General features: G+C 42.9%; 2 protein-coding genes and 1 non-coding gene across 10 annotated transcripts; 1 reads left to right on the top strand and 2 right to left on the bottom strand.

The window, feature by feature from the left end:
* Positions 1-36,581: 36,581 nt before the first annotated feature.
* Map7d3 (MAP7 domain containing 3) lies at positions 36,582-62,135 on the top strand. Its single transcript, XM_075957714.1, has 18 exons — positions 36,582-36,763; positions 40,347-40,439; positions 40,678-40,761; positions 42,348-42,511; positions 44,046-44,154; positions 45,545-45,637; positions 47,332-48,002; positions 49,245-49,375; positions 49,619-49,791; positions 51,440-51,569; positions 52,720-52,864; positions 53,983-54,090; positions 55,886-55,939; positions 56,418-56,453; positions 57,104-57,203; positions 57,758-57,947; positions 59,480-59,832; positions 60,573-62,135. Exons 1-18 carry the CDS (start codon positions 36,697-36,699, stop codon positions 60,578-60,580), a joined length of 2,709 nt encoding a protein of 902 aa, XP_075813829.1. The 5' UTR covers positions 36,582-36,696; the 3' UTR covers positions 60,581-62,135.
* A 5,026-nt stretch (positions 62,136-67,161) lies between these two features.
* On the bottom strand, positions 67,162-129,638 carry Fhl1 (four and a half LIM domains 1). Of its 8 annotated transcripts, none has more exons than XM_075956666.1 (8): positions 129,490-129,638; positions 109,021-109,067; positions 72,401-72,582; positions 71,219-71,393; positions 70,507-70,676; positions 69,890-70,076; positions 69,097-69,299; positions 67,162-68,673 (listed from the first exon to the last, which is right to left on the bottom strand). In XM_075956666.1, exons 3-8 carry the CDS (start codon positions 72,554-72,556, stop codon positions 68,590-68,592), a joined length of 975 nt encoding a protein of 324 aa, XP_075812781.1. In that variant the 5' UTR covers positions 72,557-72,582; positions 109,021-109,067; positions 129,490-129,638; the 3' UTR covers positions 67,162-68,589. The 8 variants fall into 8 exon arrangements, with proteins under 8 accessions (XP_075812781.1, XP_075812782.1, XP_075812783.1 ...); XM_075956667.1 differs by having other exon boundaries at positions 129,473-129,574; XM_075956668.1 differs by lacking the exon at positions 129,490-129,638 and adding an exon at positions 129,271-129,432.
* On the bottom strand, positions 112,677-112,782 carry LOC142841857 (U6 spliceosomal RNA). The gene has a single exon (XR_012909117.1). It is a non-coding gene; the product is annotated as a U6 spliceosomal RNA (small nuclear RNA).
* Positions 129,639-144,179: the final 14,541 nt, after the last annotated feature.

Here is a 144,179-nt window from a genome sequence, read left to right as displayed (position 1 = left end):
CTTGGCAGCTGAGGGGGTGGTGAGGATTAGTGTGTGAGGTCCTGTCCTTAAGAGGGAGAGGTAGGGAAGGTACCCCGCCAGTGGAGGAGTTTGAACTGGGAGGTGATGGTTAAGGAGAAAGGGCCTGCCATAAAGCAGTTTAAAAGGGCTCAGGCCCGTAGGGGAACATGGGGTGGCCCTGAGGCAAGGGCCAAGATAACCTTAGTTCAGTGGAGAGCTTGGTAGTTGTTGTTTGATGAATCCCATTGTCCAGGAAATGTGAGCTTCTGACACCAGCTCCATGAGTTTGCTGTTTCCCTGGAGACTGGAAACACTTCTATCTATCCTGTAAAAGCGTCCACAAGTGTTAAGAGACAATGAAGTTTTTATGAGTATGCATATGGGTGAAATTAACCTGCCAATCTTTGCCCGGTTGTGTCCACGAAGCTGGTGTATGTGGAGAGCTCCTTGTGGGTTGGCCTGGGCACACGTCTGGCAAGAGGAATGAACCTGTAAAATAGAATCTTGGAGATGGGCGGGGTTAAAAGGGGCTCCCAGAAGTGGAACAAAGCTTTGGGGAAGCGGCTAAGGATATCTCCACCCAGTAAATGTGCTGGGCAAGCCGGTATCGCTAAGAAAGAATGAGAGAAAAAATGTTCTGCAAGAATGTAGTACAGTGGCAGAGTTTTAAGTGGGAAGGAATAGGTCCCGTCTACCCCTATAACTGAAATTGGTGAGGGAAACTTAAGGCCCAAGTGAGAATAAAAGTAATGGACTTACCAGCCACTTGTAGCATGACCCTAGGCTAGGAGAGGGTTACGGGCAGTGTCAATCTTCTGCAAGGCTGAGACGTTTGAAGGCTGGCACAGTTTCTGTTATTCTTGTTTTTGCCTTTCTTGTCTGCGGGGTTAGAGAGTGGAGACGTTAAGCGAGACACACAGGGTGTGGGGTTAAGAAGGAGACACGAACACACTGAGGTCCCACATGGGTGCACTTTAATGGGGGAGGGGTAACAACAAGTAAGGTATGGGTGTGCAGAGACGAAAGGAGAGGGGGAAAGAAGAGAGGGGGCTCGTGGCAAGCCCCGCTTTTTAACAGGGAACATAAGGGCATCTGGGAGAAATGTTCTGCGCGTGCATTATCCATAGTCCAGGGGGTGTTGGGAGCTGTAGTTTCCAAAAGGAACAACATTTCACCCTTTTGGTTTTATTAAAAAAATTGGGGGGGGGTCTTAAAGGGTAGGGAATGGGGGCGTAGCCCGGTCTCTCATGACTGCTTCCTGCTGGCTTTGGGTGTCGAGGGATCCAGGGAGTGTCCGATTATTCTGGCGATGTCCTGTTGGTTATGTCCTGTCCGCTGGCGTTTGAGGTGGCTGAAGTCCTGTTGGTTATGTCCTGTCTGCTGGCGTTTGAGGTGGCTGATGTCCTGTTGGTTATGTCCTGTCCGCTGGTGTTTGAGGTGGCTGATGTCCTGTTGGTTATGTCCTGTCCACTGGCGTTTTGAGGCCGTGGCTGATTGAAGAAATCGCATCTGTCTGGCTTTTTCTGAGTAGCTGGGTCATCGTTAAGATGCTGGAAGACAAAAGTCGCATTAGTAGAGAGGAAAAAATTAAAGGGGAGAGGAGGTTTAGAAAATTAAAGGGGAGATTTGGGTGGGGGAGTCTTAGGAGGTCTAGGGTTAAGAATGATAAAAAATTAAATGATACTTATTCCATTAATGATCCGCTTGTGTTTGATTTGTTTAGGTGGGTCGGGCTGGTGTCCTGGAGCTTAAAGAAAGTGTCTTAAAAGAAATAGATTTTAACTGTATATTCCTTAACATTTTAGGGGTCACTGCTGCAGTCAGCGACTGACCTGTTATGTCAAGGAACTCACGGCACCAATTGTTATTCTTGCTTTTGCCTTTCTTGTCTGCGGGGTTAGAGAGTGGAGATGTTACGTGAGACACACGGCGGTGCGGGGTTAAGAAGGAGACATGAACACGCGGCGGTCCCACGTGGGTGCACTTTAATGGGGGAGGGGTAACAAGTAAGGTACGGGTGTGCAGAGGCGAAAGGAGAAGGGGAAAGAAGAGAGGCGGCTCGTGGTGACCCCCACTTTTTAACGGGGAACATAAGGGCATCTGGGAGAAATGTTCTGCGCGAGCATTATCCGTAGTCCAGGGGGTGTTGGGAGCTGTACTTTCCAAAAGGAACAACATTTCACTTGCCAATGGTGATGAGGCCGGACCTCCGTGGCTTGGCATAGAGGACAAGCCCGCACGGGGACATTGTGATTTCCAGTGTCCAGGTTGCTGGCAGATAGGGCACAACCTCGTAGCAGGTGTAGTGCAATATCGTGCCATGTGACCATTTAGGCCACACTTGATAGAGCCCTGTGATTGACTTCCCATGTCCCCCTTCCTGTGACCTTAGGGCAGCTGGTAAGGCCTGGGTCTGTGGATTGTTGTAGCTTTGACTCAGCTGATTTTTTTGGGGTATTAAAAACTTTAAAGGCCATTTTCACCAATAGGAGTTTGGGGACCACCCTCAACTTTTTCCTTTTCTTTCTTTTTTTTTTCCTAATATCTGGTACTGACTGAGGAAGCAGAATGATTAGTAGAAAAGGAAGCAAGCCACTTTTTTACCTGAGATTGATTTGGAAGAGAAAAACGGAGCAGGGGAGGGACTAGCCCAGTGCGCAGAGGGGGTCCAGGAGTGGAGCGGTGAGGTAGGAGGGGGAGGGAGGAGGGATGGTGGAAGTTGACCTTGAACCTCCAAATTGGGAAAGGAGGGGAAAGAATGTTGCTCCACAGGAGGGGTTTGGAGTGTGGGCTTGAGGAAGTGGGGGAGGGGCCAGTGCCTCTGGCAGTATGGTGCTTTGAGAGAGACTGGCTAAGGGGGAAGGGGCAAGAGCACAGAGACCAAAAAACCATGGACAAAAAAACATATATATATATATATATATGTGTGTGTGTGTGTGTGTGTGTGTGTGTGTGTGTGTGTGTGTGTTATGTAAGTTTTGTTCATTTGTATCAGGCAGGCTCAATTTAAAAGATTTTTTTGTAAGAGGCTTACAGGGCCAAAAACAGACCTGGCTTTGAACTGGAAGTGCCAATTTAGAGTCTATGCCCAACCACATGGCCTAAGTCCATTTCAGAGCATCCTCCAAAGTGGCTCTTAGGTCCAAAAGGGGTTGCAGAGATTGAATGCCCGGCATCCCGATACAGCCTCAGCCAACCCTGATCCTGCAGGATTGACCACAACCTGACTCGAATTCCCAGCGTGAGCTCATGACTTCAAATGGAAATCCGAAAACGACAAAAATAAGTACGAATGGGTCCCCCCAAACCCTATAGCATAGACAAGAAAAGGGACTCACCAGAGGCAGTGGCTGTAGCCCAGAAGCCAGTTTTAAGCGTGGTGTAGAGAGCTTGAACTGCAGACTAGGGGCCTTTCAGCACAAGGCCTGCCACGTGGAAAGGACCTGCCCTAGCTTGGTGGGACCTCCAAATGTTAGGAATATTTCCTAAGTGAGCTCTCTGATGATGCAAAAATTCCCAATCAAGCCAAATCAAAACACGCCAAATTAAGAAATATCCAGGTTTAATGGGAAATCTGCACTCTCGGGTGGCTCCAAGGGGGAAACCAGGAAGCCCCCGGGAGGAAGAAAGGGAGACCATGTGTTCTTCTTTTGGGGGATCACTTAAGTACCCTGGGGAGTGGTCCTGACCCCACCCCCAGAGAGGGGTCAGGACTGGCCTGCTGGGATTTGAAGTCCAGACCAGGCCTGGGGGCTGAGATAGATGCCAGGGACTGGGGCCTAGGCTCCCAGCCTAACAGCTTCCTTAGCACACAATAGCAGAGTGGGCATGGCCAGGGAATAAGTACAGTTCCTGGCAGCTCAGTCCCTAGAGAAGAGCCAGAGCTGTCACATCAAAACATCTTTGTAGAGAGGCTCATTGCAGAGAATTAACAACATTCTTCTATCAACCAGGTAAGCACTTACATTTGGCATCAACTAAGGAGCACAGAAAGAAGCAGATGGAGCTCACAGGAGGTAGAAGAGAATGGGAAGGTCAGTGGATGGGATACATACAACAGGTATTAGAGTGGAGTCACCAAGCCAGGATTTAGGGGTGAACTCTCCCAAAGTTGTTCTTTACATATTACTCATATGTTGGTTGACTGTTTTTCCTCTGAAGAGAATTAAACACAACTGGAAAGCGCATCCAATATAAGAGCATTTGAAATAAAGGAAGAAATAGAAGGTAAAGGGATAAAGGTACTAAGCAGGTATTATGATCCACAAATAAGACAAAGATTCAGTTCTAGGGTCTTAATTCACTCTAGAAGCGAAAGGAAGAATTGAAACTAGGGGCTGAAAAAAGGCTTCAAAGGTGATCATGGACTTTGACAGGTAAGTGTCATCTCCTTGGGTGAGGATGTTAGAGGAAGGCTAGTAGTTCTTACACTGAGTGTCTGCAACGGAGATGGTAGAGAGTAGCCAAGGGAGATGGATGAGACTGAGGGTTGTTGCGGGAGCTCCTTCAGCCCCTTCAGCCAATAGCCGCTGAGATACCAGCCCATTGGGGCGTGGTCTCTCTCCCTTTAAAAAAGCGGCCACTTTCCTCCACTCACTCTCTGGCTTCTGGCTCCCCTTCCAGTGACTACGCTCCTTTCCTGATTGCGCAGAGGGCTGTTGTCTGGGACGGTGAGCTATAAGTTTTTCCCCCTTAAATAAATAACCATTCTATTAATCATAATTCCAAACTGGTATGGGTTGTTTGTGATTTATGCCTTCAGAGGGTGAGGCAGAAAAGTAACAAGTGATACAGCACACTGAATGGATGCTAAGATGCTATAAAGGAGCTCCCTTCCAATCACCCAATACTTCCCCAACAGTTCTAAAGAACACAAAATTTAATTTGACAGTATAGTTAAAGAAAATGCTAATAGGGAAAATGTTGTGCTTTAATGTAACCATGCACTGACAAGAGTTGCTAGGTTACTAGAGCATGCGTCTATGACACCATAATATTAGCTGGGAGTCTGAGTGGAGTCAGTGAGGATGAGAGAGAAATGGGACCAAGAGATATTTCAGGGACGTCCTAGCTAAATAGTCATCTACAGGAAGATTTCTTTCCTAAGGTAAGGGAAGCAGTTCAAGAGGTGGGGCACATTATAACATGTCACTAGAGGTTATGTTAACAGATAAAGAGATTCATGTGATGGAAGAGCCTCTGGGACTCTGATGGCCTTTGTGGCCAAAAATTCTTATTAGTGGAAGAGAAGGCAGGCCAATGGACACCTCAAGTCAATGTGCTTGATTGGGGGTTGGGTGATGAAACTAAAGATAAGTGAGTTTCCCAAAGAAGTAATTTTTCCTCCAAAATACTACAAGGACCACATGTACCCCATACTTAAGAAAGAGAAATGAATTGTATCTGATGCTGTTATACATGTTGCTAACAAATTTTTTCTTCACATTTTAGGGAAATATAACCAACTGCCTGAAAAGCCTAGGAAGGAGTCCCAAGCCTCCAAAGTGAAAGCCTCTCTTCTAAGGTACCTTATCTCGCTGGAGGAATGCAGCCGGTGGCAGTCTCCTCCTTCAAACACTAAGTAGCCAATAGTCTTACTGTTTACCCCAAAATGCTAAATCAAAGGGTAACAACATAGAGATAAGAGTATTCCCTGGACATACAACTTCCTCACTGAAATTTGCACTTGCACAGACACCAAAAGAGAGATTTACAGTCTTCCATAAGTCACCACGTCCAAAATTAACATTGCACATTGCAGTTCAAGTTTTAGCACAGGAACATGGAAGGGAGTGTTTATGAAGCTTGAGTATGGGAAACATCATGCCCCCCCCAATACCCAGTGGTTTCATTGGTAGAAGATGAGCCAATAGCTATCGAGCTTCAAGATGATAGCACCTGGGACCACCAACAGCTCTTTAGTTTTGTAAGGACATCATGTGTTACCAGCAATAGCTGTCTAGTTTCATAATGCTATCACCTAGCTTCCCACCACAAAACCCCAAATCATACCATCTTCATGAAGGCTCTGTAGGCATTCTTTGAAAATGTATTTGCAGTATTACATTTCTATAAAAGCACCCAAATCTCTCTGAGAAGATTAGAGGCTTGGTGGGTTCATCGTTTACATTACTCTTTACACACCTCTGTACAAGATGCCCTGTGAATGACTGAAGACACACTTAGAAAAAAAAAAGATGCAAAACTTCCACTGTGAAGCATATTTGGCCTCTATACTAAGGCTTCCCACTAGAGGAATGTGGCCATTAGCTGTCCCTTGCTTAATCAAAACCTTTGATTCAAAGGCCAGTCACTGCGTTCATTTCTCATCAAAAACAACACAAAACCCAGACTTAGATGTTCTACCACAAAGATGAGTAGAAGAGTGTAAGTAAGGAACTCCCAATGACACTTACATTCCACACAAGACATACCCTAACCTATGATACAAAATTCTGAGTGCTTCAGATGCCATCAATCCTATATCAAACCCAATGTAAAGATACTGTCCTACATATTACAGTTCACTTTCAGAATATGAATATCTTAAAAGAAGAATATCTTAGATGCTGAGAGAACCCATGGAATAGAGGGACCACAGTGCTTCCTTTGGTGTCATAACCTCTTTATCCAGGCCTTCTCATGGGTGAAAGTTGGGCACAGGGTTGCTTTCCTCCATGATATCAACACCCACTGCCGCAGTCAATAGGGAAGTTTATCACAAAGAGAACTTCAATTCCCAAGGACTAGGACTAAGATTCATGACTGACCCAAAGGCTTAGACCTTCCAAAATTACAGCTCCATACCTACACCCTACACTTCACCCAAGCAACAAAACTTGAGGATTTCTGGTGACATCTGACATAATTCTTCACATATCAGTGCAAGGGGATCTCTGATTTGCTTAAGGGACTCCAAAGACGCAGGCATGAAGCCCCTCCCCCATTGTGACATGTAATGATGGTATGCAATGTGATGTCATGGCCTCTCTGCTAACATTTCCCACTGGGAGAAATTGGCCAAAGGCCATGCATGCTCCTACCCAGTCAAGACCACTCTGATCCCAGCTCGTACGCTGTACCCTTCTCAATATAAGGTAACTAGCCGTAGGTTTAGTACAATGAATATTGGTGGGGACACATCAGGAATTAATGGTCCCTTTAGAACATCTACCCTTACAAACATGCCACAACACCGCACGACAGAAGCTGAAGATTTTATTTTACCTTTTTATTATTTCCATAACTAATTCAAGTTTTTAAAATTCTCGCCATGTTATTATTCAAATTTCAGCATGAGTTATTTGAGGAGACTGAGGGAATCCATGGGAGGGAGGGATCATGTTACCTCATTTCTGAGCGGGGGGGGGGTGAGGGGTTGGGGGTGAGGGGGTGGGGATGGGGGGGTGGAAGGGTAGAGGGAGGTACCCTGATTGAAGGTTTCTCATTGGTGAATGGTGAACCAATAGATGCCCTCCTTCATAATGATGTCATCTGTCACCGTGATAAATACTAAAGGGTCTATACACCTTTAATCCCACTACTCAGGAGGGAGAGGCAGGCGAATCTCTGTGAGTTCAAGGCCAGCCTGGTCTACAGAGCAAGTTCCAGGACAACCTCTAAAGATATACACAGAAACCCTGTCTCTCAAAATCCAAAAACCAAAACCAGAAACAACATCAAAAGACTAATAGGTATGGTCCTATTAGTATTTTCCACAAAAACGACAATACCCATACCTTGTACTCTATCACAGGAATAAGAATAGAGAATTACAGGCATCATCTATCATGTCTGGCATTACTTTTCAGGTGTAAGAACAGTGTGCTCTCAGACTGCCTGAAATGACCCCTAACAAGAAACCCTGATGCCTCCCTCCATTGTGAGGCACCGATGGCTTCTTCACTAAGGTTTCCCACAGAACTTGTCCTCTGTTCTCCCCCATCAGGACCACTCTTTGACTAGCTATTGTGTTTACTTCTCAGGACAGAACACAAAATCATAAGATAAAACCATGAACAGTGATTAGTCCCAGTGGGTAACAGTCCCATGACTTTGGTACAGCACTAGCACACTCAGAGAGTTGCAAATGTCATCACCTTTATGTCCAGTGTTGAAAAATTGCTCACATATTACAATTTACTTTTCAACACAAGGATTCTGAGATGCACATATGGAAGACAGGAGCTCTTGAAGCCACCTTTGGGAGCAAGAACTTTTAAAATGGTCCCATTAGCAGAAAATTGACCAATAGCTACACTCCTTTGTGATCTACATCTGTTGTGACATCATCTGTTGCTACAATTAGGTGTCCAGGTTTATAGTACAGCACTTAAAGGATGCAGGCCTTTAATCCCAGCACTCAGAAGGCAGAAGCAGGAGGATCTCTATGAGTTCAAGGCCAGCCTAGTCTACAGAGCGAATTCCAGAACAGCCAGAGTTATTACACAGAGAAACCCTTGAAAAACACACACACACACACACACACACACACACACACACACACACAGAAAAAACAGACTAGGTTCCCACACAGCCAGTACATGCAGTAGAATCAAAACCCAGTGCTATTGTCCTTGGCTTCTCAGTCAGCCCTCCTTGTCAGCCATGTTCAGAGAGTCCGGTTTGATCACATGCTCCATCAGGGGGGAAGGAGCTTGGACTTCCCACAGGGCAAGGAACCCTGACTGCTCTTTGGACTGGAGAGGGAAGGGGAGGGAATGGGGGAAGAGGAGGGAAATGGGAGGAGGGGTGGAGGTCAAAATTTGTAATAATAATACCATAAAAAATAATAAAACATTTTAAAAAAGGAATTGCCAATACTAGCTAGGCAGTGGTGGCACACACCTTTAATCCCAGCACATGGGAGGGAGAGACAGGCAGATCTCTGTAGATTTCTGTGAGTTTCAGATCAGCCTGGTCTACAGAGTGACTTCTAGGATAGCCAAGGCTACCAGAAAAATTTTGTCTCTAGAAAAGAGAAAGAAGGAAAAGAAAAAAGCAGCAAAGCTGGTAGATGAAAAGATGGTAAGAGTCAGAGCACCAGGAAGTCTCCTGTGAGTTTCTCTCCTAGAAATGGCAGAGAAGCTCCACCCATGATACCCTCACAATATAGCTGCCTAAAGAAGGACACCATGGGGGGGGAGGGAAATGGGAGGAGGTGGAAAATTTTAATTTAAAAAAAAGGACACCAATAGACATGCTAACAGACATGGAAGGGGTAAATCTTATGGGTGCCTACCACTAGATAAAATACCTAAAATCATCTAAGGAGTGTTGAGAATGGTGGATTATCGGTCCCAGGAATGAGCTCTCTAATTGGTTACAAAACAGCAAGTGGTCAATGCTGAAATCATATACATACAAGCAACACTTAAAGTACCTAACAGGTTGTATTTATGTATTTATGCATTTGTGTGTATGCGTGTGTGTAAAACAATAACACAGAGAAGGAAATCATGGATTTGAGAGGGAGCAACGGTGGCGAGGGCACGGGAGGGATATAAGGGAGGGATTTGAGGAAGGAAAGCGAAGGGATGAAATGAAGTAATGATGTAATGATATTTTACGTTAACTTTAAAATTTGAAAACTATATTTTAAAAAGGAGCTGCCAATACTCTTGCCTCCCCTCCAGAACTTGATGGTAAGACCCTATTGCTCAAGACACCACATTCTCAAGGGGCACAATGGAGAAAGCAAGCAGATACTCCCCTGCAAGTTTCATCTCTACTGGCTAGCTTTTTTTTTTTGGTGTTTCAAAACAGGGTTTCTCTGTGGCTTTGGAGCCTGTCCTGGAACTAGCTCTGTAGACCAGCCTGGTCTCCGTCTCGAACTCACAGAGATCCACCTGCCTCTGCCTCCCGAGTGCTGGGATTAAAGGCATGCGCCACCACCGCCCGGCCTGGCTAGCTTTCATAGTGCTGAAGGGTACCATGCTTGCTACCAGAAGAGAAATTGTTTCTTATTGGTGGAAGGCAGGCCAATGGCTGCCCTCCCTCTTCATCACTTATTTGTTGTCTTTACTGTACTGGTTTGACGCTATATAACATTACATCATTTCCTCTCTTCCCTTTTCTCCCTCTAACCGCTCCCATGCCCTCACCACCATTGCTCCCTCTTCAATCCAGAACGCACACGAACCTCAACTCATGTGAGCTATGGATTAACATGGAAAGGTTAGATTTAGAAGGTAGTGATACCCAAATTTCACCTCCACCAAACACCCTGCTTTCCAGCAGTGGTAAAGTCCAGGGGTTTGAGGTAGCCATCTCTGACATTTCTTCTCACTCAGCTATACAAGATGCTCTGTAAGTGACTGGAAGCACCCTTACTAAAAAGGCATGAAATCTTTACTGCAAAGCATGGGTGGTCTCTCCACTAAGGCTTCTCATCTCAGAAACTTGGTTGATAACTGTCTTCCTACTTAAAGACTAGTCAAAACTCAGGAATTGTGTTCACTAATCACCAAGTAATCCCAAGTCATATATTTATCTAGAATGAAGAGTAAGAGGTCATTCTCTCTACATTGACAACTGCAACTCAACAAAAGACGTACTCTCCCTAAAGAAGGAAATATGAAGTGTTACAGATGCCATAAATTCTAGAGCAAACCCAAAGTTAAGAGATTATCTACATATTACAGTTCATTTTTCTGCACAATAATATCTGAGATACCAAGGGAACCAATGGAAGGGAGGGGCCATGATGTCTCCTTTGGCCTCTTCACCTCCTTACCCAAATTTCCCCATTGGCCTCCTCTATGACTGTATCATCTGTCACCACTTTCAATAGACTACTTTAACACCATAGAACTCCAAATAATGAGGGTTGGCATTAAGAGACATAGGTAAGTGAAAAGGATGTACTTTTCCAGATAACACCTTTATGTCAATACCCCACACTCTACCCAAGATAAGAAACTAGAGAGATTCAGAAGTCATTCTGATGTTATTCGACATATATCTGTGCAAAGTACTTTAATTGGCCAAAAAGACCCCAAGCAGGCCAATGTGCCTCTATTTTGGGAAGTCTGTCACCTTTCTAGTTCCCTTTCCCTTTAGAAGAAAGTAACCATTTGCTATGCACCTAATTTTATGGCTCATTTATGGAAGCTTTTTTTCATTGGTGGAACATGGTCCAATGGCTGACCTCCTTCATAATGACATCACCTGTCACCACAGTGATTATGCACTTGTAATAGCATAGCAGTCTATCATAGGATCTGCCACTAAGATTGATAGGGTTTGGGCCTGGCATGGTCTTTAATGCCAACATTTGGGAGGTAGAAGCAGATGGACCTCTGTGAGTTTTAGGCCAGCCTGGTCTGTATAATGAGTTCCAGGACAGCTTGATAGGGTTTGTCATATTTTCTAGGAATACTCAATTACTTTTGATGTCAAGAAAGCATTGGCCATTTATTACATCTGTACCTCCACAGAGGTCACTCAGCCATGAGTAATGATTTAGAATGTATAAAATGTTATTACTTCCACAAATAATATGAATACTCAAACTACCTATATGATTCAATGGAAATATAGTACACATTAAATCTAAAGGTTACAGAATCCTGGTGAGCTGGGCATGATAGTACAAGCCTTTAATCCACCACTTGGGAGAAGAGGCCGGTGGATCTCTGTGAATTTGAGGCCAGCCTGGTCTACATAGCGAATTCCCAGACAGTCAGAACTACACAGAGAGATCGTCTCAAAAATAAAATTAATTTAAATTTAAAAAGCCAGGGAAGGGAACACCATGAGCTCTTTCCCCAGTGTTCCCTAGTGGTATATAGTGAGCCAATGAGTGCCCTCTTTTCTGATAGCATCACTTGTTCCTATCCTCCTCGTATTGGTTTAATAGTACTAAAGACCCCAGCATGTTTTCTGCACTAAGATAGAGAAGAGGCAGTTCCAGAAATTAGTGACTCCCAAACTACAAGTCCATACCAGTACCCTGCACTCCACCTAGGGAAAGGAGAGTATAGGTTTGGAGGAGTCGTTTCTACTCTTCATACATCTACGCAATGTGTTCTGTAGTTGAAGACACTCTTCTGCAACCACCATTGAGAGGTATGAATGGCCTCCCCACTAAGGATTTCCATCAGGGGCAGGTAGTCAATGCCTTGTCTCCTACTTAAAGCCACTGATTCTGAGGTCAACCATTGTGCTCACTTAGAACCACATAATTCAGAATCATGCATTCTTTCTCAAAAGAAAAAAGGAAAAGAAATTAATTTTCTTTACATTATCATACCTCCCTACCTTTCCCCCACCCTCTGCTAGGAGAATGTCAGTGTAGAGTTTCAGAGTCAAATCTGACTTTCTTGTTCCTGCTCCTACAAAAGGAATTCTCTGAGTCAATGGATTCTTAGCAGGAAGAGGCTGTGACACCTCCATCGGGAGGCATGGCTGGTTACCCTTATATTTTGCTAAGATCTCAGTATCATCAAGCCATTGTATTTGATTCCTATCCCAGTACCTCTTTATCATAGACTCAGGTAACCCTGTGTGCTTTAACCCTTCCCTTACCAGTTTTCCCTTTAGCGTAGTGCTTTCTACAGGAGGAAGGAGTTCACTGGGTTGCAAAAACTACCTCTGAGTATCTGGCTAACACTCTGGCTAAGGGACCCATAGATCAGAAAAGTCAAAATATGTACATGGTGTTGAGGGGCCTGTGAATCTGCAGACTCCCATTGATGGATTCTGAGCCAATGTATATCCTTTTTCTAAGAATAGTTTCCTCTCTCCACCAACCACAGGGGGGCTTTGTGTCAGATGTAAAGGTAAAAAGGTCTCTCTCCATTACCACTCTCCTGAGTATAGAAAAAGCATATAAGGGGTTTTTTTTTTTTTGGAAGAAATCGTTTAAAAGCTCATAATCTTGAGATATTAAGTGCAAAATGTCACGGAGAATTTGTGGAATAGGATACTTATTGTAAAAAATCGGAAAGATATTAAAATTTCTGGGTATAATTATACATAAATACATGCAATATACTACCTATATAATTTGCATATTTTACAAACATGTAATATCAATTAGTAGTGGCATTGCCAATCAGAATATTATGGGCCCTTTCCTGACCCCACTGGGATCTTTTGAAACTGATTTTAATTTGCTTTCAGTATGTATATATGAATTGGGCCACGGTTGCTATGGAGATCTTAAAGCTCATCCAAACTGTGTGGTTATGTCTGAAATTATGTCTTTGGGGAAATTCAAATTATGAGAACGAGGACTGTGGGTGTCTGCCTCTCAAGATTCCACTTGTTATCCACCAAACTAGAAAGACTCATAGATTCCCAGGCTTAATAGATGATTATATTTCATAGTAGATCTTTTATCCTGTCAACCATCCTGAATAACATACCAAATTAATTTGGGGGCATAAATGGATGTGCTTTTTAGGAGAATTTGGCTCTATTTTCAGCTGTGAATTATGCATTAGTAAGAATTATTTGGACAGCATTCATCACCATTTCCGAAGTTAATGAAATTCCATTACACTTTGGTACATTTTCATTTCACCCTGTGGTAAATTAATTCTCCCTCGTTCTTCCTATCTGTCTCTGTCTCCAATTCTCCTTTTGCATCATTTACAACGGTTACAAAGTGGAAACATGGAGAGGCTTCATAATGCTGATAAGTTAAATAAGGGCCAGGAAAGACAGATGTTGCTGATTCTGTCAATAATGACGTATTCTGTAACCTGGTACCGAGATGAACACGGCAGGCTGCTTGTTTTTCTCAGATGCCACTGGTATGTGCGTTCCTCCAGAATTCAGAGCTGGGCGAGATCAGGGCTGAAGGATTTGTGTAGGGTACTCCTTAGAAGTCTAAGCCCCCACCTTGGCACGGTTCACACTCGGGAGCTGTCAGCTGTCACTTCGGCAGCAGAAGTAGCAGCACATGTCCCCAGGTGGGGTGCTGAAAGGAAGTGGCCAGAAAGCTCCTGGGCGAATGAAAGAGCCAGCCTCGAGTTCTCTTGCTTCTGCAAGCCTGAAGCTGTCCTTGGTGATGAGGCCTCTGCTTATTATCAGCCTAGTTCTTCCTGGCCCCATCCTGTGTCCAAACCTAGTATTGATTGTCTGGTTCCTGCTCTCACAGATCCCCTACCCAATAAGTAAACAAATGTCTTTTTGTCTAGTTCCCTAGGAAGAGACCAAAGTGCATACAGGAAGCTGGTTTGGCCTTGCTCTCATAGATGGCTCTGTATGTTTCTAGACTCTTTTGCCTGCTAATAGTTTAGTGGTTGAAAGGGAGTTCTGCCTCTGAACACAAAAAGCACCAGTGTTTGAGTGCTTTGGAGTTTACTTTGGGAGCATTGCCGAGGTCTGTACCAAACTCATCAGTAGTTTCCACAGCATCAATGGAGATAATGTCTCTCACACAGACATAGCACAAGGAAGAAATGAGATAAGGCATAAGGAAATCTCAAGCTCTGGGGCTAACCCTTGGTAAATGGCAGTTATTATGACCATTACTAGCTCCTTCTGTTTCCTGACCACCTCCTGATCTCGGCTCCTCTTCTCCTCCGTTTGCTATTGTGCTTGCTTCCTGCTCATCTTCCATGAGCCTTAAAGAGGTAACTCTTCAAGAGGCCACTAAAGCATGACTCATCCAGCCCCAAACACCATACAGAAAGTTTGAGAAACAGAACTTCTTTCTGCAGTCCTTAACTACCCAACCTTGAGTTTCAGGGGGAGAGGGGGAATGATTGATGGACAGGTGGAGAGAGAGAGACAAATAGACAGACAGACAGACAGAGACAGAGAGAGACAGAGAGAGGAGTGATGCTGGGAGCTGCTGAGAATCACAGAGTAGTATAGGTAGAGAGAAATGAAGAGCTATAGCCCACCCAAGAAGAGGCAGAACTGAGGAAAAGAGGAAGATTATCTTCAGTGTTTGACAAGTCTGTTACACACACACACACACACACACACACACACACACACACAGTAACTGACATAGCATACTCTTTCTGCCTTCAGAAAGATTTGTGTTTTATGTCTAAATGAGGGTGAAAGTTTTGAATTATTTACAGTAGGACGAGTCTCCCAAACTATTCCCTCTCAAACCATACAAAAGCCGCTTGATTTCCACAGATGAAAAAGTGTTCAATCAGTTCTGTTGGAACAACCAGAAATGGACATAGTCACAAAGATTTCTGGTTGAAGGTAGTTAGCCAAACTTCCCAGAATGAAGTCAACCAGATGGCAATGGCATTGATTATACAAACACTGGTCATTTTCCATTCTGAAAAAAAAATGGCTTCCCACAAAACAATTCAGACAAGCAATAACAACACAGGCTCCTGGTTACATAGAGTAGCTATCACTTTAGATTGCTTTTCAGCTTAATTTAGTTGCCTTATGCATTGCATGTATGTTTGTTCAGACAGTTCGATGATCGTTATTTCAATTAACTCCAGACAGATCCCCTCCAGAAGCAAAAAGTAGAAAGCGTAGATTTATTTTCCTGTATCGAGCAGCCTGGTAGATACTCATGTAAACATAGTCATAGCAACATCTGTGTAGTAAGTTGCCGGGAGCTCTTAAGCCAGGAGCAGCGTGATTGGAGTCAGGTGAAGATAAGAGGGGCCTTGATGGTAATTTATACTTGTTGGGGAAAGCACAGAGCTAGGGAGGAGCCCTATTCTTGATGAATGCAGAGGCCATTAATGAGGCGAGGTAATCAATATCGACCGTGAAGGGTACAGTAAATCCTGTGATCCCATGACTCTCTTTATCATTTTTGTTCTGCAAGAGCCACTGATCCTGGGATGCTTTAGAGAAACCTCCAAGCTAAAAATGGCAGTGTGATATTGATGCTGAATCCCCTTTTGCAGGAGCATTTCATTTAAATACCAATCATGGGAGCTAAACTCTTCTTTCTGGCCAAATTTCAAGTTAAGATCAGGAACTTAAGTCTTCTCTTCACAGACTGTATTATTACACATCCCGTGCCATTTCCCTTGAAGACGTCTCATGCCGCCAGCAGTATACAAGAGGTTCGTGTACTCTGGATCCTAGTCCGCTTTGGATACTATCCATTTTGTCTTTGTTTTAGCCATCCTAATAGATCCCCAGTAGCATCCTGCTGTGGCTTTAATCAGCGCTTCTCTGATGACTAACGGTGTTGAGAACCTTTTCATCTGCCTGTATGTTAGCACTCTACCTGGTAGCGAAGAAGGGCCTCCTGCACAGGATTTCATGTCCTTTCCATCTGCTTCTTTCCCAAATGCATAATTTCAGCAGAGGCTACCTGTTTTCAATTTAAAGTAGCAGCCACTAGCTTGGAGAAAATGGCACTCAGGAGCAAGGCAAAAAAGGAAGTATTGGGGGGAAACTGCTCACATACCATACCACAGAAGTGACCATTGACCTCTGGGAGTAAGAACTGACCTAATTTTGAAAAAAATAACTTCAGTATTAGCTCCTTTCTGTTTTACACACACACACACACACACACAGATTTTCTTTCTGTGTTTGTTTTGTTTTACAAAGTTTCTTAATTAAATGGTTTTAGAGTGAAATGTACACGATAGATAGATAGATGATAGATAGATAGATAGATAGATAGATAGATAGATAGATAGATAGATAGATGATAGATAGATGGATAGATAGATGATAGATAGATACATAGATAGATAGATAGATAGATAGATAGATAGATAGATAGATAGACAGACAGATAGATGATAGATAGATAGATAGATGATAGATAGACAGATAGACAGATGATAGATAGATAGATAGATAGATAGATAGATAGATAGATAGATAGATGATAGATAGATAGACAGATAGATGATAGATAGATAGACAGATAGACAGATGATAGATAGATGATAGATAGACAAATCGACAGATGATAGATAGATAGATGATAGATAGATAGATAGATAGATAGATAGATAGATAGACAGATGATAGATGATTGATAGATAGATAGACAGATGATAGATAGATAGATAGATGATAGATAGACAGATGATAGATAGATAGATAGATAGATAGATAGATAGATAGATAGATAGATAGATGATAGATAGATGATAGATAGATAGATAGATAGATAGATGATAGATAGATGATAGATAGATAGATAGATAGATAGATAGATAGATAGATAGATAGATAGATAGACAGATGATAGATAGATAGATAGATTAGATAGATTAGATAGATAGATGATAGATGATAGATAGATAGATAGATAGATAGATAGATAGATAGATAGACAGACAGAGAGACAGACTGGGATTTTTAGATTTCTCTATTTAATGTGCATGAGATTTTTATGTATGTATGGGCAAAGTATACATGCCTTGTGCCTAAAGGGGTCAGAAGAGGGCATTGGATTCCCTGGAACAGGACTTTGAGCCACCATGTAGTTACTGGGAAGTGAACCTAGGTCCTCTTCAAGAACAAGTGCTCTTAATTACTGAGCCATCCCTCCAGCCCTCGGTAGATAGATTGAAGGGGGGCTCTAAGGAGTCACTGAGGAACCATCCACGTGTGCTTCATTATTGCAGCTAGAATTCATACAAACAGCAATGAGAACTTTTGCTGTCTTTACAATCTTCCCTTGGCATTCAGAAAGGAAGTTTGAAGTTTATTTCTTTTGCAGTTTCAACACACACATACACACACACACATACACACACATATATATACACACACATACACACACATATATATACACACACATACACAAACACACATATGTATATACACACACCTACACAAACACACACACACATATATATACACACACATACACAAACACACACACATATATACACACACACATACACAAACACACACACATATATACACACACACATACACAAACACACACATATATACACACACACATACACAAACACAAACATACACATACACACATACATATACACACACACAAACACACACACAAATACACACACATATACCTACACACACATACACAAACACACACACACACACATATATATATATATACATATACACACACACACACAACTTGATTCTTGAAGCCTAGGATGTGGTTTAAAGGCTCATTTTGCTTACTAAATATTCCGCGAATGCCCAAAACATGCCAAGCGACAGACTAGACAACACGGGAAAATCTCACGCTACATGAGTTCTACTCTTAACTCTGGGAAAGGAACTCAAGGTCTTGTATCTCAGGCTGAATTTAGAAAACAACTGAAATTTTTTGTTTTTCTTGGTACTCATCTTAGTGCTCAGGGTCTAGATATGAGACTAGTCTACTCTCAATATTTTTTAATTTTTCATATGAATAACTGTTTTGTCTTCATGTATGTACATGTGCCCGTGTGTGTTTGGTACCTACAGAGGTCAGAAGGGACATGAGGGTCCCTGAAATTAGAACTACATACAGCTGTTAGCTACCATGTGGGTCTTGGAAATCAAACCCAGCTCCTGCTGAGCCCTCTCTCCTGCCTCTTTATTCCTTTCTCTTGATGACCCCCGCTGGCCACAAAGCTGTCTTGAGTCCTAAACTCACTCCCTTTCTTCCCATTTTCTATTCACATATTATAAATGTCCCTGTTTAGTAGTCTCTGCCTTTTAAAAAGATTCAGAGAAACACTATGAAATGTTGAATTTGTGTTAACCTATACTCTTGTCCAAGGAACCAAAAAATGTCACAGAAGCAGTAGAAGAGAGAAATTCTTTTGGTGAATACCCTATTTGTAACACATATGCTAGATGGGTAAATAGACAGATCCATGGCAATCCTCTGAAGATAATCACTCATTCAAGAAGAAAGAAGGGATAATTAACCCCAAATACTAGTAGGGGAACATGCCTTCCCTGATTAATTCTGCAAACACTTGTTTATTGCTGATGAGATTTTTTTTTTTTTGCCTGTGAAAGAGACAGATTTGGATTTCTTCGCTACAATTAATTCTTCAGTTATCCATGTTTAATGGGCAGAATTCTGCACTGGCTCTGAAAATCTCAAACAATAATAGAGACTCCAGCACTCTTCCCACCAGTCACATGCCTTCCTCTGGTCAGTTTTCTTTCCACCCACAGCTAGCAAGCAATTGTTTGTGCAGTAGGTAAAAATTTTTTTATGAGGTAATCTCTCCCCCTAGAGGCCAATCGATGATTTTCTGGGAAAAGGCTAGAATAATGGCCCACCTGGGTACTAATTTACAAAAGGAACGCTCCACAGAATGACAAATGCCCCCTAGGAGCTAGGTGTCCGCTCACCTCCTATGAATTGGAGGAGGCTGAATGAGAACTGAGATCATCAAGGAAAGCTGGGTGACTTTAATGTAAACTGCTCTCTGAGCCTCAACTTACTTGGCTGTAAAATGGACCCATAAAGCACCAGGCACAATGAATACCCAATCTGTTCTCAGCAATTACTACTACTGGTATTATTATTATTATTATTAATTATTATTATTATTACTATGGTGCTTGGCTGTAGTGAAAGCACAGGAGAGAGTGGATTGTCTCATCTAAGGGGTGTGAATTTGTTGTATTTCTGATGAGAATAAGAGGTTCTGGATATTAGAAGAAAATACATCCTAAAGTGGGCCTGGTGGCACAGACCCATAATCCCAGTGACTCTGGAGGCAGGAGAATCTACAGAGTGAGTTCAAGCCCAGAGAGAGTAACTTAGATGATGTCTCAGCCTGAAAGGTCGGGAGAGCACATATAGGGGAAGCTACGCTGCTCTGCTCTAAAAAGCAGGACACCCCAGGACCCATCCCCGGCTCTGCGGATCAAGTAATCGTGCAGAAACTTCTGCTTTTTAGTTTCACTTCCAATATTCTTCCCTGGTGTCAGGGACAATGGCAAGGTTCTGCCTGGTGTGCTCTGAGCCCAGGACAGGACTTTACTAGTGAAGTTTGTCATCCACTACAGTGGGGACTGTTTCTGCCCCTGCCCTTCAAGCTTCCTTCTCTGAAAGTCCCAGGGAGAGTTCCTTTCCCTCAGCCTAGCAGAGAATGTCTCCTGCTGCTTGAAGCTTCCCCAGTTTCTGGTTCTTCAGAATTCCTCCCAACCAGAATATGTCCCTAGCATTGCTACATCTCCTAATTTTGTCCTAGGCGGAGCAGCTCTAGTCCCTTTCAATGGCACTTTAGCGAGTAACCTAATACCCAAAAGGACCAGCTTCACCTACGTCAGTCAACTCCATGTGTGACCTCAGCCAAATTAGCTTTCCCTTTCAGTTTATATGACACCGCCTAGAAGGTCCCTGAGGAGGCTCTGTCCTTTTCAGAGGGAGAATCCTGGGAATCTCGCTGGGAGATGGGGAGAACACAGTCTAAGTGGATGTGTGGACTGGGGTTTCCTCTGACCACCTCTGGGAGGAACATCTAGAGGTCAAACAGACTACTTAACGAATGACCAGAGTGTGTCTTCTCCCAACCCATTGGTTTAAAGAGAATGGAGTAGGGCTGGAGAGACCACTCAGCAGTTAAGAGCACTCATGGCTCTTGCACAGGGCCTGGGTGTGGTTCCCAGAACCTACATTAGGTGGCTTACAGCCACCTTTAACTCCTGTTCTAGGAGATGAGGTACCCTCTTCTCCCCTTTCAGCACTGTGCATGTGTGGTGCACACACGTGTAGGTGCAGGCAAAACACTCACACACATAAAAGGAATGAGTAAATCTTTTTTTAAAAATACTTAAAGAAGGCCGGGTCTGGTGGCACATGCCATTAATCCCAGCAGGCTTGGGAGGAAGGAGCAGGCAAATCTCTGTGAGTTCAAGGCCAGCCTGGTCTACAAAGCAAGTTTCAGGACAGCCAGGACTGTTTTGCAGAAAAACCCTGTCTAGAAAAAAAAAACTTAAAAAAATAAATTAAAAAAAAAACAGGCGTTGGTGGCACACACCTTTAATCCTAGTTCATGGGTGGCAGAGGCAGGTGGATTTCTGTGAGTTCGAGGCCAGCCTGGCTTACAAAGTGAGTTCCAGAACAGTCAGGGATCCACAGAGAAAATCTCCTCGAGAAACTAAAATTAAAAAGCTATATAAAAAAGCTCTGTCTCAAGAAAAAAAAAAGAAAAGAAAAATTTTTCCGTGGGCCTACACAGGCTTGACTTTCATGACCGCCGTATTACTTTTACGCACTAGGTGGCAGCAAGACCCAGCTTTAGCGAAAGAGGAGCACATTTTTCAGTTGCTATTTCCATGACAACCTCTATAACACACTTCCATATTTTAATTCTCTATTTTTATTTTCTAAACAACTAAACATGTTTAATTCCAATGAAAAGTAGTCACAAATGAGTGTAGAAATTTCAGAAAGGAGCCAGGTGGTGGTGGCACACACCTTTAATCCCAGCACTCGGGAGGCAGAGGGGGGCAGATCTCTGAGTTCGAGGCCAGCCTGGTCTACAAGAAGTAGTTCCAGGACAGGCTCCAAAGCTACAGAGAAACTCTGTCTTGAAAAAAAAAAATTAAAAAGAAAAGGAAAGAAAGGAAGGAAGGAAGGAAAGGAAGGAAGGAAGGAAGGAAGGAAGGAAGGAAGGAAGGAAGGAAGAAAGAAAGAAATTTCAGAAAGAGACATCAAGTATAAAGCCAAGAAAGAATGTAATCGTTGAGTGTGAACCTTTCATGAAGAAAGCGGGAATGACGCCCCTGACGCTGTACAGGTAGCTAGTAAAGGGTTCGAGTCTCTTTACTCTGGCAATCTCTTCTTTTCTCCTTTGGAATGTGAAAGCACCCTATAGTTTTGTTAGGTAGCTGCATCCTGGTACAAATCAGTTAATCCCTCTGGGCCTTCGATTCCTCATCAGTAATATAAGGCTACGAATCATATCTGTGTTGGAGGGTCCCACGAGAATTAAATGAAATAGTGAGGCACGTGATGCTGAAGAAGTAGTTATACGCCGCAGGCATTTCACATGCAAGAACGAATAGTATGCATAGGTAACATGCCAGGATGTTTGAGAACATTTTAGACCTTGATTTCTTGTGATAAAGCCTGATACGACGTACTCCGTACGTCCCACTCCCCAGTATTGGACATGACATGCATTTTATTTTATTTTTTGTTTTTTGATTTGCTTTGTTTTTTTGTTTGTCAAGACAGGGTTTCTCGCCGGGCGATGGTGGCGCACGCCTTTAATCCCAGCACTCGGGAGGCAGAGGCAGGCGGATCTCTGCAAGTTCGAGACCAGCCTGGTCTACAAGAGCTAGTTCCAGGACAGGCTCCAAAGCCACAGAGAAACCCTGTCTCAAAAAACCAAAAAAAAAGACAGGGTTTCTCTGTGGTTTTGGAGCCTGTCCTGGAACTAGCTCTTGTAGACCAGGCTGGTCTCGAACTCGCAGAGATCCGCCTGCCTCTGCCTCCTGAGTGCTGGGATTCAAGGTGTGCTCCACCACCGCCCAGTCTATGGGCATTTTCAACACAGATGATTTAAGAAATAAGAAATGAAGAGAGGAGGGTGTCCAAAGACAGGTTAGCTAAGGTTCTCCCAGTGTGAACCGTGCCTGACTGAGTAAGCATGAAGATTCTGTGTGTCTAACTCTGGCTTTCTCCCTTAGGAGAGGACCTGATAGAGGATAGTGAGTTCCTCAAGTGATAGCCCATTCCATCAATCACTTACAAGACCGGAAGTAAGAGACTCCTTCCCCTGATAGCCTCTGGGAGCAACATCTGAGATTCCTAATTCCTTTGAAGACATGAAGAAGACTTCCGTGGAAAAAATTGAGAACATCACTACCCAGAATCCCCATCAAGGTCAGTATCGCAGTGGACAATTCCGTCCTCCAGCAATCACCAGGGACATATTCCTCAAAACACATATTCCTAGAACAGAAACCAGCAAGCTCCTCCAGCCACATGACTATGAGACCAATGTGGCTGATAATAGCCTATAGAATGACTATAGCTAAATCAGGGGCTGGAGAGAGGGCTCAGCAGTTAAGAACACTGGCTGCTCTTTGAAAAGGACTTGGGTTTGGTTCCCGGCATCCACAGTGGGTGGCTTACAACCGCCTAAGACTCCAGGTCCAGGGCATTCAACATCTTCTGGCCTCCGCGGGCACTGGATATGCACATGGCACACATAGATGCAAGCACTCACACATACACGGGAAATACAGTTCTCTTTAAAAGTTTAATCCCAGAAGCTGAGAGGCAGACACAGTTAGATCTCCGTAAGTTTGAAGTTAGTGTGGCCGTATAAGAGTTCCAGGCTAGGGCTGGAGAGATGGCTCAGTGGTTAAGAGCACTGGTTGCTCTTCCAGAGGTCCTGAGTTCAATTCCCAGCAACCACATGGTGGCTCACAACCATCTGTAATGAGATCTGGTGCCCTCTTCTGGTGTGTGGGCAGAATACATAATAAATAAATCTTAAAAAAAAAAAAAGAGTTCCAGGCTAGCCGAGGTGGCATAGTAAGACCACTCTGAAAAAAAAAAAAAGACTACCTAATAACTGTAGCTAAAGTAAAAGTGATGGCAGGACCTCACCTTTACAAATGTTTGCATGTATCATGAGTAATAAAAACTCAGAGACAGATATTGGGGTTCAATCTGAAGACCAGAAAAGCAAAACAGCCAGCCACTAGCTCTTACCTCTACTTCAGTCTGAAATGGTGATCCTGCCTCCAGGAATCTCAGAATGAGACTGACTGAGAGCTGTCTCTTCCCATTCTATAATCCTCTCTAGTTCTGGGATTAAGGGGGTGCACCACTACTGCCTGGTTTCTATGGCAACTAGTGTGGCTACTGGGATTAAAGGTGTGTGTGATTGCTACCTGGTCTGTAAGACTGGCCAGTGTGGCTATTTTACTTTTCTGATCCTCAGACAAGCTTTATTTATTAAAATACAAATGAAATGCCACTACACTTACACATTTTTTTAAAATATTTTTTTATTTATTATGTATACAATATTCTGTCTGCATGTATGCCTGCAGGCCAGAAGAGGGCACCAGACCTCATTCCAGATGGTTGTGAGCCACCATGTGGTTGCTGGGAATTGAACTCAGGACCTTTGGAAGAGCAGGCAGTGCTCTTAACCTCTGAGCCATCTCTCCAGCCCCCAACACTTACACATTTTTATGCAAGGTTTTATACTATGCAAGGCCCTTTGGTAGTTTTTATCTCATTTGCTAGTTAACACCATGGAGTCAGCACAATGACTCCTCAGTCACCATCAGTGAGAACAGTAGATGGGGCAGAAGAAGATCAAGAACAGAATAGACCTAGGGACGATGGTAACATGTCTGCAATCCCATCTCTCAGGAGGCTGACATAGGACAATCATACGAGCCCCAGGGTTTAGAGCCAGACTGAGCAACACAGGGGTACTGTGTCTCAGAAACAAAACAAGATCAAAAAAGGGCAGGGAGACAAAGGCCCTAGAATCAGACAAATTTGATTTATATCATAGATCTGGCACAACTAATCTATGTGACTCTGGGCAAGTTAATTTCCTTCCTCTACCTTTTAATTTTTATTTTATTTAGTGGTATCACAAGTGTGTGTGTGTGTGTGTGTGTGTGTGTGTGTGTGTGTGTGTGTCCACGTGTGCATGCCTGCACGCAGGGGAGTAAATGTCACAACTTCAGCATGGAGGTCAGAGAACAAGTTTTAGGAGGTCTATGCTCTCCTTTCCCTGTGGCTTCTGGAGACTGTACTCATTGGCAGGCTAGTGTGGTAAGAACTTTTATCAATTAAGCTGGTCTAAGTTACATATCTTTCTAAGCCTCAGTTTCTACCTCCATAAAATGGACCAAAAACGTTCATCCCAAAAGCTATGAGGAGGACCAAGACGTCATGGACTAGACACTCAAACCTATTATTTGTTACTAAATGAATAATTTGTAAGTGATCGAAGAACTTACCCAAGTCCAATTGCACATAGATCCAGTCAATTTTTTTAAAGGGGGTGGGGCTAGGGGTGGAAGAGCGCAGGGCATGGGCATGAGCACATGTCTGTAATCCCAGCACTGAGGCAGCTGAGGCAGGAGAATTGACATGAGTTTGAGCAAGTGTGGACTACACAGTGAGTACCAAGCTATCCAGGAGACTCTTTCTTAAAAGAACCAAACCCAAAGGGCTACTGAAGAGTGGGGGTAACTTTAACTACCGCCTGACATTTGGAACCCAAATCACCAGGTTCTATAGGTGAGTACAGAAATAAGTCTCAAGCATTTGATTCAGCAAAGCACAGTAGATGTTCATACTCACCGCGTGTGCTTTCTACCTTATATTGGTGCTCACACATCCACCCTATTGTGCAAGCTTGTTTCTGCGCCACCATTCTGCACAGAAAAGAGGAAGTCGCAAAAGGGCCAGAAAACTGCGTGGGAGGGTAGAGGACTGGGGAGCAGGAAGTGTCAGCCAAGAACCCTCAGTTCCTTTCTGTGCCTAAAGATCACCTTTGCCCCTTCGCCCTGCCTGTTATCTAATCTCATCCCTGTTGGTACGCAGGCACAACAAACTGAGGGAGGGCAATTTAGCTTGAAAGCTCTTTACTACATTCTCCACCCACCCACCCTCCTGTTCCCAAGACCACAATCCAAAGAACAGATCTTAAAAAAACAGAGAGTAGAGGGCTGGGAAATTGCCAGGTCAGTCCAAGGCCTACTGTTTCTAATGATGGGAAAACGGGGAGAGAAAGCAATCCTGATGTTCCACAACAGTAATCTAAAAACAGGTAAGACCACATGACATGCTATTTAGGCACTAAGTGCTTTACGTATGTGGACTGTATTAAGTGAAAAATATAAGATTGCAACATAATGTAGATTCAAACATTGCATCTATGTACAGCTAAAATATATGGACATTAGTACGAAGAGAAAACTGTAGCGATTAGAACAGTTAGTTTCACACTGGTTTTGGGTTAGCTACTGTGCATACCACTAGAACTCCTTTAAGACTCTGATAATTTCCACACCCCCAAATCCTGCTTGATCTCTCATTTTTATTGCATAGTGTAACTGCAGCATTTTGAAAATGTCAATTTCAAATGAATGGCTCTGCCTTTTACTAGCTGTGAGAGCTTGGACAAATCATTACATCTCAATTGCTTCTTTTTTAAAATGGGGGAGAAGTTGGTTGGATGTTAAGTCTCAGTGGCTTTGAGGTATCATGCGAATCATACTTAGTTTTCCTGCCTGGGAATTCAGCTCAGTCTACTGACCACAAAAGTGTCAATTAACGGATTTTGAAAAGGACAGTGAAGCCACTCTTGGTGGTGTGTGCCTTTAATCCCAGTACTCTGGGAGCAGAGGGAGATGGATCTCTGTGAGTTCAAGGTCAGTCCAGCCTAGAGAGTGGGTACTAGGACAGCCACTTGTATGTAGAGAGACATTGTCTCAAACAAAGAAAGAAAAGAAAATTGCAAAGCGCCACTGGAGGACACTGTAAGTGACCCTCCTACTATGAAGCAGCACACACATGAAGTCTGCTAAGGCAACTGTTCATATTTCCATGACTTTGGAGACCCTACCCATAGCTCTCCCTTTCTACCACCTTCACAGAATTGGCAGTGACTGGGGTGGAGGGTGAGGAATGTAACTGGAAAGAATCGGGGTCAAGGGAGCTGAAGTGAACCGTTGACACTCTGTACTGTGCTATCTCCAAGGCCGAAGGAAAACTCGAGCCTACACTGTTTTCAGTTAGCATTCAAGTAACCTCGCCTTCCAGGTGCCACAGACAAGCTATCCTGAGCGGGCTGGAGGAGTGTGTTCCGTTGCAGGATTGGCCTTAACCTCTGTCTCGTGGCTCTGACCTTCAGCCCAGCCTGTTGCCTTCCTCTCTGCCAGCAACTGCCAAGGCTTTGGACCTCTGGCTCACTTTCCGAACTGCACGCTCTCTCTAGAGAGAGCCTTTCTCCTCTTCCTGTAAGATCTAGTTTCCAGTAAGGCTGCCTCGGTGTGTGAGGCTGCCTCAGTGTGTAAGAAGTTAGGGGAAGAAGGTTCAAACGTCTTGGTGGCGGGGGTGCTGGCGGAGAGTCATCTGCTTAGAGTCTGTTTGCTCTGACTTCTGGCTTCTGCACAAGAAGACAAGCCTGGGGCAAGGGCCGGCTGTGAGAAGGCCCACAGTGCTTTACCACCGCCCCTTGTGAACAGACTCTACCCTGTCCTGTTTCTGAAGGAGGCTTTCTCTTCCCAGTAGCTGAGGGAAGCGCTGGCTCTCTGGGAAGTTCCAGCAGTTTTTTTCTTTAAGAAAGATTCCAGCCAGTGAAGGACTCTTATTTGCAATTCCCTCCCCTCCTCCCCCCCCCTCGCGCCGCTGAAAAACAAGCCTGTTTGTTAGAGAGTTACCCACAATTATTATTCTTTGCCTGAAAAACTTGACCTCCTGTCTCCAACTGCAAAAGCTCTCAGCCACTATTTGCATCATAAATGCTTGCTCTCTAGGCCTCACGCTTTTCCTAGCAGGTCGCCAGGTGTAGCTCCCCCACCACTCAAGGCACACAAGAATATCATTAAGGCCCTGGGGGTGTGGGAGCCACTGAAGTCTTGTAGAAACTCCTATCAGGGTAGGGTCGGGAGGTGGAATTACTTATTGCAATCTGAGCTATGTCGTGTATTAGCATTAATAACAGTTGTTTTGGGCACGGTGCCCCATGCCTCTCTGAGTGCAAGATCATCCTGGTCTGCCTAGCGAATTCCCGGCTAGTGTCGGGGAGATATGATGAGACCCTGACTCAAATGATAAGTGTAATAGGGGTGTTTCTCCTGACTTCATATTATTGGCAAGAACGAGCGAAGCTAAGCAAATGAAGTGTGTAGTTCGGTGCCTGCCACAAACAGCCTGCTAATAGCTACTGTTTTAGCACTAACAGTCCCTTCACATGAATTCCGAGCTTTTAAATCAACCAATTAGAATTCCAGTGAAAAAGTTATAACCAACTGCCATTACTCTCGTATTACAGAGGAAGAAACTGAGACTGAGGGCCACCTTGTCCTAGGGTGGCTACACCGGGTCCCGCACCCAGAACTGTTAGGTTCTAAAGCCTACACTCTTCATCACCCTGCATTGGATAAATAACACGTTTGGGAGCTTTACAAGCCAGCCAGTGTTACTCCCTTGCTAGTCTGTTACTAAAATTTGAATGCTTATATAATGACAGCATTTCTCCCTGAACCAATTTCCTCCAAATGTCATTTCCTCCTTCTATAAACAGAACACATCCCTGACTCACATTTGAACAAAGCCATTTCACATCTCAGATTTTCTTTTCCCTGCAGTCAGCCCTATGGCAATTCCACAGGTCCGGGGCCAAATTCCAGCTCGCAGTGGAGGACGTGTGAATCCTGTAGGCTAAGCAAATAGCATGAGAGCAACTGAGAGATCCCCCCCACCCCCCCCCCCGCCGCCCAGTGCTGCCTTACCCAACCATTTCCCAGCAGGTCGAGGATGAAGACATAAATGAAACATATGGAGATGGGAAAACGCATGTTAGGCACCCTGGGGCCCATGTTCCTATTGAATACACACGCTGGGTCATTTTAAAATCGTGAAAACACCACGAAGCAGACTACCTAAATATGTCCACAGAATCAGGATTGAAGTCAGTGCTTTGTCTCACACCTCTTCCTTCTGGAAGGGACCCCCATCAACAGGATGCTAGCACACACTTCTCCAGAAGAAATCAAAACCGGGTCTGCCTTTCCCCGCACCCACACCAGGCAAAGAAAAGAGAAATAACTGTTAGTTCCAAAGGCCTGAATGGTTTCCATTGACTTAATTATACTGGCAAATTTCATCATCATCCACAAAACTTTGCTGAACATAAACCACACAGAAAGCGCTGTACTGGCCACTAAGGAAAACTCAGACAAGAACTTGCCCTCCAGGCCTGTATAACTCGCAGAAGTCCTATTTCTTTCCTGAAGTCTCTCAGGTGGACTGGTTTTTGGCCATCCCCCCCTTCCCACCATGGATAATATAGATTTCGTGGTTCATTTAGCCTTTGGTTTAGGCTGCCAGGCACTGGTTTTAATGCCCTTCTTCCTCTGGTTCCTCAATCTGCTGGAAAAATCCAGAGTTTAGGAGTCAAATCACCCTGACTTTGAATACCTGCTGAGAGGAGGGGGAAGGGAAAGGATCAAGATGCAAAAGCTTTCAGAGCAAGGTGAATGCCTGGGAGGAAGCCTGGAGAAAAGAGTCTAGAATAGCAAGTAAGGGCCAAGCCCTAGGAACCTTCACAGAAAGGCTTGATGGACAGGCAGAAGTGGGGCTTTGACAGCTTTGCTGCTTTTCCTTGAGTCAAGTCCTGTCCCCAGTCTCAAATGAAAATGTGAGGACGAAACTGGTAGCCTTGCCAGACCATCCTAGCTATGACATTCTGAGATCACTCTCTCCCAGTAACAGCTGAAACTAAAGCAATACCTTTCCCGAAAGCAGAAAAACACGTTTAATTTACCCACTAACTCCCGAGAACAGGAAAATACATTTAGTTTACCCACTAACTCAAAGATAGCCTTTGCCTGTCCTCTTTTCCTTCCTCCTCTGCCTTCGGTCTTCTACAAACTCTCCTTGCAATCTTGGAAGGCTTGAAAGGGTTGGCTGTGGGGCCAGCTTGAGCCTTAGAAGCAATTGCTCCATTTTGTGTTTAGTCCCTCACCCCATATGCACACAGAGACCAAGGGTACCTATCAGTGAAACGCGCTTCTGATATTAGCTGCTCACGTGAGCATGACGACGGACCACCAAGTCCTGGGGAGTGTGGGCACAAGTTGATTTATAGTCCTCAGCCTCTTTGTTGTCTCCCCAATTACACGGTCTCAAAATAGATCCTCCAACTGACCCTGGAAAAACAACTCGTTTTCCAGGGAAGTCTTTCAGCGGCAGAATTGGATCCGACCTTTGGCAATTCAAGTTTTGCAAATGGAAATTATCAAAAGCTGGATTTGTAACACTGAAATTAGTTTCAGCTTGTGTCTCAAAGTTTCTTAATGATGACTTTTTAGAACAATTGGATATGTAAATATGGATGGGATTCCTTTCATCCCCATAGCTTCTAAACATCCAGAGCAATGCTTAATAGTAGTAAGCCACTCCCTTTGCTGTGAAGGCATCAGGCATCTTTGGAGCAGATAGCTTAGGAGCAGGGGGTGGCAATAAAGGGGAGCTGAGTTCTGTGGGTGATGAGGTGTAATCTACTTTCAATCTGACTCAAGGCCTTCCTGGGAAACCTTCCCCTGGAATCTCAGGGAGGAGTCTCTTCGGGTTTGTTTTTTTTTTGGCTTTTCGAGACAGGGTTTCTCTGTAGCTTTGGAGCCTGTCCTGGAACTAGCTCTTGTAGACCAGGCTGGTCTCGAACTCACAGAGATCCGCCTGCCTCTGCCTCCCAAGTGCTGGGATTAAAGGCATGCACCACCACCGCCCGGCCTTCTCTTCGGGTTTTTGACTTAGTAAGTGTGATATGAATATTTTTCCCTTTCCTATTGTTCATTTAGGTATCTCATCTGAAAATGGAGATAGCATGGGATAGCACATGTGATGGGCAAAAATAAGGAAGCCTGTGTGTTGTGTGTGCTAGACAAGACTTTCATGGTGATCCTGGGCCTCTCATCTGCCTACTTTGTAATGTGCTTCTTTGCTATATGATGCTCATGGCAGTGATGTCATGGTGACACCTTAGATTTGGATGCACCCCGGGGTGAAGCTTCTGCCAGCTATCCGAAAAAAAACAAATGAAATATTCAGGATATATAAAGCACTAGATATGTATTCGCTTCACGCTTTTAGTATTTCTCCATGCCCAAGTGTCATGGTGACAAGTACTATGACGTAACTGGCATAACACTAAGCCTTGTTCAGTACCCTTCTTTAGGGATGCGTGGTAAATAAATAATAGCATTCACAACACCGGCAGCTATGAGCATGGAGCCCAGCAATGTGGATCTTAACAAAGCATCTTGATTCTTCATTTTCCTCCATCTGTATTTTACCTAGTTTTAACTCTATTAAAAATTCCAACATGCCTTTAAACGGCATTCCTTGATATTTTATGCTTCTTGGCATCCTATGAACCTTCCTTTATATTTCAGGACTGCTTTTAGAATAACGGTGTTTATTCTACTTTATTTAAAGTCAAGGGAAAAATGGGGGTGGGAAAGGGCCATCTTCTTGCCCCTTAATTTTAAGTCTAGACCTTTTCAACACCCCAAGAGGCCATCACAAATATTTTCATTTCTTCCACTTTGGTATCCAAGGCGGCTTTTAGTACTTTCTTTCATTTATTCAGCAAATATTCCTGGAAGGATAAACAGTGTGATAAATGTGCTCATTTTCCTTCGTGCACATATTTTGAAATGAGGCCCAATATTAGAGCTAAGCCTTTCTAGAAGGGAGCTCCTTACGAAGAGTCTAACCCATCCTCGTTGCCAGATGGATGCTAAACTCTCGCTTTTAATAATTTCTTATTCAGTAGCTTGAGTTAATTCCATTGCAGGCTTGTGGGACAGCTATGCTGATAACCTGTGTTTGGAGAGGTCGTTGTAGAAGTGGCGACTTTGAATAAGCTCAGGACCCAGAGTTAGGACTGGATCAAGACACACATGGAAGGCATGGCTTAGGAAGCAAGTGTGCCGTCAGACTTACCAACTGAGAAATCTGGAGGCTTGGTAAAAGGAATACTTGCCTCAGAAAGAGATAAATATAGTTGAATCTTGACCTTAAAGTGTGGGCAAGTTAGTTATTCTTCTGTGCCTGCTTCCTCGCTTGTCAGATAGGGGTGACATAAGTTCTTGTATGAATTATGAGAACTACTCCATGTCAGACCTGTAGCACTGTGCCACCATTGAGTGCTCCACAAAGGACAGCTGTCTCCTGGTAAATATGCAAGCCTTACCTACAGCTCAAGCGGATCTTCACTGCTGCCACACCCTTCCTCTCTGAGCCTTTCATTTCTATTCACCCTTGATAGTACTGATGACCAATTCTTCCCCTTCTCGTAACTCCATTCTTCCTACCCCAATGAGCTTGGGTGATGAACATCAGCCCCTCATTTCAGGAAAGATCAGGCACTTTCTAAAAGGCATTGGCACAAGAGGAGAGTGGCTGAAATCGGAAACAAGGTCCCCCTGGTAATCCATGCACAGAGAACAGGTTGGAGTTACGGGTTACAGTTACTGTTGTATTTCTGGGGCCGAGAAAACTGCTATCAACCAAGTGGGAAATGTCCACGTCCAGAGGTAAGTGTGAAACACAGGCAGCAAGGTGGTGTAGATTTGGACAAAGGCAAAAAGTGTGGGGGCAGGTGGGGCAAGAGACAAGGCCATAAGGAAATACCATTTCCTGTGCACCCGATTCAGGGCAAAAATCAGAGATGACAGAGGAAAAAACGCAAAAGCAGAGCCTGGTCCCAACTGTAGATGTCATAGATGAAGCTAACAGGCAGTTAGGATGGCCAGAAAGTGCCACCATATCTCTGGTAAAGCTTACCGATCATGCCACAGGACTGAGCTTGTGGCCGCTTCGAGGCAAATGTGTCCGAGTCAACAAGTTGTTCTGGATGTTTATTCGATATGAAGTCAATTTTTTTAAAGCTTCACCTTTAATTGGGAAAAAACGTAACAATTCTTAGGCGTATCACATGGTTGTGATTTTCTGAATGTATTTCCTGCTAATGCAAGATTAGAGGGAAAGACATTTTTGTAAGAGTCAAAAATGAGCAGGATTCCAGTTTTCTTCTGCTCACAAGGGAATATACACTTTCCAAATCCGGGGAATAAAGGAGAGGCCCTGCCAGGGTTCTTTGCCAGTTCTGAGTCTGTTTTGGCTCCCAAGTAAACTTTGCTCTCCTTAAGCTGGCAGCCTTCAGTTCCAATCTTTTTCTGAGAAATGTACAGCATAGTTGGGGCTCTGTTGGGAACTGTTTCAGCCTCAGGAATGAATCATTAGCTAGAGTCAGCTTGAGATTCATGGACCCTAGAGGGAAGGGCCTCCTTCCTTGCCTCTAGATCTCCTTTATAGGCAGAGGAGGTGGTCAGTAAAAGTACAATTGAATGATTCACCTCACTGCATGAAAGTTGAATTTCACAGCAGTCTATCAAAGACCGTTAGAGCAAAAGGTTAGATATAAATTAGAACATGCTTAAAAAGCATATCAGCGTCTTGCATGGTGGCACACAACTATATAATCCTAGTACTGAAGAGGCAGAAGCAGGAGGATCACAAGTTCAAGGCCAGCTTGGACTGCAAAGTGAGATCCTACGTCAAGAAATAAGAGAGAGGCATATCAATTAATGAAACATAAAGACCTTGTTTGGATTTCTAGTCAAACATTAAATAATGAGAGGATTGAAAATCCTGAACACTAGTTATAACATTAGATAACTTTATGTGTCCTGTAATGTTTTGAAAAACTGTAAATGTCATCATTTCAAAATAAGGGATTCAGAGCCTGGAGAGCACTGTTTGATTTTTCCAGAGAAGCTGAGTTCAATTCCCAGCATCCAAGTGTCTGTAACTCCAGTCCCAAGGACCCAATATCTTCTTTCTTACCTTTGCAAGCTCTGCACATACATGGTGCACAGACATATATGCAGGGTAAAATCTTCATGCACATAAAAATAAACAGATACTTAAAATAGATAAGATTTGTTTACATTAAAATCAAGATTCCAAGTAGGGCAATGGTGCCACACGCCTTTAATTCCAGCATCTGGGAGCAGAGGCAAGTGGATCTCTACAAGTTCGAGGCCAGCCTGGTCTACAGTGCTAGTTCCAGGACCACCAGAACTGTTACACAGAGAAATCCTGCCCCAGAAAACAAACACTAAAAAACAGATTCCCTAGATTAGTTTGAAAACTGGGGAGTTTGGGCCACAGATGAACCCATCTCTCACTCAGCTACCATGGGCTCTAATGAAGGCACGCTTACTCTCCATCTCAACCTCAGGACCAAGGTGTCACACTTTTCCTAAAGCCTTTTTTGGTTAACCCAACCACTGCTCACTTCTCATCCATATGTCCTCTGAGAATACATTTTAATTATCCAACTAGCTCTTCACACATTGTCTGCTTGGTTCTTTGCAAATGTCTTACCTTCCTTTCAGCATGCTGGCTAGCCTAAGGCCTCAAGAGGCTATAAACACCATAGAATGATGCATTGTGTTGCCCTACAGGTAATTCCCAAATTCAAAGTGGTGATATGGAAAATAAGCTGAAGACAATCTCTAGATTAAAAAAAAAAAAAGCAAACCTGGACTGGAGAGACAGTCAGCAATTCAAAGCGCTTGTTGCTCTTACAGAGGAGCCGGGTTCGATTCTCAGCACTTCCGTGATGACTCATAGCCATATGTCACTCCAGTGACCTCTTCTGACCTCTGTGTGCACCAGACACTTGTGTGTTGCACATACATACATGCAGGCAAAACACCCAGACATATGAAATAATGAAATAAGAAAATCTAAAAAAAAAATTAAGAAGCAAACCTACAGAGGAGTTGAGAGAATAGGAAAATTAACTGCATAGATCTGCCTAGACTTTTTTTAAAAAACATTTTGTAGTATTTTGTCATAGTGGATTTTCCCCCCTAAACACTTGACAGTATGTATCTGACATGGAATTGTCACCCCTAAATTCTTTAGCATTTTTTTAAAGAAAAGTGGCATTTTTCTGTATGGCTACAACATTATTTTCACAGCCAAGAAATTTGAGCTTCTTACAGTGTTGTCGTTCAGTTTATATTTGAAGTTTCCTGACTGTCTAGATTATAAATGCCTTTTTGTGCTCAGGGCTGAACATTCCTACATGTTAGACAAGAGCTCTACCACAAAGCTGTGTCTGCAACTTCATAGTGAGCACCGTGAACACTATTCTTAAATCCAGCTCCGCAGCAATGTTCATATATTGTTTTTGGTCTGTTTAGCCTCTTATGATCCAGAATAACTCCCTAAATTTGCAGTCTTTCATTATATTTTAGGTCAGCCTAGATTTGTATAAATGTTCCTTCATTGCTAGATTTGGGTTTGGACTTTTAAAATTAAGAAATGACAAAGATACTTTCATGTTTTGCCAGACGGATTGTGAAGCTTGTATTTGTGCATGCGTGTGCACAAATGTCCTTTATTAATGTCCTCAGCATAGGTGTGTCATATTAACAATCATGGCTACCATCGTGCATCTAGTACAAAACACTGTATTTGATGAGAAGCAGATCTTTGATGCGAAAATTGATTTCATGCCCCTCAATAATTATTATCCACTGTGTGTGTGTGTGTGTGTGTGTGTGTGTGTGTGCGCGCGTGTGTGTCAGATTTGGAGGGACACCATGTTGTTTTGTGGCAACTGTCATTTGTGTTGACTGCTGAAGAATTGGAATGGTTGTTTTATATGTTTAGTGGTCATTTGTGTTGTCTGTCATTTGTAGAGGCCTGTACATGTTCTTTGACCACATTTAGAGGCCATAAATCTTTGTGCATTTTAAGTTAGAACAGTCTTTAAATTTTTTATTTCTTTCCAAAAGATTTATCTTTGTATTTAAAGTATATGTATTGGTGGGGGAAGGTGTGTATGAGCACCAGTGCTCGTGAAAGCCGGAAGTGTTGGGTCACCCTGGAGCTGAAGTGGAGCTCAGGTCCTCTGCAGGAGCTGTGTATGCTCTCCCCCACTGAGTCAGTCATCCCTCCACACCACATTTCTCTTTGCTCTTTGAAAATTGTATTTCTTATTTCATGTTATTTATTTATTTTGAGACAGGGTTTCACTACTTAACAGCCCTGGCTGTCACGGAACTATTTCTTTAGACCCGGCTGACCTCGAACTCCTAGAGATCCGCCTGCCTCTGCCTCTGCCTTCCAAGTGCTGGGATTAAAGGCGTGCGCCTTTGTTGATCGCCCTGCTCCCTCTCTCGTTCTTCACTCTCATGAAACTAACTCATCTACGAATAAAAACACAAGGCTACTCTAGGGAAATGTTTAGGGTCCAAATTCCAATACTGCCACTTACTGTGATATTAGACGAAAGATTCTCTTTAGTTTCTTTGTCGGTATGATGGGGACAGTAGAGGTACATGCTTCAGAGGATAGTAGGGGGACTAGGAATAAGTTTATATTTTACTACAAGTGGTAAGTGTCATGTTACAGAGTTAAACATGGGTGGCCACTATTAGTTTCTTCCCTTTATAGCTCCCATATCATTTCAAGATTCAGTGAGCTCATCAAAGTGCTTATTTTAGAAAGACTCTTGCACCTTACCTACTCCCTCAACCCTAACCTGCCTTCCTAGGACCATGTGTCAGCATATACATTAGTTATCTATGACCCCTCCCATCTTCTCCCCCGAAAACTGGGCTTTTCGTGTAGTGTTCAAAGGTGGTAAATTCATAACACAGGAAGATGATTGACAAATAACCGTTAAATGATTCAAATGAACTTAAGGATAGTGAAATACGGACTGTGACAACGTAGAGGTAGAGGTGACAAAAGGAAAGAACGTTCGTTGGCCAAGTAGGCAGCTGATTGGCTGGCGTCCAGAATGCATCACTATAGAGCCTCAAATATAAGAAACAAAGTTAGTCGCTGTCCAGCCAGTGTAGTGACTTGGCAAGTGAAAGCTAATGCTACCTAGATTGAGGGTCTTCGGGCAGAGCGGGGAGTCCCCGAGCCCCGCCCCGCCCCGCCCCCCGGGGTCCCAGCCAGGGCCCGGGCAGAGGCAGAGGCGGCGCCTGCGCCCTGCCGCCCAAGAACCACTAGTGGTTCACAACTCAGCTCCGAAGATGGCCGACCACGCTTTTGCGGGTACCAGTGGCAACACATCTTTGCGGGGTCTACGAGAACGCTTGGGTGAGTGGGCTGGGAACCCCCCAGGGGGATAGGAGTCCTCATAGAGCACTGGGGTTACTGTAGTCCTAGGGACCAGCAGAGTAGCTTGGCTGGGCAACTTTTCAGTGGGGAGTCCGCTCGTTCTATCTGGTCTGTGTCCCCTCATCTCTCTGAACACCCCGGGTTGGGACAACAAAGATTGGAGGACCCGGGCGTGGAGGCGAAACGGTTGGTCAGTACTGTCGGTGGCCCAATGGCCACTGCTGGGTGGATGCCATCGAACCCGGGCTTCATCCCTGCCTGCCATCAGGCACCAGTGACACCCGCGCAACTGCAGGAACACGCAAGGATGAGTGGGCGCTGGCGCGTGCTGGACATAGCTGCAGTTGGGGTGGTCCTGCCAAGATAAGGAAGTTTGGGGTTTCCCTGCATCCTAAGATGTTGGTACTTTCCAGGTCAAGGTCAAGGGAGAAGGGAACTGGGACTTAGGGCTTAGAAAGTTGGGAAGAGACTTGTTTCTCTGCAAAGTTGCCCTGCACTAGCACGTGACTTTGTCTCTAGGCTAAACGGAATGAGAATCTGCACCTAGCAATGTTTTCTCCTCAACAGGTCTTATAATCAAAACTTTTTCCGTCGGGGTGTGTGTGTGTGGTGGGGGGGACCTGGCGGGGTATGTTAATCTTACCAATTTTGGCAGTACCTGCTTAATTCAGGAAATTGTGTGAGGAGGTAGTATCTCTTGTTGGCTGCTTTCAGCTTACTAACAGTCTAGTTCCCCCAGATGTGCCTGTGAAGAAGACGCTTTTGATTGCTATTGAAAGCCTAAGGGAATTTTAAATTGTAATCAAAAGGTTAATTCAGATTGGCTGAGATTCAAAGACCATATATTACTGAAGAACACTTTGAATCAAGTCTCCAAAAAGTGTCAGAAGCAAGTACATACATTTTTGCCATTCCATAGGGCGCAAATAATATCCGTCGAGCCTCTAGCATATTTTAAACTCTGGAGAGTTTGCAATCAATTGCTATATTGTTTATTGACTTTTATAACTCTCTGATATTAGTTCAAAATAATTGAAATTAGCTAGCGTGTATTCCCATATCTTGAAGGAACTGGGGTCTGATACCCCCTAGCATTATTTATTTATTAAATGTTGGGAAATAGTTAAAGTTTGGAGGTGGTTGTTTACATTTACAGGGCTTCAAACTATTAAAGACAACTTTAGGCTATGCAAAGAGGGGGAGGGGATTTAATCCTGATCCGTTGTTTACATCTTAGCTGCTACATTAGGTTGAAAACACCACATGTTGAATTTGCACAGCTCACCAGTTTAACGGCCCTGCTGGTTCCAGTATTTTCTGTAGGAGTTAATTTCATCTCCTGCTGGAATCCCGACTGCATGAATTAAAAAGGTGTCCTGAATAAATAATCTCTGTGGGTGCACAGTACAATTTACATGCATGTATTTTACAAATGTGTAGGTGTATGTGTTTGTGTGGATTAACACACATTTTATATATATATATGTATGTATATATATATATGTATATATATATATGAACTTAATGGTTTTTCTACACATTGTAGTATGCTTATGCTGTGTACTGAAGAATTATATTATTTTAACAACCCAATTCCTATTTTCTACACAATTGTTTTAAATTAAAACTGTTCAGCCAGATGAGTATGAAAAACTGGTAACTAATGTGTCACTTTCCTCTTCTTGTTTTTTTTTTTTTAATTCACACATGGTTTCTCAGTTGAGTACGGCTTACTCACAGACTGGGTCCCATAAATGCAGGCAAAGCTACTGAGGCTGTGAGCCAGATTATCAGCATTTTAAAGCTGCAGAAACCTTCAAGTTAGTCTAGCAGCCAGAATCCCAGACTCAGAAACCCTGAGCAGCTCCCAGAGCTTGAATGTGTGCTGTGCTGGACAACCCAATATTTGTGTTACTATTAGGAATGGTAATGTGCTCTTAGCCAGTGTGGTGCTGGGCACGAAGACTGCAGCAGTTGCTCACCAGCCTTTATCTGTGTGCTTTCGGTAGCCAGTTGTTCTCCTGGAATCAATTGCTGCAGGCCAAAGAAAGTTTTTAAAATGTTTTCTTCTTTAGAGAACAGTTAAAAAGAATTTGTGCTAGTATGCTTTTCAGAAATAATGTGGCGACAAAATGCCAGTAGTTTAATTATGAGTAAGGCGAGAAGAGTCTAATATTTAAGTTTATTTAACTAGGTCATAGTTTATCCGAACTGCTAGGTCCCCAGGGCGTAAAAACAAATCCTTTTTCTTTTTTTTTTTGAAATGATGAGCCCTATGGTAGCAATTGGAGGGGCACTTTCAAGGTTACCCCCTAAAATGAATCCCAGGTAACTTTTCCCCAATGCAGCCAACATCACAGAACCCATTCATTCTGTGAGTGCTAAGGCAATCCCGTTAGCACCTTAATTATTTGAACTGTCTGTTTTGAACTGTGATAGATCTCTTAAGAGTTAATAATCAGACCTGTGAGGTGTGACCTGGAGCATATTTCCTCTGCTTTTGCACAAAGGTAAAAACACTTAACCAGGCAGTGGTGGTATAAGCCTTGAATTCCAGAACATGAGAGGGAGGCAGGCAGAGATCTACAGAGCAAGTTCCAAGGCAACCAAGGCTACACAGAGAAACCCTTCCTTGAAAACAAAAAACAAAAGAAAAGCAAAAACAGTTTTTAATGTTCTCCAAGGCCGTTGTCCAGGATTGTGGGGAATTTTAGATGCAGCCATGCATTCAAGGTTCAGAATTCTCTAGAATCCATCTTAATGTATATTATCTTTCACGTTTCCTCTCTTTCCCTCAATTTACCTTATTGATGTTTACTTGCCGCTTTTCTGCGTGTTGACAGAAGGCGGTGCGGTTTGGTGCGGTTTATATATTTGCCTTACGCGTTTTCAAACTAAACATTGGTTGTCCTTGCATCTTCATAATGCATTAGAATAGAGCCTTAGGGGTGCTGAGGGTATGGGGGTGTGGCTTCATGGGGGAAGGGTACATTGCTTAGCATATTAGAGCCCTGCAGTTCAATCCCAGTTACCACAGAGAAAAGAAAGAAAGAAAATGAGCTACTTTTTAAACCGTTCCAGGTGCTTGAGCCCCACTTCCATAGGGGAGGTTCAGGCTTGTTTTGAAAGCCATTTAGGCAACTAGTGTATCAACAGTCTAGAAAATAGCTGATTGGTCATTTATAAATGTTTTATGATATTTGGCCCAATCTCTGGGTATCTACTTGTTAGTACATTGCTTCTAGATTTCTGTCTATATTGTTTAGAAGATTTTGATTTTATTTATGTGAATGTTGTGTCTGGTATATGTAAATACACCACTGGCACGCAGTGCCTGTGAAGGCCAGAAGAAGGCATCAGGGCCCCTGGAAATGTGAATTTAAGACAGATGTCAGGTGCCTTGGGTGTGTGCTGAAAACTGAGCCTGAGTCCTCTGCAAGAGCACTGAGTCAGCTCTCCAGCCCAAATTCTTCATTTATTCTTTTGACATATAGTTAAGGGCTGCTGTCCTTGTATTAACTGTTAACATATAAGGCCTTTTCCCTGTCTTCCTGTGTTTTAGTTGCCGTAGCTCAAGAACTAGCTGAAGAACGGCGACGTAAACGTGGTATTAATTCTTCTGCAGTTACTTCTAAGAGATCGTCGTGTACACCTGGTATACTTTCAATGTTTTGATATATCAGTGCTGTAGTTTTATAAGCCGGGTGGTGGTGGCCATGCCTTTAATCCCAGCACTCAGAAGGTAGAGGCAGGCAGATCTCTGTGAGTTCGAGGCCAGCCTGGTCTACAGAGTGAGTTCCAGGACAGCCAAGGCTACACAGAGAAATCCTGTCTCAGAAAACATAAATATTTAATAGAATTAATATCATACTTATGGTTAATTTTTTTTGTAGTTTTAGATGGTTCCGTCCTTAAAAATGACATCAAACAACAATTAGCCAAAGAACGCAGGGAAGAGAGAAAACGCCAACAAGAAGGTAAGCATGTTGGACATTTCCCTTTATGTATAGCTTATATATTTCGGACTTGGGTTTTTACTCACTTTGCTTAATCTGTTTATATGCTAGACTGTAATTTTATTATGTAAAATATTAAGTTAACTCCATTTACTGACCCACACCAAGAAGACCCATGAGGTACCTGTGACCAAATTATTTAATTTTTGAAGGAGTAGTTTCAGTTATCTGAAAACGGAGGCCTGGAACTTTCTTCAACAGTTGTAGTAGAAACAAGCAGGATAGGAGTTCAGTGGAAATGGGATTTAGAATAAATTAAGACTTTCTACAACTTGGTTTAAATCAACTGACAAAATAAATGCTCAGATTTATGCAAGTGGGATGCTATAGGTGATCTTCATTGCAGTGGCAGAGATAGACAATAATGTTAGAGAGGTTTTTTTAATTAATTAATTTATTTATTAAAGATTTCAGCCTCCTCCCCACTACCGCCTCCCATTTCCCTCCCCTTCCCCCCATCAAGTCCCCCTCCCTCATCAGCCCAAAGAGCAATCAGGGTTCCCTGCCCTGTGGGAAGTCCAAGGACCACCCACCTCCTTCCAGGTCTTGTTAGGTGAGCATCCAAACTGCCTAGGCTCCCACAAAGCCAGTACATACAGTAGGATCAAAACCCAGTGCCAGTGTTCTTGAGTTCTCAGTAGTCCTCATTGTCCACTATGTTCAGCGAGTCCGGTTTTATCCCATGCTTTTTCAGACCCAGGCCAGCTGGCCTTGGTGAGTTCCCGATAGAACATCCCCATTGTCTCAGTGTGTGGGTGCAACCCCCACGGTCCTGAGTTCCTTGCTCATGCTGTTAGAAGGTTTTTAAAGCTCTATTTATTTATTATGGATATAGTGTTCTGCCTGCATATCTGCCTGCAGGCCAGAAGAGGGCACCAGGTCCCACTATAGATGGTTGTGAGTCACCATGTGGTTGCTGGGAATTGAACCCATGACCTTTGGATGGGCAGCCAGTACTCTCAACCTCTGAGCCCTCTCTCCAGCCCCTAGGGAGAATATTTTATAACTGCACAGACACGGATCCTCTGCTTGCAATCAGAGAAGACCTGAATATCGTAAAGCATACTGGTCGACTTCTAAGTCTATTCATGAAACACTTGCTTATCGAGTAGCATCTGGAGAGTTGAAGACGTTGAAAGAGGTTTCAGAGTAGATTGAAGCAAAATATAGATTCAGCCCATGTGTCCTTTAACGTGTATTTTAAAACACATGTTTCTCTGATGCAGTTTGTTTTTAGCTCAAACGAGCAAACTAACCGCATAGAAGAAAACATTTCTTCCTACTTTGGAAGTTTAGTTTGCATAGGCCAAGAGTCATCTGGCTTAGAAATGGCAGCTCTTCATAGTTCAGTGACCACCTTGTAAAAAGTGGTTCTTTAGTGGCCACGTGTGTTTACACACATGAATTGTGCATGTTCTTTACTGCACCTGGTTATGTTGCCTTAAGAATGATAATGAGACAGATTAGCTTTTTTTTCCTTCTTTGCGTTTAATGTGGAAAACTTTTCTTGGCTTTAACCCCATGAAAATGTACTTTGAATATTTCAGCCAACAAAGAGAAACAACTGCTTGAAAAACAACAGAAAGCGAAGCTACAGTATGAAAAACAGTTGGAAGAAAGACACCGTAAACTGAAGGAACAAAAGGAAAAGGACGAGCGACGCCGAGTATCTGCAGAAGAAAAAAGAAAACAGAAACAGGCGGAAGATAAAGTATGCAACTCCCCAGGCTGTCCATTTAGTGCTGCCATCGTGTGCTTCTGAAATATTGTTTAGCCCTTTTCTGTATTTACTGGCCCTGTAGAAAGGAAGGGAGCAACCTCATCTTCTCCTATTTGTTTTCCATTTTTCCTTACCTTCAGTCCAAGTGCTTAAACACTAATTTCAAGGAGGAAAAAGGAGGCATGAAGGTCCAGAAACCGAATTCTATTGGCCTTTAGAGTGCACTCCACAGCGTACCTTGGTTTGGGGTTAGCTGAAAATTACTGTCTACCACCTGCATAAGGACTCCAAACCTACCACCCCACCTCTCTGGCAGGTCCCATCTGGCAAGCTGATTTCTTCCAAGTTACCCAGTCTTGTGACTTCCTGAGAGAGAATGAATCATTAGAGACAATTTTAAGAATCAACAAACAAAACAGGAAATAATACAGATTGTGTGTGTCCGGGGGGGGTGGTCCTTGGTGGACAGAGACAGTCCAGGACAGTGCCATCTTAGTAAAAGAGGAAGTTGAAAGAGAGAGAAAAAAAAACACAGAACGGAACAGAAGCAAATGTCAGTATAGACAGAAAGGGAACCAGAAACATGGCAGGAAAAAAGATGGCAAAAGGGCATCAACTCCAAAGAGCTAGTGGGTGTGAGCCCAGCCCCAGCCTGGCACATAGACATTGTAAAGTAGGCTAACACGTTTCTCTTTGGCCTAAGAAGAGCAGGGTGGGCACTGGAGAGATGCTCTTGTTGGGTGACAGTTGCTGCTAGGGGATAAAACAAAACCCTCTGGGCCTGAAGTTGATTTGCTCGCTGGAACATAGTCGGGATATTATAGTACAGGAATGAAAAACCCCCGAGCAAAGAACTCATTTCTAAACTTGTACTTATTCTGCCACATTGTGGCATGTGATTTGTGTGACTGTTATCCTGGCCAGTTCAGGCTGCAGCTGAAGTAGAGATAAATACACTGCTCGCCTTTAAAAAAAATTCTTACTTAGCGCCAGGATTTAAGCTCTTCTAGAAATGAACGTAATAGACAAGAAAAAACTTTGGCGTGGATTCGACATAGGCATGTCACCTTTTCCTATTTCTTTCCACAAAAAAATGTTATTACAAAATAGACTACAGCACGTGGTTAAAATAAATGATTAAGGGATCAAGCAGAAGTGGAAATGGAGGTGGGCAAATATAGTGATGCGTAGATTAGCATGCATCAAAGTCCACCACTCAGTCTGTCCATTTGCCACACAAGTTTGGCTCTAAGTTTCCTAATGATAGAAGTGGAAAGAGAAGCATGGTCAATTTCTCCCCCCTCCCCATGGTCAATTTCTTGATGTAGTATCCACAAAATAAAATACGAGTAATTCAGGGGCAGCACTGGTATTCAAAGATGAAATTAAAATTTGTCTCCCAATTCTTTTAAACTTTTACCTACTTGATAAAGAAATGCAGCGATAGGATTAGTTTTAGAAACAATAAATAAAATTGTGGTGATATCATAACCATATAAAATGGTTTGGCATTTCTTTTAAACAGGAAAAATTTAAGGCGGTAGTGTCCCGTACAATGGAGAGGTGCAACCGTGCTGATCAGCGACAGAAGAGGTGGTCGTGGGAGGGGAGTGTGATCAACGCTGACAAATCAGGTAAATAACAGTTGTAATTTGGGCAGGGGCGGGGTTTCAAGACAGGGTCTCTCTGTGTAGTCCTGGCTGTCCTAGAACTTGCTCTATAGATCTGCCTGGCCTCAAACTCAGAGATCTGCCTGTCTCTGCCTCCCGAGTGCTGAGATTATAGACACGTGCCACCACCGCCTGGCAATAGTTGCTAGATTTGAGTTCACTGATATCCATTTTAACCGTCAGTTACTGTTAGAAGGCTGTAATCTGCGATAGGATCTACTCCCTATGTCCTATCACCTGACCAAGCAGAAGAGATCAGATTTTAATGCAGAATACACTAAACTTTATTTAAATTTGCAATCGGCACAAAAATGACAAATACAAAGTTTAACCAATGCTTTTTTTTTTAATAAACTAAGTCCAAGGCTGGAGAAATAGGTCAGTCAGTAAAGCCACTTGCCTTGCGAGTTATAAGACCCGAGTTCGCTCCCCAGAACCCACTTAAGAATAATCCAGGTGTGGTAGGTATACATGCATATTTCCAGCACTGGAAAGGCAGGGGTTGATTCAAAATAGCTGTTACCATTACTTTAGTATTATTTCTTGAAGGATGTCAATGAGAAAATTACATGACTTAGTCACATGACTTACAACTCTGGGGCTATGTTCATCACATTATCAATGCAAGGAATTTCCACATGGCATAATAGTGCACCTTTAACAACAATGTATACTTTATTTTACAAGTCTTAAAGAAAAGGAATTCTTGTTTAATGACTGTCTCAGTATCCTGAGCTAGAATATTTCAAATAAAATGGGAAGTATTTACACAAAGCCAATTGTTTTCTCTTATTATTTTGTTCCCTTGTGACATTTATAGCAAATTTAAATGGATTTTGCTTTAAAAATAGTTATAATTAAATGATCCATTCAGTATTTTTAGACACCATCATGGATTGTGTTTAAAATTAAAGATTAAATATTCACAATTTAAGATTGATGTTGTCAATATTAGACATTTTCCCTATTAATTTTTATTGGTTTTTGTTTGTTTGTTTTTCGAGACAGGGTTTCTCTGTCTAATAACCTTGCTTGTCCTGGGACTCACTCTGTAGACCAGGCTGGCCTCCAACTCACAGAGATCCGCCTGCCTCTGCCTCCTGAGTGCTGGGATTAAAGGTATGTGCCACCACTACCTGGCTAATGGTTTTCATCATTTTCTAAGTAACTTATTTTCACCTCAAATAAGATAATGAGTAAATTTTTAAGTTTGGGGTTGTAAACCACATAATACTTGAAATTAGATAAATTCTTGCAAGTAAGAGTTGAAAGAACTTTAAACTGTTTAATAAGATGCGCAAGCCACCTGAAAAAATAAAAAGGAAAGTAAGATTCCTTTGTACTTGATGTTTAGGAAAAACGGAAAGTAAACGAAGCTCTTCTCTGAATAGAAACGACAATGAATTACATCCCAATGTTGATGAAGAACACGTGGACACTACGCCTGGTGAGTAGTTAGTTCCAAGGTACTGGTTTAAACCACAACGTGTGTGTGTGAAGGATAGAGGACAATTTGTGGCAATCGACTTTAACATGCAGGGGTTCCAGAGACTGAACTCAAGTCCTTAGGCTTAGTGGCGAGTGTCTTTACCCACTAAGCCATCTCGCAGCCCCCTCCCACTTCTTATTTTATAGATGTCACACTGCAGTCCTTGCATAGTCCAGATGGCCTTGACCTTATAACAACCCTCCTGTCTCGGCCTCTTGAGAGCTGACATACTGGCATCAGCTAGCAAGCCTAGCTTTAAAGTGGTTTCTCTCTTTTTTTTATTTTATTTTATTTATTTATTATTATTATTATTTTGGGGTTTTTCGAGACAGGGTTTCTCTGTGGTTTTGGAGCCTGTCCTGGAACTAGCTCTTGTAGACCAGGCTAGTCTCGAACTCACAGAGATCCGCCTGCCTCTGCCTCCTGAGTACTGGGATTAAAGGCATGCGCCACCACCGCCCAGCTTTTTTTTTAATTTTTGAGACAGGGTGGGTTTCTCTGTATAGCCCTGACTGTCCTGGAACTAGCTAGCTCTGTAGACCAGGCTGGCCTCAAACTCAGATCCACCTGCCTCTGCCTCCCGAGTGCACCACCACCACCTAGTTTTAAAGTGATTTCTCTCTGACAGCTTTTCTCCTCTACCATCTCCTTTGCCTCTTCCTCTTGCCTTTGCTTCATCCTGCCCTAGTTTGCTTCTTTGTTACCCTGATGAAACACTAGCCGACAGCATTTTAGGGAAGACCGTGTTGCTTGCAGCCCATCACCGGAGGAAGCCAAAGCAGGTACTCAGGCAGGAGCTGGAAGCAGAAACCACAAAGGAATATTATTTACTGGCGCATTTCCTGCTTGCTTTCTCCCATATGCTTCTTAAGAAAATCAGACCCTGCATCAATCAGCAATCAAGAAAATGCCCCCAGACATGCCTACAGGCATGTGCTGGCGGCAATTGTTCAACTGACGTCCATCTTCCCGGGTGTCTCCATTTCATGTCAAGTGGATGGTAGAAACTAAGCAGAATACATAATGATCCATTCTACGACATGAGACTTACATTAATTGATTCAGGTGAAATCCTTTGGGAAGAAATGCAATTTGTGTTAGGGATCTTTATAAAGATTTAAACAAAATATTGACCCCCCCCTCAAAAAAAACCACTTTTGACAAGACCATTGTGTTCAGTCCCAGGACCTGGGTTAGGTTCTCAACACCCACATGGCAGCTCACCACTGTCTGCACATCCATTTCTAGAGGATCCAATTTCTTCTGCGGGCCTCTGAGGGCACCAGGCATGCAAGTAAACACTCAGGCACATAGGAGAAAAATAAATAAGTCTTTTTAAAATGTGGTTGAGATTTTAAAACACAGTGTGATTCAAATAGAAACCTTTTGCTACAAGTAGCCACTTTCCAGGGACAGCTGATTTTCATTTGTAGTGAACCATTGTGGTTACAGTAACTCTGTTGCTGATGTCCCTTCTAATGGTTCTACTCTCAATGATATACCTCACTGACCAGTTCCTATACTGTGTAAAATGCCTATAATTTCCTATTAAATAGCGCTTCTCTATTGTCATACTGTGAACACGGAGTGTTTTTATCTAGTCAAATGCCTGCCTTTATGTGGACTTTTACTCTGTCCTCATTCACTTGTAGGCATGACCAAATATGTTTTCCGCTATGTTACTGCACCAGTATTTACTACTGAGGGGCTAAAGTCTTCTGCAATATTCTGTAAGTCATCATTAAAAATGCCACTTCCAGCCAAATTAGAAATCACACCCACAAAGAAAATCGCAACATCTCTCAAGGAAAACATGGAAAGACCAGCAAAGGCGAATGCAGAAATGCCACCCAAGATGAACATGGAAGAACCCACACAGGCAAACCTGGACGGACCATCTAAGGCTGATGTGGAAATGGCACTCCGAAACATAGCAGACATCTCTGATGCTAAAGTGGACATTTCCCCCAAGGTGAATATTGAAGGCCTCGCTGATGGGAGCTCGATGAAGCACCCCGAATCAAATGCTGAAGAATTCCCCCAAATGAATGTGGATGCTTCTTCAAGTGTTGAACCATCCCCCATTGTGAGCCAGGATTCATCCCCCGTTCTGACTACCAGATCATCGTCTGTTGTGAGTGTAGAAATATCGCCTATTGTGAGCATAGATAGCTCACCAGAATTAAGTTTGGGCTCTGCGAGTGCTGTGCCCTTGGAAACACTCATAGAAACATCTCAGACTTCTCTTAAGACCAGCGGGGAATTAAACCTTGAGGCCAATATGAAAGCACAGCCTGAGACAAATGTTGAAGGACCACCCCAGGTGAGTGTGTGAGGACATCCTAGACAAGGTGAGTGTGAGCACAGCCTAGACAAGGTGAGTGTGAGCACAGCCTAGACAAGGTGAGTGTGCAAGCACAGCCTAGACAAGGTGAGTGTGCAAGCACAGCCTAGACAAGGTGAGTGTGAGCACAGCCTAGACAAGGTGAGTGTGAGCACAGCCTAGACAAGGTGAGTGTGAGCACAGCCTAGACAAGGTGAGTGTGAGCACAGCCTAGACAAGGTGAGTGTGAGCACAGCCTAGACAAGGTGAGTGTGAGCACAGCCTAGACAAGGTGAGTGTGCAAGCACAGCCTAGACAAGGTGAGTGTGAGCACAGCCTAGACAAGGTGAGTGTGCAAGCACAGCCTAGACAAGGTGAGTGTGAGCACAGCCTAGGTAAAGTGAGAGTGGGAGCATGGACTTGGTAAGGTGCTAGACAAGGTGAGTGTGAGCACAGGCTAGACAAGGTGAGTGTGAGCACAGGCTAGACAAGGTGAGTGTGAGCACAGCCTAGACAAGGTGAGTGTGCAAGCACAGCCTAGACAAGGTGAGTGTGAGCACAGCCTAGACAAGGTGAGTGTGAGCACAGCCTAGACAAGGTGAGTGTGAGCACAGCCTAGACAAGGTGAGTGTGCAAGCACAGCCTAGACAAGGTGAGTGTGAGCACAGCCTAGACAAGGTGAGTGTGCAAGCACAGCCTAGACAAGGTGAGTGTGAGCACAGCCTAGGTAAAGTGAGAGTGGGAGCATGGACTTGGTAAGGTGCTAGACAAGGTGAGTGTGAGCACAGGCTAGACAAGGTGAGTGTGAGCACAGGCTAGACAAGGTGAGTGTGAGCACAGGCTAGACAAGGTGAGTGTGAGCACTCCTTGAGGTGATAGTGGGAGTTTTCGGGCAAGTGGAGGAATGCCTCTCATGACGTGAGAACAGCTCCCAAGGCTAAAGGGGCAGACTTCAGAGATTTGTTTAGCAGTTAATGTGAAATACATTGATGAAAAAGGCTTATGAGGAATGTTCTGGACTGTTCAATGAGGTCTAGAAATGTAATTAGATTTTGAAATAGAAGATTTTTAAATGTATTTCTGTGATATACTTGCATTGTGTAACTTCTTAGCCTAGAAAAAGAAATATCTAATGTTTGATGAATTAAAAGAAAATTGGAGGTTTCGGGGACTGTGACTCTATAGTATAGTATAATAATTGCTAGTAAGTTTCCTCTCATCTTATTGACTTGGTATGTTCAGAACTCAGAACTGGACAACACACGAAGTGTAAACCTTACCACCAAGAAACAACAGCCATCACACATACCGTGTTACAGATGGCCGTCATCGCCTGCAGTCGGGTGGCGCCCACCTTCTCCCATGAAGGCTGTGTAAGTAACTTATTTGCAGTTCCTTCTGATAGGCATGTTATTGGAACAAGTGTCATATCAGTGTTTCCTAAAGGAAATAATATAACATGCAAGGTAAGCAATTTCAAGTGGGGAAAGTGAAGTAGCTTTACTCTCTCCGTTATAAAAATGTCCAGTTTGTAATTACTTATAGTATCAGTGCATTGCATTACTCATAATTAAATACTGAAAAGTAATCGGGACACATGTGTTACTTTTTCTCAGCAGGCAGAATCAAAAGATTCGACCACCATCGCCTCTACCAGTCTCAAGAATATCATCGAACACTTCTCTTTCGTATAAAATAACCCCAGTTCAGAATATCCTGTATGTGCCGAATGCATTAGGCACAATAACAAAGACAAAAGAACCCGTTCAAAAGCGTATGATCAACAGAGGTAAATTCTTTCCCTAAGTATTTTAACGACACAAAAATCTTGAAGTACTTGAGAATCATCATAATTTTATTCCCTAATTGATGGGGCTTTGAGAGTTGTCTTTCTTTTAGATAAAGAGAATTAACCAAGCACTGGTTCACTGGAATGCTGCTTCTCTGCTTGTTTACGCACCCCTCTGTTCGGAAACTTCGTTTTTGGAGCCATTGCTAGAAGCTTAAGTTGGATGAGAGGGTTGAGCTATGATCTTTGTGGGCCCTTCTAGCTCAGATATTGGCTTGTTCTTTGTAGTATGAGGGGGAGCGGGCGGTGTCCCGCTGCCTGGCTAGCTTAATCCCCCCAAAATAACCACACGGAAATTGTATTAATTAAATTGCTGCCTGGCCCATAAGCTCTAGCCTCTTATTGGCTAACTCTCACATCTTGATTCAACCCATTTCTAATAATCTGTATGTCACCATGAGGTTGTGGCTTACCAGGAAAGATTCAGCATGTCTGGCCTGGCAGCTTCATGGTGGCCCGGCTCTATCTGCTGCTTTCTTCCTCCCAGAATACAGTTCTGTCTTCTCCGCCTAAGTTGTGCCCTATCAGGCCAAGCAGTTTTGTTATTGATTAACCAATGAAAGCAACACAAATACTGAAAGACCCCCTCCACCAGTTCTTAGAGAGTTTATCCAGCGACATGTGCTTGAATAACTTTTCATCAAATGTAGACCAGTTTCCGTATACATACATGACTTGTGACATGTCCTGATTCATGCTGTACCCATGTTCACACTGTTACTTTGCCGGTACATGCATTTTTACACATGTCAGTGCTATTGGCCTCAGATGTCCTGAGAATTCTGTTTTGAAAAGAAATTCCAGTGAATTATCTGTATCAAATGATCTTTTGATGATGAATTAGTCATTCTTAGTGTTGACAAATTTTCATTTCTATATAGTTTATCTAAACAACAAAATTAGTTATATAGACTTAATATTATAATATTCCTCCATGTTGAGCCAGCATGGTGGTGCATGCCTTTAATCCCAGAACTCAGGAGGCAGAAGCAAGTGGATCATTGTGAGTTCGAGGCCAGTCTGGTCTACAGAGTGAGTTCCAGGACAGCAAATAGTGAGGAGGGATAGATAGATCCATGTAAAATATATCTTATTTTAATGATAGTGTTGGCTTCTTTTGTTACCTACAGCTACCATTGTATGGTAACCACATGTATATGGGGTTGTCAAAGTTTAGGTAAACATCAATAGAAATGATGTACAAATCCCACACATATACCAAATATTATTTGATTTGTTGAGTATTTTAAAAGTTTTTACTCTTCATTTGGATCAGGCATAAACTTGGCTTCAGCATATTTTAGTCTTTCATCATAGAGTTCTGGATTTACCTGTCTCTAACCAGTTAAATCAAAGTAGAAGTACATAATTGCATTTTGAATATTTCAATATGCATTTGTTTGAGAGACAACATGCTAATATTTTGTTAGGGATGAGCTGGCATTGTGAACAACTCCCCTAATTAGCTTGTGATTAATTTTTGGTCTGTGCTCTTATGTTTTTAATGTTTGGGAGGGTCACATTTATTTGTGGGCTTGAGAGGAAATGGGTTCCCTAATCAACTGTTTCACATGTTTCTTTAAACTAGAATCTGGTAATAAAAGTATGCCAAGCAGTGAAGCAGCTATGAAAGTTTCAATAGAGATACGCCATGCGGATTATGAACAAAAAGGCAAAAAGGAGAAAGAAAGAGACCAGCAAGAAGAGACAAAGCAAAGGTAATTACAGAATAACCGTTCTCTCCCTAATCCTTGGTGGGAGTCCAAACTTTTTTTGCTCTCAAATTCTAGGTTTCAAAATGGCAATTAACTGTTTTCTATGGTGAGAAGTCAATCATTGCTTTCTAGTTAGATAAAGAAAGGAAGAAAAGCCAGGTGGTGGTGGCGCATGCCTTTAATCCCAGCACTCAGGAGGCAGAGGCAGGCGGATCTCTGTGAGTTCGAGGCCAGCCTGGTCTACAAGAGTTAATTCTAGGACAGCCAGGGCTACATAGAGAAACCCTGTCTCAAACCTCTCCCCTTTTACAAAAAGAGAGAAAGAAAGAAAAAAGAAAAAGGAAGAAAATAGAAAACACTTAGAAAGGTGTTCTAACTGGCTCAGCAGAGTGGTAACATCTCAGCTCCTAGATATTTCTGTTTGCCTTCACTGGAATGACAGGGGCAGGGGTTGGTGAGGAGACAGATATACTGAGATTCATCTCTATGTCGCCAAGGTCTCATATAGCCAAATGAATTAGTTCTAGAAGGTTGTCCCGGACAACACACAAAGAACATTTGAGCTTGAAATGTTCTTGCTTGGTCATCTTGAGACCCATTTTGTGTTGTGTCTTGTAAGCCCCCTGTCCACTGTGGACAAAGGATACTGTAGGGCTGACTCTATTTCCAAGTACCAAGTGTTTCAAGCACAGTTGCTTGGGAAAAAGGGGAAGGAGATACTTTGGACAGGAAACAGTTTGAAACTTGGGCATTATTGCTCCTTGTCTCTGCAAACAGAGCCGATTTAGCATTTGAAAGCACTGAGTCCTGGCACACCATTAGACCCTCCTCCAGATTACCTGTCATCATCCCTAGGTGAGATTGGGTGTGTTCACATATAAGACCTTAAAGAATCTGTTTCTACATGACTAAAGGCTATTTCTCTCTTGCATATGTGCACATATGTGAAGTAGTCAGGTACTTCTTAGAAATCAATTAGTACGCCCAAAGGTCTCATTTGTAAAAGGTGACTCTTGAATAGCAGGAAAGCTATCTTCCATAAATGCAATTGTATTACTATATCCAAGCAATTTCACCATAATGCTTCCATAGTCCTGCAAACTATATATGCTAGCAGCTAAGAAAAATACTAACATTCTTTAAATACCCTCAGCATTTCTAGAAAATCAGACGGTATGGTAGAGAGAGTGGATAAAATCCCAATAGATGAATCCTCACCCTACAAAGACGAGCAGCAAGAAAAACATCTGACAAGGAGACATTTTGAGTCACCGGAAGACCAGAAAGAACGGCTACAGGTTTGTAGCCTTGCCATTGCCACTTCTGCTCAGAGAACCTTCTTAGAAAGTGCAGTTGCCAGCGGGAGGTGGTGGTGCGTGCCTTTAATCCCAGCACTCGGGAGGCAGAGGCAGGCAGATCTCTGTGAGTTCGAGACCAACCTGGTCTACAAGAACTAGTTCCAGGACAGGCTCCAAAGGTACAGAGAAACCCTGTCTCGAAAAACAAAACAGAACAAAAAAAAAAAGGAAGGAAGGAAGGAAGAGCAGTTGCAATGCAAAGCCGCCATCGGGGCCACTGAGCAGACCCAGCTTTGTCTGGCTGCACCTCTTTGCAGTCTCCAAAACCTACATGGCCATAGCCAATTTCTGTTCCCAGGTTTAGTAGATCATTCCTCAGAACTGGTTACATCTAAATCTCCTTAAATCATTGTGTATGTTTGTATTGCTTGGCAGGGAACCCTCACAAATTTTCCCATAGCTTTTGAGGAATGTAAGAAAGTTGACTCCTTGCTGTGTTAATACCTCAAAACCACACGCTTTGAAAGCAGTGCTTCTCACCAGGCTTTCATCAGAAAACACAGATGTTTACATTGCAATGCACAACAGTAGCAGAGTTACAGTTAAGTAGCAGTGAAAGTAATGTTATGGTTGGGGTCACTGCGACATGAGGACTGTGTTAAAGGGTCGCAGCAGTAGGAAGGTTGAGAACCCCTGAGTTAAGATAAGGCAGGCACGTGTTCAGATGTCTGAAACATTTCAGACAACATCAGCCTCAATCTGTGTTTTTGAACAGGCTTTGAAAATGGATAATACATGTGAGAAATGACCACCAGCCTTGCAACTGTTTGATTTTTTTTTAAAGTTTTTTTTGGGGGGGGGGGGGATATTTATTATTTAGTATACAATGTTCTGTCTCTATGCTTACAGGCCAGAAGAGGGCGCCAGACCTCATTACAGATGGTTGTGAGCCACCATGTGGTTGCTGGGAATTGAACTCAGGACCTTTGGAAGAGCAGGCAATGCTCTTAACCACTGAGCCATCTCTCCAGCCCACTGTTTGATTTTTTTTTAAGCTAAAAAATTTCTTGTCATCCAGATATTTTGAAATTAATGATATTTTTGTACCAATTTTCTAGAAAGGGGACACCACCACGACGAAATCTCAGGACAATGCTCAAAGTAGACAGAAGGAACAGGAAAGAATTACGTTACAAAATTTGCAAGAAAGATTAGAGAGGAAAAAGGTAATTCTCTGTTTCATGTGCTTTGTGTTAATGGTGGGTACAAGCTAGCAACATTTCTCTGAAAATCCTCAACCAGGTATGTGGTAGTCCCTAGCTGTCTGCCCACTGTGGTTGTTTATCCTAAGGTGCTGACTTCTATACAGGAAGTTATCCTCTTACTGGCGGTGTTTTGTACCTCGTGGTTGGCATTGTAGCAATGCCTCAATATAATCAAACCTGTAGAATCAACATTTCTTTTAACAGGATGACTCCAGACTGACAGGTTAGTAGAAGTTTCTTCTAAACTGGGCTGTAGCTGGCACTCCATGTGGTGGGAAGAAGGGGAGGCCTCTTAGAAAGGCCAGTGTTTGAATTGTTTATAAGGTAGGACCTGATTTGATGCAACCCCACGTGGTTTATCTAGGAGTCCCTGCCTGCCCTGGACTACTGCCAGGTCTCTGTCACTCTGAGGCAGTCAACAAGCCACAGCTGTCCTCACCTTATGTCATGGAGAGAATTCTTTTTTTTTTTTATTGATAAAAGGAGAATAAAGAAAAGAAAGAAAAAAAAAACAAATTTCCACCTCCTCCCAGCCTCCCATTTCCCTCCCCCTCCACCCATTCTTCTCCCCCTCCTCCCACCCCTCTCCCTTTCCCCCCACTTTTCTCCCCCTCCCTCTCCAGTCCAAAGAGCAGTCAGGGTTCCCTGCCCTGTGGTAAGTCCTAGGTCCTCCCCCCTCTGTCCATATCTAGGAAGGTGAACATCCAAACTGGCTAGGCTCCCACCAAGCCAGTACATTGCATTGGATCAAAACCGCGTGCCATTGTCCTTGGCGTCTCATCAGCCCTCATTGTTCGCCCTGTTCAGAGAGTCCAGTTTTATCCCATGCTTTTTTTGGTAACAGTCCAGCTGGCCTTGGTGAGCTCCCAGTAGATCAGCTCCACTGTCTCAGTGGGTGGGTGCACCCCTCGTGGTCCCGACTTCTTTGCTCATGTTCTCCCTCCTTCTGCTCCTCCTTGGGACCTTGGGAGCTCTATCCAGTGTTCCAGTGTGGGTCTCTGTCTCTATCTCCATCCATCGCCAGATGAAAGTTCTAGGATGATATGCATGATATTCGTCAGTATTGCTCTAGGATAGGGTCATTTCAGGTTCCCTATCCTCAGCTGCCCAAGGAACTAACTGGGGGCCTCAGCTTGGGCACCTGGGAGCCCCTCTAGGGTCAAGTCTCCTGCCCGTCCTAAAGTGGGTCCTTTAACTAAGAAATGGGGTTCCGTGCTCCCCTATCCAACCTTCCTTTATCCCGATCCTCCGGTTTCCCCAAGTCCCCCCTCCTTTCCTTCTACCTTTTCTCTCCCCATCTCCCCTTACCCCCATCCCACCCCACCCCCAACATCCCACTTTTCCATGGAGAGAATTCTTATCCCACCCTAGAATACATCCTTCCTTCCTCAGCCTTCTGTTGCCTTAGGAACATAGCATCGTTGAAGTGCATTATTTTCATTAATGTTTGCTGCAGCCATGGTCTAGGAGTTCTAATTAGTTTGCAGTGATATGTGTTGAGTCTCACTGAAAGTAGTCTGCATAAAAAAGGGAACACGGAATTACCATTTGAGTCTCTGTTATGATAGGAAGGACAATTGCTGCCGTTCACAGTATATTATAGCTGAGACCAGAGACAGAAGGGAACCCCAGCTGCTGCCCCAAGACTTTCGTTAAGTCTGGGGTTTGGGGACAATTCCAGGCATTGCCTGCGATACAGTGGGGGTAATCACTATTTTTTGAAATCTCTTTTACGTTTTCATTTCCCTTTGACTAGAGGGTTGAGGAAATAATGAAGCGGACGAGGAAGACAGATGTGAATACCTCAAAGGTAGTCTCTACCCACCAGCATGCATATGACTTCCTCTCGCTTCCTGCTCTTGGCATCTCTTCATTTTGACCAGTCTGGTGATAATGAAGTCTGGTGGCACCTTTGCAGTTCCCTGGTCCTTAAAAGCCCAGAGCTTGTCTTTCTAGCTCTAGTTTGCTTTCATGTTCTCAATGTGAAATGCTTGCTTGGGTCTTCTTGCCTAAAACAGCGAGGTTGGTTTGTCTTCTAATTTTTTTAGCCAGTTCTTGGAATGTTCTAGACCCTGCTTGTGTTGTTGTTGAATTCGTACCACTCTCCTCTCCCAATCGTCTTATTGTCATTTGCTGCTCGGGAGAAGCTCCCGGTGCTAATGTTGAATTTATCAGCATCTTCTGCTAGCTTAAGCGTTTTTTACACCCTTCCTGAACACTTGGACATCTACTTTGGTGACATGCCTATCTGTCTCTTGTGTCACCTGCCTTTTCTTACTGATTTACAGGAGTTTTTACCTACTCTGAGCAGGAGTCCTTTGGAGGTATGTGTCCAATCTTTTAATATAAAGCTTTTTGTAAACCAGTGCTCCTCATTTCAGCCAATGAATTCAGGCCACCCCCCTTTCTGTGACTGCTTTCCGCATCTGTGTTCCCATTGCTTCTCCCAACATGTCTTTTGAGTATGGCACATGCACTCAAGGCTTGCTGTTCTCTCCGTTCGGAGCCACTGACATTTGGTTACAAACTGCTCTTTTCCCTGGTCTTAGTTATCCCCACAATGTCTGATAGAAATGCCCCTTCTGAAAACTCTGTAGAGTCACAGCCACAAAGCTCATTCAACTCACTGGCCCAGGGCCTTTGACGTCAGCCGCTGCTCCTGAGTTCATCTTGCTCATTGCTGACTCTTCCCACTCTGGCTGCTCTAGTATTCCGAGCAGAGGATGAGTGGGAGCTGAGGGCTGTAGGCTCTGCACTCTTGGTCCAGGAAAGAGTTCATGCTTGAGTGTCGCCCTAGCTGAAAGACGGAACTAAGGCCAGCAGCCCATCATGAGGCCAGTTAAAGAAACTGATTTTTTTTCTACCCTTTATTCAAAATGCCAAAAATTAGCCATCAGTCTAGTCTTTTCTTCTTCGAAATACTAAAATAGGATGGTTAAATGCATATAATCATGATTTTCTGTGCTAACCATAGACTTCAGAAATATCTGATAATTGCCCATCCGAAGAGGATGAAGCAGATGATGAAGGAGAAACAGAAAGCGATGGGGACTCCCTGGAGATGCTTCCATCAGGTTCGCTTGTTCCTCAGGGTTACACATAGACGCAAACACTGGTACTATCAAAATGAGGACTGGGTTTAAGCAGTCTCCTGAGAACCGGGTCAGACACAATGACTAGAGCCCCTAGGCTGCTTCTGAGTCATGGGGGGAGGGGAGGCTGCGGACAGTAAGGATATTTGAAGTAAAAGCAGATTCAGAGGCAACCAAGGGCAGGAAGCAAGGCATAATCCTGACCTTTGACCCATCAACCTTTACTAGCAAAGAAAAGAGGAATATTCTTTGGAGAATATTCCCTATGGCTGCCACTGAATTAAGAGTTAGGCAAATTAATGCGCATGCTGGACAGCCCCTCAGCTGGCCTGCTCAGTCAGGCTTGACTGGGCCTGGTTCCCCAGAGCATTGCCTGCTTGGCCCTTCTTGTCTTAGGCAGGGAGACACACATGCGCGCGCACGCGCGCGCACACACACACACACACACACACCCTATCACACCAGGATTAGAGGGTTTGATTTCTCTTGTCTTTGTTGTTGAAGTTCCAACTTGAATTCTCTTCTCCCCACTCCAGGAAAGAATACGGCACTTAGCAAACTGAAAAAGGTTCACAAAAACACCAAGAGGAAGCCTCAAAAGCTAGTGTTTATGCAAGCAGGATCTGATGAGCTTGACTCGGAGAAAAAAGTCTATTTCAATGGGAACAGGAAAGCTTTCAAACAAAACGACCCGAAAGAATCTACAAGTCAAGGAAAGGGCACTAAGTGAGTGACTTAGCACCTTATTTATCCAGACGAATGTGGGAGACATATGAATGCCATCTTAGAATCCTGAGCAATATTAATTACTGCTTCAGTGCTTAGTTTGCATATATCAAACATTATGTCCAATACCCTACTTAATCCTAATGGAAACAAAATAGAGCCCACAGCCGTCTTGCTGGGTCAGGATCTTCACCCCCATCTTTTGTTGGTTTGCTTTTCAAGTCAGGGTGTCTCTGTGTGGCCCTGGCTGTCTGGGAACTTACTCTGTAGACCAGGCTGGTCTCGAACTCAGAGAGCTCCGCCTGCCTCTGCCTTCTGAGTGCTGGGGTATGCCACCACCAACCAGCACCACCATCTTCTACAGACAAGCCAAGCAAAGCACACAGAGGCTTTCGGCTTTATTCACCAAATTCAAACCCAGATTCATGACACAAAATTGCTTGTGTTTGCATGGTGAATGAGTGTGGTTTCATTTATTGAGGGAATATTCAATATTCGAAACAATGAGAATATGATCTCCTCGCTTTCACTGTTATGCAGAGATTGATAATCCTCTTCTCATTTCACATATGAGTAAGTAGGCTCCAAGGTTAAGTTGAGAGAGTAGGAACTGTTTGTTGAAAAGGAACACTGCCAAGATGATAACCTAAAACAGTCTGAACCTCTGAGGCCCACTGGAGTCATGGTCTGCTAAGAGACTAAGTTGGTTCAACTCTTGTGCCTGTTCTTTAGTTGCTCTTTACGGTCTGTGTCCTTAACTGACTTTAAGAAGGGCAACAGGGGGCTGGAGACATGGCTTAAGAGCACTGACTGCTCTTCCAAAAGTCCTGAGTTCAATTCCCAGCAACCACGTGGTGGTTCACAACCATCTGTAATGGGGTCTGGTGCCCTCTTCTGGCCTGCAGGAATACACACAGACAGAATATTGTATACATAATAAATAAATAAATATTTTTTTTAAAAAAAAAAAAGGGCAACAGGGATCTACAGAGATGGTTCATTTGGGTAAGGGCACTTGTGCAAGCATTAGGAACTGAGTTCAAATCCCAGCATCATACCAAAAAAGCCAGGTGTGCCTGGGTAGTGGTGGTACACACCTTTAATCCCAGCACTCTGGGAGGCAGAAGTAGGTGGATCTTTATGGGCTCAAGGCCAGCCTGGTCTACAGAGCGAGTTCTAGGACAGGCTCCAAAGCCACAAAGGAAAACTTTGCTTGGAGAAACAAAAAATAAAACAAAACAAACAAAAAAGCCAGGTGTAGCCATGCGCTCACCTTTAACCCCAGAGATGGTATTGGGGGCTAGAGACACGAGGATCTCTAGGGCTTGCAGGCTGCCAGTTTGCTCCAGGTTCAGGTAGGATACAATTTGAAAGCCAATGTGGTCTGTGATCTACACGGTCCTAGCCTTCTCATTCTAGGATGTGGAAAGTTAGTTTATTATATCCAAGGCACTTCTCAGAAGTTAAATGATCAAAAGCTCCTTTCATGGTTTTGGAAGAGCCAGGATTCTAACTACAAGATTTCATTCCAGGACACTTACCAAAAAGCAACCTACCAGAACAGTGAGGAGCAGAAAAATAAGATCTTCAGTGAGTGTCACTACCAATCAGGAGTGGGTCTGTGACAAAGTTAAAGACCTTAGTCACACCGTCGAATCACCTGTCCCAAAGACCACCACCACTGAGAGCAACAAACAAGATTCAGAGGATTTGGTGACAGCTTGCCAAGGTCCTCAGGTACCGCTGGACCCTAAGAAATGGAACAAACCTGTTCCTCTGAAGAAAGTGTTCTCAAGCCTCCACTTAGCTGGAAGTTCAACCGAGTTTGAAAACCCCTTTGCCTCCGGTTCCTGGATGGCATTTGGAGGAAGCGAAGAAGACAGTGGTAAGTCTGTAGGAATGATCTAGAAGAATTTTTCATTAAGTTATATTTGAGAGAATATATAACTTGAAAATGATTTCCATGCCCTACATCTCCTGCCATGTAAAAAAAATATTAGTTCTTTTCAAACTCTGGCTTCATCGGCTCCCCTGCTCCCCTAGCTGCTGGACAAGTACAGGGCAGGGCAGAGAGCAGACCTTTACAGTTTGTCTTTCATCCTGTGTTTCCCAAACCAGAGGGTATTGTTTTTCTCTTTAAGAAGTTATCGAGGCTGGGAAGATGGTTGTGGGGCAAACTTTAGGACTTGACTTTGATTCCCGGCACCCATGTAAAAAGTCAGGTGTAATCTCGGCGCTGGGGAGGCAGAGACAAGGGGGTCCCTGAGGTTTGCTGGCCAGCCGGTGTAAGCTGAGGCACTTCCAGATTCAGTGAGGCCCTGTATTTAAAAAAAAAAAGAAGAAGCTACTGGACAGCTAACCGTGGCCTCTACACTCACTGGGACATAAGCATGCATATGGGCACATGGGCCGCACACGCATATGCGTGCGTGCACCAAAACCAACTCTCCTTGCCAAAAGCAGTATGGGTTCTTCAGGTGTTGTTGGGGAGAGCATTTAGAGAAGAGCACCAGAATGTTCGGGGGCTTGGTCAAGGAGTCACCTGAAAGGGAGGCTGAGCTGAGTTGCCATGACACCGTGAGCACCTGCTCTACTAATCTCTCTTTTCTTTTCTTCCCTGACTAGATACATAAACCCCCGTGGGGCCTGGGCACTTGTCATCTTCCACCCCTTATTAAAACTCCTAAGGCCAAGACTCAAAAAGTATCTCCTTCATACTTGAAACTGGCAACGGAATTTACAATCAAAAAGAAAGGAAAACAAAGAATCCCATCCAATAGTCACCTCAACACCTACTTAAGAGAATGTTAATATCACCTTGTTCTCTAGAAAGAATTTTGAGTAAAGAGGTTATTGTTTTCCTTAGAAAACATCTATATTGTCTCTTCGTTGATTTTTTTTCATTAAATGATCATTTTCAGTCCTCCAAAAAATTCTATTAAAGGAGTATCTCTATTCCAGGATCTATTTGAAACCCTAAAATAGTGATTCTGGTTAATGGTGACACTACGTCACCAACTAGAAACAATCTGATCTCACAGAGAGCAAACAGGAATTCACTAGAGTTGGGTCAGAGTCTTCCTGATAGACACAGCCCTGCCTGTACATATGTACGTACGTACATAAAATTTAGCTCTCATCCCTGGCCAGTGCTGAGACTTCTAAATGTCTGAACCAGAAGATGTAAGCTTGAAACCATCGATATCTTTCATGCTCTCGAAGTATCTAGCGGGGTTCATACACCAAATGCACATTGTTTGGTCGCAACGGTACTTGGCTGTTGACTCACCGAGTCCAGTTAATTCCTTTAAATACTGTGTGTTTACAGCTTTTTCCGCCTTGCTTCCCAGGCCTGTCCTTCAGTATACACTGGGGCCTGGGACCTATCAACAATATGTGTTTGTCTCTTCTAGGCACTTTCAACAAGTGAAGACAAGAGCAGGGCTATTCAGTTCTGGTGACAGGCACATGGACATACACACATGTGTATTCACTCATGTAAGCAGAGGCATTTCAATTGTATTTTAATAAATAAAGACTGCCTGGATATCTGAGAGTAAAACAGCCACACTGGTCAGCCTTACAGACCAGCCAGCAATGACACACACCTTTAATCCCAGTAGCCACACTAGTTGCCATAGAAATTGGGGGGGTGCATGCCTTTAATCCTAGAACTAGAGAGGATTATAAGACAGGGGAGACAGCTCTCAGACATAGTCTCCTTCTGAGATTCCAGGTTGCAGGATCACCATTTCAGACTGAGGTCGAGGTAAGAGCCAGTGGCTGGCTGTTTTGCTTTTTGGATCTTAAGGTTGAACCCCGGTTTTTATTAATCGTGCTTCATGTATATGTACACACAAAGGTGATGTAATTTCACATTCCTTGTCCTAACACCGAGTTTGGGTGTTTAATCACAAATTGTTTAAAACATGTTCCTTTGGCCACCAATCTTGAATTCTCAAAAGGAAATAATTATATTATCTGATGCTTGGGCCTTTGCTCCATTTGTTCTGTGTTAAGGATGCCTTAGGTTTCAAATCTAGTTTTAGATACTTGTTCTTAAATGTAGACAGCAAAAGGCAATCATCCTGAAAGATGAGCTTTTGATATCTTTCTATACAAATGTTGTGTGCTGCAATACATTTTATAAGTATGTGCCATCTGAAATAAATGTCCTGGATAAAACCAGCTTTGTTTTCGTTATAGTAATAAAACCACACTGGTGGTGGTATAGAGGTGAAACCAAATGTCAAGCAAGCTATGAATACAGGCCACTGGCAAGTCTAACCAACAATCAAATCTTCATCTTTCCTAGTCATCTGCTTGGTGATTTAGCAGAGTTCCAGGTTTGGAACAGGAAAATGAAACTTCAAACTCTGATCTTTTTGTTTGTTTTGGTGTTTTTGAGACAGGGTTTCTCTGTGTAGACTCAAATTGTCCTGGAACTTGCTCTGTAGCCTAGGCTGGTCTCGAACTCACAGAGATCTACCTGCCTCTGTCTCCTGAGTGCTGGGATTAAAGGTGTGCGCCACCACCGCCCAGCAGAGCGCTGGTCTTCTTTTTTCTTCCTATGTGAGCTGTTATAGCTGAGGCACACCGGTAAAGTGGGTTTTTTGCTGTTATTTTTTTACTGCAGTAAATAATGTAATAAACATGTATCAATTATATTTTGTTTATTTATTTATTTAGAGTCTGGATCTTGCTGTGTTGCCCAGTCTGGTCATGAGCTTATGAATTCAAGCTGCCTTCTGGCTTAGCCTCCCATGTAGCTGCAGCTACAAGTCACTTCACCGAGTTAGAGACCACCACTTAACCCAAGTATATATTCACAAGGTCGTGCGACCATCTCCCATTGTCTTGTTTCTAAGCATTCTCTAGAAAGAAACCCATTCCCTACACCCCTGGCCCTTTTGGCCCTTAGATTTAGTATTTTCCTCTGATGAAAACATTTTTACAACGGTTATGGGGAACATATGTATGGCCATGTGTGTGGACATGTGAGTGTGGGGGTTTGCACACATGTGTATCTACATGTGGAAGCCAGTGGTCAGTTTTCCAGGCCATTCCTCAGGAGCCCTTCCCTTTAGGTTTTGAGATAGGGTCTCTCATTGAGACCCGACAGGCTTACTCATTAGGCTAGTGCACCAAGCTCCAGGGATGTGCTGTCTCCACCTCCCTGGCACAGAAATTACAAGGATGAGTCTAGTCACATCCCAAGGTTTTAGGTGGGAGCCGGGGATCAAATTCAGGTCTTACACTTAAGAGACAAACACTTTACCAAGTGAGATATCTTCCCATCTTGTAACTCCCTCCCCCTTATCTTCTTCGTAGATCTGAGGCAGTGTTTATGCTCATCTACACATTTCTTCATGGCATTATTGTGACTGCCTATGTCCCGATATGCCTGCGTAATTTTTTGGCTTCCACCGTCGATCACCATCATCATCATGAGTGTGGGAACAGGCATGCTATAGTGTGTTCATCGAGGTCAGAGAACATCTTTTGGGAGTCAGTTCTCTCCTTTCACCTTTACATGCGATCCAAGAACCAAACTCAGATTATCAGGTTCTCATACCAAGCACTTTAGCCAACGAAACATCTTACTGGACCAAGGTTCTACCTTTTTGTTTTGAGACACGGTTTCTCTATGTAGCCCTCTGGAGACCAGGCTGGCCTCAGATTCACAGAGATCCACCTACATCTACCTCCCAAGTGGGAGGATCAAAGGCGTGCACCGCCACCAACTGGCTCCAAGGTCCCAATGCTAAAATCTGGTTTGTGCAGGTGTTGTAGCACAATGCCTGTAATTCTAGCACTCTAGGACACTCAAGCTGGAAGATGGCAATTTCCACGGAACACATCAATCAGTTAATTCAATCTGTCCATCATGCTTTAACCTCACTAAGTTTTGCTTTTAATGAAGCTAGGCCCGTATTTATTCCCTAGTGTTTGTCATCTGGTGTTGATAAAGTAGCGGCAGCCATTCCCTGCTTATCATTCTAGAGCTTTTTTTACATTTCTTTCTTTCCTGTGGCTGGGGTGGGGGGTCTCACAGCAGGCATGTGGAGGTAGATCAGAGGACAAATCGCAGGATTGAGTGCTTCCACCCTGTGGGGTCTGGGAATCCAAGTCAGGCCATCTGGTTTGGTAGCAAAAGCCTTTAGCCACCTGAGCTATCTTTTGGCAACATTCTAGCATTTTCTATGTATATTTGAATCAGCATAATCTAGACATATTTCATTCCTGTTGGCACCAGGTCATATCAATCCATCTGATCGAACCAGTGTTCCGTTCACAGCTCCAAGGTGACAGACTTCCAAAGATCACTCTGGGTTAGCCTACTCACAGTCCTTCCTACTATTATGTCTTGTCCCCTAAGGGACACAGATTCTTCAGGGCAGCACACTTCCTGTGCCCTTGTTACCATGGCCACATCATGCAGAATGATTCTCTGAACACATGAGTACTGTAAGGAATCCTATAAAGGACTCCAAAGACTGAACCCCCAGCTGAGGCGGCTGCCAGTTTGCAATGTGTGGCCCCAAGTTGTCTCCCCTCTGAAGCTTTTTCCTTATCAATCATGCAATCCATGGGCATTTTCATTCCCAAAAGCCACATACTCTATGGACTCTGTGGCCAAAGCTAGGGGATTGAGACATAAGCTTAGTTAGTAGCAAAGGTCAAGTGCTCTGTGTGTGTCACTTTCAGTGACTTCCTTAATTAGCCAAAGCAGTAGCCAGGTTCCCCTTCCCAGCATTCTTGTTTCCTCATGGGTCCTAGCCACTCCTGGCCTTCCAACTCCCGCAGCTGCAGTGCAGCCCCTGAAGTCTGGGATCCGCGTAGGAAGTGCCAGGCTCTAGGGAGGCAGCCCCTGCAGTCCTCACAGCATCTGAGGCACGTGTGGATGTTTCTACCTACAAAGACATGGTAATACGTAGACGCTGACGTTCAGTTCAGTCGCCCACCTAGAAAGCAGTGGCGCCAGTGTCCAAATCCAAGTCCGGCTGACTTGGATCCACCCCCTACCACGGTTCATGAGTGCTATAGGGTGACTTGTAGGTAGGGTCGAGCACTATCAGTGTTCAGGACAGAACCCTTGCTAACACTGATTGTGTATTTACGTGGTACCCGTTACCGCCCTAAGCTCTCCTGTGATCCTATCACATACATACAATTTTGAAATGAGCCATTCTATCTCATTTTAAGAAACAAGCTTAGTGAGTTGTTGATTGCCCAAGATTTGAACCCAGACAACCTGGCTTCAGGTTATCACCCTGTTAGCAATAGGTTACTGTGTTCTGATCCAGATGGGGCCTGTCTGTGGACAGTGTAGTAACTAGATATGTAACCCCATTTCTCCTGAGCCCTGTCATGCAATAAACAAGTGTCTTCTAAAGTCGTGGATATCCTGATCAATTTCCTCATTGATATGCCACTTCTGTGCCGTGCACTGTCCCGACACACTAGTAGTATGCCCAGACCGGCCTCTCCCATGAGCTGTGTAGCTTTAGGAAACCTTCATCTCTCTGAACTTGTATTTTTCTCACCTGGAAAATGGGCCCAGAACTGGTTGAGGCAATTAGGCCTGGTGTGAATGAAGGACGTTTGCTTCTGAAGATCAGTGTTAAGGGTAAACAGCACAGAGGCAGATGCCCAGTAGGCCTGTTCCTTGGGTAAGGAAGGCAGGTTTTTGGGGGGGAGTGACTATTGTTACAGACTATGGAGTGAGTGGGAGAAATGGTTCCGGGCATTTTAGGCAACGCAGCTTTTTGTTAGCATAACTCAGGGGAGCAGCTAAGGTTTTCCGGGTCAAGGCTTGGTGGAGCCGAGGCCATGGGAGAGCAGCTCAAGTGACAGAAGCCAAGTTCAGTGCAGAATGGGAAGTAAAGGTAGGAAGGGACTGAGAACAAAGAGAGGCCTTGGATTGGAGGCCACATAACTCATTCTGGGGAGAGACTCTGGAATTCTGGGAAGGGAAGGAATGCTGGGCAGAACAGCAAGACAAAAAGCTCGCAGAGGCGGATGGTGCCGGCATGGAGCAAAGGCAGGACCTTAGAAACCTGGATAGGTTCTCTTCAGTGGTTTCAGGGTGTGGCCACAGGCAATCTCTCTAAAAAGGAGCATACCCAAAGGGGACGTTCACATTCTTGATGATCATAAGAGGCCTGGGTTCAATCTACAGCAAAATGGAAAAAAGGCTTGAGGTCAATTCTGACAGGCCTCAACCCTTCTCAGATGGCAAATGTTTCAGCTGATGAAGACCACTCTGACCCTAGTATCTCTCAAAATTCTGATACCCACAAAATAGAACCATTTTTTATTCTGCCAGGGGGCTTGTGAAGGCCTAACTGCTACCCCTCCAATCTGCGGTTAGCAGACACGTAGCGTTAGAACATCCTATGGGAGGAAGGACTGGGCACAAGAAGTGAGCACAGCTGGCACCCATTGCCACTGCCATTGGTGGCCACTTGGGCCCTCTTTTATTTTTAAATATTTATTATGTATACAATAGTCTATCTGTGTGTATGCCGAAGACCAGAAGAGGGCACCAGACCTCTTTACAGATGGTTGTGAGCCACCATGTGGTTGCTGGGAATTGAACTCAGGACCTTTGGAGGAGCAGGCAATGCTCTTAACCACTGAGCCTTCTCTCCAGCCCCCACCTGGGGCCTCTTAAAATAACCTCTAGGGTAGGCGAAGGGTGGATGGGTAAGAATATGAGCTTCAGGAGTTCCAACTCCACAGAAGCTCAGTATACCAGGCCAGCCTCTCCCTCTGCTCTCCCATCTCTCAAAAGGAGACAATGGCCCAAAGCACTAGGGGGGTGCCGGTAGGAAGGGCAGATGGGAAAGACACAATGGCGCATGGATCCCAGGCTCTAGAGGGCCGAAGGGAAAGGAATGAAGGAATGAGGGGAAAGCAAGATTCCTTCTGAAATGGCCTCATCTGGGAGTCCCTTCCTGCCTGTGCTATCCTGCCCATGCAAGCATCATTGGCTCTTGGCTTTTGTGAAATGCAGAAATCTGGGAAACACTTTGAGGCTGTTTTTTTTTTAAAAGAAAAAACTGGACCGCGGTGGTGCTCCATGTTTGTACACTGCACTGAACTAAGTATATCCTTGACGCCAGGAACAAGGTCCCCGAGTTTCTGAGGCAGCAGCATATTACACACCCGTGCTTGTCTTGGGCAGAATAATAAAAAAACAGGAGACGTATTCTTTCTATGCTGCTTTTATTTTTGTAAGGATACACTGAAACGTTAGATGGAAACAGCTAATGACAGTGTGGAAGTGAGCTGGCGGCATCTACGACCACTGCTACAGTAATATACGAATATGTATTTTCATTACATGTTTACCTTGATATCGTCTCTTTATATATGTAATATAATGGAGAATACAGTTAAGTAGGTATCCTGTGTTTCAGAGATGCAGGAGGTGGAAAACCAGTCCTGCCTGGGGAGGATGATGACCACCCCCAATAAACAGCCCCCGAGACCCAGCTAAACTCTTGAGGGAACGTTCTAAGAATCACAAGAAAAGGGACTTTGTGGTTTTCTTGAACACAGACAAAGAGCAGACAACTATGTCACAAGGGAATCAACTTGTCACGGTTTTAACATGTCATATTCTTGTTGATGACAGACAGCTGTCTGTGCCTGCTCAGCTGCCCCCTAGAGTTTTTGTCTCTTCTATAGGATGGATCCCAAAACTGCAGGGATGTCTGAGGAGGCTCAAATATTGTCATGCAAGTTTCCAAACCCATAAACTATTTTTACTATTAATTAAAACAAAATTTTAAAAAATGAACAAGGATAGGAGGGTTAGTTTTGTTAAGCTTCCAGAAGTCACTGTGACGATGTTCTGAAACAGGCTCGTTTCCTCAGATCTACTTATACTCTCCAAATCACCTGTGTGCTCCATGCTTCAAAGCAGGAATGATCAGAAAACACGCCACGTGGGGAGTCAAACGTTAGTAGGGGGAAAGTCAGTTGAGAATTACAGCTAAGTTCAAAATGTTAATTCTCTGCAAATTCGTGTTAGTCATGTGACAGTACAAAAGAACAGAAGGAAGGTCAGAGTTTTGATGAAGTTAAACCATGCATTCTGGCAAGTTCTACTGCTCACAGAAGAAGGTGAGCAGGGAGTTGGAGCAGCCGCTCCAACTCTTGCGCATCAGTCATGTGACAGCATAGTGGGTCCCAGATGAGCCCTGGAAGGCATCTCAGTGGGAGCCTTATCGCCTATGCTTCTTGCTTACATCATGAAGTGGCTACATGGTTAGCACTTTTCTGCTCTATGAGAAACATGCAGAAGAGTCTATCTAAGTTTCTGTTTTTTCCATTGCAGCAACAGAGAAATTATTTTTGCTGCAAGGTTGCTCTTTGCTAAATCCTAATATGATCACAATGTGCCCCTAGTTGAGTAATACTGTAAAATGGGAGAAAGGACAGAAGGAGCAACTTTGAAGGTGGAAACCCACTCCTCCTCTGTGGATGGTAACAGAGCGAGTGAGCAAAGGACACAAAGCATGGTTCAAATACCATTTTACAGGACAGGAGCCCCTGTCAAGTTACAGCTTTTTGGCACAGTCGGGGCAATACACCTGCTCATTATGAAACACAAAGCGCTTGTTGGCCAGATTCACGGAGCATTTTTTGCAGTGGAAGCAGTAGTCGTGCCAGGATTGTCCTTCATAGGCCACCACACTGGAGCCTTTACCAAACCCTGTGGGAAAACACAAGAAAACAGAGAGAACAGCTGAATGAAGACAGATGAGGAACCCAGGAGTCAGAGAAAATGACAACTTGCCCGATCATAGAGTCGACAGGCACACAGTCAGTGTCTGCCCGGCTCTCTGCTCCCCTCTACTTGACCGCGCATTGTCTCCCACCGCGCATTGTCCCCCGCGCCGCCACTGTCCCCCGCGCCGCCGCAACCCTTCTATGGCTGTCAAGGACCTGAAAAGATGCCAGAGCTCAGCCAATGGCTTCCCTGATTTAAAGAACCCCTGTTCCCATGCCACCACCACTATAGCTCTGTGACGCGCACCGACCTCCCAGCATAACCAGTGTCTTTTAAAGTCAGGGCCATGGCATCAAAGTGGCCACCGGGAGGCAAACTTGGGCTGTTTGTGGGGTGTGCACTTACCGGGCCTCGAGGAGGAGCTGCTAAGCTTCGATTTTTTCTATAAAGAACCACCACCCACGAGGGACAAGTCCTCTCTCCACCCGGATGCCTGCCCCGGAGGTTGGCGCTGGGAAACAGGGTGAGAGGCAAGCGTTTCCCGTGGCACACTGGGGGCTTCCTAGCTTTAGAGACTGGGTGGCTCACTCTTGACACAGTCCTTTTCCCTGAGGATGGCAAAAGTCTTCTCAAATGTACATTTCAAGGCTCCCCGGGGAGATGGGAAAATTGGAGGCAAGGGAAAGGGCTCAGGGCACGTGGATCGCGGCCGCAAGATGAGGAATGAAGTGATTAGCTTTGCTTCTGATCACAAAAAGATTAAAAATACATAAAAATGACCCCGCTAGCAGGTCCCTCTGCACTAGCCTTCCACTATGGGGTGGTATAATGCCAGCTTTTAGTTTTCCAGCCTCCCTAGCCCTCCCCATCCCCTCTTCTCACCCCCTCCCTCTCCCGGCTCTCCCACCACTAACCCCCCACCCCTTGTGCCTGCCCCACCCCCACCCAATTTCACCCCTGTGCAGCGCTTGAACTGGCATGGCTAGTTGGTCAATAGTAGTCAGGAAGTGTTCTGCATTGCAAGGGTTAATCTGGCCTGGGAGATAATCCAAACTATTTGGGGGAGGCCTTTGGGGCCACCATTGTAGGGGCATTGTCTAGGGGCCTTTGTGGATGAAACCGACGCCAGGAAATGAGAGATGGTTACCATGCACAAAAACACTAGCCTGGCAGACTTAGCAAGGACTCTTTAGCCTACCAGTGATGGGGTTCTTGCATCCAGCACACTTCTTGGCCACAAAGTTCTTGTAGCAATCCACGCAGTAATACTGGTCCTCCACAGCGGTGAAACGCTGCCCAGCCAGCTTCTTAGAGCAGGTAACACACACAAAGCACTCGGCATGCCAGGGCTGATCCTGGTAAGTGATTCCTCCAGATGTGATGGCCTAGACCAGGGAGTGGGGCACCGGGATTCAGATTCAACAACCAGGCACTGAGCTGGGTGCTTTGGTATACAGTATCTCATTTAATCACCATTACAGCCATGGGAGGCAGGTGCTATTATTATCCCCAATTTACAGATGAAGACACCAAGGCTTAGAGAAGGTCAGCCTCTTCAGAAGCCAATGAAGTAGAGGAGGCAGGGCCTCCAGAGCCAGGGCTGCCCGACTCAGAATGGAGGGACACACGCTGATGACTAGAATCAGCTGTGGCACTGCTTTCTAACCCCAGGCTCCTCATCTGTAAAATGGGCACAATAATTCCAACGTCACAGGGCTATCATGAGGATGGAATGAGATAGTGTGTGTGTGCAAGTGCGCTGCAGATTGTCCAACACCAGGGAACGATGCTCGGTGCACAATTACCACAGCATACCTTGTTGCACTTGACGCAGTGCTTGGCAAACTTGGTCTCATGGCAAGTCACACAGTAGAAGTCCTCCCCTTTAGGGAAGAAGCTTCCGGTCCCAATGACTTGCTTGCAGTTGCTGCAGGTGAAGCAGTCTTTATGCCAGATGGTGCCCTTGTACTCCACGTTCTGGTCTCCTGCAGAGGGAAGCAATCCAATAGGCACACTGACAGGCTCTGCAGGGTGCTGCATCCGCTCAGCTCCCCAGCCCTTCCCCAGAGGCGAGGGGATGCAGGCCCTGCAGTCAGGGGCCTCCCTCAACCTATCCCCATGTGTTACTTGCAGTCATGCCAACGGAGGGTTCTGTTACAGGTGGGGATGAGGCACCTGAACCCCCACTCCCCCACCTCCACCCTTGCAATAACTGAAGAGCTTCACTAGGAGGACTACCTAACCCCAAATGCCTGAGGGAGAAGCATGCACCAGTCACTTAGTACACCCAAAGGAGAAAAAGCTACATACTTTTCACTTCATTCTCTTGCCAGACTGTTCTTGCCAGTGTTCTTTAGTCTCCGAGTGTGTGCGTGTGTGCGAGCATATATGTGTACGCATATATACGTGTATGTATATGTGTACATATATATGCCAAAATCTCAAAAGCAGCTCACAGCAATGTTAGCCCCACCAGGACAAGCAAGCACACACCATGTCTGCCCTCAGGGTAGCAGGGGGCCAGTACCTGCCACAATGGCCTTGAAGCACCCTTTGCACCTGGGGGAGTCCTCCCGAGTGGCGCACTTGTTGCACAGGATCTTGCCATCCTTGGACACAAAGGTCTCGCTGGCCAAGGGGTGAAGGCACTTGGCACAACGGAAGCAGGTGTCATGCCAGTAGCGATTCTTATAGTGCACCTCCTGGACATCAAGCAGAGCAGGGTGGCCACGGTGAGGGGTACTGGGGGCAGTGGCAGTAGCCTTACCATCAGACACCAGGTTCTCCAGGGCCGGGGAACTACTCACTCAGATGTCAGCCCCTTCCATGTGGGGATGCCCTGTGCTTTTAGGAGTAACAGAATACTGAAGTGTAGATGAAAGCCTCAGAGCTCCCAAAGGACATAAGAGGAGAGGTAGGAGAGCCCTCAGCACAAATCTGAAATCCAAACGCTCCAAAATTTGAAGCTTTTAGAGGGTTAATAGATCCCACATGAAGAAGAAGAAAAGCACAGCTGGTCTCGTGCTGGGTCACAGTCACAATGTCAAAGCGCAACACATAGTTTATCCTGCATCTCTGGGGAAAACAAGGCCCTTCTGGTACGTTTAGCTATAGCACATAAACGTCATTCCACACGCAATTACTTTCAAAAAGTAACAACGATAAAAGAAAAGGAGGCCAGAGGCCATGAATTTGAGAGAAAGGGTGCAGGGGCTAGGGAATGCCCAAAAGGGCTGGAAGGAGAAAAGGGAAAGGGGGAAATGATAGGATTATGTTTAATTAAAAAAAATAAAAAACATTGTATAAAATCACCTTCAAGCTATGCACACAGAAGATAAATAGAATGCGAACAAATTTTGTGTTTATACTTGGGGATTGTTATCAAGATCTTTCATTAAATATGTCCAAGAATTATAAAATAAGAAAATCCAAACTCAAACACTTCTCTTGCCGAGCATTTCGATAAAAGCCATTCAACCCGTCCAACTCAAGAGCTGCAAAGGCCTTAGTGGGCCATCTGGTCCAAGGCCCATATTACTCTATTTTAAGCTAGGGGGCATGAAAAGTACCCTAGGCAGCACAGAACCTGTCTCAAGTACTTAAGGCTGCTGTGACGAAAACTCAAAACGGTGCGCGGCATTGCTAGCAAGGCTGCAAGAAAGCACATGAAGCCCAGCCCGCCCTGTTCCCCCTCAGGGACAATAGTTACCTTGGCATCCGCGCTGATGGGCTTGCGGCATTCCACGCAGGTGTTGGCACAGAACTTGTCGAAGCACTTCAGGCAGCAGTGGTGGCCGTCCTTCTGCACATACTTCTTCCCCTGCAAGGGGTCCCTACAGTAGTGACAGTCGAACTTCTCAGACATGGTGCCCACCTTATAGCTGGAGGGACCTGGAAAAGGCAAGCAGGGAGAACAAATGGGCAAAGGGAAATACAAGGGTACCCTGTCACAGAAGGCTCCGGAGGTTCCTGCGCACTGCTGCCATGGAGCTAGGAAAACCCTCTAGTCCTCAGGGCCTAGCTTCCACTTGAGCTTGGCTAGTTACCAAGTGCCACGACAACTGATACTTCACTATGGCTCCCAGGAAGAAAATACCTCTGATTTGAACACTAAATGCCACATGTCAAGGACCAGCGACTCCCTGCGGACATGTCAGAAATCACTCTGCTGACTCACAGAGGACACTAAGGATGGCAAGAGGACCAGTACTTATTCTAAGGTAGGATTCTGGGAGACCCATCTGTTGTTGAACCGGGAATGGAAAGGTGAGGTGAGACAGTAAAGAAGAAAGACTCCTGGGCAAGGCAACCAGGAAGTATCTGCCACAGTGAGGTGACGCTTTGTGACGCAGCAAAATCAAATCTTTCTCAGGTCAAGCCAGTAAGGACTGGGCTGTTCATTGACATATTACCTTCTGGTATGTTTGCTGCTCTAAACAGCAAAAGTTTCAAGTTGAATCTGGAAAACTGACTTCTGCAAAGATTCAAAATAATTCCAAAGACCTCCTCCCTCCATCCCCTTCCCATGAACAAACTCCCTCAGCTATGGCCCTAGATAACCATATATAAGAGGTCTGCCAAGTTCCAGAGCCCTGCTAAGGTCTTCCGTAGCCCCTCTGCCAAGTCATTTAGTAGAGAATCCTGCCACCAGGAAGGCACCAAATTTGGGTTTCTATTAGTTTCCAATTTCTATACACATGTGCTAATTTTTCCTATCACACTTAAAAAAGGGGAATTTACAGGAGTAAACAGACAGCAATTATTTGTGTTAGAAGTACAAGAACTGAAACTATCTGAACCCAAACTATTCATCCACCATGTAATTTCAAGAAAGAATGGAGGAAAGAAACGAGCAGTTCTGCTACTCACCGCAGCTCTTCCACCAACTGAATGGCCCACACTCCTGCATCGGGTTCCATTCCCAGTTTTGTTTTTTTTTAAATACAACCACATGTCCAAGTTGTTTGGATCCAGTTGCCATAGGCAACCAAATAGCAGAGAGTGAGCTAAGGAAACCACACCCTTTGTCTGGGAACCCGCTTGGGCGGCTTGAGCAGAGGCTGATGAACTCTCACTCAGACCTGTCAATCTCTGTAGTCTGTCACTCAACAAGGGAAAGCCGGCCATGGAACACACACAATGCCCGCTGCTTTCCACTGCCACCTCCCAGGCCCCTCATCTCAGAGAGCTGACTCGGGAAGTAAATGAGTGACATTTCTGTACACAACAGTTGCCTGGCACAGTTCTGTCACTGTCAAATCAATAGGGAAGAGTACCAGGGAGAGTCCCTTGTGTGCCTATGTTAGATACAAAGTGCGTCCAACAAGGAAGCCGGGCCCATCTCCTGGAGTTACTCAGCTACTTTGCGGCATCTGTTCAACTTCCTATAGCCTACAGGTACCAGTACCCATGGCCATGAGAGCCTGTGGGAAAATCACTCTCCGTTTGTTCTAGCTGGTCTCTCCCATCTCATAGAGACTTTTGTTTTCTTCTCCATGTGGCAATTGTATAACAAAGTTTTCTTGCTAAGGGCTGATTTGAGGAACCAAGTGATTCTTTAGTAAGGGTATATGCCACATCAGCCTGGTGGTACAAACCTGCAACCCCTGTTATAACCTCAGAAGACTGATACAAGACCACAGGCTCAAGGCTTGTTTGCACAATAGAGTAAGTTCAAAGCTAGCCTATGCAATTTAGCGGAAATTGTCATCTCATGATTTTTATTTTAAAAAGTTTAAAAAGGCTGAGGATACAGCTTAGTGGCAGGATCCTTGTGTAACACACACAAGTCCCGGCTTTTAATCCTTGGTACCACAAAATAAATAAAATGCAAGAGTAACTCCAAGGACCTCAAATGATCAGTGGCTCCTTAGTACCAATGGCAAGGAAATAGAATTTGTACAGCACAAGCACCCTGATGCAATTAGCCCTTCAGACCTTATCACCGAGGGCCACATTTGAAAAGCGATCATTCTCTCTTACTGAGTTGCCTTTTTCTTTTTACTATCGCTCTTTTAATGTCTAGAAAAGCAGTAGTGAATTCTAAATATTTCTATATCCAAGAACTATACTGACCATGCCTAAAAGGAGCTGCCCTACCTTTTGATATTGCTGAGCTCTAATTTTATGGTTAAAATATAGGTGCTGGGGCTGGAGAGATGGCTCAGAGGTTAAGAGCACTGACTGCTGGCTGCTCTTCCAGAGGCCTAGGAGTTCAATCCCCAGTAGCCACATGGTGACTAATAACCATCTGATGCCCTCTTCTGGAGAGTAGGCATACAAACACACATAACACTGTATACATAATAAATTAATCTTTTACAAAAAAATACGTGCTGATGTCACACAAAAGGAAAATATACTAGAAAAGACAGAAAATTCCCTTTCTAGCTATCTCTAGGAGTTTTGTTTTGGCTTTTCTTTGAGACAAAGTCTAATTCTGTAGTCCAGGGCTGGTCTTGAACTTGTGGTGAACCTTCTAGTTTGACCTCCTAAATGGTGAAATTTTTATAGGCACGAGCCACCACGGCTAGCTGGTGCCTAGAGGTTTTCAAGAGAAAGCCTACAAACACTATGGTTTATAGTGCCAGAGATGTACCCACTGAGCCTGCTTACTTTACAAGCATTTATTCTGAGCCAGTCCCACCCTTTGTCACTGCTCAGTCCCATAGCTACAGAACATGACCTGCTCAGCTTCTAGGCGAGCAAACGACCAAAGAATCCACAGCTCACCAATGAACACAGAAGTATTCAGGGGCAGGGTTCCAACCTTTTGACACTGTGATATGATGTTGTCATCTACAAATGTGTTGGGTCCCATTTGTAGCTATCCTGGGATGCTGTGGGTAGTCTGTGGGTAGCAGGCTGGACACGCCTGTACCAAAGTGTATTGAACACACACACGCACGCACACACACACACACACACACACACACACACACACACACACACATCATTCCTTTAACATGAGGTCTAAAGCATACCATGGAGACAATAGACGAGCCAACTCTAAGTTAATGGTACCAACAAGGAAGGTTTTGGGTCTCAGTGCTTTCATGTTTTTGCTTTCGGCAGAGTATGACTTTTTTGTTCTTTAAAACCAGGAGGAATCAGGATCACCTCAGATTCCCCAACACAGTATGCTTCAGGCCAGACTCTGCATACAGCTGGAGAAAACAGGTTTCAAAGGGACTATTTTAGGACTGATTTTTAACAGTTGACTTAAGTCATTTCTATGGGTGGAAACACCTATTAATCAAGATAAAATAGCATGTCTAGGAATGTTGGTTTTATTGCCTAATGCACAAACAAGCTGAAATACTTAAAAGTATGTTAGTAATGTCAAATTTGTGAACTTTAATAATTTTTTTTATTTTATGTGCATTGGTGTTTTGCCACGGGTGTCGGATCCCCTGGAACTGGAGTTACAAACAGTTGTGAGCTGCCATGTGGGTGCTGGGAATTGAACCCTGGTCCTCTTGAAGAGCAATCAGTGCTCTTAACCACTGAGCCATCTCTCTGGCCCTAGAATAGACAGATTTTTTACGTATGAGAGCTCTGTCTACAGTTATGTCTGTATGCCAGAAGAGAGATCAGATCTCATTATAGAGAGTTGTGAGCTACTATGTGGTTGCTGGGGCTTGAACTCAGGTCCTCTGGAAGAGCAGCTAGAACTCTTAACCACTGAGCCATCTCTCTAGTCCTTAATAATTTTTTGTGATAAATCTAATGGAAACTTTGGGCAACCTGGATTATCCAACCTCATTTGTCTAACTGTGTAATTATAATTACTTGGTACAAAACTATTCCAAAGCCTCATAGCATGTGCTTTACTACAAAGCTGGAGAAATATATTCCTATATTCACCACACCAAAACTTCATATAAAATATGGGTAGTATGCTCAAGACTGGAACATTCACAGGAATTAAGGATGTCAAGAATCTATCTGAAAAAAAGGCAATGCCTGCACAGAGGTCCTTAAAGGAGAATACATGTCCTTAGTGGTGGGGACCATGAAAGATGGAGTTACACCAGAATTCATGGGAGGAGAAAATCTTCCAGCCCTGCCCCAGCCTCCATTAGAAATCAGCAGATGAGAAAGAAAAAAATGAACCTCTCTGCGGGGAAGGGGGCTCTCTCTACTCTTGCTGACCTCATACTCTTCAGTGTTTATCTCTTAAGATATCATTTTACCTCTTTAGCAATTTTCAAGTACACGCAATGTTCAACCTTTTATACTCTACAAGCTCCCAGACACATCTGCCTTGACCTAGGGTGGTTTTAACACATCATTAAATGAAATTTTGCTGCATGTGATTACAATGATGCCTCCCTTATTGCCTCTTCTGTGAAGGACACTGTGTTCCAGGGTAGCTCCTCTGATGAATTTTAATCTCATGTGGCCTTCATTTGTACATGGTAGTGCGGTTTCTGTCACAGAAACTTCTACCACTGTAATAGAAGCCCAAGGACCTAGTGTGGACCTTCTGTATAGAAATCTTTCAGTGTGCCTTGCTGGTAGACAGGTAGAGAAAGGTTGCCACTGTTAAGCTTCTAAACTTCACTGTGTGGACAGGCATTCACAATGGACTCAGATCCAATAAACTCAGCCTCTATTTCTAAGCAATATTGATTTTCCTTCTGAGAATTTTTTTTCTTTTGTGAACCAAATTCTCTTCTGCTTTCACAGATGAAGGAACCTAATACAATGCAAAATACTATGTCCTGATTTCAAACCTCACCTCCCATTATCCTAGGGTCTCCAAATCTAAATTATACCTCCCAGTCATGTGAACTGTGATCTGATTTTTCTAAGATATCTTTCATATAAATGTATTTAAGGTAAGTAACTCTGGATGCTTAGCTTAATCCAGTGGGAAATGTGGCTGGGTGATCAAATGCTACCTATCTATCCTAGGTTGGCAGGCTGATTTTCTTTCTATGCCTGCTTCAAAAGACACATCATTGTTCACTTAATAAGGAAGCTTCCTATCAGGAAAAAAATCTTTATTTATTTCCAGTGTGCCAAGAGGTGACTACAGAAACCTTAATGTCTCAACAACAAAGGATTCAAGGGGCTGGGGGCGGGGCTCAATCAGTAAAACGCCATTGTGAAAGCATAAGGAGCTGACTTTGGATAGCCAACGCCCAAATAAAAAGACAGGTACAGTGGTGTGTGCCTGAGGAAGAAGTGACAGGAAATCCCTAAAGCTATAATGACCAGCCAGTCTAGCTCAACTTGTCAGCTCCAGGGTCAGTGACAGATCCTGTCTCCAAATATAGGATGGAGAGTGACCGAAAGCCCAACACTGACTATGCATGTGCATGAGTGCACACGCGCACGCACACACATCTAAGCACTCTCACACAGATGTATAAACATACAGAAGAAAAATGACCTAGCTTCAAATTTAATCATATACCCACCCAACTAACCAAGAAACAAGGTAGGAACTTGCATTTGTCCCTCAAACCAAGTAGTTCAAGTTAACATTTCAGGAGAAAGTGGGTGTCATATGGAGGTGACCTTCTTCTGTGCGCTTTGCCGGACTGCTCTAACAGCACAAACACTGAACACCACCCAGTTGGAAAACAAAGCCCAGCTTTTCCCTACTGTTTACGGCTCAGTGCAGCACATCAGTGCCATAGAAATAAATGCTGGCTTCCAAAGAAAAGGACATACTGCACTCCTGAGGACATTCAACAAATATGGAAGGACGCCTCAGCTGATGAATAGGACACTTGTGTCACAGACATGCTAATACACCCGGAAGTGTCATCAGACATTTGAGAACACACACCTAAATACCCTCAGGGAGACGGAGCTTATGAGTCATAGCTAAAAAGCAGTCTATCAAATATCATAGAAAAATCAGCAAGGGTTATTTATTTTTGGCTTAAAAATAGAACATGAACACAATGATTCAACGTTACTAGCAATTTCTCTAGAATGCCACATTTGGTAAAAAATTAGAAGGTCTTTTGGATAACTGATGTGCAACTAACACCATTTTAGTTTACGTCTGCTGTCGGGAGGGTTGGCTATGGCATCATTAAATGAAAGTGTCTCTGCTATTCCTTCAGCAAAGTCACCCTATGACCACTCTTAATGTTGCGCACGTCGCACGCAGCATGTCATGCTCTGTCTCTCAGATGGGAAGAAAGTTCGTGACCAGTGGCCATGGGACATGTCTTTTTAATTTTTCCAGCTGGGGAAAAGTGGTAGACAGTCATTTAGTGGTCATTAAGAATACAAAATGTTCCCCTGGCTTCGCCCAGTGTTTGGCTGTGGGTCTCTGCATCTGCTCCCATCAGCTGCTGGATGAAGCCTCTCTGACAACTGGGCTAAGCACCAATCTATGAGTATAGCAGAATATCATTAGGAATCATTTCATTGACTTTTTTTGCCAGTCATACTTGGTGCTACGAAGCCAGGGGAACCCCACAAAAGATGGGCCCTTGACTTGAAAGCAAAAGGGTAAAAGGAATTGAACTGCTGTTTTAACAGATAAGAATGTTCAATGCTGAATGTGCACATTGTCTTTAAAATGTCCTCTGATATGTGCATGGACACTAAAAATGAGCCCAAATCCAAACAGCCGAACCTTCATTTTGCTCAAATGAAGCCCATTTAAGAGCAACATTGATTTTCCTTCTGTGAGAGCTTCTTTCTTTTCTATGGAACTACTTATTCTCTGCTTCTATAGACCAATGAACTTAACACAATGCACACTGTTATTTCTTGATTTGAAAAATCATGTAACAAGTGCAAACAATTGTTCTAACAATTGAGGCATTATTTATTTGTATTATTTCTTATTTTATTACATTATTACTATTATTAACTAACAACTTAGGTATCGTTTTTAGGTATGCCATAAATACCAGCTATTAAGCTGACTGTTCTGAGCGTTAATTAGTGATTATGTCTCCCAGCTGATGCGGAGTCAAGTCCATCAGGACAACTGGTACAGCTGACTGGCAGATAATCACAATCTCAGGCATGTGGCAACCATGTTTGTAAAACTGTCGCTGAGGGTTACAGAGAAATCATCAAAGAGCTTTTAAACACTTAGAAAACAAAGCAGGAACTGCACATCAATGAATTAAAGTCAACTCCACTGCTGTATACGTGCTTTAAAACACTGAAAAGGCCATTTCTTCAAAAAAAGTGTTTCTGTTGTCAAAATATCAACAGGCAATCCCATGTTTCAAAAAATAAAACTCCAAAAAATTAAAAAAAAAGTAAAAGACTACCATTAGTAGTAACTTTGTCCCTTAACCTCCAAGTTGGGAGACCAGACCAAGTTTTTGGTTTCTGCCCATCTATCTTACTTCATCAACTCCAAGAAAGGGAACTGTTATTTGGGCAGAGGGAAAGAGAGCAAGAGCCACATTCTTGGCTTTGGGAGTGATCCAGACAGCAGGCTAACTTCACAGAACTGGACTTTCATCCTCCAGCACCTATTTCACAGGCATCTCGTTTAGAGCCAAAAGGCTCCCTAATGGCAGACCATAAAACATGAGGAAAACCCTCACTCACTCTTGGTCCTTATCTAGGGGATAGGAAACTTTTCCAGTTAAGAAAAATGAATACCATATTTTCCATAACAAAGAGACCTATAACTGGTTCTTTAGAAAAATTAAGAATATTGTTCAGAAGAAAGATGTGTCAGGTCCTTCATGGGTACTTTAAGTTATACATAACCCTTCTTCCCTCGCCCTATTCAATTCGCCTTTCACAAACACCTGAAGTTAGACTTCAAGCATTGTAGAGCTGAAGAGCGCCCTTATAAATGACCCAAAATTCCTAATACTGCCCCCACAAAACAAAGAAAATCAAACTTCCTTCCTCACACCATCTCTTAGTTTCATAAGATAACCTGAAAATGTACAACAAAGTTTAAAAAAGTCAAATGTCTAAACTTACTTGAGGAAGAAAACTTTCATCTTTTGAAACAGCATGAGAACAAAATAGATACCAGCTAGGATTTACTTACCATTTACACAACGCTAAAATCATTCAGTCCAAAATTATCTTTAGACAAATGACAGATTCATTGCCATAAACAACCGTCCTTAAGCTAAGAGAAAGAATAGGGAGTTTTTACCTGAGTGTCTTTGAGAAGCCATGGCTCAGAGGCCAAGTTCAGGAGCAGCACCTAGACCGGTCTTCTCTCAACCCCAGATGATAACGCTGTGCCTCATTTGTGAACATACATTTAAGGGGAAGCAGCTCACAAAAATAACCAAGAGCAGATGTCCCACCCCTCCCCTGAGATCACAACCTTAATCCCACTAGAAAATTCTTAACCATTTTAGGTGATCCAAGGGAGAAGAATAGGACCCAGTAAAAATACCACACGGTACATATAAATACCTGTGGGGCTACTCAGCATCCAAATTAGCTTCAGAGCCAGAGAGGCCACATAGAAAGTCATCCCTGTACCGGAATAAAATTTGGACTCAGCTCTGACATAGCTTAATGCTGAGCCAACCTTATTAATTCACTTTATATGCCACAGGAGCTTGCCTTTGGTCCTATAAATCATGCATTTCTGTCCTGCTAATGATAAAAGTAACTACAGGAGATGGACTTAGGCTACTGGTGTAATTTAAAGGAAGTTAGACACTACAATGAGAGAGATTTAGAGCTTTAAGGACATTTAATGTCTTCCTGGCTATGTACCAGCAAACAGCGGATCACTGAAATGGGGAGCGATTGTGGCTACTCTAACCACAGCACCAGAGAGAATGGTATAGGTCCCACACGTGCAGAGCCTTGCAACATCTACAGTGTAAGATGCTCTGTCTTACACTTTTTGCTTCCAGGGACAATAATAACACATGAATAGACATCAACTGTCATGCATTATAGTAGCGGCTCCACGGACCATCATTGGCTGGATACTTGGCGATTGTGAACTGGTTCTAAGAAAAGCCTCAAAGTCTGTCTAGGACCTTTCCTTTGCCCTGGCTCCCACTTTACTGGCTTCCTTGCCGTCCCCTGCACTCTCTCAGCACAGTCTCTCCCAGATGTTTCTTTTCCCATCTCAAGTCTTCACTCAAGCCACTCAGAGACTGAAGTCACTGACCACCAGCACAGTTCCAACCTGGCCCATCTTGCTCCCATCCTCTCCTGCTACTTTTCCCCAATCTGATGCTCCTTCAGTTCTAAAGCCCTGCTAACAGCAGCCATCAAAGTAACTTGTCTGCTTTTGTTTTGTTTCTCACTCTTCCCTCTGTTCTATGTTGGTGACATGATCTAGAATACAACCCAGCTCCTGGGAAGTGTTCAAAAGCTATGCCTTGAGCCGGGCAATGGTGGCGCACGCCTTTAATCCCAGCACTCGGAGGCAGAGGCAGGCAGATCTCTGTGAGTTCGAGGTCAGCCTGGTCTAGAAGAGCTAGTTCCAGGACAGGAACCAAAGCCACAGAGAAACCCTGTCTCGAAAAACCAAAAAAAAAAAAAAAAAAAAAAAAAAAAAAAAAAAAAAAAAAAAAAAAAAAAAAAAAAGCTATGCCTTAAAGGAATATATTAAAACAAGCCACCCGTGTCAATTATTCCTCCAAAACACAGTCCCAACTGGAATCTAAAAGGTGGCTTTGTTGCTGGGTGGTGGCAGTGCATGCCTTTAATCCCAGCACTCACTTGGGAGGCAGAAGCAGGCAGATCTCTGAGTTTGAAACCAGCCTGGTCTACACAGTGAGTTCCAGGGCAGCCAGGGCTCCACAGAGAACCCCTGTTTCAAAAAGAGTGGCTTTGGCTTTGCTATGAACTGTAAGAGAGGTAGCAGAATTTCACTCTGGGACTGACCCTGGGCAAGCTAAACTCAACAACCACTAGTGTGTCTGATCACGCATGCTCCAGGCTGGGGGCTAGGGCAGTGCTTGCTTTGCTTGTCCTCATGCTCCTGCAGCATAGGGCATGCACATGTGATGTGGACAGATGGGTAAATGAGTTTCCCAGTTTTTTGAACTTTAAGCTTTCAGGGAAAAGTTACTCTCAAAGATAACTAAAATTTCTGCCTACTCTTGGTTATTTAGAGACTGGCATAAGAATAAAAAAATTCAGGATGTTTATTTAAAAAAAATAAGCCTAAGAGAATAGGTACAAGGCACTGTGCTCTCTTCCACACCCTCCTAGACATTTCCTTGTTCAGGATGATTAAATTATAACAGACTGACCAGTTACAACAATACACACCCCTAAAATCAACGTACATTTTCTACTTAGAGGAAATGCTCTTACCTTATTAGATGACTAACCTTTACAAGTCCTAAAGTTATATTTTAATGAGGCATTCCTTTCAGTAGGGTCAGTGTATTTTTAAATGACCCTCTTAACAGTGCTGTGAACAACAAACTTTGTGTATCTATCTAATGCTGCCTCAGAAGACACCACTTCTAGTTTCAAGCTTGACACCGGGACATAGATTTTATAGTGACTTGGCATCTATCTCATTTAGGTGTTGGTTCATTTTGAAAGGCAAATAGAAATTATGGACATATGGCTTCATGAAGTTGGCAAATATACTTGGGTCTATTTTGCCTCAAATATAAGAGAATCGCCGGGCGGTAGTGGCGCACGCCTTTAATCCCAGCACTTGGGAGGCAGAGGCAGGCGGATCTCTGTGAGTTCGAGACCAGCCTGGTCTACAAGAGCTAGTTCCAGGACAGGCTCCAAAACCACAGAGAAACCCTGTCTCGAAAAATCAAAAAAAAATATATAAGAGAATACACAAAGACAAGAAAACCACTTTGTGATCACTAGTTAGTCAATAAAGACAAGTCTGTGTGATCTGGGTGCCCAGCCTACTGCTCTACTTACTCTCCTTGCAACACACACCAAGCATGTAACTCAGCTTTCACAAGGCACTTTGTAAGACACGACTAGGGTCTGTTTGGACACCAGCCTCCAGTGGTAATGTCAGATCTCACAAAATTAGACGTTTGACCAAACTAAAAGCATGATGGGCTATTTATTGTCAATGCTCCTGGTTAACTTACAGAACTTGATGGTAAGACCCTACTGTAGAAGATGCCGTATACCTGAGTCAGGACATGGAGAAATCAAACTAGTACTTACCCGGAAGTTCCGTCCCTACTGGCTAGCTTTCACAGTGCTGGGAGAGTACCATAAACACCACCAGAAGAGGAAAGCAGTCATCAGGCTTACCCAGCTATGAACTCTTCAAGCTACAGTGACAACTGGCCTGGTAATTAGCCCCACTGGGGCAACAGTGGTATGATGCTATAGGAGAACCCAACTACTTTAGTATTGTATTTAAGTCCCACTGCACACGATGAAACCCACATTTGGCACCATTATTGGGGCTAAGAACCTGTGGTTAGACAGGTCATAGACCATAGGAGAGAGCATACTCTATTACTCTGCTATACGGTATAGTATTAAACTGACCTCTGATGGCTTATTATTACACCTGCGAATGAGTCCACTTTTGTACCCTCATCAGAGAAACTTCTTTTTGCAGTAGATGATGATTATCATAGAAACCCTGCAACTGGTCAAAGTGTAGAAACTAAAACTGAACAATGATCAGCCCTAAACGAGACATCTCACACCGCATCCCTGTTTCCCAAGGTTCATAGATCATTGTGGAAGACGGAGCAGAAAGATTCTAAGAGCCAGGGGCCATGGATGGCCACCAGGAAACACTGTTTTCTCGGCGCAGTAGGGCATTTTCACACATGAATTCACAGCAGTCAAGACAGTATGCACAAACCCTTCGCAGGCTCTAGCCAGACAAATCCCAGCATTGAGAGGGAAGGGTGGACACCAAATCCAACTACTAACTTAAGAGCTATTGGCAACTGATAGCTGCTGAGAGAGGAAGAGTCAGTTTTCCTTGAGGATGTGGCCCCTGGAAGGTTGACCACGCTTCAGTGGAAGGTCACGCAACTAAGCAGCACAAACTGTATTTAATGGGTTTAAAAAACAGACAACCAAGAGTAAAGGGGGTTGGATTTGGGAGGAGTTCAGAGAGAGAGGTGAATATAATCAAGACACATTATATAAAATTCTCAAAGAATTAAAAATGAAGATAAAAAAGAAATAAAAACATCATTTTACATGAGAAAAAAAAGAATTTCTCAGTAAGAACAGTTAATAAATTGTCCCATCTTGGCTCAACTGTTCAGACACTTCAGTGGTTACTTAGGTGACACCCAAACAGCCACTAACTTCACCGGTATTTGTGCTGATCTTGTTATACATTAACTGCATAATATTTAACAATCTCATCAATAATCACTGTACTGTTTTCAAAGCTGTATTGTTTGCACTGTTGGGGAAGCTGGCTGGCAGAGAGTGAACAATTCTCTTTAGCAACTATCCAGGGCTAGCCAGATTAGGATGACTTTTTAGTTTAGTGCTTGGCATCAAATCCCTTCAGTCCCCCCTAAAGGGTAATCCTCTCAAGACCACTGACATCAGAGTTTATTGTAACGGCGTAAATGAATGCAAACAGATTGTAAAATATATACACAGCTTTAATGGGGAAATTAGACTTACAGTACCAGGGTTCCCGCGGAGAACAGGAAGCAGAAGGAGCGGCTGCATGCGCCCCCGGCAGATTTATAGGTAAACATTCGCCCGAGGCGGACACGCCCCCTAAGGCTGGGCTTAACCCTACAGTTTATTACTCATCCTTGTCTTCCAACAATCCATGGGTGCATTCTATCTCCTCACTGGGATCTGTCCATCATTCCGCTGCCCCATTTCTCTTACATGACCAACAGCTGGATCACTGTCCTACTGCTATGTACTACAAAGTGATTTGCTAGACAGAAAAACCGTTACCTGGATCAATATACAAATTATTTATATGCAAGGCAGAGCATGGTGTTACAGGAAAGATATAGTGTTAACACTACTTATCATTGACAGGAATCTTATCAAGATGGGACCAGAAACCACTTGGTAAACATCACGGCATCTATACCATGACTGATTCCTGAATAGTGAGGACTGTCCTGTTCAGAGAATGGGAAGGGGTCAGTCAAGACAAAGGCAGAATGTTGGTCAAGTCGTGAGAGGAATGAGGCATGCTCCAGAAGCAGGATAAAGTCTGGCTGGGAGAAGGCTGTTTGGAGCAGAGTGGCAAAGAAGTGATGCAACCAAAGCGAGAAGCAGGAAAATCAGAACACAATTGGTGCAAAGGAAGGGTAAGATCTGAGTGATGTGAGCAGTCCTAAGGGGAGATCTCAAAGGAAGAATCTAAAGGCTGGGAAGTGGCCTTGAAGGGCACTGCATTTGACCAGGTAATATACATGGCAGGGCTAAATGAATATGAATACTAGCAATGGGGACAGAAAGACAAGATTAGGTAGAAGGGATGTTAGAGGGCAGGAGAGAGGAGGTATTAGCTGCAGAGGAAGGGATGGAGTCAAAAGCTGACTGCCACTGAAATTCTGGGTGAGCAGGAAAATAGGGGAGACTGTGTGAGGTGGAGCAAGTGTGAAAGAGTGGCACTTCATGCAGCCCTTTACAGTTGAGGTTCTTCTGAGATGGCAAGAGCAAACAGACTTTAATGGTACCTAGCATTTCAAGTCAAGAAAGACCAAATGTAAGAATTCTCATACTGCAATATAATCCTAGACTCTACCTCTGAACTACCACTGAGAGGATCACACTTCAAAGTTCAAATGGGTGAAACCCAAGAGTCACACAGCAAATTCGTTGACCCACTTGGCCCATGCATCTCAAGAGCTCCTCTTTCACAGCATGACTTGTGGTCGGTCGGTCTTCTATCTTACTCCATTTTCTTTTTACTCAAGAAATTTTCCAAATTACTGAAAACTCATTAAAACAATTAAAACCACTAGCCATGGCCAAAAGCAAGAACATGATTACAACTTGGAATGGAATCTTGGTGGTTTCATCTTGAACTTTCATATATTATTTTATTCTTTCCTACTACCAATAAATTAATCCATCATAAGTTTCTCCCAGAATAATTTTGTCAGGCTACAAGTCCCTCCACCATTTTTCCTGAGTGAGTCTAAACACAAGATTAAAGCATCTCGTCATGTACTATGATATGATGGGATTCAATGATGAACTGTCCAGAGTATTTTTTGCTCTGTGTACTCATGCCAGAAATAAGTCCAGCAGCTTCAGCCATCTCGGGTTCCTGGCAAACTTTAAGTCTGAAGGAACCCTTTGCCAAATGACATGTCCAATTTTGCAATGCCACTTCTTAAATGTCACAATTCCCAGCATACCCATGAAAGAGCAAAATGAAGGAACACTCCGGGATCACACAAGTGCTGCTTCATAACATAAGAGCCAAATGAAAACCCAGAATTCTGCTTGCCCATAGGGCCTCTGAGTCTCAGAGAAAAGACAAGAGTGTCTATGGGAAGGGGAAGACCCATGACAAATGCCATAAGATACACAAAAAGACTATAAATACCAAGGCAACTTGAAAATGCCAAGTAAGTCTATTGAAGATAATTTATCTTGCAATTCACCATGGCCTAGGGTTTCTTTATAATACTCACCCAGGGATTACAAATGAAAGTGTATGCCGTGCTCTCTGTTATCTGACTTTTAGAAATGTCTTATCATTATTAGTAATAGTTTGTAAAGTTTCTTGTCCCCAAAGTCTGTCCTTTTCCATGTTTTTAAAGACCCTCACCAAGATACAGAAACCATCAGAACCACGTCCAATGGCTATTTTTTTTGTGACTCTCACCAGAAGTCACCATTAGAATAACATCGAACATATGACTATCAAAGGAAGACCCTATGATAATGATATCAGACTTGACAACAAACAAAAATTAGCTAAGAATTTAGATGAGAAATAAAGAGAAAAGTGGAACAAAGAAATAAAAATCCATAAAAGTTTTAGAAGAAAATATATAAATATAGATCAAGGGAAATAAATGTCTTTATGAATCTGAGACGCTACTGGTAGGGATAAATCTTTGTCATATTTTAGGTGTTAAAATTCTCTCCTAGTCTATTTCTACCAGCCACTTGTGATGTATCTGTTTTATTTCCATGTTGCCATGTGTCATGATTCAAAACACCCTTTCAATCATCCCAAGCCCTGGCAATCACTGAGTCCACCTGCTACAGGCCTTCCACGCTCCTGAGATGTGAGAGGGCTAAGTGTCCTGTGGCCTTAGTCTACCGTTCACCCAGCTGACGAATATCCTAAACGGCAAGAAGAACAGGCCAAATAAAGCACCCATGCCTTTAGCCTTTCCCTGGTAGTGGGGCTGGCATCAGGGCCTTGAACATGCTGGGGATGCACTCTGCCACTGAGTTACAACCCTAGCCCTCATACCTTTATCCTTAGTGCTGACAACTATGACTGACTACTTTGATTACAAAGAGCCCACAATTCTTCGTGAGTGCAAAGTATTTAGCCTAGTGACATATAATCCATCTTCCTTTTATTAAAAGACTATGGTGAGTATTTTACAATAATCTGCATTCCTCTGTTCAAACTGTAAGCAGAGCATAGCTGTTGAACTGGATGTTGACACTGAAGAAACTCATGTGTGGTTAAGTAGGTTTGCTCAAAAGAGAATCTGAACTTAATGTGGTGGAGTGTGAGGATGACAGGAAGAAAGACCAAGAAGTCACTAGGGAAAACCCTCTTTTGTTAAGTGCTAGAGTTAACTACTTAGATAATAGAGCCACTCTGGGTTTGTGGCAAACTGAAGAATTGCAGAGGGCTAAAGCTCACTTGGCTTCTTCTATCTGTCTTGTTTGCCCTACAAGTGTCTCAATCTAGACTCCACCCAAGAGAGGTGGCAGCCCACAGTGACTCATGTTGAGAGCAAACAAGAACAACTCTCTATGAGAAGAGCTTCAGTGCCAGATACTATTTGTGACAACTGATCTACTGATCTTGGTGTGTGGTCTACCAACAGATTATTGCCCCAATGGGTAGCTTGTCTTCCCTGACAGCCAGTCTATATATGATGAGAACAGAAATTTTGGAAGGATTGTTCCTCGTACCCAGTCAAGATGATTCCAACTAGAGGTCTTACTCATTACAACACAAAGCCTACGAATTAAGTTTGTAGCAAGTGATGATCATGGTCCCTTATCTTTCCTAATTATCAATAGAGACTAATTTGGGTCACTAATCCTGAGCGGGGAATGAAACATGATGGATCCTCTCATGCAACAGCAAGAGTCTAGTTGACAAGACCATAAACTCTAGTTAACTCCAAATTGGTAGTAGACACTAAGTTACAAGATAGAAAGACTAGGCTGAAGGGGGAACAAGAGGAAGCAGACACTTAAGGACAAGAGTAGTTTCAAATCTCCCAGAGTCAAGCACTGTGTTCTCTATGGCAGTTAACAAGTACATTGAAGAGAAGGATGAGAACACAAGAGTCAGCACACAGGCCTCACAGAAAGGAGGGCAGCAGAGCTGAAGATAGAACTCAGTAGAACACAGGCAAGGCCCTGGGTACAGTCCATTAGGACATCCCAGAAAGGATCTTAACTAGATCTACTGTAGCAGAAGCTAGTAAAGGACATACACTTGGGAAGACTGCCACATTAACCTCAATTTCAGCCCATCTGGTTTCCTAAACTTTTGTTTTACATATGCGAATACTTTTTCTGTATGGATGTTATGTCTATCATGTGCTAGTCTGGTACCTGTGGAGATCAGAACATGCCATCAGAACTATGTTCTGATGTTATAGACAGTTGAGAACCACCATGTGGATGCTTGGAATGAGCCCCAGAGAACTCTCTCAACTCAAGGATTACCTCTCCAGACCCATTTCATCTTTACTTTCAAGCAGTGTAACAATGAAAAAAAACAAGTATGTGAAATGTGTACCTAATGTTCAAAAACCTGGGTTGCTTAACGTATGAAAAATGAGACAGTAATTAACAGTAATTAGTCTACCGCATCCATGAACTTCAAATAGTTGTGTGGACTGCACAGAACTTCTCAAATCTCTCCATTCAGGGCTTAGTTTTACATGAGATTGGTTCAACAATTAACATTATCTTGAAGATAAATAATTGTGGTTGTCTCCAAATTTAGTATGTGTATACTGATTTTATGAAGTTCAGGTGAGCATAGCACAGTGGCTCACAGAATGGACTCTGGAGCCACAATGTCTGGAGAAGAGTTCTACCTTTATCACTTTCTGGTTGTGTGACATGGGAAAATTTTTATCTAATTTCTCTGTAATTCAACTTGCTTGTCTACAAAATGGAAATAATAATACTGTCTATGTGATACCATTCTGATGAAGACCTATGTGATATGATTATGAAAAATACAGCATGTTTGTAACTCAGGAGAGTGACTGACACACAGCAATCACGATATATTATTTATTTAATGACACTGCAAAAATGTAGCTGTCCCCAAACATCAGCTTCCTGCAGTAGAATTTATTAAGTTCACCAGTTCACAGGAGGTATGTGGAAAGGAGATAAGAGCTCGGGATCTTGGCCAAGAGCCCAGTTTGAAAGACCATGGGCCTGCGAATAACTGGAGAACTTGGAGCAAAGTTGAAAGTCCTCAGGACTGAGAGGAATGGAGGCTGGAACAGAACAGTCCAAAGGAGAGGGCTCCATGCCCAAACATGAGTAAGAATGGTTTCTGAACAAATGAGAGAACACGGGAGAACAAAGCTCCTTGAATTCTCAAGGGAATGGCTAGGTAGATCAAGGGCACCTGCCTGATCTAGGAGTGAGTAAGGGTTTTTCCTGTATCCTTCCTACACAGTTAACAAAGTGGGTGAGGGAGCCTTTCCAAACACAACTTCTGATTATGAACGAATAAGGCAGGTTAACTTTGGGTCACACGCATCTCAGAACTTATGTTCGTTCGTTTCTCAGGACCAATAACAAAAAGAGGCTACTCCATAGCCAGGAACCATCTCCAGTCTGCAAAACTACAATTGCATTCTGTAAGCTGATTTTCAGTGCATGCCAGGGATATAAATATGAAAGACCTATTTTATTAAACCAAGTATAGGACAGGCTCTGAAGATCAGGTGAAAGAGTTGCCTTGGATCACAGCTTGGGCAAGGCCTAAGGTCTCAAGTGTTAGAAATATTTGCCCTATACATGACCAAATATTCACTGAAGTCAATCCCGCGTATCTATGCCAAGATGAATTTTTGGTTCAAAGGCAAGAAGAATTTTCTAACCAATCTGTGGACAGGACAGATGAAATGGTAGTAATTGGCCTTCTAGACAGCAATCCACAATGAGCCAGTACTTAGAAAAGAAGGTGACTATGGGGGAAAAAAGCTATATTCTCAGGCCTCCAGAGATCACCCAAGACTCCTAAAGCTACCCCTTCCCTTCCTTAAACCTGATGACTCAGCTCATCCCAAGAGAACACAAGGAAAGGGACAGGAACAATGCACAGCCCCTGAGAAGTAGTACGATGGAGCAGGGGACAGCTGTGGGGTCAGCTTGGAGGAGAGGGCAGACTGCTCTCAATGTCTTCCCTAGGCTCCTCTCCAAACTCCCATCGCCGCTCTAGAGGCAGAGCTAGGGAAGACCCACAATCATAATGTCTCAACCCTTAATTCCCATTAAGAATGCCTTACCTATTTTCCCTATACTTCCACCAATCAGGGATTCATTTGAGTTAATAGTATTCCTCTATAAAATAAAAAAAAATCACTGGTGAATGGTAGTAAAGGTAGTTAAAAGACATCAAGTCCTCTGGAGTTATCAGTAATAGTACATAAAAATATTTCAGAATGATACTATTTCTTGGGTGGGACTCAAGAAGCTGTGCATGATTTTACAGGTCACAGTAATTGCTGAAGCTTCCAAGTTCCAGACTTCATCAAGTTGGTCTTTATCTATTCAAATACACTATAAAAAGAACACAAGCTAAGAACCCACCCTGTTAGTGTACTCAATTCAACAGGTCTACAGCATATTTACACAGTTATACAGCCATCCACACTCTCTAACTTCGGAGCATGTTCACCACTCCCAAAACGGTCTGGCCTTCTAAGCAGGTCCCTCTTCTTTCTCCCCACCACCAGCACCCTCCCCACCCTAGGCCAGCCCCTCACAACGACAAGCCTACTTCCTGCCTCTATGGAGTTGCCTATTTCAGACATTTTATATAAGTGGAATCATATAATATATAGTGTCCTGGCTAGTTTTATGTCAACTTGACACAAGCTAAAGACATCTGAGAGGAGGAAACCTCAATTGAGAAAATGCCTCCATAATATCTGACTAGGGCATTTTCTTAAATAATGTTTGATGGGGAAGGGCCCAGCCCACTGTGGGCTGGTGGTCCTGGGTTCTGTAGGAGAGCAGGCTAAGCAAGCCAGTAAGCAGCACTCCTCTATGGCCTCTGCATCAGTTTCTGCCTCAAAGATCCAGTCCTGCTGGAGTTCCTGTTCTCACTACCTTTGATGATGAACCATGAGCTAAATAAACCCTTTCCTCCACAATGTGCTTTTGGTCATGGTGTTTCATCACAACCATATTGACTCTAAGACAAGTGCTAGTCTGTGTCTGGTATAGGTCACTGTCTTTCTTCCGTTAGGTATTTTCAAGGATGTTAAACATCAATTACTACTTTGTTTCCCAGCTGAACGCTACCCCAGTGTCCAGATGCACAATGCACCGTTCATCCAGGTGTTGGAGGGCACATGCGAGTCATCTCTACTTTTTGGCCAGTATAAGTAATGCTACTATGAGCATCTCTTTGCGTGAGGGTTTTTTAATATGTGCTTTTAAGTTTTCATACTTTCATTTCTTTACTGGCTGGTGTGTGCACATGCAGAGATCGGAGGACAACTTGAGGGAACTGGTTCTCTCCATGAGTTCCAGGAATTGAAGTCAGGTGGTCAGGCCAGGCAGCAAGCACCTTTACCTGCTAAGCCGTTTCAAGAGCCCATTATTTTATATATATATATTTGTTTAAGGCCAGCCTAGTCTACAGAGCGAGTTCTAGGACAAGCTCCAAAGCTACAGAGAAACCCTGTCTTGATACAAAACACAACAAAAACCAAAAAATCTAATTAAACAAAAAGAGGCCATGAATTTGAGAAGGAGTTTGGCGTATCAACATGGGAGGGGCTGCAGTGAAGAGAGGGAGATATTACATATTTTAATTTGTTTTTAAAAGACAAAAGGTAGCTTATTATATATTCTACTCTTTACCTTGCTGTTTCTACTTATTCTGTTGGAATTTATATTTGGAGAAATGTCCATGTCAATACATAATGAGCTTTCCCATTTTTCATATGTATATAGTATGTAGCCATGTGGAGATAGATATAGATATGGATATGGATATAGATATAGACAAGTCCATTGTTTATAGTTATGGGTTTCTAGTGTTTTCTTTTCATTTTATTTATTTATTCATTTATTTATATCAATCCCAGTTGCCCCTCCCTCCTCTCCTCCCACTCCTCCTACCTCCCACCTACCCCATTCCCTGTGTGCTCCTCAAAGAGGGTAAGGCCTCCCCTGGAGAGTCTGTCCCATCACCTCTTTGAGGCAGGACCAAGACACGCCCCCACAGTGCCTAGGCTGAGCAAGGTATCTCTCCATAGGGAATGGGCTCCTCTAGTGTTTTGTTATGACAAACAGTGCTGTAAGAAAGCTGGGGTGTACCAACTAAAAATGTAGTGAGTCAAGAAGAGCTGGCTGCACTAAATGGATGGGAGTTTTGATCACAAAGAAAGGAAGAGAAGAGCCAGGCAGTGGTGGCGCACGCTTCTAAACCCAGCATTCAGGAGGCAGAGGCAGGTGGATCTCGTGAGTTTGAGGCAGCCTGGCCTACAAAATTCCAGGACAGCTAGGACTTCATAGAAAAACCCTGTTTCAAAAAACCAAAAGAAAGCCGGGCGGTGGTGGCGCACGCCTTTAATCCCAGCACTCGGGAGGCAGAGGCAGGTGGATCTCTGTGAGTTCGAGACCAGCCTGGTCTACAAGAGTTAGTTCCAGGAGAGGCTCCAAAACCACAGAAAAACCCTGTCTCGAAAAACCAAAAAAAAAAAAAAAAAAAAAAAACCCAAAAGAAAAAAAAGTAATAGAAAAAAAATAAGATAAGCAAATGGAAATTTCGAATGGATCAAGTAGCTCCCAAAACCTAGTGACATGGCAGATTATTTCTGTACATACAGAGAAGATGCCATCTAGAAATCTTATGCCAACCATGCTAAGATCACCTTTAGCTAATAAGCTATCCAGAGAGTAAGTAGCTTTTGATCCCAAGTCTACATTCTTTACAGTAAATCAAAGGCAATGAATTTAAAATATCCAACTTAGTAAAACACATCACTAAGCATGTACACACCACATATTCATGCAGAGCCACACCAGGAGGCATTAGTGGCAACAAAGAGCTACTTCTCAATTAAGAGGGTGCCTTGGTGTTCATTAAGTCTTTAGGCTGAAAACCTCTAAAGCACTTGGCTTCCAAATGTTCATGTTGTTTTCTTTATCTATTAAAAAAAAAAAAGGAGGCCTCCCAGCTGGGGATTAAAATGTGAGCAACCTGAGCTGGGCACAAGCCCTTCTGGGATGAGACTGGAGACATGTCACTGATGCATACTACCAAGAAAGTGCACAACTCTGAGTCACAGGTCTGACCTTAACCTGCACGCTGGGAAAACAGAGTAGCAGCCCTGTTCATTATGTAAGTCTCTCATGGAATCTTCAACTACATCTACCTCAGAAACTTTTCAGTTCAGCCTGCAATTGTTTCTGCTTCAAAGCCCAAAAGTACCTTGACTCCTAGAGCCTCAACGTTCAATCCTTTCTGAAACAGGCACTGGCTTTTTAAAAGGTCACAGAAGAACTGAAAGAAGGATGGAAGGTCCATGACTATCTGTGACTGATTAACCCGTTTCTACAGATGCGCAAGGCAAGGAAATGCCACCAGCCCCTTCACTCCAATTTCACAGCAAACATTACAAAAAATTAACTGTGGGTGCCAGAGAAGGATTGATGTTTATAAATCAGCGGAACCAAAATTGGGATGTTTTTGATCAAACACCTCCTCCTCAAGGCTCAGAGATCTATAAGAGGAGGTAGAAAGGTTGTGAGAGTCCGAGACAGTGGGAGACTCTGAGGGAACTCTTTTAAAAGCACACACACTATTTTTTGCTAGACGCTGATGTGGAGTGTTGTAGCAAACCAGGACTATGAAAATACAGGAAAACCTAATTGCTCTTATTTCCCTTCAAAGTAGCTCCCCATTTAATGCCACAAATACATATTTAAGCTTATATAAATACATACTTACAACTTATATAAATTACCATTTTGGATCAGGAACTGTACAGGGAAGACATGAATTCAGGAATGTAAAATAAGGTATTTAATTTCCAATCTCTCTGAACAAGTTCACAAATCATATAAGCAAGGGCTGAGGGCACACACCTATAAATCGAGCACTTGGGAGCCAGAGGCAGGACTGTTACCACAATTTCAAGGATAGCTTAGTATATAGAGCAAGTAACAGGCAAGCTCAGACAACCTCCCAAGACTGTCTCAAAAACCAAACCAAAAAATTAGTTTAAATTTTAGTACAATTAGATTGAGATAACAAGATTGAACTTAAATTCACTTTAACTTTTTATTTAACAAAATAAGAGTAATGAGCATTTTTTTTCTGGCTTTAGTGTGTTGTACCTAGAGGAGAGACTCCAGTCTTGAAATCAATTTCTCCACAAATGTGATGGTTAAACTACCAAGTTATTTACCAGAAAACTAATTTTCTTTCATAGATGAAATGGTGATATTGATGGCTGTCCTGCTTTCCCTGTATAATTATTTGAGCGAATGGTATGTGCTCAATATTGTGTATCTAATATCAACTCATAAATTAATTAAGCTTTGTTCTAAGTAGATATTCTCATTTTGCACATGACTCATGTGTATCACATGGCACAAACCCTTGAGGTAGATCATTATGAAAAGACCAAGATCTGAAGGAGTTTATGCTATCTCAGGATGTTGAACACAAGCTTCTCTTTGACCTCATTGGGGAAATGTTGGAGTATGATCCAGCCAAGAGGATTACCCTCAGGGAAGCCTTAAAGCGCCCTTTCTTTTACCCCCTTAAAAAAACACACATAGTATCTAGAGTGCTCTGAAAGAGACCTTACAGACTACATCAGTCCAGTTTGAAATACTAAGTTATTTTGTATAGTTTTGAACATTTAAGTTTTTTTCGTTGTTTATATGATTTATTAAATACATGGCCAAGCCAAATAACAAGCATCTTTCAGTAATTATAGAATGACTAATTTGGAACAAACTTTGTGCTTATGAATTTTAAAAAAAAAAGGGGGGGGGGGACCAAGAATCTCTGTGGTAAGAATCCTCTCCCTCATGCTGGCCCGAACTTTCAAGTCCATTGGATTTAGAAAATAGTAATCTAGTTTTTTTTTAGTTTCAGACAGAGTTGAACTACTCCAATCCTCTTGTACTTAGATAGCATCTGAGTCTTTGCAAAGACTCAAGTAGCTGGGAACAAGTGTATCGAGGCAAGCTCACACAATTTTGGTTCTTCGCTTTGATGTACAAATCAAAGCACTCTCCTCTACATACTTGTATAGGGTATTTTTAGCTGCTCTAAGTAATTGACATGCTCCATCCTTCATTCTTTACAAAGACTATAACTTGGAAAGACTTCAACAAGTGAAGAAGTGTAACTACAGTTAGTTGTAAGACTTTTATTTGGGGGAAGAGGCAATAAGTTCTCAGTTGTTTAAAAAGACTAGAGCTTCAGCAACGACTTGAAGAAGTGATTAATCCCTCTGTAACACAGCCAGGACGGGGTTTATTTTCCTACTGTTATGATGGTAACTTAGAACACACAGAACAACAATATCAAATATCAATGCCCTCCAGAGACGTAACTTTCTAAATGTAGTAATTAGTAATTTGTCAAGATTGTCATTAGGCACACAAACAGACACTCACTACCCAGCCATCTGAACTTCTGCGCCACCTTCTACGTTAAATCCTCAGATGCTAGCGAATGTAAACCAGGTCCTCTTTTAATGGAACAGCATTACAGGTGTTACAGATGGATGAACCAAGACATTAGATTAAGCACCTCGCCTTTAGAGAAGTGGGTGAGGTCAAACTAAGAATAGAAGCCCAAGTATTGTCACCTGTTGTAAGCATAAATTCAGAACCCTTACCATCTTCCTACAAGCCCAAATCACATAGTGTAATCAAGTTTTAAATACTTTAAACATATGTCTTATAGATCATATCATTAATCTTTTCAACTCATTTATAGAAATATGGTACTGTACATATGAACTACAGAATACGAAGTATTTCTATGCAAACTTTTATTGGTAAAAATAAATCTGACTTGAAAGCTTAATGTACATACATAAATTCTAATGAAATCTTTCATACATTTGACCTATTACAGAAACTAGATATAGGTTAAAACTCAACTCTTACACTATATATAGTAAATCAGTTTTATTATGGGTGATTATGAAGCCATCACAGGACAAGTCAGTCACATTCTGAGATCAAAGGGCAAGTCAGTGGTAGATGAATCAAACATGCTGCAACCTAATAGTCTCTCTCCAGACCTGAGTACACATAATCCCACCATACCAATGAGTTTTTACAGGCAGCAGAGAGTCATGTGTCTGTTTGAAGTAGTTGGTCAAGTTTATATAGATCTTTATGTATAATTCTTTTAAATTCATGCTCTCCCGACACAACAGAAGCAAGCCTATTTTTCAACCCAAGCAACAGCAGTTGAAACCAAAGAGGAAAGCAGAAGATTAACACACAGAGGTGGGGGGAAACTACTTAGAAATGCTTTTAAGGGTCTTCCTGCCAGTTCCCTCAAGAGCGCTAGGGAAGACTTCCAGAAGGAAGCATGCCCAGTCAGCCCTATGGGCCAATTGGGGGATGGAATGAGGGACCCACACAGCTTTGGAAGAATAGAGGAAGAGCTCTCTGCATAAACAGGTACAAAACGCCATGCATTGAAACCTTTCATGTCCATCCCGCACTCTCTGCTCAAACTGTAGCAAGTGTTGTTTTAATAATTTGCACTTAACACTCTGACTTTAAGAGCAGGGCTTGGGATTGAATCCAGCACACACCAATCTAGCTGCTCTCCTGCCTTCCAAATGCAACAGGGACGGTGGGAGGTGGGAAGGAGCAACATCTGATGACAACAGCTCTTTTAAGGATGATCCTACCTCTCTATAAGAAGTTTTCTAGCTTCTAACTGGAGAAAATGAAACTTGTAAGCACATCCTGCCTCAGTGAGAAGTCAGCAGAGTCTCGGGCACAGAATGAGTTTCAGTTTTAAAATGAGCCAGTGGGGTTTTTATCAACTCTATGCCAGAATTCCAGAAAAACTATTACTTTTAAAAGTAAAGTTGAAGAATATATTTTATTTCATGGCATGCTATGCCAGTTTAGGCACCTTAGTGCAGTGTTCAAAAAGCTAGACTTTGCGTGTATAAAATATCTGAAGTTAGCTGCTGAAGAAATCCACTAGCTTCACATTAAACTATAGCTCCAAGTAAAACAGACTGGCCTATAGACACACACAGTATAAACAAGCAGAACACACTGTTGTCACTGGCAGACTACGGATGAAAAATATACAAAATGTTCGCAATCAAATGTTGGGAGAGGTTTATGGTTATATGGTTCTCGGGATGCAGTTAGCAGAGTACTTGCCTCCCAGGCATAAGATCCAATGCCCAGCACAGCCTAAAAGTGCATGTGTTGGCACACACCTGTAAACCCAGCACTGGGCAGGGAAAGGCAGGAAGACCAGAAGTTCAAGGTCATCCTTAACTCTTAACTGCATAGTAAGGTGAAAGCAAGACTGAGCTATGAGACCTGGATATGGGAGAAAGGGGAAAACTTGAACGCAAGTCGGCACAAGCAGACGGTGGCTTCCAAACGGTATTTAAGACCATGGGCGAGTAATGCCGTGTGGAATGGAAGGAAGTGGAGTGAGTGCCACTGCTTCTAAAGGAAAGGACTCTGCCAAACCCACCTGAAGCTTCTGCTGGCACAAATGGGGAATCCCTAAAAACCTCATACTGAACAGCAATGCTGCACATATGCATACTCAAACTTTTAATAAAGTCTCCCAATCCATTCATAGCCCCATCTGAGGGATGATGCTGGAGCCAGCCTCCAACCTCTTAACTGTATATCCCTCTTTATGGCTGTTTCAAATTTAAAGTGTATACTCATCCTTTCCTAGATTCCTGACGGCACTAGACAAGACTAAATATAACAGATGGGTAAGTGCTCACTGTAACTGGAAACCCAAATGTAACATCAGATCTCACAGGCCAATACCTTAACACCAATGGCTTTAGTGTAATGGCCTTTCTGAAGACCTTTGTCTTTCCTCTCCCAACAGAAATGCTACACTGACACTGATGGATGACTAGTAAGTGCCAGGCAAAATTTTTTTAGGCTGACATTAATAACCTTTACTTACTTTATTTTAAAGTCAATCAGTAAGTGTTCCTTCAGAATGCTAAAACAGTACAAAACACAGTCGGATGTGTCTGTTGTTTTAAGGTTTTTAAAATAATACAATGTTCAAAATGTAAGTCAACTATTGGTCCAACCTCTAAAACACTTCTGTAAATTTCAAAGTTCTATGAACTATAATGTAAACATCATCAAACTAGAATGACTTTCTGTACTCTTAGTACTTATTAAATCCATGGAGTGTAGGTACCATAAACCCAACCACATTGCAGACTTCATACAAAAAGTAATACCACACTAGCAAAAAAAAAAAACAACTTTCTCATGTGACTTCCTGCCTCAATATCTAACTCTAGCTTCCCACACACACACATACATTATGGTACCTAAGACTAACATTGTGTGCTACTCTCCTCAATATCAACTGTCTGATTTCAAATAAAATCATTCACATGAAAAGAACCCTAACTGTATTTCCTAGGTCAGCCTTCCAAGACTCAATAGCAAAAAAAAAAAAAACAACAAACAAACCACGAAATCATGAAACATGGTGGGAAAGAGAACAGTATCTGTGTCTGTATACTTGCTGGAGAAATAAAATCCCTAGAATCTGAAAATTGTGCATATTTCCACTCCAGTTAGTACCTCGTCTTAGACACCACCAAAATAAACACCAAGATTTGAGCCAAGTGTGATAGCATCATTAAAATGTCAAAATTGAAGCCATGGAATAAAATCTACAACAGTTTGTTTAGGGTTAAATCATCCAAAAATTTAAGTCAGATGATATGATAAGCCATATGTAGTAAAAGGTTTAATTATAGGATCCAGGTGATATGAACCAGCGTTCGCTGTTGGAATTCTCGTTTCCTCTCTGAAGAACCTAATAAAATCAATGGGGCAGTGCTGTGTTATGAGAAAGAAAAGACTGTTTCATGCAACAGAAAGCTACCATGGTGTCAATAATGTGGCTACTGGAGGAAAAGGGAGTGAAACAAAGATCCTGAGACTTTTCTGTGTGGTACCAAGTAACGCCATCATCAGTAAGTGATATAAAGCCTTTGGTTCAGTTTGTCACTAGACAATGTTTACCAAAGCCCTGGCACTAGAGAATAAACGATGTAGAGAAACTAAAGTATTACCAGGGGTGTTGTTCCCTGGGAATTTCCAGTTTCCTGTGGAAAGGGGAATGCAATCTAAGACGGTAAATATCAATAAAATCCTTTACTCTTTATGATTTGAACAGTTTCAGAGGGAGAAGGGGGAAACAGAGAGGGGCCAATAGGTCAAGAACCTGTATAGTTTTATAAAGATTGACGCAGTACAGAAGATAGGGCTGAGAACACACTTTGGGTTCAAAAATACTGGAGCATGTTGTACTGTCTCCCAGTTCTACCTGTCATGTGAGCCAGTGCAAAGGGTGGAATACATCATCTCCACTTAGTCTGCAGTTGAAACATTAAAAGGAGCTAAGGATACCATTGTACAGGTGGCTGGAGAGATGGCTCAGCAGTTAGGAATGCTGGCTGGTCTTCCAGAAGACCTGAGTTAAATTCCCAGCACCCACATGGCAGCTCACAACTATCTGTAACTCTGTCCCAGGGAATCTGATGCCCTCTTCTGGCCTTTGTGGGCACATGATACACAGACATACATGCAGGCAAAATAGCACAAGCAAGAATAGCCATCACACACAAAAAAATTTAAAAAGGCAAAATGGGTTATAAATCTCCTAGGCAATATACACTAGTAATTGTGTGTGTAAATGCTCACCATAGTTCACAAAATCTCTACTGGTTCTAGGAAAGAAACCCATGGAATACTTTCAGCAAATTATTTTCCCAAGTCTTGAATAATGTATAGAACTAGTTATATCACACATATAAAACTCATGATTTAAGAGATGCCCACAAAACTCAATGACGAGCACAAATAAACACCTATATACCATAGCTTTTCTCTTCAGGTAAAGAACAGTTTAAGAAACTATTTAGCCAAGAGTTGGATATCCTCAGTGAGAGATGGTCTATGCCTGGCAAACAGAACAAGAGAATGTGGCTACCCTTCTAAATGTATTCTATAGAGATCATCCATGTCTCCTTAAATTGGCTTCATTCTTAGTGCTGTTTTAAACAGAGCTGAAATACTACCAATGAAAGAAGTAATGAAATACGTAAGTTATAACAATTACCAGCATAGTACACTGGGCTTTCACCATGTGACATAAAGTGATAGAATAATGATAATGAAGATGGCAGAAGTATTGTTCATTTTTAGTGTTACTGAGAGTTTCTGGCCTCAATCTGTGATTTCCCTAAAAGCTTTACCTCAGATACACTTCTCATATGGCCAGAATGACATTTGTAAGATGCACCTATGAACCTGACCTAATACATTTACTGAGTTCATAGTTGTTTCTAAGGTAAGTGAGTCAAGTTTTCAAAACCAGAAACTAGGGAGTATCCAACATTCATCTCACAAGCGTGGATCTTTCCAAGCCTGCATCTGCTGCTGCTTCTCAAGGCTTTGACCTATTAATAGAAGAGGTGATGACAGACAGACAAGGTCTTAAAACAACTTCCACGTCTTGGAGACTTTCTGATATCTCAGAAGACGTTTTTGTTTTTACCAATATGTACTGGACCTGAGTTAAACTTGATGATAAATCTGAGCTCTATTATTTTATGCTTGCAGAGCAAGGTCAGAAGAACATAGGCTGCTTCCCTTGCTACAGCCCTTGCTGCAAACCTTATTAATCATTTCTGATTCGTGTGTTTGGGTTTTAAGAAAAATTTACGTGAGTTTCTTCTTAGAGAAGGTGAAAGGACCTAAAATAGACATTTTTCATGAGTAGAACAACACATTATGTACTAGACATAAATACAGTAATATACTCTGGCTTTATTTTGGATAAATTGCATTTCCCGACACTGGAATGCCTCTGAGGTGCCCTACAACCATATAAAAGAGACTGAAAAGTGCTGTATGATATGTAAAGCAACTGAGGTCCAACATGTTTTGACTCTAGCTTCCTCAGACAGACACTATGTCTTTATTCACATGAGTGAGGTACAGAAGAAATGATGGATTTGAATGTCAGTACCCAAAGATGACTTCTATGGGAATTCTGGTCAAACTAAACTTTTCTTGTGGCATCTATGGTGCAGTTCAACACATTTAAACTCTGAGATATAGTCTAAGCATTTATGAACATGTAAATTTATAATCTTATAATGAGTAAGAAATAATTTTAAAAATAAAGTATGTTCTCTATAATCAATGTTCCCTTTGACTTAGTATTCTTACAATAAGCTCTCTAATAATATGTTCACAAGAATAGTTCATTCATAATAACTAACAGATACTTTATTTCACCGAAAAGAAAATTGCTCTTTGGACACCAGTAGTACTGAATAAATATGTGTGCTGTTGAGTGTGATGTGTACTCTGACTGAGGACAGTAAAAATCAAAGATTCTGGAGGCTGAAGAGATGGCCAGCAGTTAAAAGCACTGGCTGCTCTTGAGGACCTGCCTTCAATTCCCAGCATTCACATGGCAACTCAGACTGTAACTCTACTTCCAGAGGTTCTGATTCCCTCTTCTGCTGCCTTCAATTCCCAGCATTCACATGGCAACTCAGACTGTAACTCTACTTCCAGAGGTTCTGATTCCCTCTTCTGCTGCCTTCAATTCCCAGCATTCACATGGCAACTCAGACTGTAACTCTACTTCCAGAGGTTCTGATTCCCTCTTCTGCTGCCTTCAGTTCCCAGCATTCACACAGCAACTCAGACTGTAACTCTACTTCCAGAGGTTCTGATTCCCTCTTCTGCTGCCTTCAGTTCCCAGCATTCACACAGCAACTCAGACTGTAACTCTACTTCCAGAGGTTCTGATTCCCTCTTCTGCTGCCTTCAATTCCCAGCATTCACATGGCAACTCAGACTGTAACTATACTTCCAGAGGTTCTGATTCCCTCTTCTGCTGCCTTCAGTTCCCAGCATTCACACAGCAACTCAGACTGTAACTATACTTCCAGAGGTTCTGATTCCCTCTTCTGCTGCCTTCAATTCCCAGCATTCACATGGCAACTCAGACTGTAACTCTACTTCCAGAGGCTCTGATTCCCTCTTCTGCTGCCTTCAGTTCCCAGCATTCACATGGCAACTCAGACTGTAACTCTACTTCCAGAGGTTCTGATTCCCTCTTCTGCTGCCTTCAGTTCCCAGCATTCACACAGCAACTCAGACTGTAACTCTACTTCCAGAGGTTATGATTCCCTCTTCTGCTGCCTTCAGTTCCCAGCATTCACATGGCAACTCAGACTGTAACTCTACTTCCAGAGGTTATGATTCCCTCTTCTGCTGCCTTCAGTTCCCAGCATTCACACGGCAACTCAGACTGTAACTCTACTTCCAGAGGCTCTGATTCCCTCTTCTGCTGCCTTCAATTCCCAGCATTCACACAGCAACTCAGACTGTAACTCTACTTCCAGAGGCTCTGATTCCCTCTTCTGGTTTCTGTGGACACCAAGCAAACACATGTATACGTACACATGCACGCACACACACACACACACACACACACACTACAGAGGGGAAGGAAACACATGTACACACACTACAGAGGGGAAGCAAACACTCATCCACATAAGGCATTCCTTTAAAAAAAAACACAATTTTTAAATTGAAAAAAAAATCGAGAACTCTAGAGAGACCACCTTTGAGAGTCTGGTTAAAAGTCTTCTATAAGCGAAGCGCATTTCTTTCTTCAAGTGAAAATGAATTCCTTTTCAGTAAAAGGCTGGGAAAAGTTAGGAGATGTTACAGAAGGTCAAAATTAAGTCCATTAAATCCCAGACTCAGATTTAGTCACCATAGAGACAGGGGAGATAAATAAACCAGTAACCTTAACAAACATGCTGCACCTTTGCCAGACGGATCTGACTTACCATTATTTGTTCAGAAGTATCTTTTAGTCCAAACATAACCAACTGTGAAGACTCCAAAACCAAACAGAACTGGACCCAAAAGAAATAGGAATTGCTCATGCAAGCAAAGGGCAAGCAAGAGAGTCAAGAGTTCCCCTCCCCAGCAATGTGCTCTCCATTCCCCTTGAAAAATGCCTGCAACATGAAGCTCTAGAGGCAATGACATGTGGGGAAAATATGTGGTGCCAGGCCAGAGGAAACGATATCAAAAAAGAAAAACAGACATGAAGTAACTGATCTAATTAAAAAGCAAACAAGTTCGTGTGAAACAGAGAGCATGGCAGAAGGGAAGGCAAGGACCATTCGCCGTAAAGTGAATTTTGCAGGCTTCTGCAAGGAATGGAGATGATGGGCTACATGCCCATCGCCCTCTGGTTAGAACAAAATGAAGATTCTTCTCCAGCGTATACTGGACCTTTAGACATGAAGACTCATCCCCTGCCTGGTACTGGCCTACATCATGAAGCTCTAGAACACAATATATGTTCTTGGTCATGGAGGTCACCAAGAACACAGAAGAAGAAACAGATACAGGAATTTGAGCTGATGGGGTAAAAATACACAAGGAAGACTTGTACCATTGGAACTCCGTGTTCTAGCCAGGGCCAAAAGGCCATGTTTTATAGTCATTTACTTACTGTATTGTAGCAGGAATAACCAACCTATGAGTTTGTTTCAATCAGTTACCTACTGTGTGATAAAGAGGAATATTCCATGATTCTTAACCCTTAAGTACAAGCTTACATTAAAATAAACAAGCATCATAAACCAGCAATAAAATGGTACTTACATTCATCCACATGCCCTCCAGGTTCTTGTCCGTACATCCATATCACCTTGTAGTTATAACCACGATACGTGAGTGTGTGCATGCACACATACATACATACATACAAACATACATACATACACACACAATTTGCAGCCTGTACCATAGCAAGCTTTTGTTATATTCTTTCGTATTAATAAGCAAACATCAAAACCTAAATTTTTAAGAAATTTATAGCATTCCACTACAGATCCATCAAAATTTACTTAACCAGAAGTTTTTGTTGAGCCTTAGGCCTGCAATCCCAGCTACTTGAGAATAAGGCAGGAGGATCGCAAGTTCAAGGCCTGCCTGGGCTACAGAGTGAGTGCCAAGACCAGTGTGGGCAATTTGTTGAGACCGTCTCAAAATAAAGCAAAAAGAAGGCTGTAGAGTGCTTGCCTAGCATGCACAGAGCTGCAGGTTCAATGACTAATGTTGAAAAAAATGTACCTGTTGAACAAATGAGCCACCTTTCTAATGCTGGACAATTAAATTTGTTCTAATTATTTATTCTTACAAGTAACACTGTGATGGATACCTAAACATGAGTCATTTTTCTCCTGTTCTAGGGATAATCTGCTTAGAACACCCTTCCTCAAACAGGATTACAAGATTCAAAGCTACTAATATTTGACTCCTGCCATTTACAAGTTAGTTTGTGTCACTTCTTTCTCTTGTTTTAAGGGTGGGCCTGAACTTGGTTAGCATTTCAATTGTTTGTCTTTAAATTTCACTAAGGCTAGATGGGTTTTCATGCATCTACTTACGTTGTGATATAATGTGAATGAATGGCTTTAGCCATCTACCTCCTGACGAGTTCGGTCAGCCAGTAGTTCTGGAACATGCACCTCATGCCAGGCCTATGAAGACTTCACTACCTGCACGACTTCTGTACGTAATATTGAAATTATCTTTTCCTATGTGCAGCCAATTTTCTGGGCATGATTTCATTTTTGTTAAAATTATACCGTTTCACAGTAGAGACGGAGGTATATGAATCTGCTGGTCTATCTTCTTTCTGACTTTTCTACCTCATTACAGCTTACATGGTAATTTCACACCTACAGACTTGATAATTAGCCTATTTCCTGTGGTCTTTGTTCAAAGTATTCCAAAAGTCACATAAATATGTTCTCAGATAATTAAAGTTCCTATCCACAATTCATAATTCTTCTGCTCTAACGTAAGTAACATTTTTACTAGAAGCATGTAATTTAGAATAAAAACTTACACAAGTTTTCTTTATCCTCTACATGTGATATGTTGTATTGAAACTAGTTGTGTTTTTAAACTACCTTGCTGCAATCAGAAGGGACCTCGGGTGTAGCTGAAAAAGACTGACCCGAGGCCAGCCTTTGTAAGAGGATACTGCTCGCCCTCTCTTGAGCCAAAGGAACAACAATGGATCTACATGAGGCTTTTCATCTCTGGGTCGCTTTAGAGTAAAACCCTTTTGTGACTGAGAGCAGTGGAGGCTCGGACAAGCAGCAGTGTGACAAGCAGGATCTCCAGTCCTATGTCACAATGTGCACTTTCAAGTTTGAGAAGCCCTGAGAGAGACCACAAGAATCTTCCAGAGTAAGATTTAAAAAAAAAACAAAAGTACTCATGTGTTTTGATGCTCCTCTTTATCAGGTACCACCAGATTAGGGTTCACCTGCCACCCGTTTAAAGCACCTCCTTAAAATGAACATGGATGGCTCAGGCCAGAATAATAAGCCAAATGATCTGCAAGAAAGGACAGTCGGAACTTTGCACCCACAATGTTATCTTCAAGTGAAGTTGAAAAGCCAAGTGCCTATGTGAGCAAGGCGTTCTAGTGTGCCAACAGGCCCCCACCATTTGTGTCCCGAAGACTGTAGAGAGAGCTGAAGGCTGTGGCAAGTCTCGCAGCCTGTGCTCTCCCCAAAGGAACAGCAGCAATTTGGCTGCAGCCTATTGTGGCCAAATGGGAACGTACGCTTGGTGGTGCCAAAACTTCTGCTATTTCAAGAGACGGCAATGTGGATGTTTAAGAGTGTGAAAGCTCTCGATTTTTCAAGGCTGGCAACGCACTCGCATTTTCAAAGAACACCTCTCTGTGCCAGATCCAGCCTACCAGTGTGAGACTACGGCTCTAGATGGAAGAGTTCTCAACGCTTTAAGCCTGTGTAGTCCATCTGTGCTGATTTGTACGCAGACTATGTGGGCTCCAAGAAGAGAAATCACATCAAAATCAATGGCACACATCAAATCACTATGACTACTGTCTTCGAAATTTTTGTTTGGTGAATATTTTAAAAAAACCTGCCAGATCAATAATGAAAATAACCATATGGCAGTTATACAAATATTTCCTAAATGTGAAATGTATCCAATTCATTAACAATATTATCATTTCCACAGTACAAATTAAAGTACTTTATTTAGCCCAGCTCATGTGTCTGCTACAAGTACGTTGTGAGGGTTGGAGAAATGGCTGGGTGGCTAAGCTGCTTTTCTAAAGGACCCAAGTTTGATTAGCACTCACAAGGGACTGCAAATCAAGTTGTAGGGAATCCAGCAACCTCTTCTGGTCTCCTCAGGGACTGCACAGACATATATGCAGGTCAAACACCCAAAGCACAAAATTTTTGTCTTTAGAATTTTTCATAAAAGAATTATGTTGTGTTCAACTGTATTCTAAATAATTCTGTAAACTGAAGGCAGCCAAACGGAGTAATGTCAAGCCCTAGAATTGCAAATTTTGTGGAAGATAAATGCTGTATAAATCTTAAAAAGGGACATATCATTTTAAAATTTAACCATCCTCCTAAGGAACTTGAAAACTCCATTTTCCTGAATGATTTAACTTTCTCCCCACCAGAAAAATGTTAAAAAAAATTAGGGTGTGAAATGCAGAGTTTCCATTGGGCCCTAGACACAGCTGTATCTGCAGCTGTATCACCCACCTGTTTGCTTATACCTGCTTCCTATGGAGGTAGCAGAAATTGCAGGCATTTTCAGTCTTCTTATGGTAAAGGAAAAATAATCTAGGTATGTCCTACACCTGAAGAATATTGCCTCTAAAATGCTTGACTTCTATATAACACTCCTGCCTTGGCACACAGTGGAGCTCAGCAGATCAAAGGAAGAACAAGATTCAGCAGTATAACCCTGCGTGTTTCTGTAATGTTCAAAAAGAATATGGGAAAAAGGGACTTTAGCAGGTTTACCTATGTAGAGAAGGCGCCAGCACAGCGACCTTTTCATGTCGAAAACTGGAAATCTCAACAAGTACAGGGCTTGCAAATACCATGTCTCTCCTATAAATACAGAGACTGGGGGACAAGAGGAAGCACTCATTTTTGCCTTGTACCTGGCGTAGATCTCTCTCAGATGTCCCTCCAATTATTTTCAAAGATGGATGTCCCTTCTCTCAAGGGAAGAAATAAGGAAGCCTGAATTGCCACAGAGCATAAATCAGCGACCGGCTAAAGGAAGCAGAGGATATCGTGCCAATGTATGCCAACAGTAAAAAGTCCAGACCGTGTGGCTACATGCACCACGTTCATGGTGCATAGCTGTTTCTGAACTTGAGGGCAAACTAGAAAACGCATGTTGGCTCACGTTAAGGTGACCCAGCAGAAACACTCTACGGTGGTGTTAGCACCGGGTTCTTACAGTGACTTGCCTCCTTCCACCCAGGACAGAAAGCTTCCTGGGCCTGAAGCACTCGGCTGGCACAAAGCACCAGGTTTCCAGCCACCACCAGGAGTCTTCCACTCATCCCAGGGTTTGCTCTCCGCAGCTTTCCTGCTCCCTACTGTTCACCCTGCAACTTGGGCTGCTCTTTCTTTTCAAGTTCGGTGGTGCCTGCCACATTCACTTTTAAGTTCTCAAATTCAAAGCAAATGAGGTTTTTGCTTGAAAAGGCATTCCCCAGAGAGCTAATATTTAGGGTAAGCAGTGATACTGGTTGAGCCAACTAAAATAAACCTTCTTAAACTTCTCAAACAAGCAAAGCTCTTTGTATAATGCCACAAACTGGAAAGTTAGAGATCAGCATAAGAATCTGTAGCAATTAGTAGCTCTTACCTCACACAGGATGTGTTCCGGAAGGGCTGGACACAGCTACTGGTTGCCTAAATTGGGGAAAAAATTAGCAAAATTACTTTTTAGAAGAAAAGTCAGAAATAAAGAAAAAATCATCTTCCTTTGAGAAGACGCATGGCAACACATTCTCCTTTGTATTTCTAACCCGAAGAGTCACCGGGAAACAGCCAAGATGGTCTGCATATTTCTCCAAATATCTGTTTATCATATAACGTTAGCCCTGGCAGTCGATCCGGCTCCCTCATTATCAAGCTGTATTAGCTCAAACTCTCAGCATTGTTAGGGGGGTGAGCTCATGGCCTATTTCAGTTTTAAATGAACATTTGGCAATCACCCGGGTAATCAAAACAAATGATTCAGTCGTTTAGAATACATTTATTAGTTGAGACTTTTTTCCTTTCTCTTTTAACATCTTTAGAATATTTTGCCACAGGAGGGCTCTGATCCAGCCAGAGTACAGAGCACAAGTCACCAGAGGAATATTTAGGTGTTGTCATGGAGATGAAGTACCCTGTGACCACTGAAGTTATCTCCCACCAACAACAGGATTAGGATGCAGGCTAGATATCAGGCTCTTCCCAATGAGAATGGTGCCCTGATCCTAGGAAACAGGTGTCCCCCGGCTGCTCTACCCACGATAGACATGCACAACACAATGTCCTCCTGGCATACAGGCAGCTGCCCCACCATCCCATAGGCATCCCCTGGTACCTTCTATCACTTGTAAAGGGAACCTGATAAATGACAACTGTCCCTGAGCAGGATCCTGTTTGGGTTTTGTTTATCTGAGAAAGGACCTCACTGTGTAATCCTTACTAGCCTCAAATTCAGGATCACCCTGCTTCCCCCTCCCCCACTATTGGCATCACAGGTATGTGTCACCACAATCGGCTGCCAACTGTTTTGTTCCCACACCCTGAACAGGCTCTCAGGAAGTTTCAATAGGACAAACATAAAGCAGGGATTGCAATCAGGCTTGAAATCCCTCCTGTGCTCCCACAACCACTTCCAGGCTGATTATCAAACAAGCAGTAAGTACAGATGTCATTTTTTGTGTGTGCCAGACAAGAGCTGGTGCACTTAGTTCTATATGCTAATATAGACATTTATAGATCTATCTGTTTACGAGATCTTAATGATGACTGGCACAGTTAAGGACAACTATGAAGTCCAAATGGACACACTGTTAACTTAAAAGAACAGGGTTTTAGTTGGCCAAGTCAAAAGCAAGGTCAATCTGTCTCAGTGGTAAAGAACTAACGTTCGAAGAGAGTTGTTTAGAAGTGAACTCAGGTCAGGTGGTGGTGGCGCATGCCTTTAATCCCAGCACTTGGGAGACAGAGGCAGGCAGATTCTGTGAGTTCGAGACCAGCCTGGTCTACAAAGTTGAGTTCCAGGAAAATCACAGCTGTTACACAGAGAAACCCTGTCTCAAAAACGAAACAAAACAAAAAACAACTCAGGGACTACCCTTTACTCCTCTTCCCACCTACACAAGAGAAAATATTGCATTATTTATTTCATGTTACATTTTTGTTTGTGCTAACGGACTTTGATATTTCATAATGGCAGGCACAAAAAAACCGTTCTTTCTTATTTTTACCTAGGTTGTATAGCATGCATATACAAAAAAAAAAAGAATCTCATCCTTCACCCGCACTTGAAACTTGCTGTTTCTAGAAGGTACCACACCCTTTCATACAGCTGCGAAAGACTACAGCATGCCACAGCTGTTTACAAACAGGCTGCCAGATTCAGACATGCTGAGGTGAAACACTGGCTCTCCCTTCCATTAGCTGCCCAACCTCTCTGAACTTCTTAATAGTAAGCAGCCTCCCAAAGGCAAACAATCAAATGAGCATGACACACACACAGCTCTTCTTCACAGAACATTAGATACACAGCCGTCACTTCTTACATACAGCAGACAAGCAGCCAAAATTCTATCAACTGGGGGAACAATTTATTATGCTCCCACAAATACTTGATACCAAGTATATTCTTCTTTTAGATTCTGCCCAACTTTAATTTCAAACTTGAATTCCTCACACTCTAGTTTCAATATCCTATTTTATTTCACCCTTCCAGAACTGATTATTCCTGGAGACAGATGCAATTTATACGGGGTTCTACTCAAAAAGAATCTGGTTCTCCACTTAAAAGAGTCAAGTAGCTTCCCTCCTAAGATCTTGGCCTTACAAATGCCTTCTTGCTACCTATACAATTTCTTGCTGCGTAGGGAGGGGCTACCAGTTACACAATGCCGAAGACCTTCTATTAAACAGATCAGGACACTGGCTATCCATTTCAGAAGTCCTTGCATCTCATGTTCCCTGACACCCTCCAGAGGGCAAAAGAGAGAAAGACTCAGATTGAGGAAGCAAAAGCTCATATACTGGGGTTCCACTGAGCCCAATGGAGCTATCTTCCATATTTCAGTTTTGCCATCAGGAACCAAGAGAAAGATTACAGTGAGACTTGAACTTCACTTGCATTTTCACTTTCTTCTCTGCACTAGTTCCACTTAACATTAGTTGGGAGCCTGAGGATAAAGATACAGTAGGCATTATCGGTGTGCAGTTTTCAACATGTAGAATAGAACTATGGCTTTGAACAGACATAATGCAGACCGTGTCAACACGGTCAACAATATTGTGCGAAACAAAGACTGAAAACTGAATGACAGTCAAGCCCTAGGAGCATCTGATGACAGCAAAGTAACCTTAAAACTGAAATACTTTAGGGTCAGTTATACTTTCAAATAAATCATACCAATCTTACCCTATTCTGACAAATTTGTAAGTCAAACTAGAAATGCCATTTTGTTATTCTGGAAAAAGCCAGACATTTCATCTTTGAGACATTTAAGACACTTCAGGTTTAATCAAAGTATTCTGCTCAGAGACAGCAATGACCCTATCATTACTTCCAGCCAAGCTGAAAGGATCCCCAAGTTGCTAATCAATTGAGTGAATTAAGTGAAAAACCAAAAACCAGAGACAACAGCTGTTTAAATGCACTTAAATGACCAGTTGAATCAATCAAAATGGATGATCTCCATGGGTTCATTGTTTCCTTTCAGTTGCTTTGGATGTGATTGTCATGGCAACCACCCCTTAATCATGTTCTTCAGGATACTTTCTTCCACCTAAAAAAAATCGAGGATGGAATAAACTCTAAGTATTCCCTTAATTAGAAACATCTGTGACGGTAACCAATCGGCTCAGACTTCCCATTCGCCTTGTTACTATTCCCCTACTTGTATTAATATGCGAGTCTGAAGCACTGGCATATGCACCGTTCAAAACTTATTTTCAACGTTACCATGAAATGCAATAATAAGTATAGCTGAAATGTCCGCTGGCTCCTTTCCTCTAGAAGAACCGACAATTTACTCAGAATGAATGGTTCAGATAATAGATGCCTTATTTTAATAATTTCAGCATAACACCTGCAACATAACTATTCAGTAAAATATTAATTAAATAAGTCATTTAAAGTATATTTTCAGTCATTTATACGTAACACAGTCTAAGTTTTGTTAAATAAGGTTAGGTATAAAGTATATCTGATAATATACTCGTACTCAGGAAAAATCATTAATTACGTACAGGTTTCTACACTTATTTAGTTCTTTTAGAAATATGGAGCACGTCACAAATTTGCATACCATCATCATGGATGGCCATGCCAATCTTCTCTGTACAGTATCAGTTTTACTGCGCATGCCATCTAATTGAGCATGTGTTTTAGTTTGGGGGTGTGAGGAGGTGTGCTCACTTGTTAGTGTGCACATGCAAGTTACTACTTGGTGCCTTCCTTAGTCACTCTCTGCTTTAAATCTTTGAGACAGAGTCTCTCACTGAACTCGGAGCTCACCAACTGGCTAGAGCGGCTAGCCTGCAAGACCCAAGGATCCGCCTGCCTCCATTCTCCATAGCACTGGGACTACAGGCAGGCAGCCTTACATAGAGTGTTTACATGGGCTCTGGAGATCCGAACTTGGGCCATCATACTAGTGTGGCAAGAACTTTATCCACTGAGTCATCTCCTCAATCCTTCTACACTTATTTTTCACAGGCTTCTTCACTATTTGGAGATAAGTGTCACTAGACGGTTTTGGGAACGATCCGTTCTTTTCTTTAAAGGCATCTGTTGTATGGGCTACACATTTAAAGTTGCAATCATTCCACATTTTTCAGCAGATTCCATTTCATTCAAAAACTAAAAAGTGCACAGATTTCCCACAGTTGGAGCAATGGGTCATTTGTAAGCTTTGGTGGGTTTTAAAGCCAGTTAAGAAGCTGTGCCTTTCCTCTAAAGCAAAGGTGGAAGGATGAGAAGTGCACCTCGCCCTTCCTCACTCCACAGCTTCCACACAAGTTTCAGGGACCGTTGGCCAAAAGGAAGAAGAAAATGGATTTGTCCACTTTTTACTGAAATGTTAAAATATTAATAATATTTACAAATTCCAAGCACCATTTAAAATAGACTGGAGACCAGACCTATTAGGCACTAGGGGAAATGCCTACAGAAGCACAAGCAAACAGCGAACCCCAGCATGGGAAATGGAGCAACAAATATTTGCTACCAGTCAAAGGTAAGCCCTTGACGTTCTTGTCCTTTGCCCTGGTGTTCAACGATATTTGTGCTGTGCTTTAAAAATAAGAAGATTGGTGTGCTTTCAATGACGATTACAGTGGATTCCAAATAAAACAAATGCTGAAATAAAAATTCACTTAATTGACCGAAAGGCTTGAATTAGTCATTGCCAAGTTTACAACTTTCCCATAACTCCAAGCATTCTTTCATATTAAAAACCAGCATTTTCCCCCTCTAACATGAGGAGTATGGGTAACTTTTCATGCAAGCATAATTTCTATTTTCATAGAACTCTCTGTAGACCACTCCCCAAACTCAAGCTAAATAAAAAGCATGAACCACAAGAGGACTGGATAGAGCCCAGTGACAATTTGGACAGCTGCATTGGAGCATTGGTCCTCCTCAAATTCAGAGACCAATTCCTGCACCAAAGTCTACCACCACTAAACCTGCCTGTTCTTCATAAACAAGTTTGGACCTTTTTCTCATTATTTCCACAGTCCTAGTTTTGTCTGTTAACTGCAGCTTCATTACATTAACACACTTTTAAGAATTTTAAAATTTACTTTTTGCCAGGCGGTGGTGATTCCAGCACTTGGGAGGCAGACGTAAGCATATCTCTGTGAGTTTAAGGTCAGCCTGGCCTACAGAACAAGTTCCAGAACAGCCAGGGCTACAAAGAGAAATCCTGCCTTGAAAAACCCCCCAAAATATTTTATGTATCTGGGTGTTTTGCCTGCATGTGTGCCTCTGAGCCACCTGTGTACCTAATTCCAGGCCAAAAAATGTCAGCGCCCCTGGCATTGGATTTACAGGCGGTTGTGAACCCCCATGTAGGTGCTGGAAATCTAACTCAGTTTCTTTAAGTTCACTCAGTGTTCTTAACCACTGAACCATTTCTCCAGCTGCTTATCAGCCCAACGTGTGGACAACTGCATCCACAGAAAACCTGAGAGAGCTTGGGAAGTAATTCTAGACACAAAATAACAGAGTTAAGCATGGCTTCTTCTTAGCAGCAATTTCTCGAGTTTGCTCTGTGCATCTCGTTTAGGAGAGGCTGCCTGGCCCAGCTTTAGCTGCTCTTTGATGAGGCCCCAACACCAAGCACTTAAATGGTGTTTATGAGTAGCTGATAGCATGCTTTTTGGTGGTGGCAGGGACCTTGAAACACCATAGACTTGTGGCAATAAACACGGCTCTGGCCAGTACCTCTGCCACGAGGCTAGACTCTCAGGAAGCTAAGGAATGGGGTGGATCCAGCGGTCAAAGTCCCAGCTTTAATCCTAGCCATATCGCTTAGCAAATTAAAGATTCATGTGGTCAGAAAAAGAGAGATATACAGTGAAGATAGATTCAAAAAAAAAAGATAGATAGATTTAGAGTGTGTTTAAAAATATATGTAGGCTTGGGAGTGAAAAAAGGATAAAGTCCTTAAAATAAAAAAAAGAGAGTAGTTAGGTGTGGTGGCACACACCTTTAATCCCAACACTTGGGAGGCAGAGACAGACAGATCTGTGAGTTCAAGGTGTGGTGGCACACACCTTGAATCCCAACACTCTGGACGCAAACAGGTGGATCTCTGAGTTTGAGGCCAGCCTGGTCTACAAAGCGAGTTCCAAGACATCTTGGACTGTTGCACAAAGACCTATCTCAAGAAAGAAAGAAGGGAGGGAGGGAGGGAGGGAGGGAGGGAGGGAGGGAGGGAGGGAGGGAAGGAAAAGAACAAAAAATGGAAGAGAAAAAAAGAAAACCACTGCTTTAAGGGATTAGATTAGAGCCCAGAGGCTCCTCCCTCCTGGAAGAAATGAAGGCCCTTAGGAAAGTGGTTCCACTGCAGTGTTAAGCCCTCTGGCCTTTCTGCCCTTCCCCATATGTAGTGCCTTTTCCACTGAGCACACCTTCCTAGTGTTCCACATGTGCCGGACTATGTTTCCCAGTAGCAGGGGGCTTGATGACCGCTTCACACTGCACACTAGTCAAGGACACCCTCATGACCTTCCCTTTCTCTCCTCTATTAGCTCTCCTGACCTCCCCTGTGCAAGAGCGTGAATATTTCCATAGTCTCTGAAATCCATTTTTAAGTGTAAGTAACAAGACAACATCAAGAGGCAAGGTCCTGAGGTGCCTTAATCAAGGAGGATGAAACCCTCGTTAGTCGGATTAGGTCCCCTTACAAAATGGCTGACAGAGGTCATCTCTAGGCCTTTCACCTTCCTTCAGGTGAAGATACATACATACTCCCTTCGTTCCAGAAAACACGGCATCAAGGTGCCATGCTGTAAAGAGCAAGCAGTATTCGCCAGACCAAGATGTGCTCGCACCTTCATTTATCTCAAGGCTGTCACACTTTTGGTGGATAGCAGAATTACCCTTGTTCTAACACAGGTGGCAAGGCCCCAACCCCAGCTCTCTGATTCAGTCAGCTCATGAACCTGAATTTCTAGAATCTGTACTCTGGGTCCAAGGACCCTACATTATGATTATATGATATATATAGATGTACCATAAAACAATAAGTATATCCATAGACTGAACATCATTCACTTAAATCTGGTTTTGTTTTTTGTTTTTTTTTTTAAGTTTTTTGTTTTGTTATGTTTTTGAGGTAGGGTCTTGTCAATAGAGCTTTGGCTGCCCTGGAACTCACTATATAGACCACAGGCAGATTTGCCAACCTCTGCCTGAGTGCTGGGATGAAAAGGCATGCATGACCACACCCAGCCCATTCCTTGAAATCTTAAAACTACTGGTATTTAAGAGTTATGATTTTGCCAAGATTTTGGAATATTTGTGTAGACTTCACCACTCAAGAATCCTTAATTTGAAATATGAAATATCCCAAAACCAGGGCATTTAGGGATGTTTAACCTTGTATATCTCATTTAGAGAAAAGAAAATGGAACACCTTTTGAAACATCCACAAATATCTTAAGATGATCCAGTGAAACTGTCTTTTTATAAACTGGAGGAATTATTTTCTCAGAGAATCAAATGGTCCTCTGGGTAGGGTTCAAATTCCTGACTCTTGGCACTCCCTGCCCTGCCCTGCCCTGCCCTGCCCAGTTCAATACTCTTTCTGGCACAGCTTTGCCGCACTGCTCACAGCATCTTCAATTAAAATGAGCATTCCTTGCTCAGAGAGATTGATTTTACTAGTCTCCATAATAGCAGCAAGCTATGCGTGTGTTCTAGAGTGAGCACTGAATAAGCACTTGTTGATTTCGCTCTATGATGTACTCAGACCCATACTTGTCAGAAGTTGGGGTTTGCGAGTTGCATACTGGCATACAGGCAGCTGCACTGCAATCAACGAGTCACAGGGTCAATCACATCCACATGGGTGCTGCCATTATCTCTTATAGGAGCAATGACAGACACATAAAGAAAAACGTATGAGGGTCTGAAACATGGCAGGGACGGTAAAACTAAGTTCACAATGTGACACAATTTTGCTTTCAAATTCCATGTCAGAAAACATTTACAGAGTGCCTAGCATTTTAATCGGAAGAGACCATGACAGCAGTAAAGTTCTGAGTGCTAGAAAAGTTTAACGTGCAATGTTCGGGCAGTTGTGGTACATCCACCAAGCTTCTTTTCATGCAGGCGTCCTCCCTGTTCTTTAACAGACAATCCCCAAATAACCACAGGAGGATAAAGAGGAACAGAAGAGGGCAAGAAGAAGCAAGTGAGTAAACATCAAGGGGACAAGAAGATGTTGTCACATACCTGCCCTGTAGCCACTGCCACTGTCCTCCCCATTCCTTCCGGGTAAAGCTGCCCTTCCCTATCCACAGGTTGCACATACAGATTTAACCGAATTTGCATGGGAGATATGGAGAATAAGACATTACATGCATGTGGAGTATGTAGATTTTTCTCATGTAATTATTCCAAACAATGTAGAATAGGCACGGAGCACTTTATTACCTTAGGTATTGTGAAGAATATAAAGATGGTTTAAAATATACAGAAGCATATGCATAGGTCATATGCATGTATATACTCCATTTTATATAAAGGATTGGGTATTGTAGATTCTTGCATTCGAGGGATAGGGTCCTGGAACTGAACTTTCAACATCTACATTTGCCACACTGATGGGACAATATTAATACATTATTATGAACTAAAATCTATCTTATTGACTATAATTTGCACTAGGGTTCATGCTTTGTGCCATACATTTTATAGGCTTTGACTAATGTTGGGACAGTCTGAAAAACAATAAATACCTATACTCCAGAGCATTGTTAAAGGATGCATCACAGGAATACTATAAATCCTTTTAGTTTTATGGATTCATTGTTCCAAAACTGTTGTAACACAGGACAGGATGTATACTGTTTTGGGTTTCCGAATACCAGCCTTTCACGACTCTATGACCTCCAGTCTGACTCCAAACTTGAAAGGAGACTCAAAGTTTTACTGGATCCCGAAATGAAAAGTCGGAAACACAGCCCTAAAGATGCTACGATTCCTGTTTAGTGCCCACTCAGTCTGGAGACATTCATGAAATGCATTTTTTAAGAGATAGCAGAGGCAGTGCAGAAGAAATAGCACGAGGAAACAGGAAAGACATATAAAGAGAAAATCAGGAAGGAAGACAGAGAGGGCAGTCACAGGGCAAAGCAGGGGTGGCAGGGGAGTGGGCACAGACCAGGGTCACAGCAATCAACAGGGTGGCAGCAAAAACACTTCCTGCCTTCTCAAGTTTTCTGACAGTAAGAAACGGACGATTGCACCGGACTACAGCAGCCCCCAACTTCTTCCAATAATTATTTCATTCAATAATACAGATAAGAGAAAAAGCCTGCGCTACACAGAAATGTGTAAACAGGGTATGGAGGCTATGCACAGATAGCGTTATTCCAAATCATAGGTTATTCCTATAAAAACGACTGTGTGTCTATCTGTGTGCACCTGAAGATACAGGTGGACTGTCGTGTGCCATAACATTCCAATGCCATGCGGTATGTATTTCAATCCTGATTATACCTGAGCTGCAAAAAACCCAGGATTCTCATTTTTTTTCACGCGCACACACACATCCATGCACACACATGGAGACCAGAGAACCTCAGCTCACTAAATAGCACAGACTGCGTGGCCAGAAAGCCCTAGGGACCTTCCTGTCTCACCGCCTCCCCTGGCCCTAGTGTTGGAATTATAAGCACGTGCCACCACACACAGCTCTTTTAATTAAAAAAAAATAGGTGTTGGTGATCCAAACTCAGATCTTCATGCTTACACAGCAAGCATGTTACCAAGCTACCTCTCCAGCACCCTTTCTATGCCTTTTTTATTTAGATAGACAGGTACCTACCACTCTGTTTCAATTGCCTTCAATATTTAGTATAAGAAGCTCTATAGATACCCGCTATTACAAGTTATAAACACAAGGCTATGCCATACACAGTACATGTTTAGGAAGCTATGCCTCTAGGTTTCTTCAAGTATATTCTGGTTTGTTTTGTTTTGTTGGTTTCTCGAAACAGGGTTTCTCTGTAGCTTTGGAGCCTGTCCTGGAACTAGCTCTTGTAGACCGGGCTAGTCTTGAACTCACAGAGATCCTCCTGCCTCTACCCCCTCCCCCCGCCCCGAGTGCTGGGATTAAAGGTGTGCGCCTCCACTGCCCAGTTTATATTCTGATATTTATACAATAGTAAAGTCTTCTGACAAGTTTCTCAGAAAATATACCTATCATTTAGTAACTGTATATAAATATATTTTATTCTTTTATCATTTTTTTGTTTCATGAATAAATTTGAAGCAAAATTTCAATTGTTTAATTTACTGGGTTTTCTGTCTGTTTTGTGTGTTTGGGAAACTGAATCAGTAGCTTTGTGACCCTAAGGGCTCTCCCACTGAGCAACAGCCCCAGCCACTTTTCCTCCTGTTCCTGAGTATTTGACTTTTCAGGAAAACTATGTAAACATACATGTCTCTTCTATTTAACACAATTACTTCTCTCTTGGCTGTAATTTGCCTTCCATCCAAATATGCAATGAAACTATTACTAAGCAGTTTACTGGAGGTAATCAGGAAAGTGTATCAGAAAAGCCACGCCCAGGATTCCTCTGTAATGTTACTTTGCTTTAAATACAGAGAAAAAGATTGCATTCTGGGCATAATCCGGCTTTTGTGTATAAGATCCATTAACTCCTAAAGCTAATTTGGAAAGGGATTTTCATACAGAAGCCTATTAGGAGTGAGGGGCACAGGAAAATTGGGGGGGGGATGAAAAACGCATATCCCAACTATAAGAGTAGTTTCACGGGTATATGCATTTGTCACAACTCATCAAATCAGAGCACTTAAATGGCTATCATTTGTCGTATATCAATGCTGCTAAATAAGCAGGCATTTAAGGAGGCCAGTTGCTTTATCTACACATGCAGATAGAAACTTGCATTGCCTCATTTTAATTTGGGGGCCTGACTTCTTTGCTGATTTGGTTTTGAGACTGAGGGGGGCTTACTGTGTACCCTAAGCTGGTCTCAAACCCATGATCTCCTGCCTCCACTTCTCAAGTGCTAGGATTAAAGGTGTAAACCAATACACCCACCATAGTGTCTTTCCTTGATGTGCTAGCAATCTGCTTCACGAACAAGGGACGGTGCAGAAGACTAGAGCTGGCGCAGTTCACTGAAAAGACAACCCTTAAAGTCTTCGGAGAAATCAAATTTCAAAGTGAACAGGGGCCAACAGACATAACCGTACACTCTAAAGCTTAACTGAAAGACGAGCTTTCCCAACTATTCAAGCAGAGCTGGCTGATTCTGCCTTATCAAAGCAATGCTCTCAAGTAAGTCTACATGAGTCTTCTGTGTACCTTTTATCTATACCGTCTCAGCAGCTTACATTGGAAGGAAAATCCGCTCTCAGATGACAGTCACTGTATTACTGGTGATGTACCACATTCACTACAGGGCACAGAGATGAGCAAGAGCAAAGGCTATTTGAAAATCCACGCTTAGTTAAAGGGACATTTGCTCCTTTGCTCCACTAATATCCCTCAGCAGTAAATATCCATATGCATCTTTACACACCCTTTGCCATGTGCTGGTACCCTAGCTATGAAGAAAAATCACTTTGCATTCACAAGTTGACATGTATAGAGCCCATGCACTCTCACCATATTTGATTTATTCTGCCAATGATATTTCTGTATTGAGTTTCTCACCTCACCTCTACTCTGGAAAGCATCCACAGTGGAGAAAGAGACCTAGCCCGGTCAAGGTAGTGTAAGCCCAACAGTGACAAATACAGATAAGAGAAAGGCGGATGGAATGGCTGGAAAATGTGCCGCAAGGATGATAGGGAGGAAAAGGAAGTGGGTACAGTGACATAGGCTGACAAAAGTCACTCTGGTGGTTAAAAGACATGCAGTGGGCACACAGAGAGAGGGAAACCCAACCACAGAAGAAAATGTCTTCATCCAGGCAAAATGGGAGGAACCCTAAAAACTTAAAAATAAAAAGATTCCTTGAGGGGGGAGAGAGAGAGAGAGAGACAGAGAGAAAGAGAGAAAGAAAGAGGGGGAAGGAGAGAGGGAGGGAAGGAGGGAGGGATGGAGGGAGGGAGAGAGGGAAAGAGGGAGGGAGGGGGAGAGAGAGGAGAGAGGAAAAGAGAGGGAGAGAGAAAGAAGGAGGGAGAGGGAAAGAGAGAGGGAGGGAGGGAAGGAGGGAGGGGGAGAGAGAGAAGGAGAGAGGGAGAGAGAGGGAGAGAGGGAGAGAGAAAGGAGGGAGGGAGAGAGAAAGGAGGGAGGGAGAGGGAAAGAGAGGGAGAGAGGAGTGTGAGGAGTGTGTGTGTGTGTGTGTGTGTGTAGGTGCATATGAGCTTGGCTGTAGGTCCCCACAGATGTCAGAAGGAGCATGCTGGATCTCTTGGAGCTGGAGTTACAGTTGTCAGCCAGGTGCTGGGAATTGAACCTGGATCTACTGGAAGAACTGCAGTGCTCTTAACTGCTAAATCATCTCTCCAGACCCAAGAACATATTTTCATTAAGACTTATTTAATTTATGCATATGATTGATATATATGAACGATATCATACATTCACCTGAACATAAAAGTACTACGTAAGTGTCTGGTGCTTGAGGAGGCCACTAGAGGGCATCCAATCCCCTGGGACTTCAGTCACAGATGGTTATGAGCCACCATGATGTGGGTCCTTGGGACCAAACCCAGGTCTTCTACCAGAGTAGCAAATGTTCTTAACCATTTGGAACCCTCTTTCTAAGCCCACCCCCAGGAACTTGTGTGTCAGATTAAAATAAAGGGTGTGTGCCTGTATCTGCATAATCCATTAATGGCTATACTATCAAAAATCTATTATAATTCAATTTTCTACCTAGATCTAAAACAGACAAAAAGCTTCAAATCTCCCACAACTTGAACAGATATCTCATTTTATAAAGGAAGAATACTTTTATGGAGAAGCCTTAATTATGGTCTTCTGGGCTACCATGTCCAAAGTGTCTTGAAGTTGCCTTTCATTTTACATTTTAAGCATACTTGGTAAGCCTTGATCTAGCTATGCAGGCTAGGCTGGCTGGCTGGCCCGTGAGCCCCTCAGGGTCCCCCTGCATCCTCCTCCCCAGGAGCTGGGATTATAAGCATGTTCCACTGGAGGCTGAATTCAGGTCCCTGAGCTTGTAGAGCAAGCCCATTACTAAGTTATCCCACCTGCCCCAAAACTTGATGTGTTGAGGGACAGACTACCAAAAAGTTTAACTCAATTTAGAAAAAAAAAATAAAGAATTCAAGTCAGAATTCTTTCATTAACTGAGCCTCAGTTTCCTCATCTTTAAAATGAAGGGAAGGCTGACTTTCTGCTATTGAAATCCTACTCATCAAGCGGAAGAAGAAAAACCTGTGCGAGTCACGCTCCCCTTCTTTGCAGAGCAGACTGAAGCGGCCAGAGGCCAACCCCAACTCCCCGCCGCCTGCAATATGATCATGACTGGCTAGCTTTCCAGCAGTGACTCTGATAATCTTCAGAGTAGAAAACCTGAGAGCATGTTAAAGTTAGCAATTTTGCGATGGACTTGAGTCCACCATAAAAAAAAATGACTACATTTTTAAAAGATGCACAGAACGCTGTCACTAACTTCTAGATGATATAATTATGGGTGCTTTTTGTTTTCTTCTCACAGCCTTTCTGTGTTTCTATATTTTCGACAACAGAGAAGTACTAAAGGATTTACAGGAAAAGATTGTGCATCCTTACAAGTTTCCCCAGATCTCCCATCTAGCTGAAATTAGTGGGATGAGTCTGTAGAATGCAGGCTAGTGGCAGTTCACTAGTCTTGCGTGCACAAGGCCTGTTTCCATACCCCACACAGCAAAGATTAAAATAGAGCATGGTCATTGAGGTGTGGAGCAAAACCGGGCAGTATCACCATGCATGCCTGCACACAGTGGATGATTAGCACTTGGCTGATTGCTGTGCTCAGAATGAGGACATTATTATCATAATCACAATCTATGGCTGACAGTCCTACGTGGAAATCAAAACATGCATTTGATCTAAGTAACAGTTCTTTTTGTCCAGTGCCATGGCTCTGGAGAACCATGGTTAAAATTCTTTTCCAACTTCAAGTAAATGAAGTGAAACACCAGGACCCTTTTCGGCCCACACGCTTGTGCGTATATACGTACACACACGTGCACACACATTTTCTAGACAAAATATGATTGTTAATGAGCTTTAAAAATTTTTCTCCTCTTCTTCTGCTCTAAAACAAAAGACATCAAAAGTTAAGATAAATACTTAGCTGTCAAAACAAAATTCCCTCAGATGGAAAACACAAGAATAAATCTGATGTTACAAAAACAACTTCCATAGCAAGTGTCAATGTTCAAACTGTACAAAAAGAGAACCAGGTGCCATCATTAGTGAGGTCTCTAACGAAGGGAAAGCCAAGCTGCTGGATGGATGCCAATGTAGATAATGCCCAGGTTTGTGGCTATTAAAAAAAAAAGCACTGTCTTGAAAGTTCAGGTACACCAGAAAATAAAGTTCTCCAAAATAAACATTGCAGTCTCTTGGGATAGAGCTCTAAAACAAATTCCATGTTGAATTCAATTCTTATCAGCTGAAGAGAGAGCAGATACTCACCCCTTATTGTCAATCACAGAACACCACGATCCATTGGCAACCATCACTGTCTCTAAAATTACTTTTTACCCAACACTCATATACTCTCCTCTCTCTCTCTCTGCCAGGAGGTACCTCCACTCACCATAAGCCTTTACGACAGGGACAGTAGCTTAGCCACGGAACTTTAACTCAAATCCCCACTCTGCCATTTATCAGTTGTGCAGTCTGGAACTCTAATTTTGTTTTTTGTTTTGTTTTGTCTTTTTTTGAGACTGGGTTTCTCTGTGCAACAGCCCTAGCTGTCCTGGAACTTGCTCTTTAGATGAGGCTGACCTTGAACTCACAGAGATCCACCTGCCTCTGCCTCCCAAATGCTGGGATTAAAGGTGTGCACCACCACTGCCTGGCTCCAGTCTCAGATTCTTCATGAAATGCACACCTTCAAGACTCTGTAGAACGAAGAGGGGCAAACGAGATTATGAGTGTCAATACAACTAGCATAATTCCTAAAATGCATGAAAAAGAATTAATGCTAATTCCCTGGTCCCCTTTTCCTCTTCCCTTGCTACTTACTCCAAGCCTTTCCAAATTTATCATTCCTGGTTTTAATTAATCTCAAGCAAACTCAATGGTACTTAGAACATAGAGTAATTTTCAGTTTTCTCAATACCATGCTCTATTTTTATTATAAAGAATTTGCAAATGAGGTCTCTGTATACTGATGAACTTCTACAGCATTTAAAATTGTGTTCGCTAAGATTCTTGAATGATGCCCACCATAAGGGGAACCGTGAACGTCAAAAGATTTTCATCTCTACTTCCAAGGCAACTTATTTTACCTCTTTGAACCTAATTCCTCATTTACCAAAGAAGAGAAACATGTAATGTATGCAAGCACCTGGAACAGAGTGCCATAAACACAAGCTGCTATTCTAATTATTCAGTTTGATGGGCAGGAACTAGCCACTTTGAAGTCTAATCAAATGAGCTCAGCCGAGTCCTCTACAGGGTCACATGAACACACTGCTATTGTCCTTTCCTCTCCTGAAGTTATGTGTTCCTGTGTTTGTAGAGGAAATTACATCAACCTCGGCATTACTGAGGCTTCAGGATGGCCACATTTATGCTGGGGTTGCTGCCCTATGAGTTCTAGGATATTTAAGCAACACCCCTGGCCTCTAGTGACTAGATTCCAGGAAGTGCATCTGGGAAAAAACATCTTCTGGGCATTGTCCAGTGACCCCCGTGTGGCAAATTCCCTGGGGATGAAAACCACTAGTCCAGCACATTCCACAAGCAGAATGATTCTCCAGGATCTCAGATGGGACTCTGCAGAAGATCAAAGGTTTATCAAGGCACTACGGAATACTATTCACTCTTATGAGTCCCATCACCCATGGCCAACCGTAATTCAAAATTAACCACGGAAAAATGACTTGGTCTCAATTTGCCATTAGAAAATGTTTTAAATCACAGGAAGGGAGGCTGGCCATCCATCTCTCACTCCTCTACACCATATGGAAAGATAAGTTTATAGAGACACCTTTAATCCCAGCACTGAGAGGCAGAGGAAGGTGAATCTCTATGTACTCAAGACCATGCTGATGCTGGGCTACACAGTACGCTCCAGGACAGCCAGCTAAGAAAATAAGAAAGGTGACTTTAAATATCAGTAAATATGATACGCTCCCTTTAATTTATAGAAAATATCTTTACACATTGTATCTATGAATCAGCCTATCACACTGTACCTCATAAATACATGCAATTATATCGACTAATTAAAAAAGGGAAAGTTAGGCACGCTAGCACATGCCTTTATTCCCAGCAATCAGGGGGCGGAGGCAGGAGGATTGAGAGTTGAAGGTTGGCCTGAAGTACAGGAGACTTTGCCTCAAAAGGATGTTCACCTTCCTAGATATGGACGGAGGGGGAAGGACCTAGGACTTACCACAGGGCAGGGAACCCTGACTGCTCTTTGGACTGGAGAGGGAGGGGGAAAGGAGTGGGGGGAGGGAGAGAAGGGTGGGAGGAGGGGGAGAAGGGTGGGAGGAGGGGGAGGGAAATGGGAGGCTGGGAGGAGGTGGAAACTTGTTTTTTCTTTCTCATTTTCTCAATAAAAAAAAGATTTAAAAAATAATAATAATAAAAAATTTCAAAGAGAAAATCTTTAGCCTATAAGACACAGGCTCTCAGTATCCAAAGGTGGTTGGTTCCATAATCTATCTATAGATAGCAAAATCCACAGATGATCAAGTCTTTCATATAAAATTACACTGTATTTGCACATAATCTACATCATTTTCTCATATACTTTAAATCATCTCAAATTACTTAGGATATCCAAGACCATGAGAATGCTATGCAGTTTTCATACAACAAAGGAAAGTCTACAAATGTTTAATCAAGATGTCCATTTGTAAATATTTTCAACAATTGATTTATAGTACCCCAAATGAAAAATATGTCTCAATTCTCAAAGGCATTGGAAAGAAATGACTTCACTGTTTGCAGGACTAACGAATGTTTAATAGATTCACAACGACTATACGGATAGCCAAAGGACTCCAGACATGTCTTAATTAATCAGAACGGATTAACTATCTATACTTTTCTAGAATCACACCAGAAAGGCAGGAGATATTTCTTATATACTTGGTATCCGGGCACCAGGTACATGGGCCTCCATCAGAGGAGGAGACTCTATAAATGGCTGGTGGAGAAAGGAATGCTCATATATTCTGCTTAATTAGGCGCTGTGCTGGCAGAGAGGAAGGGGAGGGAGCGGGAAGGAGGGGAAGGGAGGGAAACTTTTTTACTGTGTACGACAGGAGCAGAAAGAAAAAAAAATATCTTAAGAAAAAATAACTACAATATACTCCCATGTATCCCAAATCCAAACAACTGTGTAGTTCAGTTAACAACAACAACAACAAAATGTGTAGACAAAAGTTAAGGACTAAAGTTCAAGCAAGCAGGAACATTTGTTCAACTCCTACAAGGTTATAAAAGCTAATGTTGCTGGGGGGGGGGGTGTGAAAAGAAGAGAACCAGGAGGAAGAGATTAGGAAAACAGGGCATAGCCTCAGGAGATTAGCTGCCATGCCTTCAACAAATTATTTGTTTTTAATGTCTAAACTTGGGCTAGGGATGGTGTTGCATGATAACGGAGCCTGCTCTGCATGTGTGAGGCCTGGATTCCATCCCCAGTGCTACAACAACTGAATGAATGAATGAATGAATGAATGAATATCCAAACTGAAGGCCTGATGCTGAATTTCTCACACAAAGGCTTAATTTACATGTTACTTTTCCAAGAGATAACTAGCCAAATCTTTAAGATTATTTAGAACAACTATTTCATCAGACTGCTAATTTCTGAAAGTTCTTCATATACCGCCCCCCATCTTACAACAGGTTCTCAAAAAGCCAAGTAAAAGATTCCCTTTGCTCCTTTTGTTTAGAGAGAAACGAAAGGCCCATTTTCCCACCAACATACTGCTCCTCTTAAGAATTTTTTCTTTTCACCACTTTCAGCATTCTTCTCCCTCAGAGGAAAAAAACACCAGATTTAAATTAGATTGTGAAAATGCGCTCTTTCTCACCCCCGCCTTGCTGCAGAACACACACACGAACACATCACATAAACATTTGAATGGTACACACAATAGCACAAGTAAATGTATGTTCGTTAATCACGTAGACCCATGCTCTATTTCCACTTCAACATCTCTAATTTTAACATTTGCAACAAAGTCAATATCTTATTCAAGTAATCCATTCATTTAATGTATATTAAATTATCTCCAAAGAACTCATGCAAGAGGAATTTCTACCAATTTGCATGTTATACTCTTCGTCTCATCCCCAAATCTAGACATGCTAGAAAAAATATTTCCCTTCTCCAAAAAAAAAGAATGAAATATTGGAATGGAAGCCTAGAATTTCAAAAGCCATGTGTGGTTACAGAATCTATATGGTACTATTAGAATGCGTACTTAACTGTGTGGTGCTTTGTACGAATCGTGGCCTAGTTAACAAATCTCCTGTTGCATGCAGACTCTATTTTGCCCTTAAAAATGTTCACTAGATGTTTTTAAAGACTGAAGGTAGACTAGATGGGAACCTCATGTAACCCAAATGGAAAAGCATTATCGTCCTGGCACACTGAAGATCCACAGCTTTTTAATGCACAATCTTCCTAAGCAAATATGGGCATTAATTTCCAAAGCTAAACTACCAACCCCAAGCCTTGATTTTTTTGAAGTATATGGAACAGGGAGCGGCCTGTTCCTGGGGATGGGTGAGGATGGGAACGCTATCCAATTCCACGTGACCCAGAATTTAAACTTGTCCTCTTCCTTAAATGTTCTCATTTCCAATGATCATTCCGTTTATATTAAAACAGCCTTAATCAAGATAACAAAAATATTCCCAGTATTTTATAAACTTGAAATACATTTGATAACATGGAGAATTACAAGCAATTACAAAATGATAGCTCCAATTAGGAAAACTGGATCTGTTCCAAATTCAAATCAAAGGAGGCTCAGCTAGTCCCAATGGCATAATTTAAATGAAGAGTATAGAGGATTTCCAGCAAAGACATTTGTCCCACTCTTGCCCTTCAGGAAATTCAAAAACCAAATCCAAAATCACATTCATATACTATCTTGCCTCCTCTTCCCAATGTGCCACCCTAGTTGTGGGGGTCGTTGTAATCAGAATAAGCCTGGGAAATTCTAAAGGCCCCAATACAGAAAATAATAGCGCATACGCCGAGTTTGCCTTGGCCTTTCTGATTCAAACCTCTACCTAGCGGTGGAAGGCTAAGCCATGGGAACTTCGGAAGCAGAAACCTTTTTCCCAGTGCCCAAGACAGCATGTAGTGGGAATTTCAAGCTTTTTGAATACAGAAAGGTCACACCCAGCAGTTTCCCTAACCCACCTTGTCAAGGCTCAACCAAGACTCAACCTAAGTGCTAGAACCTTCTTCTTGCGTCCATGCTAGAGCAGAAATCCAGTCCCCTCTCCCCACCCCCATCCCCCACATGACTGCCCTTCCCCATGGAGGGCAGAACCGCTCCACCAGCCCTCTCCCTCCCTCACCTTCTCCTTGCACTCCCCTCCTTCCACCCCCAGCATCCCCAAAAGGAAAACCACCATGCAGCTCCCTCAACATCTCCGTGGAAGGAACCAAGGCAGGTTCCACCTTCCTCTCCAGCCCAACAGGCTCCATCCTTAATGGATAACCAATGAAGCACCCCCATCATCATCGTCATCATCACCCCCCCTGCTACTCTCAACTGCTGCTAGCTAGCCTAAAAAAAAAAAACCAAAGGTGTCCCCACCTCGCCCCACCCCCACTGTCCGCCATCCTGGGTGAGAAAACCAAAAGCCCCCTCTTTTTTACCCTCACCCTCAATCCTTTCAGAGGAAAGACCCAGAGCCACCCCCACTGAATCCACAGCCCCCCCCCCCCACTCCAGGGAGCGAAGCTCTGGAGAGGAGGCCAAGGCACGCACCCTAAGGGACCTTAGAGCCCCAGGTTCCGCAGCCGCCAGCGTGGGCGAGGCCGCCGAAGCTGGAGGCCGCAGGTACCCAAACCCCGCAGGTCGGCGCAGCCCCGGAGTGGCGGCAGCGGAGCAGAGCTGTGGCTCCCCAGGGAGGCGCTCACACACACACACACACACACACACAACACACACGGAGGGAACGCGGGCTTACTGTCTGGGGATGCTCACCCACGCAGCTGTCTAAGCGGCACCGGTGGCCGCTACCAGCTCCGAGGCCGAAGCGTGGCGGCGACAGTGACGACTGCGGACTGAGCCCCCTCGGGCGGGCGGTGGATGTAGGGCGCGCGGGGAGGGGCGCACGAGAGTGGGAGGGAAAAAGGGAGGGAGGGAGCACGCGCGGGGGCGGGGGCGGGCGCGGCCCACTCGGGGCGGGGCGGGGCAGGGCCGAGCGCGCGTCCGCCTGGGCTCTGCCGGTAGCGCGGGGGCTGCGGTGCGGGGAGACCGCAGGCGCGCGCGCGCGGGAGCCGGTTGGGCAAGCGCGGGAAGGGGGCGCGGTTGCGTGGGCCCCGCCTCAGGAGAGGCCAGGATGCCTGCTAGGCGTGCGCGGGTGCGCGCGGGAGGTGGCCGCGAGCCCGCGGTGGCGCTGCTTCCCGGAGCACCCGCTAGCTTTGGAAGGGCACGCGGAGGGCGGGCTGGGGGGGCTCGCCCCCCCCCTTGCGGGCCGGCCTTCGCGGGCTGTCGGGGAGTCACGAGTCACTGCAGGCAGCCGCGGCCAGAGCCCAGGAGGTGGGAGCAACAAAGAGAGGCAGCCAAGGTGGCCTCTCGCCCCTCCAGGGCTGACCTGCACACCCCATTAGAGCCCGCGATTGCGGATCTCTTGGTTCTCATGATGCTAAGATACCCACCGACGATATCTCCCTGTACTAACATGCAGGACAGAACGAAAAGAGCCTTTATCCAGGGGTTTTTTCCATCGCTACGAAAGCACTTCGGACAGTGTGTGACTCGATCTTTCACTCCTTCAGTTCAGTGAGCCCTCACCATGTGCCAAGTACTGGGCCAGATGCTGTAGATAGAGTGCAGTTGTTCACGCATGCTGCCTTACTGGTAGAGCAAAAGAGAATATAAGTAAGCGAGAAAATAATCACACTTGGATAGACTGCAGGATAAGATGGGGCTGCAAATAGTGTAAAAAGGTGGTCTTTAATCTAAGCCTTGGATGGTATTAAAGCAGTACCATAAAAAGGAAAACTTTCCAGACAGGAGTAGAGGGAAAAAAAAAAGAATCCGACCATGCCCGTGAATGGACTTGATAGAAGAGGATTGAGAGGCCTGCAGGTGAACTAGAGAAAGCTGCTTTGAAATCTTCCCTTGTAAGGGGGAACAGAAAGGGAAAGAACCGGGGGGGGGGGGGGAATGAGTAGGGTCGAGGAAAACTTCCATTTTCTGTTGTGAATTTGGAAGGTGGGGGTAGCTAGAATAGGGACTAACCCTGGTGAGGCAGGAGGAAGGTCCATTAAAGGAGTTCAGAGTCTTGATACAAAATGAAGGCCAGATCGAAGGAGAGAATTGGTGCTTTATGCAGAAGCGGACGTGGCTGAGAGGTGGAGCAGCTGTGGGTTTAAGCCAAGCGAACAGCCTAAAGATTGCTGTTTTCTCCAAGCTTCACAAACCAGGTGGTGGCCTCTTTCACCAGAGGGCCAGTAGCTATTTTCAAAACACCCTTCCCTCCCTTGCTCCCCAGATCCTACCTTCTTTTTTTTCTTTTTTTTCCCCCTCATTCTGAGCCCTTAGAATCACTGAGGTTTGGTATTTCTGGATTAGCAAACTAAGTCTTGCTGCCCATTACTTAGCACAGAAACTGATCTGCCCCAGGCCATCATGGGAAAGTACTGAACAATTAGCTCCACTTCAAGCAGCTCTCCTGCATACCAGTCCCTAGGCTCGACCAAAAAGAAATGGCCAAGAGCGCTCACAATGGAAAGCTCTGGATGGCTCTGGACAGAGAGCCTGTTACTGGAGATTTTAGGATCAAAGCCGGGGCTCTGGCAGTTCTAACAAGATCTGCTCTACCACCTCTCTCTCTGCTTATTAAAGACACAAGAGTGAAAAGCAGAGAAAGGAAGGAGATTTACTCTCTGTAGCCACATTGAGAAGAGGAACAAATAAAGAGGTCTAGTGACCCTCAAGTCCATCTCACTTGAGGATTAAGACTGAATAGAGCGCAAGAGGCATGTGAAGCTAAGCAGTGCTGGCTAAGTTGTTTGTGATCTGGCCTATCTGTGACACAGCACTAGGCTCCAATATGTCTCGCAAGGCGGTCTGAGCACAAGTTGTCAAAACAGTGCAATCTCTTCTTGGAAAGCAGGTTCTCCTTCAACCTTTCCCTCCCCCCAGCGTGATTCCTGGGAAGACTGCGATTGTTTCTTTATTCTACTAGCCAAAAGGAGGGGCTCAAGTGTCTGTCTTTAGGATATATCTTTGACCAGGAAGTCTCTCTCTCTCTCCCTCTCCTTCCTTCCCTCCCTTTGTCCCTCCCTCCCTTCCATTCTTCCTTCCTTCCTTCCTTTATTTTTTGAGACAGGGTTTCTCTATATAGCAGCCCTGGCTGTCCTGGAACCAGCTTTGTAGAGACCGTGCTGGCCAAATTAGCAGAGATCTTACAGACCCCTTTCTTAGGGAACCTTCCAGTGCTCGATAGGTATTTATTATCCCTTTCCTTCCCTTTCATTCCTTTATCCTTCCTTCTATCCTGCCTTCCTTCAACCTTCACCACTTCTCTGCTCCACACTTTCCTTCCTGCTTCTTCCTTCCCAACTTTCCTCCCTTTTGTAGATATTCATCAAGCTCCCTGTAGGTCTAAGGCATCTGGCCCCACACCACCCCAGCTAAATCTACACCCAAAGCCAACCCTGCCTTCTTAACACTTCATTTCCTTGCATTGGAATTCCGCTTCTGGAGATGACAGAAACACATTGTTTCACTGAAAGCATCTAAAGAACTGTGCTCGTGTTGCTGAATAAGTAAGCTAGAAGGAAAGGGGTTGTTCACATGGAGTGTTTGTGTTAGAGCATTTTTGTAATGTTCCACTGTGAAGATAAAAAAATAATAGGCTGGATTCAGATAGCATAATCTCAGGCCTGAGTGTGCTTGGCTTTTCTTTTTTCTTTCTTATTTTTTTTTTTTTGAGTAATGTAATAGACATAAGGAAAGGGGTATTCAATTTCAGTAGCACTTAAAGCCCGTTGGAAGGAACTATGGAGCATTTACTACCCAAAGCAATCAGGTCCTTTGCCTTGTCTTCAAAAAGTACCGATAGAGAGAGGCCTAAGAAAACAGCTCAGGGGTAGAGTACCTGCCTGGCATGAGGCCTGCACTGGGAAGGAGCGGGGAGGGAGAGAGTGAGGGACAGAGGGAGAGAGAAGCAAGATGGGGAGAGAGAGAGGATTATAAGGACTGATAATTTTAGGTTCTCAGAAGTAACAGGAGTCTATAGTCACCATCTGATTAGTCTCATATTAGATACTATGATTCCTACCTCACAGAGGAGGAGAGAGTGGCTCAGGGTTTAAAAAAAAATGGAGGCTCTAGAGCCCACATCCAAATCTATAAATTGTAATTCCAAAGCAACAAAAGAAGAATGCTCATCACTTTTTACCAATCCTGATTGGTTATTCATTTCTGGTAAGCTGTTTTCTGAAAGTGTCATTCCTGAGCATCAAGTTCCCCTTCCACAAGAGAGCTTAAGATTTAAATCACTTGGTCTGTTTCAGGTTTATCAAGCCCCACGGCAATGATGGAGACCAACATGACCTCATCTACCTCTCCAGCCAACCGTACTCCCCCTCAGAGTCTATGCTGCATCAACCTGGAGACTCAAGGGACCGTGAAATGTAGTCTGTGTATTTCCTTCACCATATCTTTTATCACTGAAGTTTATTCTGCCTAGAACTGTTTCGGTGAATTCCTTACCATCTCTGCATTTCTGGAGTAGCTCAGCCTCTGAAGGTCTAGAGTTGAACTCTATGCCAATCCCCATTCCAACCTATTTCTCCTCCTATGTTTCTCTCCATTGTGGACATGTCACCCCCAGCATTCAAAATCAAAATTCCCGTTACTTTGGATTCCATATTCAATAAATTACAAAGTCTGGTAAATTCACCTTCTGAGATACTTAAACCTCTTCCAAAATGCCTTTAAGCATGTCAGACAGAACCCACTGATCCATGGCACTTGGATCATGCCATTTGCACAGGAGACAATAGTGACATACCAGGTAATTTCATGTGTCTATTCCCACCGCAAAATGATGGACAATATAACATGTCTTACCTGATTATATATCCCTCCAGTTTCTTGGAACCTGGAAATTCTTTTAAAGATATTTCTTGGAGGCAAAATAGAAAAAATAGCATAATAAACTCCCATGCATCAAACAGTTATCTACATATGATTCATTTTATTTTATTTAGACTCCCTCCACCCATTCTCCCCAAACCACACACTCTGGAAAACTTAGAATGAAATGCTAAGTATCACTCCATTAAAAAAAACTCCAGTGTACATTGCTAAAAGGCAAAGACTTCCTTTTTAGCAAAAGCACGATATCATCACACCTAAGAGGAATTAACTTTAAAAAAGTCCTTACCATCAACAAATAGCTAGATTTCAGAATTCCCAAATGTCTCACATGTTTTCATCAGTTATTTCTTCCAAACATGGCATGTGTAAAGGCCCATTTAATTACACATATTACTCTGTTTTTAGCTAATGTTTCATTGATGAATGAGTGGATAGGTGTGTGAACAAATAAATTCTCATTACCATCTCCCTTTTCTCCAACAGTCCAAATTTACCCATTTTACAAAGAACCCACAGAAACTCTTCCGTGCTGACCCAGTGCAAAACCATATCGCCCTTTTCCCACTGACGTTGTCATCAAGACCTCTTGCCCTTATTACCAAAATTTTCATTAAGATTATAAAGAAGTTTACGTTCCCTATAAAGTTCTATCTCCTAAAAAGTATGTAACATATTTTACTCGTCCGTGTATACATCTTGGCACCAAGTACAAGGCCTTGCTAATACTGGACAACCAAATAATTTATTTTTAAACTGAATAGAATTAATAATCAAAATTAACATCCATAGATTTAGGTGTCCTTCAAGTATAGTAGAAAAACTATTGCAGACATGGGCTCAAGTGTGAATATGACCTCCTGTTGGTTATGTGGTCCAGGGAAATTTATAAACTCATGTATCTTCAAACATTTTTGCTGGCTGCTTTATATAATGAATTCAAAAACTGTATATATCCTTCCCTATATATTATAAATTGATATATAGAAACCTTTCACTCTATTTTCAAACAGCAACAAACAAGAATTTATTTTTTGATCTATTATAAGTATTTTCATTCTATGGTAAAATTGCTACATCACTTTATTGTATCCATCCAGATGAATGTAAATACTACAGCCCATGCCCAGCAGTAGAGTTTCTAACTCACTAAAGAACTGAGGATAACTTTAAACTTCTGATCATTCTGCTTTCACTTCCCACGTGCTGAGAAAATAAGCATATGGCATCATACCTGGTTTATTGATATATTTCTCTGTAAAATAAACATAAATTAAAATTAACCTTTGTTTTAGCATAATGCTATATATATTTTTTTGTGTTACTGGAGATTTTAGGGTCAAAGCCTGGGATTTGTCATTCCCAATAAGCTAGGCTCAAACTTACCTTCCCATAAGCAAGTTCAAGAGACAAGTAATTAGTAAAAGTAGAAAAGTAAGAATGATTCAATGTAGCCACACATAAAGAGGCGCAGTGACCCCACATTTGTCTTTGGGGTACTACAATGAGATCATGGTTTAAACAGAAGACAAGAAATATACATAGCTGAGCAGTCCTTGCCAACATGTCGTCCTGGCCATTGTTGACTCCCCATTTCCTAGGCTCCAGTCTGTCCTTCAAGGTGGTCTCAGGCATTGTTAGAACCACGTGAAATTTCTTCCTCTGTCAGGCACGAGGCTCCAGCATTTCCCTCTTTCAACATGAGAATCCTGGGGCAAGTTGAATCTTTAGAGTCCTTTGTTCCAGTAGTCAGATAGTTTAGTGTATCCCTTTAAACTATCTTCCTCATTACCAATATGATTACAGATGGAGTATCTTTAGTTAAAAAAGAACTTTGTTTTTAGAAAATAGTTCAAATATGCTATTACAAAATTTTTGGCAATATACTCCTAGAGAATGACGTATTTTTTTTATCTAGTTCATATATTTGTGGATCCATTTCTTTATTATTAGGTAAGGCAAGCATCACATTTTTTTCTTTCCTAACTTTACCAAATGTAGATGCTAAGCTCTGTCCCAATAACTGAATGAAAGGATAGAGATTGTTCTTACAGCATTTTCTCACACAATCTCCTTTCTTTTTTGTTTTTTGTTGTTATTGTTTTTAGATTTTTTCTATATTTATTTTATATTTATTTTATTGGTGGTTTGCCTTCATGTATGTCTGGGTGAGGGTGTTAGATCCCTTGGAACTTGAGCTACAGACAGTTGTGAGCTGCCATGTGGGTTCTGGAAACTGAACCCAGGTCCTCTTTAAGAGCAGTCAGTGTTCTTAACCGCTGAGCTATCTCTCCAGCCTGCTTAGTTTCTTTTAGTTATATATTATGACAGTCTACCATCAAAAGTCATTATAATGGCATATTGACTCACCATTCCATAAAATCCTTCAGCAACTTTGTTGAAAGCAAAGAATCTGTAACCACCAGTGATGTAAAAGGTCCTGTTAGGCAGCTGAGGATTCAGGCTTCAACATCAACACCAGGAAGTTCCTCTCCCCTGGGAGATGCACCAGAGTCCCAGTGGCTGGGGAAGAGGACTTTCTTCCTTTGTAAAGTGGGAAAAGGTTTGTGGAGGAAGCAGAAAAGGAAAGCCGCTTGCCTGAGCCAATGTTTTCAGGCCGCTCAGTTGTGGGCAGTACAGTGACTGTCTGTCTCATTGTTCCTCGCTAGTGAATGCACCTGTCGAGTCCTGACACTCCTTTGTGGACACCAGTGTGATTTTCATTTATCCCAATTTCCACATGTGCAACGGAGGGTACTTATGTCACAGGATTATTTGTCGATGGCATTACGGATCATGCATAAAGCCTTCTAGAACAACATTAGACAAATAGGTGCGTAGAAAATGTGAGCGTCGTGGGGCTGATCTAATGGGAGCTCACCAAGGCCAGCTGAACTGGGACTGATGGATCATGTGATCAAACCGGACTCTCTGAACATGGCGGAGAATGTGGGCTGACTGAGAAGCCAAGGACAATGGCACGGGGTTTTGATCCTACTGCATGTACTGGCTTTGTGGGAGCCTAGTCTGCTTGGATGCTCACCTTACTAGACCTGGATGAAGGGGGGAGGACCTTGGACTTCCCCACAGGGCAGGGAACCTTGACTGCTCTTTGGACTGGAGAGGGAGGGGGAGGGGAGTGGGGGGACGGGAGGGAAATGGGAGGAGGGGAGGAGGTGAAAATTTTTAATAATAATAATAAAATAAAGAAAAAAAAGAAAATGTGAGCGTCCCTCCCCAACTTGCTGTTTTTCCCCTCGTGCTTTTACACAAGTGTAGTTATCTTTTGTCTTATTTGACTGGTATAGTGTAAACAGCATGCTTTTTTCCAAAAAAGGTATGCAATTTGGCTAAGATAACACATTAAAATCAATTAAAGTTAGTTGAAAATACGATCAGAACATTTCCACACACATTTTAAAGCCTTCATTCCTCTAATACAAATAAAAATCATATTTACATATACATATATGTTCAAATAATTGTATGTCAGACATGGATACTTCTCAAATTTATCAATAAGTCAACACAATTCCTATCAAAATCCCAGCTGTTTTTTTCTCCAGAAACTAATATATGATTCTTCAGTTGACCCGGAACAGTCAAAGCCACCTTGAAAGTAAAGAACGAAGCTGGAGGATTATTCTTCTTTAATTGCAAAAGTAAATGTAATGCTGTAGTAATCAAAACTGTCTGCTGCTGGCATATGAATAAATATAAATCCATGCTGGGAATCAAAATGGACTTTTCAGAGCAACCCTTACACTGGGAAATTGCTTTTTAACAAGAGTGCCAAGACAGGGTAGGGTGAAAGGGGAGCTGAAGAGATGGCTCAGAGGTTAAGAGCCCTGGCTGCTTGACAGAGGACCCAGGTTCAGTTCCTAGGACCCATCCAATAGCTTACAAGTCTAACATCTCTAACTCCAAAGGTTCAAAGCCCCCCTCTGGCTTCTGCAGGCACAAGGCACACATGTAGTATAACATATGCAGACAAACACACACACACATAATAAATATGTTTAGGATAGCTTTATATTATTTTCCTTTTAAATTTATTTTAAATTTTATTATGAAAATGTTGCAAATAAAAAATTAACACACCAAAATTAAGCAGGCCCAGCTCAATGAACTTCTATACAGTTAGAGTAGCCATCAAAATGGAAGCTGTGAAGCTTCACATTGGATTTTATACTTTCACTATTGAATACACTTTTATGTACATATCTACAACCAGAGGCAATGTCTATGACAGAATTAAAGCTAGAAAAACAATTAACTTTATATCCTCTTCCTTCCTCGTCCCCTAATATAAATCTTTAAGAGAGAGAATGATAAGGCAGATCAATAGTTGTGGTAGGATCTAATTGGATATATATACTTTAAAATGAAACTGGACCTCTTCTTCTTGGCAAGCACATAAATTCATTCAAAAAGGATCAAGGGACTGGAGAGATGGCTCAGTGGCTAAGAGTAACAATTGCTCTTGCAAAGGACCGAGGGTCAGTTCACAGCACTCACATGGCAGCTCACAACTATCTGCAACTCCATTCCCAGGGGCTCCAAGCCCCTCTTCTGGCCTCTATGGACACAACCGGACTCACATGTGGTGCACAGACATACGTATAGGTAAATCCCCCACCTGCCAAAAAGTGAAAACAGAGCAACCACAATAACAAAAAAAAGCCACAAAAAGGACAAAGGATGTAACAAATCTAAGATGTGAAACAATGAAATTCATAGCCAACCATAAAAGCTAGGCTGCAGAGCAGTGCGTGTTTGTTGTTTCAGTACACAGGAAGACTACAACATAAGGATCTTGACTTTGAGGCTAACCTCGGATGGGCTACGTAGTAAGGTTCTGCCTCAAAGTGTTAAAAACAAACAAAGAGCTATGAAATATGTTGCTAAATTGATTTATATGAAATATCAAGAATAGGCAAGCCCATGGAGACAAGAACCAAGGAGAAGACGGAATATGGAGAACGAGTGGAAGAGTGAGTAGCCTCGGCATTCCTCCTAGGGCAATGAAAATGTCCTGGAATTAGATGATGGGGTTGTCTGTACCACTTTGCCACCATACTAAACTTCTATCAACTATGCATTTTTACAGTGGGTGACGTGTATCTCAGCTAAAAACAAAGTGGCAATTAACAAAAACCTGGGTGCAGAGAGACAAACTCCTTGTCTGACTCAGTCACTACTATGGTGCCTACACACCAATTCCTACAATTTCTCCCACATTCAGACTCAGTCACTGGGATTCTTCAATAAAGAACTAATTTTTGGAGCCTATCTATCTATCCATCTATCTATCTATCTATCTATCTATCTATCTATCTATCTATCTATCATCTATCTCTATTTATTTATTTATCTATTTATCTATCTATCTATCTATCTATCTATCTATCTATCTATCTATCTATCTATCTATTTATTTGACAGGTTTTCTCTATTTGGCCTTGGCTGTCCTGAAACTCACTCTGTAGACCAGGCTGACCTCAAACTAAGAGATCCACCTGCTTCTACCTCCCAAGCCCTGGGATGAAAGGCATGTGCCACCACTGCCCAGCTTCTCTGGAGCTTTTAAAAAATATACCATACGAACACATGAACTCTGTCTTATTTAATATGTTATAATTTGTTCCTGCATCCACTAAATTTGATGTCAAATTTTCCCAAATTTAAACTGGGTGTGGTGGCATATGCCTACAATCCCAACACTCAAGAGGCTGAGGCAGGAGGATCACAAGTTTGAAGCCAGCTCAAACTACGTATTAGCTGAAATCTGCCTTGTAAGCCTAAAGAAACCTTGCCCTCCTCAAAAGATTTGGCTAGTGAGTGGAGCCTTTTTTGTTGATTTCAGTTGGGTGTTTTAATGAATCTATTCAATGTTTTTAGCATTTTCTTACATTATAAGCTATTCCAGTCTAACTTCCCCCTTTAAAAAAGATTTTTAGACTATGTATTGTATTGTGTATCTCTGTACGCATATATGCACATAAGTGCAGGCACTCGTGGTGGCCAAAAGAGGGCATCAGATCGGCCGGGGTAGAGTCTCAGGTTGCTTAATATGGGTTCTTGGAACTGAACTTGGGTCCTCTGGAAGAATACTTTGTTTTTTATTTTTTTGAAACAGTGTCTTACTACATAGCCTTGGCTGTCCTATGTAGACTAGGCTGTCCTCAAATTCCCAGAGATCCACCTGTTTCTACCTCCTGAGTGTTGGTATTAAAGGCGTAAACTCTTAACAACCAAGCCATCTCCCCAGTCCACTAACTTTCTTCTTTCCTTGGACCCAATATTCCAGAGAAATCTAGTTCCTTTTATTGCAAAACAGCATGGTACACACATAGAGAGGTGCCATCTGGATCAACCATTGAGAAGGGACTTATTTCTTAACTGTGGAAAATGTGGTCACTTCCTTTTTGAGTCTGCCTCAGCTGTAAACCCCTTCACCTAAGTGCATGCCCTTCTTAGGACCACTCACATGTAGTAACTGTGTGAGACATGGTGTAAAGACCTCACAGCGTTGCTAGTTCTCCTCAAACACCATAGACAAGCCAGTAAGAATCTTCTGTGGCTCTTTAGGCCATTCTTTTCCTTTTAGAAAATAAGGATATTCAAAAACAAGTACGTGCTTGTGATTTTAGCCTTCATGATCAGGAAGCTAAGCCTGGCAGACCATGAGTTTGAAATCAGCTTAGGCTGTCTAGTGATATCCAGTAAAACAAAACAAAATAACAACAAAAAATAAAGACATGGAGTCTAGCTATGTCATTCATAATGGCTTCAAACACTGAGCACCAAAGGCTCCTCATGTCTCACCCTGCCAAATATTCGAGACTATAGCTTTGTACCACGGTGATAGAGTTTTTTGTTTTGTTTTCTTTCTCATTCTTTGAGCCAGGGTTTCTCAGTGTACCCCTTGGCTGTCCTGAAACTGCCTCTGTAGACCAGGCTGGCCTCAAACTCACAGAGATCCACCTGCCTCTGCCTCCCTAGTGCTGGGATTAAAGATATGTGCCATCGTTGCCCAATCTGATTGACTTCTTTTTAGTCTCTATATATCACTGAATATTCTCAATGAAATCACTGTGTAACGAGTTATTGTGTTACATTTTATTTTGATGCATAGTGTATTTTTAGTGTAATATAATAAATAAATAAATAAATGTGTTTATGTGGGATTAACTTTTTATATTTAATTTTATTTGATATGTAAATATTAATTTAATCATAAAACAAAATATGCAAAATAAAGAGATTCATCCCTTGAATTCCATTAGCATCTACTACCTTTAGGAAAGCAATTTCCTTAATTTCTGATACATTTTATCTATAAAACATATTCTGAAGATAATAGCAGTTGCATAGCTATACACTTTCCCTTTTTTCTTATCTAAATGTCAATATATTTGCCCCGGTTGGATTTTTATGTTAACTTAACACAAGCGAGAGTCATCTGAGAGGAGGAAACCTTAACTGAGGAAATGCCTCCATAAGATCAAGCTGTTGGGCCTGTTCTTAATTAGTGATTGATGAGGGCGGGCCCAGATCATTCCTGTCCCGACTTCCTTCGGTGATGAACAGTGATGTGGAAGTGTAAGCCAAATAAACCATTTCCTCCTTCCTCCCCAACATGCTTTTGGTCATGGTGTCTCCATATTGCAAACACAAGATGTATGTTTTTATTCAAACCATACTTCAAAATTGAGAGAAAGTCAAGTACTCTTTAGATTGTTCTGTTTGGTTCTTTTACTCAGATGCTGGGTTGTAGGTTTCTCTTCATGGTAGCCACCATGCTTAGAAACTCTGTCATTTTGTTGAGAACAAGTTTTTTATGTCGATTTTCCTATATGTGACCATGTTCAGGAAAGTAGGTTTTCAATGACCTCAGTTCTGACCCATCAATCTATCAATAGCTTAGATCATTGCTTCCCCCCCCCCCCGAAAAGATTTAGCAGTTCTTGTGCCCATACATATGTGACACAAAACTAGGTGGAGATGTCACAACAGCTAGAGTCTGAACCTGAAATTCTAGCCAAATCCTGGTGCGCAGGGAGAAGAGCGGGAAATAGTTAGTGCTGGGGCCTGGCTTCTCACTGCAAGGGAAATTCTCATGGATTTGCAGTCCTACCAGAAGCTGCTCCTCGCTTACTGCTTTCTCTGTTTGGATCCGTGAAAACTTTCCTCAATGGTTAGACAATCAGGGACTTCTAAAGAATTCTGAAAGATCTCTTGGATCATTGCTGCACTATTGGGAGAGTCAGGCATCTGTTCACCTAAATGTGGTTTGACCAGGAAGCCATTTGTTTATTTCTTCAGTATTCTTTTTCTTTCTTTTGTATCGGAGGTGAGATCTAGAGCTGATTGCTAGGCAAGGGTTCTACCACTGAGCTATGTTCCCTACAATCAAGAAATACTTACTGAAAGCACACTTTGTACCAATCCAGGTTCTTGAGATGCTAAAATTTCAAAATGCATTATCACACCTGATCAAAGCTCAAGATTCTTTCTATGCTCTGTTAAAGAATGAGAAATTTGCCTTCATAATATAGTAGAAGCCTTTCAAATATACCAAGAGGGCTAGATTCAATGAGATCTGCATCTAGCCCTCCTCCTCCTCCCTTCTCCCTGGATTTACCTGCTAGTACTCTCTTAAAATAAAAGACTCAAGGAAGAGAAAGCTCACCCTGGAAAGAAATCTTGTCATTTCTCTCATCTTTCCCTTCCATTGTCCTGATGAAGTCATTAAACGCTGAAATCACTTCTAGGAAAAAATCCCTGCCACCTACTCAATATTCAGCATTATTCCCTAGGACCTGAAGCCTTGTTTTGTTGTGTTTTTAAGTTACTGTAAAGAATTCACTCATGATGATGAATTCCAGTTTCTGGGCAGACCTCTTCTGTTGCCACCCCCTCAGCCTTTCTTCCCTGACGAATGTCTGCTTAGGCTGCATGTGACATTTCTCCTGATTATTGTGTTTCGCATCTTTTATCCTGCTCTGGAAATGCTAAAATTAGATGCATTTTCAGTCTCTTGTTCAGTGAAAAGACAAAAGGCGTCCCCTGCTCTTTGCTATTTAACAGGCGGATGTGCTAATTCTGCAGCAGCTTTCGCCATTAGTTCGGTTGCTAAATATAGCTTTTGACATGGAGTCTGATAAAAGCTCATTAATTAAACAGTATTTTCATCCATTAATATTTCCATTGTTGACTGTTTAAACACAAACATATCACTGTAGTAAAAGCAACTCAAAACAAGGGCTACACATATTAGTGTTATTTTCAGTCATTTTTTTTTGTTACTTCAGAAATGAAAGCAGTTGAGAAATGTCAGCGATGTTTTTTTTTTTTCCAAAATAAGGTCGCAGACAGTACAGGCTGATATTACCTTTGTGGAATTATGGGAGTGGAGAGAAGCCACGAGAGATCTACTGAGGCAGAGCCAACTAGGGATTTAGAGATTTTTGCCTTGTGAGGTTAAAACCTATGTCATGTCCAGACTGCTGCACGAAGACCTCTGCCCTACAAGCTTATGGTAAAATATGCCTAGCTCTTCTCAGCCTGGGGTGAATTACACTGAGAGGTGGCTGGATGCTAACAGCCTTTGAACTCTCAAGCTTTAGAGAATTTATGGCTCAGTCCATATAAACATAAATGGATGAAAATTAATTCTTAACTTGTTTTCTAGGGTAGAAAGATTTAGGAGAGTGAATCATTTTTTGGTCAAGCTTCAGCCTATATTCGGGAATTGCTCAAGAGGTACTTCCCTGTTCAGTCATGATGTGAAATGGCCATCAGTTGAAGGAGTCTAGTTTTTTCCTTTTCTCGCTTCTCCATAAAACTCAACTCGTATGCTGTACTGTTAATTGCTGTAAATGCAATGAAAATCTCAACTAGCTTATTTCTGTGGTTTTCGAAAAACAAACCAGGAATGAAGATACAAACAACAGATATTCTTTGTTGGTGCCTCCGATAGTATTTAAAATGCTAGAGGTAAATAATCCCATTTACTCCTTACAGTGATCACAGGGGGTTGGTTACTGGTATTTAGGCCCAATCTTATTCCACTACACTTGAATGAGCAGACCTTACATATGTGTTCCTGTCCACGACACTGAAATTTTTGTAGAGGTGTTGAATTGTGCTTTACTATTGGCTTACACGATCATGTCACAGACAGACATGGTTCCCTTTTCCCTGCCACTTTAGAAAAGTCAGTAATTGGAGATGTGACTCTCATTGGCTGCTCTCACCTCCGTTGTGAAGTTTCTGCATTAACTGATGTGGTATTTCAAGGCTTTGGACAGGCTCTGAAAACCAACACATACTCCTGTGTCCATGTCTCCACTCACCCCCTACGACCACCGTCACCTACAGTCCTTTCTGAGTCAGGCACTAATCTTGCCCAGAGTCAAAAATTGGTATCCCATCTGATCCCACTCCTCTTCCTTCTATCTTGTCTGCTCTAGGGGAGAGACGAATGATAATGGTGCCATTGTTTTCTTATCTTTATTTTCTGTAGAGTGTCACATGTCCCCACAGATACATAT

Source organism: Microtus pennsylvanicus, chromosome X (genome assembly GCF_037038515.1).
Source record: "Microtus pennsylvanicus isolate mMicPen1 chromosome X, mMicPen1.hap1, whole genome shotgun sequence".
NCBI lineage: Eukaryota > Metazoa > Chordata > Mammalia > Rodentia > Cricetidae > Microtus > Microtus pennsylvanicus.
The sequence above is the reverse complement of the archived record's forward strand: the minus strand, read 5'-3'. Positions and strand labels throughout refer to the sequence as shown.

What these genes read in the sequence shown, in the direction of transcription:
- Map7d3 (XM_075957714.1), top strand. Translation starts at nt 36,697, where the DNA reads ATGGCCGACCACGCTTTTGCGGGTACCAGTGGCAACACATCTTTGCGG. An exon ending in GAGATCGTCGTGTACACCTG is followed by an intron (nt 40,440 to 40,677) that starts GTATACTTTCAA and finishes TTTTTTTTGTAG; the next exon opens with TTTTAGATGGTTCCGTCCTT. An exon ending in ATGTTGAAGGACCACCCCAG is followed by an intron (nt 48,003 to 49,244) that starts GTGAGTGTGTGA and finishes TGGTATGTTCAG; the next exon opens with AACTCAGAACTGGACAACAC.
- Fhl1 (XM_075956665.1), bottom strand. Translation starts at nt 80,825, where the DNA reads ATGGCTTCTCAAAGACACTCAG. An exon ending in CTTCAAGGCCATTGTGGCAG is followed by an intron (nt 70,677 to 71,218) that starts GTACTGGCCCCC and finishes TTCCCTCTGCAG; the next exon opens with GAGACCAGAACGTGGAGTAC. An exon ending in ATGCAAGAACCCCATCACTG is followed by an intron (nt 69,300 to 69,889) that starts GTAGGCTAAAGA and finishes TGCCATCCTCAG; the next exon opens with GGAAAAGGACTGTGTCAAGA.